The sequence below is a fragment of the Monodelphis domestica genome, chromosome 1 (assembly GCF_027887165.1).
Source record: "Monodelphis domestica isolate mMonDom1 chromosome 1, mMonDom1.pri, whole genome shotgun sequence".
NCBI classification, from domain to species: domain Eukaryota; kingdom Metazoa; phylum Chordata; class Mammalia; order Didelphimorphia; family Didelphidae; genus Monodelphis; species Monodelphis domestica.
The window spans coordinates 124,266,834-124,411,012 of record NC_077227.1 but is presented as its reverse complement, the minus strand read 5'-3'; the positions used below and the strand labels follow the sequence as shown (position 1 = coordinate 124,411,012).

General features: G+C 36.2%; 1 protein-coding gene across 4 annotated transcripts; it reads left to right on the top strand.

Moving 5' to 3' along the window:
• The first annotated feature begins 45,328 nt into the window (after positions 1–45,328).
• Positions 45,329–90,242, top strand: MINAR1 (membrane integral NOTCH2 associated receptor 1). Of its 4 annotated transcripts, none has more exons than XM_007479290.3 (5): positions 45,329–45,961; positions 51,827–52,025; positions 73,762–76,110; positions 79,010–79,264; positions 85,689–90,242. In XM_007479290.3, exons 3-5 carry the CDS (start codon positions 73,813–73,815, stop codon positions 85,884–85,886), a joined length of 2,751 nt encoding a protein of 916 aa, XP_007479352.1. In that variant the 5' UTR covers positions 45,329–45,961; positions 51,827–52,025; positions 73,762–73,812; the 3' UTR covers positions 85,887–90,242. The 4 variants fall into 4 exon arrangements, with proteins under 4 accessions (XP_007479352.1, XP_007479351.1, XP_007479350.1 ...); XM_007479289.3 differs by having other exon boundaries at positions 45,423–45,977; XM_007479288.3 differs by having other exon boundaries at positions 45,423–46,095.
• Positions 90,243–144,179: the final 53,937 nt, after the last annotated feature.

Genomic DNA, 144,179 nt, shown 5'->3' with positions numbered 1-144,179 from the left:
CTTAATAAATGTGTCTTGAACTGAATTGAGCTAGATAAAGCTGTGGATAAAGCATGGAACCTAAAATCAGTAAGACAAGTTCATATGTGGCCTCAGACACTTACTTGGGCTGTGACCCTGATTAAGTCACTTGACCACTGTCTGCTCCAGTTTTCTTATCTGTAAAATGGGGATAACAATATCTCTTACCTCCCAGTGTTGGGAAAATAAACTGAAATACTTTTTGTAAAGTACTCTGTAAATCTTAAAATGCTATATAAATTATTATTAAAAGTTTAAGCCTCCCCCTCTAATTCTAAGTGACAAACATTTTTCTATTCAACAAAAAACAAAACAAACATTTATTATTGTAAACCTTAAAATTTCTTAGTTCAAAAACAAAAAAAATTTCATCAGTTCAAAAACAAAAAAACAAAACAAAACAAAAAACCCTTGAAACTGTCATTCAATTATAGCTCTCTATAATTATAGCAACTGTATTTGCAAGGACATCACCCTGATATGATGCCCACCACTGTGATTCAGGGCCATAGAGGATTTGGAGGTAATTTGGTGATGGTCTATTTCATTAATGCAACAACTTCAATTATCAGACTAATTTAGCAGGACATGTCTGCTGTCTAGGGCATATGAGGTGACACTTGATGATTCTTCATAAATTCTCAGATTTGAGATCATGGAGGACAGAGACACACAAGAATCTTGAGGAGCAGGAGGAGAATGAAATTATGGACATTTTGGCAGGAGCTGCTCATTCAGCAATAATTTGCAAGAGATCCAATCTATATTATAATTTCCCATCTATCTGAATGAATTTCCAGAAACGCTTTCAGTTATTTTGATGTGGATAGTGTCACTGGAAAGTCCATGCAATTACAGAGTGCTTGGCTGATTAAGAAAATGTTTTTTTCACTGTCCTCAAAAAACGTTCTCTGTGTGGTTGTCTTTCTGCACCTCGAAGGAGAGCCAGAGAAACCTTCACAAGTCCTTAGCTGGTACCGTGAGTCACCAAACATAAGATTTTGAAAGGACCTCTGAAATCATTTAGTCCAATATCTTTCTTTGACATTGGAAGGAATTGAGGCTGCAGATTGATCAATATTTGCTCAAGATGACACAGTTACTAGATAGCTGGGTAGAGACTGGAAGACCTAGCTCCTGACTCCCAATTCCAGGGTCCAATTCACTATTTAATGACTCCACTTCTACCTGACCTAGGCCCATATATATGCAGCCTGCTTCTGGAAGATGTAGAGGAAGAAACAGGAAAGGTAATGGGGAGTCATCACTCAGGTCACATAGTAAATATCTGAGGCTGAATTTGAACTCAGGAAAAGGACTTCAGGCCTGGCACTCTAACCATTGTACCACTTACTTGTCCATCTCAATTGTACAAGTATATATTTATATTAATGATTTGATCAAGAAAATGATTTTCCTATCTAACCATTTTTTTACAAACTGATTCATGAATTTAGCACATATTTAAGTGTAGTATGCTCAAGTTACCATCTTGGGCAATATGTGGCATATATCTTGTAGCCTAATAGAAATGGTATTATGGATAAAAATAACTACCATACCAGGCAATATAAGTACTCTATAAGAAGAGTGGTATAATGAATAGAAGAGTGAGTTCAAAGCCAGGAAGACCTGGATCCAAGCCACACCTTTGTCAAATATTAACGAATGAAGCCTCAAAAAATCATCTAACCTCTCAAGCTGTAGGCAACCATCAAGACTAGAAAATGCTACCCTGTATTGGTAGAGGGCTTTTCCTCACCTGGAAGTCCTCTATACCAATGAAAGCAATCTGATCCTTTACTCTAAAAGAAGAACAAAGGTTCATAAAAACTTAGAGCCAGCAGAAATCTGTTTGGAGTGAGGGATCAGGTAAAACTTTCTAACAAAGGAACAGTTGAGTTTATCCTTGAAGGATGAGTATAATTTTGACAAATGAAGATAGAAGTGAACATTAGTCCCACCATGATCAAAGTCAGGGTGGTAGGAAGATGCAAGGCACACTTGAAGAATGACAAGTAGACAAGAAGAGCTAGAAAAGTGGTGATATACAGCAGAGTAGAGACAGAAGAGGCTGGAAAGATGGGCTATGTTTTGCAGGGCCTTGAATGCTAGGTAAAGGAATTTAAATTTTATTCAGGAGACAAAGGGGAATCTCTTATGTTTCTTAGGCTAGGATTTTTGAGGTCTTGAATTCTAGGATAAGGAACTCTGATTTTATTCAGGAGATAATGGAGAATTTCTAAAGGTTGTTAAGCCAGGTTTTCAGAGTCTTCAATTCCAGGATAAAGAAATCAGATTTTATTCAGTAGATAATGGGGAATCTCTAAAGGTTGTTAAACAAAGGAGACCTATGTATACAATGCATTAATGATGGAATAAAGGACAGCTTAAAGTGGAGAATTTATTTTTTTAATATAACATCTTCTGAGAAGTAGAAAGCTACATGCATGATTTTGTAATTTGGGCTATTTATAGTCCTTCAAATTGCAGAGCAGTTAACTTTCAAACAGAAGAGGGATGCTGGGCCCCTTGCTGTCATGGTGAAAGCAGATTTTTTGAAGCTATGGTTAATGGAGGAAAGGCCAAGTGATAGAGCTTGTTTAAACCATGGTTTGTGGAATGGGGGTAGCAGTGGAACAGAGAAAAAGAGAATTTAAGTGGATGTTGATACTGAATGTCTTTAATGTCTGTAGTGGAGTTGGTGGAGAAAATGAAAATCAAAAGGAAAGAAAGTCACTGTCTTCCTTAATTTCCTTAAGCAATTTTCAAATATTGACCATACTTCAGATAATCAATACAGGCAAGTGAAAGTAGTTGAGTTTGAATAAAATCATGGTTAAAGATTGGGCCAGGAAGGGTCCAGAAACAAATATGAAATAGGAGATAAAAAAGGACAGAGAGAGGGAGGAAGGGTGGAATGAATAGAGAGAAAAGTAGAGAATGAGTAGTAAAAGAAGTAGGAAATGAAACCGGAAGAAGGAAGAATGGGCAGTAAGAAAAATAGAAGCAGACTCAGAGAAAAAGACCAGAAGGGGGAAGAATAGAAAAAAAAAATATGAGAAAGACAAGGTTCCATGGAAGTCTAGTTTGTTATCCCTTTCTGCCCAGCTGTCTCCATCTTCTTTGCATTGCCAATTGGGAAGTAATTACATATTTGTTTATTAGATCATTCTTGGGCCTTTCCACCTTGGCTTCTTAGCTTATTACTCTTTTCCAAAGTTTTGGAAGTGAGACAATCTGTCTTGCTTTTGTGGAACTTCTAGAAGGATACAAGGTACATCTGGGACTTTACTGGATATCAAAGATAAAATAGCTAGCTTTTTTAAAAACACTTTTCAAATCATTATTTGTATTTAGGGAGGGATGGCATGTATAAAGTATAATGCCAAGCCACTAGGCAGAACTTCCAGGAGAGGCCAATATCCACTATTCCTATATCTTCTATAGTCTGTTGGTGCATAAAACATAACCAAGTTGTAGAATTTTAGATTATGAGATCTTTGGCTGCAGTAACTATCTCAATTTTTATATTCATATCTCCAGCACTTAACATAGCACAGGCAAATAATTAATAAATATACTTTCAATCATTCATTCATTATTCAAAATTCATATTCAAATCATTCACTTCATTTCATTTCAATTTCATTCAATTTTAATTAATTTCATTCAAATCATTTAATTCAAATTTCAATTTCAAATAATTCATACTGAAATAATTAATAAATGTGGTTCCATTCATTCATCCATTCAAAGTCTAGAGCTGGAAGGTATATCAGAGGTCATCTAGTAGATCCCTATCATTTCACAGCTGAGAAAGTTGGACCCAGAGGAAAAAAACCCACTTGCCCAAAGAAACATGGAAAAGGAAGACAAGCCTTCAGATTCCCCATCTGAAGTTTGTTCTTGACAATGTATTGTGTCCCCAGTTGAGAAAATCTAAGGCTATCTGCAATTCATTAATTGAGAGAGTGAAATGTAGAGGGAAAAGCATTGGGTTTGATGTCAGGGAAGAGATGAGTTTAAATCTTGTGCCTGATACTTATAAACTATGTCTCTATGGTAGTCTCTACATTTGAATCTCCTTATCTGTAACATGAGGATAATAATGTTAAGTAACTATCTCATGAAATTGTTGTGTGGTTCATAGAAAATGTATAAGGGATTTGTAAACATTAAAGGTTAATTAAACATCAGCTACTATTATTTAGAAACAAACTGGAAGCTGGAACCTATTATCAAAAATTTTAATGCTCTTATTTGGTGAATGGATATTGACTTTGAAATGGCAAACATATAATAATAATAATAATAATAATAATAATAATAGTCATAACCCAGAGGTGGAATATGATATAGAATATAGATATAATTATACCTATTTTATGGATGAATAAATTGAGGCTCAGAAAAGTTAAGTTCTTTGACCAAGTCATACAACCAATGGAATTAGAAACCAGATCTTCCCTACTTCTAGTACTTGCCTCAGTGTCTCCCTCTTGTGAAAATCTTAGAATGCAGACAAAGAAGAATAGTCAGGACTACAAGAAAAAAAATAATGAAAAAAAGTCAGTTCCATAAAATGGGTCCAGGCCTCAAAGAAAGGCACTGAAGAGAAAGGGAGCTTAATTTGACTATTCTGCCCAACTCTTATTTCCTTTTCCAGATTCTCCCCACTGAGCATCTCATACCTTATAAGTGTAAAGGAATGAGTCCTGCTTTGTTTTCATATTTTCAATTATGAATATGCTCCTCTGCCCTCTCCTACTTTGGGAAAATCTCAAGAGTAATCTAGTAAAAAAATTATATGTCATTCCCTATAACAAAAATTTTAAAGAGAGGGAGGAAAAGAAAATGAGCTCAGCTCAGCAAAACTGACCAACATATACAGTGTTCCTCACCCATATTCTTCCACTTCTGGCAAGGAAGGAAAGAGGTACATTTTCTCATTTCTTCAGGGACAAGCTTAATCATTTAATTATATAATGTCTAATCTATTTTTATTCTTTTCAGTTACAACATTAAAGTTATTGTGTATGCTGTTTCTTGCTTTTTTTCTGACTTTATTTTATGTCATTCCCATATTCCACTGTACTCAAGGTGCTTATCATTTCTGATGAAATATAATTTTATAATGTATATAATAATTAATGAATATAATATTTCCATTATATTCCTATGCCACCATTTATTTATTTAATCATTCTCCTAACCAATAGTTATAATTTTTCTACTTATTATGGCAAAATACTGCAATAAACATTTTGATGACTATGAGACCTTTCTTCATATAAACTTTTAGAGATATGAATCTAGCAGAAGGATGCTAACAGTGGAATATGTCAAAGGTTAGAGGATATGGCAATTGTAATCATTTTATTAGATATCTAGAAAATTTTCAGTAAATGTTTTTTGAACTGGATTGACTGTAGTCCAGTTGGGGCAAAAGATTGATGCACATAGAAGAAAACAACTCAAATCCACACATGATTAAGGACCCATGTTTGTAGCACAAACAAAAAGCATTGTAGGGATTCTGAGAAGGGAAAGATCAATACCAGAGAGGAGCTGCTGAGGAAAGCTTCCTAGTTAAGTATAGAATTTGAACTAAGATTTGAAGGACGGGAAGAATTGAGATAAATGCAGATGAAGAAACAGGGCATTCTAGTCAAGGGTATAGCATGAACAAAGCCAAGGAGCTAGGAGTGAGCAATGCATTTGGGGAATTGTTAGGACCCTGATACTGGACAAATCTCACTGGTTTCACCCATTCAGAGACATTCATTCCAGGATCTTGACAGCAAGTCTCTTTGAACAATGTGTTTATTAAAATATGGTAGAGAAACCAAAAATTTTAAATTTACTGTCAAAAATGACAAAAAATCTGAAAAAGATGTAAATAACATTGATATTTTCCAGTATTATTTTATGTAATACATTTAAAATTGCTTTAGTTTTCTCTCTCATTCTCTTTCTCTGAATATATGTATACATATATGTGTGTGTACACACATGTTCATATATATTTGTACATATGTATAGTCATACCTGTGAGAATGTATAATGTACATGTTTATATATGTATGCACATTTGTGTGTGTATGTGTGTGCAATGAAAGTTGCAAACAGGCAGGTTTAGACTTGATGACCATGCAGAATAAAAAGCTTCTTAATAAGTGGAGCTGTCCAATTATAGAATGAGTTTTCTTAGTAGTAGTGGGATCCCAATTACTATTTTCAAGAAAAGGCAGTATGACCACTGACTGAGCACATTATAGAAAATTTATGTATTCAGGTACATATTGGACTAGGTGGTCAGCATCTACTCTGAGATTCTGGAACCCCATAATGAGGTTTTATCATAATGCAGCATGCAAAAGTCAAGCTTAACCAGTAGGAGTTAAGGCATGGTTGAATAAATCTACAGGGAAATTCTAAATGTGTTAGGTAAAATTAGATGTTTTTATACACATACACACATACATGTTTAAATGGTAGCTGAATCTTATATAACATTGCAAATTTTATGCAAGAACAGTAAAAATTAACAGTTTTAACACATCTTTGGAAAATTCCATGCTAAATATTAACATGATCTCTAATTTAGTTACTAGCTTCTTGTGCAGAACCATATGGGGGTTAGGAAACTAAATACATTCAATCCCTAATAAATCAAAGTCACACTGCCTAGAAAGGTCAACAAATTCAAAAACTAAATTGTAATTATGGGCCTGTGTGCTGAGAGCATAGTTAGATTGAAACCTGGAGACAGCCCACATCAGGAGATTGAATACACACAGGTGTAGAGATGTGATGGGACAATTTCTTTTTTGAAATTTAACTCTGCCTTATTCATAAATCAGTCTTTACACTTTCCATTTAGCCCAGAACTGGCAGCAAGTATTACATTTTCAAGTATCTGGCATCTCTCTCGATCAAAACATCTGGGGAGGAGTGGATGATATGCAGCAGAACAGATTTCCAGGCCAAAAGCCTTGGCCAAGCAGGATCAGTTGCCCATTATCAATCATTCACAGTTTGCCAAGTTGAGGTTCAAGCTTTCCAGGGACAGCAACTCATCAGCCCTGGAAATGAAGACTAAGTTAATAATGGTAATATTCTCTTGATAGTGTGCTCACTATAGTTCATATAAGAACAAATAACTTTCCAGTCATTTAAGTAAGTGTGAGAACTCTCTGATGCCTGAGAGAGAACAGCTCTAGAATTACTGGGAGATAATGGCCAAAGTGTGCCTAAAATGGACTTTTAAGCTGAAATGATCTATAGAATATATTTATTTCTATCCCCCAACTAATAAGGAAATTCCTAACTGATTGCAATATTTCTTCTGATTGCATCCTTTCAATCAGAAGAATTGGCAATCTAATATGGTGACATGTTACATTTTTAGACAGTTCTAATTGTTAGAAATTTATCCCTTATATGTTATTAGAGGATATTAAATATGGATAAAGGGAGAATTAAATTAGTGATATATCTCAACTACCTCTTCTCTACCACCCAACGATCACTATCCTTCTTTCTTGTAGTTTCTTTATGTAAGCTGTAATAGATACCCCTCTTAGGAGAATTATGGTAATAGGACAGGGACACTAAGAAGCAAGCTGGAGGAAAGACTGGATCTTGCCCTCCTCCCCCCCATACCACTTCCTGTTCTCTTCTCAACTGATTTGAATGCTCTTCTCATAATGGTAAGGTTAAAGGTTTCTTTTAATAACTAATTCTTACCCTCAAATCTTTTCACTAAGAGGTTTTATTCTTTAAGGTAATGGATATAGGGAGATGAGAGGGAGGAGAGAAATAAATAGGTTTCCCTAATCTTATCAATTAACCCTGTTGATTGAAAAGTGAGATATAGATTTGAATTTAAGAAACACAGTTAGTTTTCCTAAAGAGATATTGACAGCAAGAAGCTGACAATGTTTCTCCTGAATTAAAGCCAAAGGTCTCCTCAGCACTCAGTCTCCTGAATAGGCAATGCCCAAAGAGTTTGTTTTTGTCAACCTTCCCTTCAAGGGCCAGAGAAGGAAGTGAAGTCAAACAGCTGAACTTCCCAACTGCCTCCTTCAATATTCCATTGGAACCTTGTCTCCATCTGGTTGATTGGCAGTTCACCAAAATTCCAAATCTCTTGCTGTTTCTTACAGATCCATTTTGTCACTACTCAAAATCTTCTTTTACAAAGCCTAGTTTCTAAATGGTCGTTGGATCATTAGTCAATCCAATATCTCCAAATGTGAATACCAGCTGATAGAGCTTTCATGGTTCTGTATCAAGCCTCCTTTATTCTAGATTTTAAAATATGACACAAAATGATATTGCAGGGCTACTGTGAAAGAAGACATGCTCACCATGGTTTGTAAGACTGACTTTAATGTTGTTTTCCTATCTAGGAAAGATCTTTCACCTTCCCCTACTCCATATGACATGTGGTCTTTGCCATATGTAAACAAGTATTTATAAAATACTAGAAAAATAGTTGGTCCCCTTGGAACTGTAAACAGTAAATTGACAATCAAACTTCCATTTTTAAGAGACACTATTCAATTGAAGGTTCCCTTAAGAGTTTCATGAGGTTAAAAGGGATGTTAGATTCTCAAAATCTATTCCCTGCTGGATCAATTTTGAGCATGGACCCAGTGGTAGCCTGTTGTACAGAGATCAACCCAGGTTTATTCAGAGTAGTTCATCACCAGGTTGGTTTTAGACAATGATTTTTTTTTTTAATCACAACAACTCAACAAGACCATCTATCTGTTTGTTGAAAGATTGGGTTGTATATCAATGAATGAAATGTACACAATGACAAAATCACAAAATCTAATGTGGAGTTTATGGTTTTGTATATGGTCCTTTTATGTACATGTTGAGTTAATTTTTTGTTGGTGGTTAATAAGTATATAGTTAATTTTTTAAAAAATCAAAATTATAAGAGAAAGTGCAAACCTGCATTAGTAGAGAGAATTTACTCAGACAGTACTTCCCTATACTAATGAAATCACAATTATTAACCTTATTCCCAGTCATACTATCTGCCAGACTCTGTAATAAAAACTAAGATGCGAAAAACCAAAAATATCCTTTGTTCTTTTTTTCAAATATTTAATTGTTTCCAATTATGTATAAAAATAATTTTAACAATGTTTTGAAAAATTCTGAATTCTGAATTCTCTCCCTCTTTCTCATCCTTCACCCCTCATTGAGAGAGCAAATGATTTGATATAGATTATACATGTCAATTATATACAAACTATATTTCTATAGTCATATTATGAAAGAAAACAAATGCTCGCCAAAGAAATGGTCAAAAAAATGATGCTTCCATTGATATACATACTCCTTCATTTTTTTCTCTTGAGGTAAATGGCATTTTTCTTCACAAGTCCTTCAGAATTGTCTTGGATCATTGTATTATAATAGTTAAATCATTCAGAGTTGATCATAGTACAAATTCTGTTACTGTGAACAATGTTCTCATGGTTCTGCTTGATTCACTTTGTATCAGTTCATATAAGTCTTCTCAGTTTTTTCTGAAAACAGCATGCTTATTATTTCTTATAGATTAATATAGTTTCATCACAACCACATGTCATGATTTGTTCAGTCATTCCCCAATTTATAGGTATACCCTCAATTTATAATTCCTTACCACCACAAAAGAGTTGCTACAAATATTTTTGTTTTCTTTTTAAAAAATCTCTTTGGGATACAGAATTAATAGTGATATTGCTGGGTCAGAGGGAAGGCACATTTTTGTACAATTTTGAAAAGCCTTTGTTCTTAAGGAGTTTACATTCCAAAATGGGTTAACTATATAAGTAGAGGTACAATAGCAGCAGATTATAAAGTATTTTGAATGAAAGATGAGCTATTTTTTAATTTACTTAGTAAGAACATGGAACTACTTAAGGGTGTTGTGATTAATCCTATTTGTAAAGAAGGTTACTCTGGAAGTGATATGAAAGATGGTTTACACTGGTGAAAGAATAGAAAGTGAGATAAATGTTAGGAGGTTATCACATTGTTGGAGTACTGGCAATGAAGGACTCTTCTAAGATTGTAATAATGAGAGTATAGAGAGAAGAAACAGGAAAGTATAATCCAGAGGTAGATTGGACAACATTTGGTAATTTATTGTATAAGAGTAGTGAGTGAGGGGAAAGAGTTAAGAAAATCAGGCTTTTGATTTTATGCCTGCGTGAGAGTAATGCCACTCACAAAAATATTAAAATAAGCTACAAAATAGAGATAATCTTAGCCTCATACATATAGAATTCAAGGCAGTAGTGGGATATGCAGGCAAATGTATTCTTTAGACAGTGAGAAATACAGATTTTACTGGTTAGAGATGATAGATGGGGGAGAGAGATTATAAATAGAAGAAAAAGGGACCAAAGGCAGAATCTTGGAGAATGCTCATATTAAGGTATCATAAAAGAAAGAGAAGGAAAATATTTTCTTTTTTAATATTTAATTTCCCCCTACTACATGAAACAAATTAATAGTCATTTTTTCAGGTTTTCTCCCACTTTCTGATCATCTGTCCTTTCCTTTCTTTCCACCCTCTCTCCTCCTGAGATGGCAAGAAATCTAATATAGATATTTCATGTTTAATTGTGAAGAACATTTTCCCATATTAGTTGTTTTGTGGAAAAGTTCCATTTCTCAAATGAAAAAAATAAGAAGAAAGAAAATTAAATGTGGTATATTTCAGTTTGCATTCAGACTCCATTAGTTCTTTCTTGGAGAAGAGATGGCATTTTTCTTCATGAATCTCTGGGATCACTCTATTGCTGAGAATAACTAGTTCATTCACAGTTATTTATCAAGAACTATTGCTGTCACTGTGTACAATGTTTTTCTCCTTCTACATACTTCAGTTTGCATCAGTTCATATAGGTATTTCCAGATTTTTCTGAAATTATTTTGTTTGTCATTTATTTTAGCACTATAGTATTCCATCACAATAATATACCACAACTTATTCTGTCATTTGCCAATTGATGAACAACCCCTCTATTTCCAATTCTTTTCTACCATAAAAAGTGCTGGAGAAGGGAGGCGTAGTCAAGATGGAGGCATAGAAGCTGCAATAGTCCAGACCTCTGAATACCCTTCCTTACCAATTACAAACTAAATGTTCCTAGGGGACTTAAAATAAAACCTAACAACAAAACAGAGCCAAGGAACCCTCCTGCTGGACTCAATTCAAAAGGTATGTCCCCTGAAAGCTGGAATTTGAGACCACTGGGTTTAAGGAGAAGGAAGAAGGAAGGTCCTAGGACCACCGGCCTCCACCTATAGCGCTAAGCCTCCAGCGTCAGCAGGAACCTCTGGGTGGGCAAAGGCGCTGGTCTGGAGGGTGTGCCTTGTGGGCAGGGCTGTGCCAGGCTCAGAGCATCAAACACAGGCAGTGGGGAAGGAGTTGGAGAGGGAGCACAGAGTGGACAGCCTGGTCTCAGCTGCAGAGACCCTCCATATTGCTCAAGCCTTCCAGGAGGTTTTGGCCTCAGAGCACATCTAGCCCAGCTGAACTTAATCCCATCAAAAGTCTTCAGAGGTCTGGGAAACCCAAGCTCCAACACCCGTTCCCCAAAGACTTCTAGACTTTAATCCAATCAAAAGCCTCCAGAGGACAGGGAAGCTCAAACTCCAACACCCCTCCCCCAAGATTACAGGGAGAAATCTCCTGACAAAAGCTCCAAGAGGGGAGAAAAGAAATTACAATTGAGAGCTTTTATACTGGCAACAAACAAAGAGCAAACAGAACAGAGGAAGAGGGATCATCAAACAATAAATCAGAAATCCCATTGAATTGGATATAGGCTTTGGAAGAACTAAAAATGCAATTCAAAACACAATTAAGAGAGGCTGATGACAATGGGAAAAGAACCTAAAAATTAAGATAAGTCATCTGGAAACAGAAAATAGTGTCTTGAAAGCCAAAATCAACCAGCTGGAAAATGAGGCAAAGGAGATGAAAGATGAGGCAAAGAAGATGAAAGATGAGGCAAAGAAGATGAAAGATGAGGCAAAGGAGATGAGAGATGAGGTAAAGAGAATGAAAGATGACCTCCAAAGAAAATCAGACCGGAAGGAAAAGGATGACAAAAAATTCAGGGATGAAATCCAGTCTTTAAGAACCAGAATACAACAACTAGAATTAAGTGACCTCACAAGGATATAAAACAAAACCAACAAAACCAAAAGAATGAAAAAAATTGAGGAAAATATGAAGCATCTCATTCACAAAACAGAAGATTTAGAAAATCGTTTGAGGAGACATACTTTAAGAATTATTGGCCTACCAGAAGACCATGACAAAAGAAAAAGCCTGGACATTATATTACAGGAAATTATTCAAGAAAACTGCCCTGAAATCCTTGAACAAAAGGGAAAAGTGGAGATTGATAGAATCCACAGATCACCTCCTGTACTTAATCCCCAACTGACAACACCCAGGAATGTTATAGCCAAGTTCAAGAACTGTCAGACCAAAGAAAAAATATTAAAAGCTGCCAAGAAGAAGTCATTCAGATACCATGGAACCACAGTGAGGATAACAGAGGATCTGGCTACATCTGTACTGAAGGACCAACAGCCATGGAATATGATATTCCAGAAAGCAAGGGAACTAGGTCTACAACCAAGAATCAACTACCCAGCAAAACTGACTATATTCTTACAGGGGAAAGTATGGTCATTCAACAAAATAGAAGAATTCCAAGAATTTGATCTGAACAGAAAATTTGATGCCAAGCAAAGAACCCAAGAGAATCATCAAAAGGTAATTAAAAAAGAGGGGAAAAAGAAAAACAAGTACAACAAAACAAAACAAAAAAAGCAATTTTTTTTAAGAGACTCAATAAGTTAAAATGATATGTATCCCTATAAGAAAAGACGTCCTTGGTAACTCTTAAAATTTGTTATTATCACCTAGGCAACTAGAAGGATTACACTTAGAGGGAACAGTGACAAACTGTATAGGATGAGATGTATAGGATGAAATTGCAAGACATAAATAGGTATATAGATATATGTATGCATAAATACATATGCATGTATATACAACTAGATACATCATCATATACATGTATATACAACTAGAGCTTACAAAAGATGTTAATACTAAAAGAAATGAGAAAAGAAAAGAAGGGGGTAAATTTATATGTCACAAAGAAGCTCATGGCGGGTGCAGGGGAGAACATCAATACACTGGAAGGGTAAAGAGGTTGGAGATAGGAAATACTCAATTCTTACATGCATTTAAATTGACCCAAAGAGGGAAGAACAATCCAATCCATTGGGGCAGAAAATAGATTTGCGCCCTATAGGGGAGTAGAAGGGTAATTATTCTAACCAAGCAATAATGTTCTAAATTGACTAAATAAATTAATTCAAATGGGAAAAAAGTGCTGGAATAAATCTTTTTCTACAGATTAGTTCCTTTCCTTTATTTTTTATCTCTTTGTAATACAGATCTAGTAATGGTATTGAGGGATCAAAGTGTTGAGCATAGTACAGAATTACTGTCCAGAGTGCTTAGATCAGATTGCAACTCCGTCAATAGTATATTAGCATCCTAATTTTACTGGAACCAATCCAACATTATTATTTTTCTTTTCTGTCATATTAGTTAATCCTATAAGGATGAGGGGGTATCTCAGTATCAGTTTTATTTTTGTTGTAGCAACTTGGTATGCAAGATGATCACAGACTGTTAATTAAACAATTTGTTAAAAGTTAATGTGTGACACAAGAAATCATGTATGTTGAAAAATGACTGTGTGCCAAAGAAATATGTAACCAGTGAGGTATAAATAAAGATGAACCCTGTGCCTTGTGGAGCAACTTCTTGCCTCACCTGAGCAACAGGTCTGAAATATCCAAGCTGTCTCCCACTCCTCTTCTTTTGCCCAAGTCAGAACACCTACTCAGGAAAATCCTTCAGCTTTAAGAGACTGCTGGTCAGCTCTGGAAAAGAGTTGCTTTAATTTGCATTTCTGTAATCAAGAATGATTTTGGGCATGTTTTCATATGATTCTAGATGACTTTGATTTCTTCAGCTGAAAACTGCTTGTTCATATCCTTTGATCATTTATTAATTGAAAAATGACATATCTATCACAGTTTTCTATATAGTTGAGAAATTAGTCCTTTATTAGAGATATTTGCTACAAAAATCTCCCCCTCCAAGCTTTCTGATTTTCTTCTAATTTTGGTTGTTTTTGTCTTGTTTATACAAAAGCTTTTTAATTTAATATAGTCAAAATGATCCATCTTACATGTTATAGGAAAATGTTTTCTAAGTAAATATAAACTTTAATTTTCTATCCTAAAATCAATACTTTAAAAATCAGCTTCAAAAGAACAATTCATCTAAAAAAGAATTAAGAGTTTTTGCAGATGGAGATCATCATATGAATCAATTTTGTTATACAGCAATAAGAATACTAATGTAATAAAAGAGGAGCTATTCCCTGTGCCCTTCCTTACTGCTCAGTTGAAATGTCTCTGCCATTCAAATGTATGTATACACATATGAAAAATACATTAACAAATTGATGCTGATAGAAATTATTAATACTCACAATTTCTGAACAAATCCATAGTTACAGGATGTCAAAGCTATAAGAGATCAGAGAAATTATCTAGTCTGAACCCTTATTTTATAGATATGGAAAGAAAATGAAATAAATTTTCAAAAGAAATTCAGATTTAATGATGTATCCTTTTTCCTCAATATGTGTATTCCTGTACCAGTGTTTTGGCATGATGGGGCATGTCTGTCAGTATTTGAGATCATAATTTTTAATGATTAGTGTTGTCTTGCCACAGGAAACCTCCTGCAGTGATATAGGAAGCATGGGATTCAGTGGGTATTCTGAGGCAAAAACATGAGCCAATCTGCAAAAGTACTGCTTTTGCTCATCAAATATATCTAGACAATTCCTGGGAAATAGATGGCCACCAATTTAGACCAAGTTCCTTGGATTTCCAATCAATAGTTCAGTCTAGGAATATTTATTTCCCTGAAAAACTGAATTCAGGCCTTGATTGCCCACATAAATGAATTTTCCATATATAATCTTTTCTTTTGAGTTCCCTTTCATATTAATGTTTCTTGTAAGTTTCCCTAAATGATGATTCAATTTCATTTGAAATTCAGTTTTGTACATAAAATGGTGGATCAATGGTTGAGAAACAAAGCTTTGAGTCCTGACTTTACTCCTCAACATTAAGCAACTTTGGTGAAGTCATTTCACTTTGGGGTAACTTAGTTTAACCAGCTGAAAGAATTAACAATGATAAATGCAGAAGGATATTTTGAGAATTAGAATTTTGTTGCATGTTGAGGATTCCTTGACTAAAATATGACAGATTTAAAGAAAATTTATTGTATAATCTCCATCTCTAATTAGGTCTGACTTTATAAAACTTAATGAATGCCCAGATATATGAAATAATACTAATTATCTAGTATTCACCAGTTTAAAACATATTTCCTTTGAATCTAGTTGTTAGTGAGGTTTGGCTAAAATGAGGTGGAAGAGGGAGGCTAACTAATCTCTCTTGGATGGCTCTCAATCTTTTCAGTCACTCATTGTAATTTTCCATTAGTCAGGATCTACTTTTAATCCATGGTTTCATCCCTACAGCAAGATTTCAGCATGCATTCATGGAAGTGCAAAAAATGAATCAAGGACATATGACCATATGACCAACTTTTCTCAATTCTCCAACTCCCCTCTCTTTCACCCCTCACATATACACACACACTCCTCAGCAAACTGTAGAGCAATGGATTGGTTCATTTTTCACTGAAGGGGGTAACTAGGTTAATTAATTAGTTAATTAAAAAGCATTTATTACATATCCATTACATGTCAAGCACTGTTCTAAATTCTTTCATTATAAACAGAAAAATCTAGACAGTCTCTACTCCCAACAAGTTCATACTTAAATTGAGAGAGACAGTATATAAAAGAAAGTTAAGCTTTAGGGCACATGGAAAGACCTAGAAGTTCTAAGCGTTCAGTGGTGGGATGGATGACAAACTTAAGAGCAAATGTTACTTTCAGAGAGGTTTATAAAATATAATAACTGTAATAAATGGCAATCTGTGTGACAATTTCTGGTAGTGGCAACCGGAATATACTCTGGCTTGAGACTAGAGAGAGCTGCTAGTATGGGGCCACTTGAGATAGAAGGTACTACTTCAGAGATAGAGAGATGCTGAGGGATGCTGCTACAAATAGAGGGATGCTGCCACAGGGGAATGCACTGGGGTCTGCCTACTGATCACTATTGATGGCTGACAGATCAATATTTTCCTAACCTCCTCCTAACCTCTTCCTCCCTCACTCCCTCCCTTAACCACCCACTTCTTTAGGCCTTTGGCTTCCTCCCTCCCCCCTGAGTGGGCTATGAAGATACTCTTATTTTATTTCTCAGGTAAGGGGTTTATTGGGAAACAACAGGATGGGAAACTGATGTAAGAGGGATGAGGGTTTCCCTAATCTATAATGAGAATTTGAGGGTTTGGGAAATCAGTTCAGTCACAACTGTGACAGAGAGACAGTTAGAGAGATGGATGGAGGATGTAATAGAAAGATGATCTGTGTGACACTATTTCTTGTTGCAGTGACTGATGTACTCTGGCTTGAGAGTAGAGGGAGCTTCTGGTAAGGGACACTTGAGATAGACACTAAGAAATAGAGAGATGCTGTCTGAGATAGAGGGATGCTGCTGCAGGGGAATGCTCTGGGGTTTGCCTACTGGTCTCTACTGATGACTAGTGGATCAGTCTACTCCCTAACCTTCTCCTCCCTTCACTCCCTCCCTTTCCACCCTCTCCCACCAGTCTCCCTTCCCCTCCCCCTTGTCAGTCAGTCTCCTTTCTATGTAACTTAAAGGTGACTGTGAGGTTTAGAGAAACTGCTCTTGTTCTCTTTCTCAGGTAAAGAGGTTTATTGGAAACAAACAGGATGGGATTTGAGGTGAAGGAGATAGGGGTGTCCCTAATCTATAAGGAGAATTTAGGAGGGTTATGGAAATAGTCAGTCTTGTCACAATTGTGACTCAGAGGGACAGTTAGAGACATGGAGGACAACTGTGTAAAATCTTCTTTCTTCTTCACAAAGCCACCAAGGTCTCTCAGCCTAATTTCAGAAGCCCCCCTCAAGGGTCCTTCAGCCTGGGATAAAAGCTAACAAGATCAGTTCAGCTTCTTCTCTCTACAGCTAGGCTTGCCTCCTTTCTTGGCCAGTCAAACCTCAGAGAGAGGCAGAGTCAGAAATCCCAGTTTCTCCCCTGGTCAGCTTCAACTCCCAGAGAGAGACAGAATCGGTTCCTCCTTTGTTCAGAGCCCTAAGCCAAGCCAGCTCCACAAGGGTCCTTCAGCTGGCTTCAACTGCCTCTCCTCCTGGGAACATTCCGTTTGGAACCTTCTCCTTGATTTTGCAGATCAGGTCCCCAGCCTTGGTTCTTGCATCCTGGTTTGTCCTGCAAAACCTCTCTTTCTTCTTGTCTCTACCACAAGGACAACTGTTTAAAATCTTCTTTGCTTCTCCACAAAGCCACCAAGGTCTCTCAGCCTAATTTCAGAAGCTCCCCTCAAGGGTCCTTCAGCTTGGGACAGAAGTTGATAATATCAGTTCTCAGCTTTTTCCCCCTTCAGCCAGGCTTGGTCAGAAAAATCCAAAGAGCCAAAGTCTCCTGGTCAGTCAACCTCCAGAGAGAGAGACAGAATTAGTTCCTCCTTTGGTCAGAGAACCCAAAGGCAAGGTCTCTTCAGTTCAGTAAGCCCCAGAGAGAGAATGAGTCCCAAAGTCCCAATTCCTCTCCCTGGCCAGGCTCTCAACTGCCTCTCCTGGGAACATTCCATTTGGAACCTTCTTCTTTATTGACAGACAGTTCCCCAGCCTTGGTTCTTGCTTCTTGGCTTGTCCTGCAAAACCTCTCTCTCTTCATGTCTCTACCACATAACTCTAAAATTCTCATTTAGCTCAATTCCTCAAGTCAAGGGCATGGGATACGGAGCTAAACCCACCCCATGTTGTTTATATATACATATATGAGTGTGTGTATGCATATATATATACACATATATGTATATGTATAGGCACAAATGCATATACACATATACTGCTATACATATATACATATCTAGATATAGATATATATTTAAGTACATTATCTTTAAAAAAAAACTTTTACTTTCTGTCTTAGAATCAATACTGTGTATCAGTTCCAAGGCAGAAGAGTGGTAAGGGCCAGACAATGGGGATAAAGTGACTTGCCCAGGGTCACCCAGATATGAAGTATCTGAAGTGAGATTTGAACCCAGGACCTCCTATCTTTAGACCTAGCCCTCAATCCACTGAGTCACCCAGCTGCTCCCTATATAAGTACATTATAATATGTATGTACACACACATAATAGACACTATGCCTGCCTCTTCTATAAATTTGTGATCAGAGTTAATGAAGCATTTAGATCAGGACAATTAAGACTAATCAAATTATATAAGCAGTGAATTTAAAACTAAGTAGAAGTGTCAACTTTACAGGAAGCTATGAAGTTCAGTGGATTGAGAGCCAAACCTAGGGAAGGGAGGTCCTGGGTTCAAATTTGGCCTCAGCTGCTTCCTACCTGTGCTACCTGGAGCAAGTCACCTAACCCTAATTCCCTAGCCCTTTACAACTCTTCTGCCTTGGAACCAATATTTGATATTGATTCCAAGACAGAAGATAACTTTTTTTTTGATGTGTTAACTTTAAAGAAACTTTGTATCTTTTAAATACTCACTGCCAAAGGATAAAAGTGAAGGAAAAGAGAAAGAACCATCTGCATGGATTCTATTAAATATGAGGAGAAAAATCAAGCACCACCAAAACACCTCTCCTCTTTGGCTTAAATGTATCTTATGTGCTTGTGGTTATTGGAGTTGACTTCTAACCCTTCTTCTTGATACCCTGCTCATGCAGAGTGGCAGAAAGTGACACCTCTTGTTCTACTTTCCTGCTACTTGAGTGAAAACTTCTGGTTGAAGTGTGTGTCTGTGTGTGTGTGTGGGGACTCAGGTGGCTTTGTTGATTGAGAGAGAGCTAGAGAAGAGAGGTCCTGGGATCCAATTTGGCCTCAGCCACTTCCTAGCTATGTGACCCTGGGCAAGTTACTTAACTTCCATTGCCTAGCCCTTTCTACTCTTCTACCTTAGAGCCAATACATCGTATTGATTCCAAGACTGAAGGTAAGGGTTAAAAAAAAGAAACAACATCTGATGAAGAAGAACTCTTGTTCAACCCTCACTGCTGTTCCACCCCATACATAGACAATATAGTAGCTATAAAGTATTAAATAGATGGACCCTGAGAAAGGAAAAAACCTTGGGATAATTAAAAGTTCTTCATTATTTTCCAAATGTGATCTGGTCCACTGTTTTAAGATTATAGAATGTATTAGAAAGAACACTGGTTCTTGGGTCAGAATACTTAGGTTAAATACCACTTTTGATAGCTTGCTATCTTAGACAAATCATTTATGATTACTGGACCTCAGTTTCATCATCTGCATAATTAGAGAGTTATACTGTGAAACCCCTTCTAGCTTTAAATCTCTGATCCTCTTCCTTTTAAATTCTAAGTCCAGTTCATGGCCCATTTGAAATGCCTGTATGACATATACGCACTGATAGACTGATACAATGGGATGTCCATCCACTTATACATGATTATTCTGAGAAATACATTCTTCACCATCTTGTTAAAAAACTACTGAAAAACTCTTGTATTGACATTATTTGGTTTATTGCTTTGGACCACCCATAATTATCAGTCATTTGGAGTTCTTGGGATTGTTGCAATTGGTACAATACAACTCACAAACAGGAATTTCCAGAGAATCTCACCCAGCTATAGGAAACCCATCATCCCTTTGAACTTAGTTTAGGTTATCCTCCATGACAATGACAAATACCATTGACTAGTATTTTGCTTAACAGTGAGAGTTGTAGAATTGCTTAGCAAAGTTATCTCTAAAAACCAAATTTGAATAAACTAATTTCTGATGTTGATCTTAAAATCCTCTTAAAATATGCAGGAGAGAAATATATGGAATGTTACCCTATCTGAAGAATCAAAATTATAGAAGGCAATAAAAAACAACAAACATACACCAAAAAAACCTATGAAACATGTAAGTAATAATTACTCTGAGTAAGAAGGGGTTGTATAAAGTGTCAACCACAACATACATAAGTGAAAAAAAAAAGATAGCTTAAGTATGGATAGGTCTATAATGTATATCATAGATATGTGTGTATAAATAAATAAAAATATATATGAATAAGAATTACAGAGAATGAAATCATATAGTGGGTTATGATCTATACCAGTGAAAGGAGAACCCACATTAATTAAGGCAGGGGTTCTTCCCAACTCTTTGAATTCCTACCCATTCTTTTTTAAATTTAAATTTTTTATTTTTTCTATTACATATAGAAATAATTTTCCCTCCCTCCTACTCTTCCCCTCTCCTTATGAAGGCAGGTAATATGATAAAGCTTATGCATATATTATCATATAATACATATTTCCCTGTTTGTCATGTTTGTGAAACAAGCCACATATTTCTTACACTAGAGAAAAATTCATGGAGAAAATAAAGTGAAGAATGGTATGTATCTTTCTGCATTCAAACTCTGTCTGCTCCTTCTGTGGTGGTGGGTATTTTTTTTGACACGAGTACAATGGAATTCTTAATGCTTTCTGCGTCATGGAACCCTCTTGGTAGTATGGTAAAGTCTTTCTTAAAATTGTGCTTTTAAGTGCATAAAATAAAAATCATGAGAATTCAGAGAAATACAATTGTGTTGAAGTAAAGATATAATTTTTTTTCCTATCCATGTACATAGACCCCCTGAAGTTTCTTCATAGAGATATTGGGTGGGAGGGTCCATAAACCCCAGGTTAAGAACCTTCAGATTAGAGCCATTGATGTAAATAGTGAAGAAAGCAATGAATAGATCACTCAAGAGCTGACTCTGTAACTTTTTGTGCTATAAGAGAGCATCATGTACTTGTCACTTGACCTTCAAGGTTACTGATTAACTCAACCACTCTTTACCTAGGTCCACAGCAAGGACAGAACTAGACTCCAAGATAAAGCAGTTTTGTTTTGTTGTTTTGTTTTGCTTTGTTTTTATCAGGCACTATGTGTGGATGAATGTTACTGTCAGAGATGCATCAGAACAAGGACATTGCATTAGTAGCTGTTTGGGGCTTCTATAAAGAATAGAGGCCAAGTGGTGACTTCTTTCTTTTAGAATAGAGCATTCCAAAAGTCATAGTTCAATTTAAGCTATTGAAGCTTAAAACCTCATTGATTTGAAACACCCTGTATATATGTGTGTGTATGTGTGTGTGTGTGTGTGTGTGTGTGTGTGTGTGTTGTGAAGACTGGATTTGGCTCTCTCCTGATTGTAATAATGAAGGTACTTAGCTCTTCCTTTATTGTGAAGATTAAATTGTAATCCCTTGTCTATTTTTAGATTTTAATCCCCAAAGTATAAACCCACTACTTTCAAGAATATCTACCCATTTTAACCACAAAAATGTATGAACTAACTACAACAAGGTGTGAACTAACCACAAAAAGGTATGAACACACATTTCATACATTGAGTGGGAGGTCTGTGACCCACGTGTGAAAAGAGTGGGCAGTCCCAGAGAAAAGCATCTGCTGTGATTAGTAGACATAAAATTTAGGGGAGGTGGCAAAAGAGAAAAGGGTCTTTAAATAGTAGAAACAGAGACAAACAAGGTTGAGTCAGTCACTCAGAGTTGGACTGGGAGAGTCACTTAGACTTGGAGTGAAGAACAGTCACTCAGAATTGGACTGGAGAACAATCACTCAGTGTGAAGACAGAACTTGGAACTGGAGAGAAAACAGACACTTGAGGAGAGACTGGAAGACAGACATTCAGATTTGGAGTGAAGACACTTGGTTGTGGAATTGGATCCCTGGTGAAGCTCATGCAGGAGACCTCAGACTACTTTCCTTTTAGATAGTCACCATGGTGAGTGTAAAGGCTGACTTAGTTCCTTGCCCTTTCTGGAGGTGTGAACCTCCGAGAAAGGCCCACAGTCTTGAGATTCCTTTCCCCAACTGGTGCCTTAGAATTTCTACCTGGCTCAGAGGAAGGCAGAACATTTTTTTCTCTCTCTCTCCCCTTTTTTCTCTTCCTTAATATCATCTCTCTATTGTAAAATAAACTACCATGAATTCCATTTACTTGAGTAATTCATTTGGGGATTTAATCATTAAATCCCTGTCAAGGACCAATTAAATATTCAGAACCAACCAATAAAATTTAACAATAATATATAAATACACATATATAAATATATTAGATAGATAAGGGAGAGACAGATAGATAATTTGATAGACACATAGATAGACCAGAAAAGACCCAGGTGATATTCTAGTCCAGTTCTCCCCATACATAAATAATTAGATAAGAATCCCTAAAAGTTAAAGAAAGAGCTGAGAATGGAACCCAGGCCTCTTGAATCCAGACCCAGTTTTCCTTCTGCTGGCTGACAAACAAACACTACTGATGCTAATTTTTTTAAGGACCCTTCAGAATTTCATCTTACATTAGCTATTGAGAAGAGATAAAAACACCATTCTGACATTTGAGCCACAAATGAAAACAATAATTCTATATCACTTACCATGTCAAGGTAGAAGTTTTCCAAGTTAACTGTCATTATCCTTTCCCTCTATTGAACAAGTGATGAATATGGATCCATCTAATAAGTAAAAAAAAGATAATCAGGACATCTGTAAGCCATTTTAGAAAAGGTTCTGTTTCTAGGAGAAAGAATAGGAAAAGATTCAAAATGTAAAACTACATAAATGTAAAAAATAAAGATTTGGGAATAAGGTAAAGAGAATTAGGAAAAAGAAAATAAAAATTTTCTCTTATAGGTATATAGTTTGTGTGCCTCCTGGGAATGGAAAAATTTGTGTCATCTCATTACGGCATATAATATCCCTATTAAGTTGACAAAAACAAGATCATGAATTCAACATTTGAAGAAAGGGGAATAACAGTACTAATAATTCTTCACATTTATGCACTATTTTGTATGTTTACAAAATATTTTTCTATATGGTATCTCATTCAGTCTTTACAATGAATCTATAAAGTAGACAAAGCAGGTATTATTATTTCTATTTTTTTAGATAACTCAAGGGATCCAAGATTCAAAGACTTTGACTGGACTCAGCTTTGAGATCAGTCCCTGGACAACAGAACACTTTCATTCCTGGAGTTCCTTGGGGATCTGCTGTCCTGATAGGGGAGGTCTTTACATGGCCCACTATGTCAGGCCAAAGTGGTTTTATTCATGCTTCAGTAGATTACTGTACATGTCAACAGCCTTCCTCTATTGCTGTTGCTGCACAGAACAATTATCCTCCATGCTGCCCTTTGTAATAAAAGGATAATCTGTGTGGAACTATTTCTGGTTGCAGTGACTGGATACTCTGGCTTGCTAGAGAGCTGCTAAGGGAAACCTTCAGGAATGCCTATTTGCTATGGAGATAGATGAGAGATAATGCTAGAGCGATAGATACTGCTAAAGGGGTGCTCTGGAGCTACCTATTGATCTCTAATGGCTAATAAGTCAAACTATTTCCTACCCTCCACCCTTCACCTCCCAGTCTCCACCCACACCTCCCTTTCGGCTCCCCTGATCTTAGTCAGCCACCTTCTAAGTAACTCAGGGGAACTATGAGATTTCAGAGAAATAGTCTTCACTCTTTCTTCCTTTCTCAAGTAAAGGGACTTATTGGAAACAAACAGGATGGGGATTGAGGTGAAGGGGATAGGCATGTCCTTAGTCTACAAGAAAGGGTTATGAAGGTTTTAGGAAATGTCAATCTAGTCACCGCTGTGACTCGGAGACAATCAGAGAGATGGAGGACAACTGTTAAATCTTCTTCCTTCTTCAGTCAGATAATCTCTGCTTGAGGAATTCAAGTTCAGACTGTCAAAAAACCACAAAGGTCTCTTTCTGCCTAGATCAGAAAAAGACAGTCTCTTTTGATCAGGAATCCAGAGGTTTCCCTCTTTTGGTCAGTCACCCCAGAGAGAGCCAAAGTCCCAGTTTCTCCTCTCCTCTGGCCAGGCTCCCAACTGCAATCTCCTGGGAAGATTCTGTTTGGAATCTTCACCTTGATTTTGCAGATCAGGTCCCCAGCTTGGTCTGCATGCCTGGCTTGTCCTGCAAATCCTCTCTTTCTTCATGCCTCCTCTTCCCCACCTTCCCTGAACTGCACCCCCTGTAGATTTGAAATCATAACCAAATAAATACTGTTTCAAAGCCTACATCAATATATTACCTTATATCTCCACTCACCAAAATACCTTCTCTGACTAATGTTTCCACATTCAAATAGATGTCAGTGCTTTGACACAAAATAAGCACTTAACTAATACTTTATTTATTAATTCATTTACATAGATTATCAGCGGCACAGTATTTGAAAGTAGTTCTTCTGAATTAAATTCTCTCCAGTGGCTTATAAGAAGTAGGAATGACCTGGGTAGTTAGATGGTATGATGAATAGAATACCAGGTCAAAAAGTCTCATTTCTCTGAGTTCAAATCTGGCCTCATTTATTAGCTGTGTGAGCCTGGTCAAGTCATTTAACCTTGTTTCCCTCAACTTCCTCATCTATAAAATGAGTTGGAAAAGGAAATGACAAATCATTTCATTATCTCTGTCAAGAAGACCCTAAATGGTGGAACTATGCCCAAAGGACTCCAGCAATACTGTTCCTATGTCCCAAAGAAAACATAAAAAAAAGAAACAGACCTATTTTAAAAGTAATTTTGTTTAATTAATTAATTAATTAATTTAGAATATTTTTCCTTGGTTGCATGATTCAGGTTCTTTCCCTCCCTTCAGTGCAACCCCCCTTCCATAGCCAATGAGCAGTTCTACTGGGTTTTACATGTATCATTGATCAAGACCTATTTCCATATTATTAATATTTGCAATAGAGTGATCATTTAGAGTCTACATCCCCAATCATATCCCAGTTGAACCATGTAAACAAGCAGTTGTTTTTCTTTTGTGTCTCTACTCCCACAGTTCTTTCTCTGAATGTGTATAACATTCTTTCTCATAAGTCCCTCAGAATTGTCCTGGATCATTGCATTGCTGCTAGTAGAAAAGTTCATTACAATCGATTGTGCCACAGTGTATCTGTCTCTGTGTATAAGGTTCTTCTGGTTCTGCTCCTTTCACTCTGCATCAATTCCTGCAGGTTATTCCAGTTCACATGGAATTCCTCCAGTTTATTATTCCTTTGAGAACAATAGTATTTCATCACCAACATATACCATAGTTTTTTCAGCCATTCCCCAATTGAAGGGCATCCCCTCATTTTGCAATTTTTTTTTTAAATTTTGCCACCACAATTAGCCCAGCTATGAATATTCTTGTATAAGTCTTTTTCCTTATGATCTCTTTGGGGTATAAACCTAGTAGTGTTATGGTTGGATCAAAGGGCAGACAGTCTTTTGAAGTCCTTTGGGCATAGTTCCAAACTGCTTTCCAGAATCAGACCTATTTTTTAAAATCATACATTCTGTCTTACAATATATAGAAGTATTAATTCTAAGATAGAACAGAGGTAAATTTTCAACAATTGGGATTAAGTAGCTTGTCCAGGATCATGCAGTTAGGAAGTATCTGAGGTCAGATTTGAACCCAGGTCCTCCAAACTCTATGCCTGGCACTCTATCCACTCAATCACCTCCCTGACCCAGAAAAAGACTTGCTTATATAGAAACTTTTATTGCAGCTCTTTTTGAGGTAGCAAAGGGGATGCCACCAGTATGGGCATAACTGTACTCATTGTGGCATTTGATTAAGATGGAATATTATTTTACTATATGAAATGAGGAGCAAGCTAATTTCATAAAACAGGTAAAAACTCACATGAACTGACAAAAAGTGAATTGAGTTAGAATCAGAAGAATATTGTATACAGTTACAGTAATATATTTGATGAACAACTGAGAATGACCTAATTATTTTCAACAATAGACTGATCCAAGATAATCCCAGGAACCCATGATGAAAAATACTATCTGCCTCCCAAGAAACAACTGATTGATTCAATCTTGAATGCAGACCAAGAAATACTATATTTCACCTTCTTTTTTTGTTGTTTTTGAGATTTCTACCACAAAATGACTCAAATGGGGTGGGATATAATGAGGGTTGGAGGGAGAGAATTTGGAATTCAGGTTTTTCTACAAGAATGTTAAAAAAAAGAAAATCCTAAAAAAATATCCACACGGGATCACAGAGAGTTGAATGTGACTGAAAATGACTAAATAATGAAAGGGAAGACCCAGAAATATCACTTTTCTGCAAACAAATATTAATTTGAAGGGAAGAAGGATAATTTAATTCAATTCAACTAATATTTATTAAGCACCTATCATGTTCCACAAATTGTGCTGAATATTAACTGGGAATACAAATAAAAAATATAATAGCTTCTGCCTTCAAGGGACTTACATGCTACTGGAGGAACAGAGATAAAATGAGTAAAAAGTAACTTCAAGTGATAAAGAAATGATATTTATATAGAAACAGCTAATAGGACAATTTAACTGAAAAATACTAGAAAGGCAGGTAGAAGCTATATCATTAAGTGTTTAAAATGTCAGATTGAGAAGTTTAGTTTTTATTTCAGAGGCAATGGTAAGAAATTTAAGATTTTTGAGTTGGAATTCAGAGGTAACATGGTCAGACTGACGTTTTAGAAATATTTCATTAAGAGTATTATGGAATGTAGATTAGAGAGGAAAAAAATTAAAGCAATTAATAAGTCAATGATGGAGAACCTTTTAGAGCCTGCATGCCATGCCCTGTCCCCCAGAGATTGTGTGTTATGCCACAGCCCACTGAGTGCCAGGTACACCCCATCCGCTTCCCATTACCCCACACAGGGGAGGGAGAAAGCCTCACATTTGTCTACTGGGCAAAGGAGCTCATGAAGTGAGGAATGTCCTCAGCAAGTATTTAGAGAGGAGGGGAGTAGCCTGAGTACTCTGCCCTCCTCCATCTCTGTTGCCTGTGAGCCCTTACCCCCTGTGTTCTCTCATTGAGGTGCTGGGTGGAGGGGTGGGGAAGTGTGAAAAGAGGTCATTAGGCTCAGTGGAGAGGGGGAGGGGAGCAGCTCCACCTGAGTCCCTCTGCCTTTCTGGTAACAAACTCTGGGTATGTAAGGGGCACCCACAGAGAGAGCTCTGCATGCCATCTTTGGGACAAGTGCCATAGGTTTTCCATAACTGCAATAGGCTATTACAATAGTCTACACAGAGGTGATGAGCATCTGAGTTAAGAAAGAGACTTTAGCGCTGTATGAATAGAAAGAAGCAGGTGAATAGGGGAGACTAAAAACTGGAAGGATTAGTGAAAAAGAAGAAGGCATTATGTTGGTGAATCTGGTAAACCATGAAAAGAAAAAGAGAGAAATATATCGAGGGAAAAGAAGGGAAAACAGGTACAAAGAGGATGAAATGAAGGGAAAATCAACCAATTGACTGACATGGCAGCTGATTATATTTAGGTAAATCAGACTGGAAGATTTTTAGCAATTATTCCTTTATTAAGGGAATTTATAACTTTGAATTTATAAAGTTATAAATAACTTTATATTTATATATAAAGTTTATAAAATTGCTTTAAAATTTATTTAACTATTTTTATTTTTTAGCATTCCCTGAGTTCTGATAATAGATTTTTAGAAGCTAGAGAGAGGTATTATTGAATTAGGGAACTGGGAAGAAGGGACCTTAAAGAATTTGTGGTCTAATCTTCATTTTACAGTTGAGTAAATGAAGAATATCACCTGTCTTGGCCATGGTCACACGGAGGACACTTGAGTCCTGTTTTCTTGTCAGCTAATATACCACTAAGTAGGTAGTTTATCTAAACTCTGTGTGTATGTGTATGTGTGTGTGTTCTCTCTGATAGCCTGAGGTCCCTCTCAGGTAAAAAACAATGAAATAAAATCTGCAAGATTATGAAGGAAACCAATTACATTGAAATGTAGATATCAAGTGAAAAAAATTTTAAATGTCCCATATGTTATTTCTCTTCTTAATGACTATTGTTATTCCATCATGTCTCTGACTCTTTGTGAAACCATTTGGGTTTGTTGGGTTTTTTGGTTTGTTTGTTTTTTTACAGAGATATGAGAGTGGTTTGCTGTCCCATTCTCCACCCATTTGTCATTTTATTCTCCAGGTCATTTACAGATGAGGAAACTAAGGCAAACAGGGTTAAGTGACAGTTTAGCATCTGAGGCCAGATTTGAACTCAGGAAGAGTCTTTCTGACTCCAAGGCCAAGTCTCTATCCACTGCACCACCTAGCTGCCCTTCTTGATAATTATCTAAATTCTAACATAGAAGAAAATCATCCACTCAGTCAGAGGGAAACTCCCAGTTTAATTACCTTAGCTTCCTACCCGGTGCTGGAATTTCTTCCACCTCAATACTTATGAATGTTATTCTATTCGCTGTATAAACATCTCCATTGATGGAGAGCTCACAATTTCACAAGGAAACATTTCATTGTTGGGCAACTCTAATTGTTAGTGGAACAAATTTGCTTTCCTATAACTTCCATCCATCAGTCCTGTGACTGCCCTTTGGAGCAATATTGATCAAATCTATTTCCTTTCTCACATTGTAACATTTTAAATACTTAAGGGGATAGGCATGCCTTTCCACAGATTTTCAACCATTATCCATATAAAGTACAGTTTCCAGATGTTTTATAATTTTACTGGCCCTCCTCAGGACACACTCCTGTTTGTTAATATACACTTTATAGTATAGAGTCCTGAAATTATTGCATTATTCCATGCAGTGGGGAATAGATGGAAAATACCACTTTTAACACAGAAGAAAAACAACTGCTTGATCACATGGTTTGATAGGGAAATTGTTAAAATTTAAATTGTGGTTGGACTACGAAATATATTAATTAGGTGGTTGCCAGGAATTTAATTTCTAAATCCCAAAATGAATTACTAAAGTAAATGGAATTTATGGAAGTTTATTTACAATATTTATAATAGAAGGAAGATATTAAGGAATGAGAGAGAGAGAAAACTCTGGCTTCTTCCTATACCAGTTGGAATTTTTAAGTCCCAGCCAGGAGAAGAGGGTCTTAAAAAGATGGGTCTTATCTGGAGGCTTCACACCTCCAGAAAGGCGGGGTCATTAAGTCAGCTTTTCACTCACCAACAGGTGATAGTCTAAAAGAAGCCTGGGTGTTGGTCTTCCAGTCACTCCTCTGAGTCAGTCCCCGAATGTCCACATGCCAAAATGTTTGAATCTCTGAATCTCCGAATGTCCTTTGAATGTCCTTCTTCCCTTCAGCTCCAAGTGACTGATTCTTCACTCCAACCCTGGGTGACTGACTGACTTCAGTCATTTTTTCCTCTATTTAAAGACCTTTTTCTCTTGTGTCACCTTCTCTAAATTTTCATTTCTACCAATCACAGCAGATGGTTTTCTCCAGGACTGACCATTCTTTAGTTCTCACCTTATTTGGTTAGATTTTCTCCAGGACTGTCCATTCTTTGGTTCTCATTTTCCTTGGTTAGATTATATCTTTTTGGGTTATTTAACACCTCTTTTGTTAAGTTCACCTTTTGTAGTTATTTAACGCCTTTTTGTGATTAATTCACCTTTTGTAGTTACTTAACACTTTTTTGTAGTTAAAATCTAAAAATAGATTGTAGCTTAAAATCCTAACTTTACTACAAAGTAAGAGCTAAGTATCTTCACTGTTACAATCAGGAGAGAGCCAAATCCAATCTTCACAATATGATTGGGGATATAGACTCTAAATGATCACCCTAGTGCAAACATCAACAATAAAAAAATAATTTTTGATCAAGGAAACATGTAAAACCCAGTGGAATTGCACATCAGCTATGGGAGGGGATGGAGGAAAGGGAGGGAAAGAACCAGAATCTTTTAACCATGGAAAAATATTCTAAATTAATTAATTAAATAAAATTAAAAAAAAGAAAATACCACTTTCTTTGATATGAAAAACACTGTTAATGTATTCTAAGGTATGGTAGCATTTTAGGATCACCATCATACAATATTGGCTTGCCTTTTAACTTAAAGCCAGCTAAAACTTGGACATTCAATTTTCCTGCTCTAAGAACCAAGGTATCCTGGGTCTATCTATAATGTCCTCAACAACCCAAAGAGTCTATCGTTGATATTAACTCAAAATTCCACTTTTTACATTTCTAGGGCCTTTCTTCTTCCATATTTGGACTGAGTTATCCTAGGAAAAGTGATTTTTCCCACATTATCACATTATCAGTTCATGTTATATCTTGGCCTGTGCTAAAGGATTGAAATTATCATCTTCCCCACTTCTCTCTAATAATTTCTTTTATAATATTGTCAACTACAGTCTGACCATATTACTTCCCTGTTCAGTAAACCCAAGTACCTCACTTTTACTTCCAGGATAAAAAACAAACAAACAAACAAAAAAAAACCAACAACTCTCCATTTGACTTTTAAAGCCCTTGATAACTGGTGCAGTCTCCCAATTTGTCTAGCACTGCCCAAGGGGGCAGTAATTGACTTGTGAACTCTCTTACTTAATGTCTCGCTAGGTGCTAAAGAGGAGTACTTTAAGTTCTTGATTTGATTAACTAAAAATAGACAAAGGGAGAGTTAATTCTATCTTCACATAACTTAATCCTTTTTATCTTTCCAGTCTTTTTACATCTTACCCCTCTGTGATCCAGGGACATTAGCTTCTGGGAGCCATTAGACCACAACGCCTTGATAGAGTCATACATGGTAGCTGGGGAGACCACAGAATGGTCCTTGGCAAGATGTGATTGCCCACCCAATCCCCCCTTTACGTGACCTCTTTCATCAATGCCCCTTACCTATGAGTTGACATGATTATTATTCCCCCTAGTTTCAAAAGAAATAATGCAAGAGCAAAATACCTGTACCCTAATTCCCTAAAACATCACCAAAAGATCAGATCCATAAACCCAATCCCAAAAAGACTATCATGGGTTAACTTCTGTTTAGGTACATAATTCTCAGCAAAACCTCAGCTACAGGCCAAGCCCAGAACTTTTCCACCCACAGAAACTTATTCTCATGGAGCCAACACACAAATTAATCATAGAAGCTCACACAATAAGTACAAGTACATCAAGCTTCAGTATGCTCAGTAAATCAATTACACAGATCTGTAACTCAGAAACTCCCTAGTAAGCCACCTGTGATCAAATAATTTATCTTGTATTCTGTCTGTAATCACAATACAAAAATGTAGAATGCTAATCAAGTGATTTGTTAAAAGTTAATGTATCACTTTTCCAATTATCTCTCTTTGAACATGTGTGTTAGATAATGTAATCTGCATGCCAAGAATGGGTATAAAAATAAAATCCCAGACCTGGGAATGGCAGAGCAGCTGTTAGATGCAAATCAATCCCATGGAAGTAATGATTAAGCTGTCTTCTGTTTGTTATTTATTTTGATGGATTTTTACCACCTGTCAGGAACCCTGGAGTGAGTGAGGCTGGACCCCGCCCATGGCAATTGGCCTCCTTGTTGTTCTTTAAAAATGGCATTCCATATATCAGCTTTGAGCATTTTCACTGGTTCTCCCTCATGTCTAGAATTCTCTTCCTCCTCTATTCAACTTTCTGGTTTCCCTAGCTTCCATCAAGTAACAGCTCAATCTTCACCATCTTCAGGAAATCTTTCTAGTTCTACTTATTTTTAGTGACTTCCTTCTCAGATTATCACCCATTTATCCTGGTTATAGCTTATCAGCATATTATCTCTCACATTAAACTGTATAGTCCTTAAGAACAAAGAATTTATTATTATTATTATTATTATTATTATTGCCTTTCTTCATGTAGTTCAATACCTGGCACATAGTAAGTACTGAAGAAATGTTTGTTGATCAGGTTCAAAGAAATCTCTGAGACAATCAAGCCCATACTAATTATGAATCCCATCTACAATATATCTCTGACAAATGGTTATCTAGTCTTCATTTTGAAGTTTTCCTGTGTTAGGGAATTTACTGCTTCCTGAGGCAACCTATTCCATATTTTTGTATTATTGTAATTCTTAGGAAGTTTGTCTTTATACTTAGGCAAAATCTGTTCCTATGCCTTCCATCCATTGGTCCTAGTTCTACCACCTGGGGGCAAGAGGAAGATAAATATTTTAAATACTTATTACATAAATACATGTTATATGAGATGAATATTTATAATTTCTAATATTTGAAGACTATAGTTATTTTATCCTTATATATTCTTTTAGTTAAATATGTCCAATACCCTCAATAGGTCCACAAGTATGCCATAGTCCCAAAATCTTCATTCTCCATCCATCAGCCAAGATTCATCAAGGGCCTAGTATGAGCCAAACATTATACTAGGCACAAAGGATACAAATATAAAAATGAAATGATTCTTATCCTGAAGGAGCCTCCAGTATCTCTAGGGAGTCAGTGTGTACACTAATAAATAGAAAGGAAGCATATAGAAAGAAAGAATAAGGTTCAAGGAGGATCCTAACAATTGGGAATGTGGAAGATCTCATGAAGGAATTCACATTTAAGTTTTAAAGGAAGCTAGAAAATTTTAAGATGCAAAGGTAAGGAGGAAATTCCATCTAGGCATGGGGACCCTTCTTTGATATATTAGAAAATAGGTGTGTGTGTGTGTGTGTGTGTGTGTGTGTGTGTGTGTGTGTGTGAGAGAGAGAGAGAGAGAGAGAGAGAGAGAGAGAGAGAGAGGAGAGAGAGAGAGAGAGTGTGAGAGAGAGAATATACTTTAAAATGGACATGAATAACTTCTTAATAATCTAACAATTCTGATCCATAATGATGTCAGAATAATGATTTGTTGTATTCTGGAAAAATTATTATATTGTTTAAATAAAGAGACTATTCCAGGGGTCTCATTTGCCTCTCAGTAGTTCCTTAGGAATGTTGGAGATGTCTACAAGGCATTTTGTATTCACCTCGGGACTGTATCTACTCAATGAATTCTTGTTTTGGGTTACCATACCAAGGACTTTCAAAGGAGCTGGCATCATGAATAACTAAAATCAACCCCAACTGCAGACACTTAGCAGATGTAAGACCATAAGCAAAACACTTAAACTCTGTCTCTGCTTCAGTTTACTCAACCATAAAATAAGGATAATAATAATATACTTTTCAAAGGTTGCAAGGATAAAATGAGATGATATTTGTAAAACATTTTGCAAACCTTAAAATTCTATTGTTGTTGTTGAGTAATTTTTCAGTCATGTTCAACTCTTTGTAATCCTATTTGATTTTGGGGGGGGGGCAAAGATACTGGAATGGTTTGCCATTTCCTTCTCCAGCTCATTTTACAGATAAGGAAACTAAGGCAAGTGGTGTTAAGCAACTTGCTCAGAGTCACACAGATATTAAGTGTTTGAGGCCAGATTTGAATTCAGGAAGAGGAAACTTCCTGACTTCAGAATCACCAAAATTCTATGGAAATGCTAACTATCCATATCTTCAAGAGTATTCCCCATCCCAAAAACCATAATGACAAATATGGCTAGTGAGAATATGCCTACTGTAGGTTCTAGAATTAAAATATATTTTTTAAATGAATCGTGAACATTTCCTGAAGCCTCTTCATTTTCATGTCTGCAGAATCCCTTTAGTTTCTCCTGATCCAAATGACCTAAATCTAGTTGATATTCAGGTGCTAATGCAAGGCATGTATTTCAGGTTTGTCTCTGTCCTCCATGCATATTATGAGGAATTTGTTCCTTGGTTTTGTTATTTATTCGTATTCAAGGTCCCTGAGCCCTTTTAGTAAAGGGCAGATGTTAATAAATCTAATTAACTAATTAAATAAATAATGAAAACCTGATCTTTTCTCTGGTTGGACCAGCATGAAGTTCATTAGAATTTTTTATCATGCTTTATACTAATAGGCAGAACTATACATTTTGACTGACCTCATGGTGCCACAAATATTAATTGCTGGATTGAAGTCAGGAGTCCTGGGTTCTAGTCCTAAATTTGCCACTCATTAGCTGAATGACCTTGGGCAAGACATTTAACCCTTCTTGACCTCAGCCAAATCTTTAAGATGAAGAATTAGAAGATATATAAGAATGTCTCCAGTTCTCAAACTGTGAGTTTCTCTATCCTATCTCTTCCCCCAACATCTACCATAGCATCAGAATTCCCTAGTATTGAAATCATTCCACTGAATCCATTTAAAAGAAGGCCACTATTAAAGCAGATATGAAACTTAAGATGTAAAGGAGGAATCTAGCCTTCTCCTAGTGATATATTGTCACCCAATAATGCACTAACACCAAGGGAGTAATAAAGATGAACTTTGCCTACTTCATAATTTTTCTGGCAATATCAGTCTTGAATTTACATACATCATAGAGGGACCAGTTCTCTTCCAGTTAACTACCTTATGGACAGGGAGGAAAGAAGTCTCTCTCTCTCTCTCTCTCTCTCTCTCTCTCTCTCTCTCTCTCTCTATATATATATATATATATATATATATATATATATATATATATATACACACACACACATATATATATATATAATCCCATTAAGCTTCTGCTATAAGCTGGACATTACACAGACTGGTCCTCTGGTAGTTTAGGTGTGAAAATGAAATGCCTTTTCATCCATTTACCAGTTAAAAAAAAGGAAGTTTACTTAGCCATGTTAGGGGAAGGACATTCAGAAGAGGTCATCTTTGCTAATTCAAGATAAAGTACTTTATTGTTTCAGTTGATCCCAGGTTCTTAGTGGCCATTCTATTGGTCTATAGGTCATTGAATTAAGGGAGGAACTCTAGCTCCTAGTGTTCTGGCTACTTTATTCTCAGGTTCCAAGGAAAGGACATCAATGGCTTGAGTCTTAGTGTCCTAAATGAATTAAATCTTGAGAATGGTTTCAATACCTTTAAAAGAGAAGCTAACCTAATTTTAATGGAGTAGGAAGAAGTCTTGGGATGTTGCTCCCACCACAGTGCCTTTAGTAGGATTCATATATAGAGAACAGTCAGAAGGGAAGTCTAGCTCTGTGCCCCATGGAAAAGTATTTGGGTTCATGGTAAAATGGACAGAATGATGTAACTTTAGCATCAACACCCTTTGGGTTGGATGCCAGCTCTGAGAATCAGAGATTTCAAGCTGGATTGAACCTTCGTGGAGAGAGTACTGAGCCTGGATTCAAGAATGTCTGACTTCAAATCTGGCCTCAGACACTTGCTATGTGACCCTGATCTAATCGATTAGCCTCAGTTTTCCCCAATTTTCTTGACTTTAATAAAATGGAAAACAACAAATATAATAAAATGAGGATAAAATATCTGCCTTCCAAATTTGTTTTGAGATCAAATTAGATAATATGTGCAAAGTGCTTAGCACAGTGCCTGGCACATAGTAGGCATATAACAAATGCATACTCTCTTCACTTTTTGCTTAGAAGTCAATCCAATTACCTAATTTTATAAGAGAAAACTGAAACACCTGAGCTCAAATTTTATGAGACATACTTATCAGCTCTATGATTCTTGGTAAATTACTTAATCACTTTGAGACTCAGTTTCCTAAAATATAATGAGAGTAAATGGATATAATAACAATACTTCATAGAGTTGTTGTGCAATCAAATTAAATATAATGTATGCAAAGTGCTTTTGAAAATCTGAAAGTGATGTATAAAATGTTAGTTATTATATTATTATACAAGGCCACAAAGGTGGTAAGTAGAATAGATAGTATCTGGATCCAGTCCTTCTCTCTGTTAAGTCATATTGCTTTTTGTACAACCTGTATGAATGTCAGTCATTTCTCCTTTTGTGGCCTCAGTTTACTTATCTCAAAAATGGGATTGTATTAAATAATTGTTGACATTCCTTTAATCTTTAAATTCATTGATTTTCTCTGAGCTAGATGGCTTGTCCAAATTATTTCCACTAGATCCTTTCATCAGTTCTTCTCAGCTCAGTTATGCCCATTGTTACCAATTGTACCCGTGATTCTCTGTATAGACAGAGTAACTACATACCAAGATATTTTATCCATTTATAAATATTCTTTCTTCTCTCTCTAAAGCCAAGGAAAGAAAATGAAGAAAACCATAGAACCTAATACTATGCATTTTTTGAGTAATTAAGCAATAAGCATGTAGGCATTTGTTCTATTTAGATAAAACATTTTATATGAGAAAACTTAAATGAAGGGGAATAATATTACCTAATGTTATTGTGTTGTATAAGATCTGTTGTTTCTGTTCGGTAAAAACTACTTAAACACATTTCAGTGTTCTTCTGGTCTTCAGTTTTGTCACCTGTAAAATGAGAATATTGAGCTAGTTGATTTCCAAAGCCTTTTACAGCTTTGAATGATATGAAAAAAGAATGATGATATTTGTATTTCAATATTTCAGTGTATCTATGAACTAATTGATGCAAATGATACCTCCTATACAGATCTAGATCCCAAGTCATTTATCATTTCTGTTTCTGTTTGATCATTGTCAATGACTTTTCATAAATCCTCCAGAGATGACCTACTCACCAAATTAGACCTGAGTGTTAATTCAGACTCTTATTACATCATTACACAGTGAACTTTTCTGTTCAGATCTTTGCTTGTTTCAAAACCAAACATTTCGGTGAGTTTTTCTCCATTAGAGGTTAGAGAAGTAAACATATGTGTTTTTTTGCACCCAAGAATAAAATTGATATAATAACCTGGATTGTATAAAATAACAACAATAAATATTTTATGTCAGTTACTTGAATTCATTAGGAGTTATGTTTTTTTTCTTTTTAAAGTAACTATATAAGAGAGCAGAGAGAGAGAGAGAGAGAGTTTAAAGTAACTATATAAGAGAGTAGAGAGAGAGAGAAAGAGAGAGAGAGAGAGAGAGAGAGAGAGAGAGAGAGAGAGAGAGAGAGAGAGAGAGAGAGAGAGAGAGAGAGAGAGAGAGAGAGAGAGAGAGAGAGAGAGAGAGAGAGAGAGAGAGAGAGACGGGTTTTTAGTCAGAAAGATCTGAGTTTGAGTACTGCCTCAGATAGGTATCACCTATGTGACCATAAATAAATTATATAATCTCATTCTAGACTACAAATTTTAGAAGTTAATATCTATAGTGGCAGGGGGAATTCTAAAACAAGAGATTTTCCATAACCTATGAAATCATTGATCCAATAATAAACAGAAAACAAACAAATTAAAGAAACAGAAAAAAAGGTCTAGGCAACTCTCTTAATTCTCCATTGTATTAGATACAGATATTCCATAGACAAAAAGAGGCATAAAAAAGATTTTGCAAGATGACGGTTAACTTGATTTATGTTCTTATTATCATCAGAGTGATTAGCATAATATATCAACCCTTCACAGACCAACAGATTACAATTCCTTTATGCCATACTGAATGACCTTCTGGTATTTCTCTGACCAACTTTCTAGGGTTCATTTCCATCCCTTGAAAAATGTTATATCATGAAGGTGCCAAACCTCTGAAAATGAGTGTTTCCAAGCTTACCCTCAGACAACAAGTTCTCAGACCATTGCCAGGCTTGAAATGAAACCTTTCTAATTTGTTTAAAAAGCTCCCAGAGCTTAACTACTGCCAATATCACCTTCAAGAGCCTAAGAACATTTCCATACTATGAAGAGGCATCAGTCACAATAATAATGAGAAAAAGGGGTTGGAGAATGGAAGAAATGAGAAAAAAGAAGAAAAAAACTAAGAAGAGAATGCAGGAAGGAGAAGGGATAATACTAATGATTATTATTTACATTCATAACAAAGTATATAAATTTGATGCAATATATATTACAATGTAATAATAATAATTAATATAGCACTTCAAAGTTTGAAGATATAACTATGCTAGTCTTATGTATATGTGTATTTTCCTTTTTAGCTTCTGTTGTTGTATCATACTAATGAATCCTTTTATGCTTAGCAAAAATTGAATTATTATTTATGATTTTATGATAAATAATATTCAATATTATATATCATATAACAACATATTAATAGTTATATTTTAGCAAATATTTCAATTCAATAAGCATTTAATAAGCATTTACTATTCATAAGGCACTATCTTAGAAACTGAGGATACAAAGGTTGATTATATCCATTACCTATTTTTCAGTCTATTAAGGCAGCTAGATAATAGATATATGAGAGTCTATGATAAGTACAAAGAAGTCCAAAGGAGGAATGCTGTGTAAATACTATAAAGAGTTTAAAGTGAGAGTGATCCAAATGGAACCAGTTTTTGTCAACTTAAGAGATCTGATTCTTGAATTTTGAGGGCAAGTATTTATATCCTTCAAAACAGCAAATACTATGAATCAGAGCTTGGTTTATTGTTTTGTTGATTGTCTAGTCTTGTGATGTAAAAAAAACTAATATCATAAATTAGACTTAAAACTGTATTAGACTAGACTTAAAAGTTGTGGGTAGATTTATACTTTATAGATTTATTATTATATCCCAGCATACCCATAGAGAGAGTTCTTGTGCCAAGCGAAGTCATAAAGGTGATGGCCCCTTAACCTTAGTTGTGTCTTAAAGGAAAAAAATAACTTCAGAATACAGTTATTGTGAATGGGTGGTCCCTTTTTATGCCCAGAATATAGCATGGAAGCTGCTTCAGGTAACAGCATGGGAGCAAAGGAGTATAGAAGAGATGAAAACAGTACAAAATCATTAGTTTAGAGCTAGAAGAGATCTTAGATACCATCAAGTCAAATCCACTCATTTTATACAAATGAAAACTATGACCCAAATACATTAATTGACTTATCTGTGATTAGCAAGTTCATAAATAAGTGTATAAGGTAGGATTTGAACCCTAGTCTTATTTTTTATTTTCCTTTTTTTTAATTTAGAATATTTTCCCATGGTTATATGATTCCTGGTTTCCTGCCCCCCTCTTCCCTCCCTCCTTTAAGAGCTGATGAGCAATTCCACTGGGTTATACATGTGTGATTTGCCCATGGTAAGACAGTCAGTATATGTGGAGACTTGAGCACAGATCTTCCTAGCTTTAATGCCAGCTCTCTATCTACTACTCCATGCTGTCTTCCTAAAACATTAAATTACAGAAAGTGATAGACACTTTTGCTATTAAATATTGTGAAAATTGGATTTAGCTATTTCCTGATTGTAACAATGAAAATACTTAGTTTAACAAAATCAGGAATGTCTTAGGAACTTTAAATTACTCCACCCTACTTAGACCGTACTTTAGGGGATGATAAAGTTGTAATCTTCTGATTGAACAATGAAGGTAATTAATTCTCACCTTATTGTGAAGCTAAGTATATTTTAAGATCTTAATACAAAAAGGTATTAAGTAACTATAAAGGCTAAATTAATCACAAAACGTTTAAGTAACTCACAAAAGGTGAACTTAACAAAGAAATATTAAGTAACTCTAAAGATATAATCTAATCAAAAGAAGATGAGAAATAAAAGTATGGGCAGTCCTGAAGAAAAGCCTTTGATGTGATTGGTAGACGTGAAAATTTAGAGGAGGAGACACAAGGGTGAAAGATCTATATATTTGCATCACTTCCTCTCTCTGGGACCTTTGGTGGTGGAAGAGTTAGCTGACAGCAGCGTGCTAGGCCTTTCGGTATCTTAGTGTGGCTACAAGCTATTGTCCAGTTCGGTGGTGAGTTTCTGGCTGAGTTTTCCTCCTTTACTTTCCAACTTTATCCTCTTAGAATCCTCTAATCTTCTTCAGAGACCTAGAGATGGGGATTTTAAACTCCCCCTGGCATAGGCCAGGCAGGAGAAATCCTATATCCTCTTCTCTCCTTCTCCTTAAATTCCTTCCCTCTATATTAATTAAATTACCATAAATTTCCAGACTGATTTGGGTATTTTATTTGAGATTTTCCTTGGCAACCAATTAAATCTAGATTTAAGTCATAACCCTAAAATTATCTTTGCAATATGACTGAAGTAAAGAAGTCCATTTATACAACCTCCATTTATGTCTTTACACTTTATGCTTTGTTGTGATTCTTTCTAAATAGAGATATACACCCTTTGTTACCACCCTCCCCCAGCTGAAACATTCAACACTTTTTCATAGTACTTATCACAATATTATGGTATGATGCCTGAAAAAGCAATATTGAATACTGGGGTATTCTGAGTCATCTATCACAACAGATACAGATAATATCACCTCCACCTCTACTGGAAGAGTCCGTGATAAAAGATATCCTTTGACCCTTTTCAGGTAATCAAATCATGTGATTCATTGCCCCAAACTTCAGATCAACTTAAATTTTGAGCTAAATATAAAGTCATAGCCAGAAGAGAAACTGCCCAAGGAACTGAAGCAGTCAACATAAATCAACTTGCAACAAAAGATGGCTTTTGAATCTTCTTGTTATTGCAGAAGACAGTTGTTACTCTATCTGGGCCACAGTATTTGCAGAACATCAGGTAACTTTTTACATGAAATCAATGGCTAGAAGCTATGTCTGGCAGTCTTGATTTGATTCTGATATTGAAAAGTTTGCAAAATAGTGTGTCACACATCAGACTATATAGCATAAGTTCAACAAAAAGCACTAATTTTCCTTGGGAAGCAACCAAGAATTTTAGGTCAATAATTCACATACTTTTCTTTATTAAATTGTTTCATGTGGAAAATTTCTTCATTTGTCACAATGTCTTTTCAAAAGTAAAGTTCATTTCACTTCCAAGTCAAATCTCTTCTGAAATAATCATACCTCTCTGCAAATTCTTTACAACATGGGGATTGTCAGACTTATTCATCCCCAACAATGGATCTGCATTTGTCTCAGCTGAGTTTAACAAATTTGTAGACAAGAATCATATCTGAGCTGGCAGTGTGTGCCTCATCACCTTCAAATAAAAGATCAGGCTGAAAGACAGATACAAACCTCTGAAGTATATTCTCAACCAGATTGCTGGTGGGGGCCAAATAACAAAACTTGATAGTCTTCTCATTCTTCAACATATTATCTTTCATCAATAAATCAATTGATGGACATTATAACCAATGGACATTTATTTAGCTTCTACTACAACCCATGTATCTTATTAGGTACTTGTGATACAAATACAAAAAAAAAAAATGAAAGTACTGTCAAGGAACTTGCATTCTAATAAGGGAGACAAGTATATGTAGAAAAATCTTAGTACAATTTAAAACTATTAAAGCTTAATAATAAAAGTTAAGGTTAAAGCTATTAAAGCTACAATCCTTGGGATATTTTGCAAAAGTATATACAGAATAAATGTAAAAAGAATAAATACAAATATACAATCATTGAATATGTAGTTTTGGGGAGGGAAGAAATTAGTTGCAAAGGATCAAGAAAAGCTACATGTAGGACATATTGCCAGCAAAACTAAAAAGCAGAGAGATGACCTTGCTAACAAAGGTCTATATAATCAAAGCTGTGGTTTTTCCAGGAGTGATATGTGGCTATCAGAGCTGGGCTATGAGGAAAGCTGCAAGCCATAGAATTGATTCTTTAAAATTGTGACACTAGAGAAGACTTTTGGACTCTTTTAGACAGCAAGATCAAATTAGTCAATTCTTGAAGAAATTAATTCAGACTATTCACTAGGAAAGTCAAATGATGAAGTTGAAGTTTAAATACTTTGGCCATGTAATAAGAAGACAGAACTCTTTAGAAAAGACCCTGATGTTGCTCATGATTGAAGGTAAAAAGACAAGGGGACAGAAGAGTATGTGATGGATAGATAATGTCATGGAAGCAATGAACGTGAGCTTGAATAGACTTTGGAAGATAGTGGAGGATAGAAGGGCCTGGTGTACATTATTCTGTAGGACCACAAAGAATCAGACATAATAGAACAATTGAACAACAGCAACAGCAATAGGACATGTTGCTTGGTATGAATCTTAAATGAAAAGAGAGATTCTATAAGCTAAGGAGGGAGTTCATTCCAGGCACAATAAACACCATAAAGATTAGGAGTTATTAGGTAGAGAGTTAAGTGTGAGGAGAAGAGAAACAAAACTATTTTTGGCTGGAACCCAAATTTCAGGAGTGGATAAAATGCATTTGAGACTGCAAAGATACTTTGGGGTCAGGTTGAAAAGGACTTTAAAAGTCAAAGAAAGGAGTATATATTTTATCCTAGAGCCAATCAGGAGCCACCAGAGTTGATTGAGTAGGGGAATGATATGATTGGATCTGTGCTTAAGAAAAATCTGTTACTCTAAGGATGTCCTGAATTGAAGAGAGACTTGAGGCAAGGAGATAATTAGGACGCCACTGAAATAATGTCAGGGAGCTGAGAGGTGATAAAGATTTGAACTAAGGTGATGACTGTTTAGAGAAAGAATCCAATGCGAGAGATGTAATATCATAGAAATGGAAATATTTATCTACTAATTATCTATGTGGAATTAGGGAGTTTGGGCATAATGCTGAAGTTTCAAGCCTGGGAACATGAAAAAAAAAAGCCAGTTCTTTTAAATGACAAAGAGATCAATTTCTCAAGACTTTCCTTGACCATGATCTTCATTAAGACTTAAAGATTCATAAGAGGAAGATGTAGCTCTATTTACAATTACTCTCAACTCATTTTTTTTTAGATTAAAGCCCTCATACCAACTCATGCTTCACTTTATTTTTTTTAATTTAATTTTTTTTTTGGTTACAATAATCACTTTATTTCCCTCCCTCCCCTCCACCTACCCTTCCTGTAGCAGATGCGCAATTTCATTGGGTATTACTTGTGTCCTTGATCAGAACCTATTTCCATGTTGTTGTTTGCACTAGGATGTCCATTTAGAGTCTACATCCCCAACCATATCCCTTTGTCCTATGAATTCAAGCAGTTGTTTTTTGTAGGTGTTTTTACTCCCAGTGTTTTCTCTGAATGTGGATAGTGGTTTTTCTCATAGATTCCTCCAAGTTGTTCAGGATCATTGCATTGCCACTAATGGAGAAGTCCATTACATTTGATTGTACCACAGTGTATCAGTCTCTGTGTACAATGTTTTCCTGGTTCTGCTCCTCTCACTCTGCATCAATTCCTGGGGGTTTTTCAGTTCCCATGGAATTCCTCTACTTTATTATTCCTTTGAGCACAATAGTATTCCATCACCAACATATACCACAATTTGTTTAGGCATTCCCCAATTGAAGGGCATCCCCTCATTTTCCAATTTTTTGCCACCACAAAGAGCGCAGCTATGAATATTTTTGTACATGTCTTTTTCCTTATTATCTCTTTGGGGTACAAACCCAGCAGTGCTATGGCTAGATCAAAGGAAAGACAGTCTTTTAGCGCCCTTTGGGCATAGTTCCAAATTGCCCTCCAGAATGTTTGGATCAATTCACAACTCCACCAGCAATGCATTAATGTTCCAACTTTGCCACACCCCATTCTCATTTTTTTAAAACATGAGTCAATCATAATGGATTTCTGATTTTGGAAGTGAGATCATAAGGCTCTGTTGGTGAACCTATGGCATGCATTCCAGAGGGGCCTGCTCCCTCCCTCTCCCCACATACACACACCTTAGGACATCTCACTCACCATGTCCCTTCTGCCCAGCAGCCCAATGGGACTCCTTCCTGCCTCCCTTATCTGGGGTAAGGTGAGGTGGGGGGCTCACATGCAGACCAATGGTTGCATTTTGGGCACTCAGTCTCTAAAAGTTTTGCCATCACTGTCATAAGGGACTACATTACATAAAGTCCAGAGTACAGGGTAAAAAAGTCTAACATCATATAGAACCAACCATGATTATATTCTTCTTAGAGTGAACCAATGAAATAATAACCATTAGAAGTACTTGCTGTTAAAAGTACTGTTCCTGACAATGTAACTATACCCCTTGAAACATCCACAGAACCACAAAACAAAGGGGGTGAATATTTTTATTTAGCTGCTGTGAGTGCTAAAATGGAATTCTCTTATGATTCCATACCGTTAGCACATACACACAGACCACACAGTCTAACAAAAGGCTATTTTCTGTCTTCTTGGTTAAATGATTGTTAGCTGAGTGTTTTTTTGTGCGTGCTAGGCAGTGCTGTGGGGGCAATGCTGTTTTTATTCCTTATGAGTTTATTACTGTTTTGTTCCATCTGAGGAATGGCATTTGTATACTATACAATGAAATTCTGTCCAAAGTAGTTTTTCATTAAAAATGGAATATCTTGGGAAGATCTTCTCAATCCCATTACTGACTCTAACATTGAAAACACCATTGAAATGTAGTTGTGTTCTGAGCTAGCACCCTTGAACTTTAAGAGAGCATGAGCTCAAACTACTCCCAGGTAGCAAATCTTTAACTGATGTTTTCTTTGCTTCTCCAAAAGGCTAATGAAGTACAGGACTTCCGAAATGTCAGGGTATTACATTTCTATTACAATGATTTGAAGGGTTTTCTTTTCCATGGGATCGTCTCACCTCCAGAGACTTGTTCTGGCTTTTTACATTTTTTTTGTTTGTTTGTTTCTGTTTTTGTTTTTGTTTTTTGTCTTCATTGAACGGAAAGGCCTTTTAGTATTGTGTGCTTTTCCAGCCTACTGGGAAAGGTCTTGAAATGATAGTTGCAGCTACAACTAGGTTTCAGTCCTATTGCCCTGATCTGTGTGATTCCCTGGCCAAATGGATATTATTTTACTTTTAAAAAGCATTCTAGCTTATGTATGTTTGGGGAGGAAGTATATGATCACATGACTTACCAGCCTTACAATCTAGGTACCAATTAAACCAAGATAGGACCTGGGAGGGAAAATCGATAACAAAGCTGATCACTTTGTCCAGGGTTTTCCAAATGGCTGCGGAGTTCCTGAAATCCGGAACATTAGCCTGCAAAGGGACACTAAACTGGGGTGCACCAAAGGGAACGCTTTTTTAATTTCAATAGATATATGTTCATGCACACGCGCGCGCACACACGTACAAACTGCTTGCTTGTCAGCTAGCGGCTGCAGTCACCTTCAGAGGGGAAGTCTGAGGGGAGAGGAAAAATTGCTCCTGAAAACTGGATCTCAAATACAGGGTTTCTTCTCCCGCGCTGCAGATGGAAAGGACCCAAGCAAACACAGTTCTGTGTACTTGTCAGACCTCCCTCGCTGTCCACCACAGCTCCCTCCCTCGTTTCCTCCAGCTCCCCACCAGGTCCTGCTCCACTCAAGTAGGAGTCCATGCTGCTGCCCGGGTTTGCAGATGGTCTCTACCCCTCCTCCCGGACCCACCCCCTCCCGCAGCTGAGCTCTGCCTCTCTCCCAGAGCCCTTCGCCTGAGTGCGCGGAGAGAGCTCACAGAGGGGTATGGAGGACGAGAGGCAGTGGCAGGTGCAAATGGGACTGAGCCCCAGGCGCCGGCCAGCTCCCCGTCTCCAACCTCTAGACTCCTTCTCTAGCCCTCCTAGCTGGTCCTGAGCCTGCGGGTGACGTTGCCGCGCCGCCAGAGACACAAAGGCGAGCAGTGGAGGCAGTGGCGTTGGTGGAGGCAGGCGCCAGGCTGCAGGAGGCAGTCCTGAGTCGAGCAGCGGGAGCCGCCGCCCGACAGGTCCGGAGCCTTCCCGGGGCTGCCCGCAGCGAGCCTAGCGAGCCCGAGCACCATGGGAGCTCGCGCAGCCCTCCCGCCCCCCCGACTCCAGTCCCGGCCCGCCCCCTCCCCGGGAAGTCTCTCCTGCTGCAGATGAGCCTGACCTGGGCCAGCCCAGCTCCAGACAAAACCAGGTGGGGAGCAGCGCAGGTGAGGAAGGCGAGTGCCTGGAGCCTGGCAGCGGTGGCAGCAACTGCTACGGAGAGGGCGTGTGGGAGGGAGAGGAAAGGACCTGGGCTAGTCCGGGCTCTGAAGGAGGCAGGAGGAGGTGAGGCACTTGGGGCTGTCCCGAAACCCTATCCAGGGGCCGGCTTGGCGGGAGGGAGTCAGGCAGAGGTTTGGTGATGCCTGGGACCCGCAGCTGCTCCGCATCTGTCAGGGTTCCCGGAGGATGTAAAGAATCCAAGAGGGCGGTAAGTACCAAGCCCTGGACAGCGCAAACCTATAGGCAACTGCGAATGGAATGATTACACTTCAGTAACTTGAATGTTTAGCTTTCAGTTTACTCCCTTCCACTTCTTTACACAAAATACAGGTGGACATATGGGTGCAGGACGCATAGGACACGTGTATGCGTGTGTGAAAGTCTGCACTTAATGCTTTCCTCTATTTAGGAACATTTGATCTCTTAACAGAAGCAATTCCTGTTTAGTTTATCTGCGGGATAAGGTCGGTGGAAGAAAGGAGCTAATCCAGAGTTTAGGGTGTGTTAGAATGGAGAGTTTAGGATGACAGAAAAGAAGGAACTGGTTTCCAGGTTCAAGAAATGTAAATGCTTTAGCAAGAATAAAAACTACAAGAAGAAAGCTCTCTCTGCCAAGTTTTCAGTGCCTGGGGTCTTCCATTCAAAAGAAACTGATGTCCCCCAATAATCTCTGATGGGGTAGCTGGTGCATACATTTGAAAAAATTTAGATCTCCCGGTACATTGACATGTGAGACTTATACTTGTATCTGGCTGGTGAGATGAAGGTTTTCAGCTAAATATACCGGAAGATGGCAAAGCTGTGTGTGGAATGTGCATTTCTATATGCCAAAGATACCATTCCTATGTAATATATAATTAATGACGATCAATGATTCATAAATCATAATGTGCAATTCTTGCAGGTCATAGATCAAACTATGATCATGATTTGTGCACTCTTCTGGCATGGAGCAGGCATTCTAAACCAGCATTTCCGTTACATAACAGAATAATATAAGCGTGTAGCTGAGCATTGTTTGGCAATGAGATGCCTCACAAATTGTAGCCTGTAGTTAAGGTGTTGTACACACAATGGCAACGGAACCTTTCTGTTTATTAACCACTTTAGGTTGGAGTAAGATCTATTTGGTAAGAACAAGGAAAATGTTCAGAGCTACTGAAGGATGCTTGCCTGACAGAACCTTTTATGTAGAGGATTTTTTGGGACCTGTTTATTTGGGGTGAGGAAATGATTTAGAATGGGAGTCCAGAGACAGCAAATCACATGCCAAGCCAGCCTAATTTGTTTGTAATGATGAGGTGCTGTGTCTTTCGATTTTTAATACAGGTCTTATTGTTATGCATCATAGGAAGAGTTGCCAAGGGCTGTTTGCCAGTCTTAATGTGGCCAATTATAAACCCCACCTAGAAGCTTACAAGCTGCCACCACCCTCCTTGTTGAAGAGTGAATATAAATGACAGCCCCCCTAACCCCACTCTTCCCTCTCCTTTCTTGGACTACTGGAATATTTCAGACTGCCCTGAAGGTAGAAGCCAGCTGGAGCTAATTCATCCATTAGGTGTGATTCTGAACTAAGAATCTGTTGTTACCAACTCAATGTGAGCTTGGCAGCTTTGTTTTGGTTAAGGTTGAAGTTGAGGCAGATTGATGTACTGTCAGATTCATGGAGTACCTCTGTAAGATAAAAGGGTTTACACATAACACTTTAAAGAGCTTTCTTCTTATTGAACCTGGAGTAAGGGTGGTGGTGGAGGGAAATGAACATGCAGAAGCAGCAATTTTAAGATTTGTTTTTTGTTTTTAAGTTTTTTGGGGGTTACTGTAGCCTGGAGGGACAATTTAGAGAAAGTGCCAGATTAGCAGTCTGACTTGATCCTTGTCTGGAATATTTATAAGGAGCTGGAGATGGGTGAAAATTAACTTGGTGTTGACAGCTCAGGGGAAAAACAGTTATTCATATTTATTTATGAGGTCAGTAATGCCAAGGAGGCAATACTAATCCATAGCAATACTAATAAGCAGTTAAACACATACATACTGGATATTAAGAGCTTTGTATTTATTATGCTGGTAGCATGTTCCTTTATGAATTTAATTTTGATTGTTTTATCTCTCCAGTGGTAACTGCATGGGAAAGAATGTTGTGTCCTTTAGTTTATGAGAGCATTTAAGTAATTGACTATCTGAAATGTCATCTCTCCACCTGTTGTACATTTTCTATTTGGTTATGTGAAGCGTTTGATAGTTTCTCTTTAGCATCAATATAACATAATCCAGGTTAACCAAAGGCTAACTTCTGGGGCCATACTTTATAATCTTAAAGGGCTGTGTAAATTTGGAGTTTTTTTTGTTCTTACTATTCATTTTGTGGGAAAGAAGTGATAAAAAATAACCATAATTTCAAAATCTTAACAAGCATGAGGCAGAGATGAATCTTGCAACAGTGACTCCATTGGACACAAATTCATGATTAAATAAGAGGAAATCACAGATCTACCCAGTTTAATACACATCAGGAACAGGTCCTGAAGAAAAAATAAATATGAGAAGAAGAAAGTAAAATAGTAAATGACTAAGGAAATGAAAGGAATCCATTCTTAGAGCCTTTTCTGTTAAGGGACTGAAGTCTTCTGGTTAATCAATCATATATTTTTAGTGTATTGCACTTCTACTCTTCCCATCAGATTAAAGTTAAACAGTAGTCAAAATGAAGTCACCAGAGGAATGTAACTACTAAGAAGGCTAAAGCAATCTTCACTCACACTATTACAATTCTAAAGTTCAGTTGGAGTAAAATGGGAATTTCACTAGATTCCTTTTTATTATTTTTATGTTTTATTGATGACTTTGTTGTTTACATCACAGTCATTTTTCCAACATCACACACAAACACACATTGAACCAGATGAGCAAAACTGACAGCAAATTCAATGTTGGGGCACTAAAATTAAAATTAGAAAGATGTGGGTTTGAATGCTGCCTGAGACACTTTCTAGCTGTATGTCTCCAGACAAATCACTTCTCTCTGACCTTCAGTCTCTTCCTCTATAAAATGTACACAATAAAAGCACCTAGTTCACAGAGTGGTTGCTAGAATAAAATGAGATAATTTATATAAAGTGCTTTGTAAGCCTCAAAGCTGTATATAAAATGAAGGTAATATTGTTTATTAGTAATAATAATACCCCTTATCACACTCACATTTCTGAAGTGAAGAAATGTTTCACCCCTTATTTCTAGATTTATCATTGCAATTCATCTAAGCATATTTGTCTTTTAGCTTTGTTTTAATTTCCGGTGTTCATAACTTGGAACTCAAATGGATAGATTTCAGGGTGGCTGAATATGGATGTGGGAAAATTGCATTTTCATTTTCACTAATTGCTAATAAAATTTAGAATTTCCCTCAATTATTAATGAATGCAATTTTATGGGAAATTCCATAGGTTCCACCAGATTGAAAGGGTTATCATTATACGAAAAATAGATGAAAAATTCCTGTACATTATTGCCATCATTGTGAGAGACTGTGTATAGTTTCGCTTTTTCTGCTCACTTGTTCTTAATAACTTCCTTCAGATCTTGCCATGTTTCTTTCAATTCTTCATTTGTCATTTTTTACATCATGATAATCTTCTGTGACATTTCCAGAATCACAATTTTCTTAGTAATTTCTCAAGTAATGGCTGCAAAAAATGTTTCCAGTTTGTTATTATTACAAAAAATACTACTATGAGTACTTGAAGTTTACAGAACAACTTTCTTTCTTTGATGTCTTTTGGGTATAGATGCCCAGGGAATCAATGGTGGAAGGGAAACATACTTTAAGAGGGACATTGGCAAATTGCTGCACACAGGTGACAAGAATGGTGAGCAGCTTATAAACAATGTTAAAGTGAATATTTATAAAATTAGAAAAGAAACATTTTAAATAATTCATTATGGCCATCTTCAAATATTTGGTCAACTATTATTTGATAGAGAAAGCAGATTCTTTCTATCCTATTAAAGTGAATAACACTGGACCCAATAAGTAGAAATCTAAAGAGCACAATTTCAGCTCCATAGACAAAAGAATATTACTAATTAGAGCAGTCCAAAATGTTAATTGTGAACTTGCTATCACTGAAAGTGTTCAAGAGGATATTGACTATTCGGAATATTCTAGAAAGATTTCTGTATTAGCCTAGATCACTTAAATTCTTTTCAGTTCTTGAGATTTAATGAAATATTTTGGTTAAAAATAAATAAACATGTATTATATGTAGGTCTTATAATGATTATCCATTTTCAAATCATGTATATACATATGTGTGTATTTATTTCATATATATTTTGAATTAGTCAAATTTAAAATTTGAAACCAAATCAGAATGAATTATAATGTAATCTTATTGCATTTGTTCACAAAGCATATTTGCATCTTGCCATTCCTGATAGTCATTTTATAAAGTTATTATGTTACATTTCTAGTACATAGAAAATTCTGGTCAAATATTGGGTCAAGAGTTTACCACATAAATTATCCCTATATTTTTATTCAAGAAATTTGCTTGTGAAAAAGAATAAAAGTTGTCTGTTTGAAAGTAGTCTTAAAGAAGTCGAAAAAAAAAGAGATATAAAAATCTCCATTATCCTTTAGATTTCTTCAATGTGTAAGGACTCTATTAGAGAAAGTTCTGAGAATAATGGCATTAACTTTCAGAGATAAGGAATGTGCCATTTGATAAACAATGTCTCTGAGATATTGAATTGGACTAGATTGATGTGTTTAATTTACTCAAAGGAGTAATTAATTCTTTGAAAGAATCTGTCTGACCAATGCCCATGTGGAAAAATGAGCCAGGAGAGCCTCAGGTTGAGGAAAAAAAAAACATTTCTCTAATCCAACAACTAAAACTAAACTTCATGGAGAATGTATAGGCTTGTCAGTGTTATTTAACATTTTGCTAGCCAAGATCAGATCCCTTGTGCATCAAATAAGTGAACATATTTATGAAAACTAAGAAGTATAGAGGCAGCTAGGAGGTTCAATGGATAGAGAATGAGGCCTGGAGATGGGAGGTCCTTGGATCAAATCTGGCCTTAGACACTTCCGAGTTGTGTGAACCTGGACAAGTCACTTTACTTTAATTGCTCAGTCCTTACCATTTGTCTTCCTTGGAACAGATACTCATTATCAATTCTAGAAGAGAAAATAAGGATTAAAAAAAACTTATGTATAGCACTTTTATATTGCTACTATGACATATATATATACACATATGTATATATATCAAAATAACAATAACCCAAATAATAATGTCTCACATCTATATAATGCTTTCAACTTCCTAAAGAACTTTTATTTTTATGAAGCCTTTTCCACATAATAATTCTGCAGAGGGCTACTGAAAACATTTTATGCCCATTTTATAGATAAAGAAACAGCAGCAAGAAAGGTAAATATATATCCATTGAGTTACATGAAATGTCAAAGCTAAGATTATAGCCCCAATCTCTTGTCTCTGAATTCTCTTGACTGTATCAAATTTCCTCAAACATAAGCTAAAGCTCTTTACCGTTCCCAGATAAAACTTCTAAAGCTTTGCAAATAATAGGTTTGGTTTTGACAGCATATGATCTAGTAAAAGGTAAATCTATCCAATGATAATTATGAGATAAAGTTGGAGTAACGAGAAAAAAAACAACAAGATGAAACCTGGATCTAGACTTACTCAATGCCTAAGTTGAGACTTTTGAACTAAACAGAAGATATTAACTGCATTGTCAATTATGTGTTCTCTTTCAGACAGTTCATTGGACCAGAAGTCAGGAGACTTGATTTCTATTTTTGGTTCTGCCACAATTTAGCTGGATAACATTGGGCAAGTTCCTTCCCTTCTCTTTCCTCTCCTGGATTCTCAGTGGGTGAAACTAAATGTTCTCTGTGGCCCTTTCCACCTCTAATGTTTGATGGATGTACGAACACCTCCATCTCTTGCTTTGGGGTAAGAGTACTATATTACCAATACATGATTTATATTTTATTCATTTCTTTTCTGGTTTAATAAATCTTCTCAAATTCAATGTGAAATCCAGTTTTGCTGTTAATCAAGTCATACAGTGCCATATGCATCTTGTCTTGGGCCCAAATTAACGTGTGCATTTATTTAACTGCTGTAAAATGTCAATAGATTCCTGTCCATGTGAATATTAGGACTGATTTGGGCACTGCAGAATCTATCTGCACTATGGCAGGGAGTTTGAAGCAAGCTGTCATTTGATTCCTCCTCATCTGAACTAGGTCCCATGGAATTGCTAATACTCCTGAATGTGTGAAGAACAAGAGAATGTGTGACTTATGCTCAGCAGTCTTCCTGTTTTTATTATCTACTGTGGTAGTGACAGGAATGACCAGGTCAAGATGGCAAAATCTGGGCTCCATTTTTCCTATTGGCTGACTGCCGATGCACAATCAACCTGGTAAGGGTGATAATATTAATAAGATTTTTTTTTCTCTTTTTGGCAGGCACAGGTCCCCACTCATTTAAATTTTAAAACAGAATTTGAACAATGACTATGCATTAGTGAGCATTTTCAGTGACATTTGAAGAATAGAATCACAGGATTTGAGAGCTAGAAGGAATTGTAGAGATTGCCTTGTCCACCCTCTTCATTTACATGATGAGCAAATCAAGGCCTGTTAAAACATAGTGTGAGTCTGATAGAAAGGCAGGAAGACTTGGGTTCAAACCCTGCCTTTGAAATATGCTGGCTGTATGACACTAGATAGAAACCTTAACTTCTCAGTAATCTAGTCCTCTTTCTGAGACTATAAACTGCAACCCATTCTATATTGGTAGAGCAAATTTCCTCCCTGGAAGTTCTTTAATGTAATATATATCACAAATCTATCCCTCCCCCCAAATAAACTTGAGGTTTACCCTTCAGCCAGGTGATATTTAAAGTATACCTAAAAGAAAATATCCTATAAAATGAATATAAGAAATTTTAGAAAAATTATATGAGCTAGAAAAGCTAAATTTTAAATGTATAAGCAAAGCAAAGAGAATAGATCCAAGAGAACTAATGTAGTAAAAAATAACACTAAAATTCTGTCAACTTAAGAGTATTTACAATGACCCATTCTCATCATAGAAAAAAGGAAACATTGTTCCATCTTCTTGGTAGAAAGAGAAAACTAGAGCTGAGTGATTTTGCATATACTACAATTATTGATCATTGGCTCTTAACTCAAAACTTTTAGTTACAAAGAAGGACTAACTGGAGAATAGGGAAATCATATAAATAGAAAAAGACATAAATAAAAGTTATTAATGGAAAAATAAAGGCAATTGGTCATATGTTGATATTCCCAGAGTGCCAAGTTCTTTAGTCCTAGTTCATTTTTTTTAGCTTTTAGATATATTTAGAATTTAACTTTCATCCCCTTTGAATTGAGAAATTTCTGATAAAATGAATCCATTAGTTTATCTAAAATTTATATTCTACTAATTTTTACCACATATTAGGAACAGTTTATAAATTGAACACACTATATAATAGTATGATTCAAAATAAAAACCCTTTAAATAGCTAAAAGAAACACAGAAATAGGTGACAACAGGCACATGAGATGTTAATTCTTATACAAAAATGATTAAGCTTCCTGGTAACTAAGACAAAAATGGGAAATACTTTGAGATATATAATACTCCTTACCTACTACTCCAATAAGGTATTACTCCTTACCCAAGAAAATAAAGCAGAAAAGTTCTTCATAATTCAATTTTTTTCCAGTTCTGAATTCAAGAGGAATTCAAGAAACTATAATGGATTCTATGAACCTTTGCATAGGGTCTTTGATAAAAGAATATGTAATGCATTGTAGGAAGAAGGGAACTGGCCTTGGAATCAGAAGATAGGTTCAATTACCATCTTTTGTGTTTATTACCCATGTGCAAAAGATATAGAAATGCTTCTTAAATAGATGCTTCTTAGCAACTCCCTATCAGAATTGAGGACATTAATATTCAATCCTAATTCTGTGAAAAAATTCCTACCAGGAAGTGAAAGTAGAAATGAACTCCACTTACTTTCCTTAATTTGAATTGGAAATTGCCCTTTGGCATCCAATCCATTGGAACATGTACATACATCCCCTTGCAATTTCAGCTCCTTTCAGTTTAACAAGTACTAATAGCTGTCTACCATATGCAAGATACTAGAGATATAAAAGAAAAAAAGTGGAATAGTCTCTGCTCTCAAGCAGCTTATATTGTCTCTGTAATAAAGTATATGTGCCTAACTAGCAAAGTTCATAATATATCCAAAGAAAATAGTAGTGGTTGGAGTGGGGTATTCTTAATATGTAGAAAGATTAGGTAAATACTTTTGTTGGAGGTAGAACTTGAGACATCCTTTAGGATAGCTGCATTACATGGAGTGGTAGAATTCACCTAATTTGAGCTTCAATCAGAGTTCACACAGAGAAATTTCTGAATTATTAGATTTGAGTTTTAGAGCTCAGTTTTTTTGGAATTAAGTGTTTCAGAGTGATGCTGAATCTGTGAGCCAAGTCAGCTTTGTTGTGTAAGCATTGCCATGAAAAAAAAATGAAATAAGAGTAATATTGCAGTGAAATTCCTCAGCAATATATTCCAAGGAAGGCAGCAAGGGAGGGAAGGAGAGAAAGAAATTGGTAGGGAGAAATAAAAAGGAAGGATATTTGCTGGTACATATTTCTTTGGTGTAAATCTTGAGTGTTAATGTAACACGATATGGAGGAAAACATCCAGAAGAATATTTACACATGGATTTGGCTAATTCTTTGAACCTTTGAAGGTTCATTATAAATATGTTAACTTGATTTTTGTGTTGTCAATAGCTGAAGGGGGAAGGGGAAATGGTACAAATATTTAGATGATGTATATACAAAGATTCTATGACAAATTGATGTCTTGTAGTCTAAATTTCCATCTATGTCTGTTTTGGGAGGTAGCCAATTTAGTGGATAGAGTTGGATATACAATCAGTTTGATGTAAGTTCAAATCCAACCTCAAACATCTACTAGTTATGTGATAGTTGGCAAGTCACATAACTTCTTTGTGCTTCAATTTCCTCATCTGTAAAACTGGTATAATGATAGCTTTATAATATGCCTCATAAGGATGTTATGAGGCTCAGACAAAGTGATGAATAAATGTAAAGACTTAATGGTATCATAGCAAATTCATATTTTCGCTGGATCATTAAATAGATTAATAGAGATAATAATAGAATAATAAATAGAATAATAGATAATAATAGAATAATAAATAGAATAATAGATAATAATAGAATAATAGATAATGATAGAATAATAAGTAGAAAAATGATTTTCTGAGTAATTTAAAAGGCTGGGTTTACTGAAAGTTATTGTAGAGATTAATAGACCATACAGTATAAAAGGGAAATTAGAAATTATCTAGTCTAAAACCCTTGTTTTATAGATGAGGAAACCTTGAAAGGCCCAGAACAGTTTAATGCTTTGCTAAATATCTCACAGTTCTGTGGTCTCCAAGTTTGAACTGTAACACAGTTCTCCTTCTCAGGTCACATATTTTTTCCCTACCATACCACAGTGCTTCCAAATCCCACATATGACCTCTGGGGTTCAAACCATTTAAAAACAATAAAATGACAAGTTCAGAAACTCTAGAGTGCATAATTCAGAATGTACTGCACACTCTTGGTGAGACTTAGACATCATTAAGAATACTATCAGGGTTCAAGTACTATGGAAATAGACTATTTCAGAGCTTGGGTTAAATCTGTGTTAGTGCTTATGACATGCCCTTGAAGTTTCATTTAAGAATAAATCCCTGTTAGCCACTTAAAGAAGACACAAATGAAGACAGTAGAATATATTTTAAAATTCATACATTTTTGTTTTCCTTTTATTGGGATTAGTGGAAAACCTTGGTGGTAACATTGTATAGTGGATATAGTATAAGTTTTAGAATTCAATAACCTAGATTCATAATTTACTTTTAACATAAATACCTATGTGACCTTGGGCAAGTAATTGAATCTCATTTAGTTTTCTCATCTCTAAGTATGGTGATTGGACTATATAATCATTGAGGGATTTTTCCAGCTCTAGATTCATGAGAGGACCTCACACTCATAGTTGAAAAGAGTAATTTTTCATAAAAGTCAATTGGGGGTCATTATGTTATTGAAGAAGAAAATGATAAAATGTTTAGGAAATAAAACTCTTACAGCTTTTAATAGGATAAATTCATTTATTCATGAAGAAAATGAATATTGGGCACTTTCAATCTATGTTCTAAAGCAAAGATTCCAAACACAAATCAGATTAAAATATAATTAGGAAATACTTAACTAAGTGAAAACGCAATATAACATAGTATTAGTATGTGGTTATTTTAAGTCATTATTCAGACTTAGGGCATCCTTAGATCACTGACCTAGACCAAGGTCAAATTTAGGTATAAATTGATACCTGTAACCACATGTTACCCTAGAAAACCACAGATGAACATTTTCTATGTTGTATTTCATTTTCATTTATTTTTGTTAAATATTTCTTAATTACATCTTAATATGGTTTGGAGGGTTTTTAGGAAGGCTGCCTGAGGTGCCCAGTATGCAAATTTGATGCCTTTGATCTAATGGACAGAGCATAGAGGGCCTGCCTCTGCTGCTTACTACTATATGATCTTGAACAAGTTGATTAACACTCAAATTTCCTCTTCTGTAAAAAGGAGGGAAAGGATTGGATAATCTTAAGAGATTCTTCTAGCTATGAATACTGTGAGATGGCATAATTTCTGCAATATTAAAAGAAAGTGAAGAAGATTGCACCTGTCTGTTGTTTAGGATTTCCCTTTTATTTCCTAATTCAATAGAATTATAGTTTAATTAGGAATATAGAACCTGACTTATGAAACAACTAGGAAACAACTACCAGGGAATATATAAACTAGTATATGCCTACAGAGTATGGTCTATCAATTGGCTGAGGGACCAGAGAACAAAGCTTCTTAGGAAAGGTAAGGCTTCTGCCACGTTTTGCTGAGAATAGATGTAAGTAACCTTTTCATCCTTCTACTTATTTTTAAAGTTATTGATGCCTTCTTTGTTCTGTAAACCATTTCCTTATTTGTCTTCTTCCACTAAAATAAACAAATATCTCTTCTTTGTGCAAGGCAAAACAATTAAGCAAAACTAATGTCAGAGTGACCAGATCTGAGAGCATATTTGACATTCTACTTACCTAATCTACCACATTTCTACTAAAAGGAATGATAGGTATTTCATCATCCATTTTCTAGAACCAAGACTGGTCATTGTACTTCATTTGAGTTTAGCTCTGTCTTAGTATTGTTTTCAATTATGTTAATGTGATAGTTGTGCAGCTTATTCACTGAATTCAATTTATATCACTTCATATGAGTTGCCCTATGTTTCTCTAAATGTTGCATATTTATTGTTTCTTACAGAATAAAAATATTCCATTACATTCAGATTTCAGATTTTTCCTCAGCCATTCCATTATTGATGGATTACCACTTTCTAGTTTTTTTGATTCCTCCAAAGTCTTGCTTTTTTCCCTTCCATTTCCCCTCAGGTAGTTTACTTTGGAGATAAAATAAAAAAAAAGATTTTGTAGATTTATTTTTTTCTGATCATTTAAAAAATGAGAGTCAGAAAATGTTTCTACAAGTCAATTGGGGACCCCAATTGTCAATGCAGGAGACCAATCACAAAATTACTTTTCTAAAATGTGCCAAGCCTTATAAACTAAGCACAATAAACACAACCATTCATACCCTTTTCATGCTGGGCAGATAGTAAAGTAATTTTTATTTTTGAAAATATTTCCTCCTTATATATTTCTTGGCAATCAAAGAAATGAATGGCATCCAGCTGTCAAAATGGTTTCACCATCTTGGAAATACTTATTTCCAGTGAATAGTACATTGAGCCTCTGTCCAGGCAGTTATTAAAAAAAAGAGAGATGTAAGGATTCTTGTGCAAAACTGACTTGCTGAGTATTGGGTTTTGTTTATTTGTTTTTAAGTGGGACAGCTATAATTCTTTTTTTCCTCAAAGGATCCAAAACCATAGCACTATATTTTAGCAGACTTCACTAACCTGGCTTACAGACTGTCAATTGTTTTCTAATGGAAGGGAGATGGAAACCATTCTATTTCCTCCTTAATATGAATGTATTTGTTGTAAAATTCACACTGAGAAATTCACTAGAATCACTGTCAGTATCAAAACATTGCAGAGTTGGAAGAGACCTCAAAAACTGAAGGACCTCTGATCCATTTCCCAACAATAAATCATGTTATCAGGCTCTTTGTGATCATTTCTTTCCTTTTCTAGATGTTCTCCAAGAATCCCTCTAATACCACACTTTAGTATTTGGCAGGAACTTTAAATTCATGATGTATATGTAAGTTGTATGTGTTTGTAACATAAGACAATGAGGATCCCCAGTGTAATATATTCAAAAAATGTTATTCAGCTTGTTCTTCAGATCTTCAATGAAGACAAACCTGCTGCTTCTTGAGGCATAGTGAAGTGTTGGTTTGTAAACAAAGAAATAAGACTTTTTAAGGTTTTTTTTCATGTTGAATTTTAAGGATTAGCATGGGAGTCAAGTGGAGTCCCTATAGGATGGGGAGAAATATGGACCTAGAGAGAGGATGGGAAAGCCTATCAGGAGACAAATTAGAGAGTGAACCATATAAACATACTAGTTTAATGTATTATGTGAATAGACTTAAGCAACCTTTACCTCACATTTATTTTTAGTTATTATATTTATGCTGTTAAGTATAGCTCTTTGGATAGCTATTTTTAAAGAATTTTTTTCTCTTTGTATCATGATTAAACTTCCTCCTTCCAACTTTATTCCTAGGTCTGCCCTCCAAAGCTAAATAGATTAAGTCAGTTCCCTCCTCCACAAATAGTTCAACTCTTTAAAGATAGATATGAGTCCACCATCCTTCATGCTCTTTCCCAGAAGCTTCCCAGCTTATCAATATGTGTTCTTCCTCCAATGTGAAGCACATAGTCAAACACAGACCATCAGATATGTTTTGACCAAAGGAGAGCACAACAGGACTGACATTTCTGACAGTGCATCTTCTAACATATCTTGATTAGCTTAGCTTTTTTAGGCTGCCATATCACACTGTTAACACATTGAGCTCACAGTTTTATAAAATCTTCCTATCTTTTTTCAGATGGATCTCTTGTAATCAATGCCTATCATATATCTTGTACTTGTGAAGTTTTATTTTTTTACCCCAAGTGTAATCCTTGACATTTATTCCCATTCAATTTCATCTTATTAGATCTGACCTAATCAAGATTAGATTCAAGCCTGTCAAAGTCTTTTCAGATCCTGAGTGTGTCATTCAATGCGTCAGCAGGCCCTCACAGCTTTGCACCATCTGCAAAATTGCTAAGTTTTCCATCATTTTTACCTTCATCAAATCATTTATACAAATCTAAAATAGCATACATTCCTAGTGCATTCCATTAGAAATTTCCTTTAAAATGGACATGGACCAATAATAATCACTCTTTGAGTATGGTTATTCAATCAGTTCCAAACCTACCCAATAATTCTGTCTGGTACATATTTCTTCATCTTATCCAAAAGATTACCAGGAGATGCTTTGCAAAAATATCTAAAGCATTTCTTTGCTTTACCAGTCTAGCATCATGCCTCAACACCCCCTCCCAAAGAATTAAGGTTTATCTGACATAGTATGCTTTTGAAACCATAGTGACTCTTCTTTTTTTATATCAGTAACCATCACTTTAATATAAGGGATAGGGACTGGATCTGTCATTCTATTAGTATAAGGAACTCTCAGGTAGGGAAATTCCCTGTACCAATGCAAGTTGACACCTTTACAACTTAGAGTCTTAGAGAATTGCCTAAAGCACTTCAAGGTTAAACAACCTAACATGATTACATAACTAGTAGATTGACATAGTATTTGAATTTAGCTCTTCCTGCCTTTGAGCCATCTCTATCCTTTACCTCAAGCTGCTTGTCATTGATTTCAAGATATGCTCTATGATTTTGCCAAGAATTCTTTTTTTATTTTTAATTTTTCCCCGGATCACATGTTGATACAATTTTCAACAATCATTTTCTGACATTTTGCAATCTATGTCCTCTTCCTCCCTTCCATCCTTCTCCCCTCCCCAAAATAGCAGTTATTATGAGTTATACATGTATTATTGTACAATATATATATTTCTATGTTCAGCATATTATGAAAGAAGATGCATATCACTTGCACTAAAGAAAAATTCATGGAGGAAATAAAGTGGTGAATATTGTACTTCAATCTGCATTCAAGACTTCATCAGTTCTTTCAATGCAGTGGGCTAAGAATTAAAGTTATATTTACTGGTCTATAATTCTATAGTTTGCAGAATCCATACTCTCTGTTCTCTGTCTCTGTCTTTGTTTCTGCCTGTCTGTCGTCTGCCTGCCTGCCTGCCTGCCTCTCTCTCTCTCTCTCTCTCTCTCTCTCTCTCTCTCTCTCTCTCTCTCTCTCTCTCTCTCTCCCCTCACCCCTCTGTTTATGTCTCTCTGTCTCTCTCCCCCTTTCTCACCATCTTTCTCCATCTGTCTCTCACCCTTTTGGGAAAATGAAGACATTTTCCCTTTTTTCCAATTTTGCAATCTCTTCCTCCTTTTCATAACTATTTAAAGGTCACTAATAGTGACTGCAACTCAATTTTCCAACTTGATTAGTACTTGAAAATGTAGTTCAAATAGGACAAAATTTGAGCTTGTCAAAGAGAGCTGCGTTCTTGAACTCTCCTACTTATCTTGGATATAAATTCTAAAACCATTTTTATTTGGTCCTTCCCAATCCAAAGATCACATTCCTTTGCAGAGAAAACAGAAATAAATTAAGGTGAATGGTTATATAAAAGAAGTTATCATCATCCCAGATACAGTGAGTGTAATATTTTCTCTTCATTTCCTCTCTTTTTCCTCCTCTGTGTTATTTTTGGATTTCTCTGCCAGCCTTTATTTATTCCAGACTTTAGACCTCCCATCTATCAAAGGAGTCCACAATACAAAACAGATTAAGAACCCTGACCCCAGGGAATTCCAGTTTCCTTAACTATAAAATGAAGAGTTTTGAGATAATCTCTAAAAGCTCTAGTATAATAATAATAATAATAATAATAATAATAATAATAGCAACAACAACAATAAAGCATTTTTACAGAACTTTAAGATTTACAAAGTACTTTACAGATGACAATTCAGTGAAGTAGATAGCATTATTGTCTCAATTTTACAGTGAGGAAACTGAACCAGACAGAAGTTATGTGATTTGCTCAGGGTCTCAGAATTGTGAAGCAGGATTCAACTCAAGTCAGCTTGCACCAAAGTCCTACAATCTATTCACTGTTCTACCTAATAGATAGTATTTTTTAAAATACTTGAGGATTATAAAGCACTTTACAAATATGATCTAATTAAAAAAATATTAACCTTCCATTTTAGAATCAATACTATTGCTTCCAATACAGAAGAGTGGAAGGGGCTAGTTAAGTGAATTTCCCAGGATGATACAGATAAGAAGAGTCCAAGGATAGATTTGAACCCAGGACCTTTCCTCTCTAGGTCTGGCTTTCAATCCAGTGAACCACTTTATAGTCCCGAATATGATATAATTTTAAACTCACAACAATCTTTGGAGGTGGGCAACTGTTATTATTATCTCCATTTTATAGATGAGAAAACTGAATCTGAGGAACATCAAGTGACTTATTCTACTGGGTGACTAAAGGCAGATTTATCTTTCTTAGTCAGATCCAGTCCCCTATCCATGGAACCACCTTGCTACCCTTATTGTTTGAGGACTGTTACCTTACACATAATGCTAGAAAAACTAGAATGTAAGTGTAAAAGCTAAGACAGCTTTTGCAATGATTTTTTAAATCCATATTTAAAAGAAAAGATATGAGATGAAAAATTTATTTCAAAGTAAAATTATAGTAAATTTTTGTTTAATATTGCATGGCTTTTAGAAAAAAATAAAATTCTGCTCATCTTCTATGCAAGAATTTCTTCAATGTGAGATTTCTAACTTTATACCAGAAACAACTGCCTTCCTGAGTTAGAATATGATACACATAACACTTTTGTAAATGGAAAATACTTGGTTTTCTTGCCCCCAAATCTAAAGCACGATCTCCATTTTGTATGGTTGCTGTCAAGTCCTATTGTCCTCCTGCTAATGGTATTTATTCCAAATATCTTTGCAGGATCAGCAAGGGATGTGGCCATTAAACAACCAGGCAATTATCAACGTTGTCTTGATTCATATTCTGAAAGCTATCATGGATTTTTTCCCCTTCCTTAGCAGATGTTGCTACACCATGTGATGCTAATATATAATGGCTATTGATATTGATTTTGATCGGTTAGAAATAAAAAGCTATCACATGATCAACTGAGTCTTTGGGAAAGAGCTCCTGGTTTTCTGTGCATCAAGAAGTGTTGATTTCTTTGCCCCTGTGATTTGACTGAAATATTCATTAAATTATACCAAAGGACATTTTAATTCAGAGCTTGGGGAAAAATATTTTAAAATCCATGAGCCAGAGATAAATCATCTTTATGAATTTGTCAGGTAAAGAGGCAAGCTATTTGTTCCTTTACACATACATATGTTTAGTATAGCATGATATGAACCCTACATGTTGAAAAATTATTATCTAAATAAAAATCATCTTGCTGAAGTCTGAAGTGATTTCAAAATCTTATTCTGACTTCTACTGTGTTTGATAGACTAGGAGACATTCATAATAGAAGCCAAGGAGACCTGGGTTCTAGTCCTGCCTCTCATATATGTTGACTGTGCCTGGGAAATTTATTAAATCTCTCAGTCTCTAGGTCAGTAGTGTCCAGTTTGTACAGAAAAGGATCCCTGGGGAGTGCATATCACCTTTAAAAAACAGAGATTATCCTTATCTATGTCATATTGTAATTTTAATTTTGTTATACATTTCCCAATTACATTTCAGTCTGGCTCAGATTCCATTCATTTGGTCATCTTCAAGGTGCCATCTGAGACTATAAGTTGTAGAGAATGTGCCAGTCTTCATAGGTAGAGGGAATTTCCTCAACCTGGGAGTTTCTTGTATCAGCAACATTATTGATCGAATCTCTATCTCTAGCAATAATAATAATATAGTTATTATTTTATCATTACTGTTGATATTTATATCATAAGTTTGCCAAAGTTTTTTACATATGTTATTCTATTTGATCATTAAGCTTCACTCAGTTAGGTATAGATAAGAGACATTATTTCCCCCATTCCAAAGAGTCTGGAGTTGATGAATACACCTTAAGTAAAGCATTCTTAAATTCTTAAGAAACTACAAAAATAAAAAAAAAACTTTCACTATCCCATGTCATAATGCTCATGAAAGACAAATGTTTCATTTTGCTTTGTTTGGGTGAAATCCAGCTTACGATTGAAGTCAATGGTTATCAACCATTTTGTATATCCTGGAGGTTTTTGGTAATGCCTATGGATTCCTTCTCCAAATACTGTTTTAAATGCATAATATGAATCGAATTTATATATTATTATAAAATATGTACATGTGTGTTTATGTAACACAATGATATATGTATATACAAAGAAAAATCAATTATATTTATTAAGATTATTTTTAAAGAATTTTATAATTCTTTACTTAAGGTGTACTCATCAAGCACGATCATTTCTCCGATGAACCTAATGCCTAATATTTATTAAGATTTCTTAGATTTTTACAGTCTTCCCTCCAAAGAGCACTCTAATAAGCTTACTTCAAAATAATTATCAACAAAGAGTGACACAAGGAGGTAGGTTAGGGAAACCTCATTTTAAATAATCTACTATTGAATAATCATTAGCTTGGCCCAAAGTATTAGATGGATGAAATGAATATTAAAGGAACTAGACATGGTTGGTGCTTTAGGGAAAGGAGTTAAGGTTTGCTCATACTCAGAGTTAAGAGTGAACCTGCCCTCCAAGAGGAACAGCATAGAGCAAACAATGCTTTATTCAGCCAGAATCATTCTATATATTTTGCTCTCTTTAGAAGTTAACAGCTGCCCAGCTCCCAGATACTTCATGTCAGCCAGCAGTATCACTGCTATTGCTGCGGTAAAGAGACTTTGTATGCCACCCCCACAGTCCTTGCTGCAGTTCTTATGAAAATTTTGATTTTCTGCTCAACAAGGGCGATCAAGTGAGGATGGTTTTATTATATTCTGGAGTCACAAATGGATAATAATGTATTTTAAGTGGGATTCAACTCATAAAAGGTAGAGTTGTTAGGGGTCTTAACTGGTATCTATAGTCCCTTCATCTTGCAGATTAGGAAATTAAGTGCCTTAGTGATTAAGTGGCATACTTGTAGTCACATGTGTGAGTGGAAGTAAGATTCAAATCTTTCTATGACTCCAGATCACATACTTTATTCACCAGGCTACATTACCTATCATGGAATCAAAATAAATTAGTTTTTAAAGATATTTTAATTCCTGGGTTCCTGATTTCGATCCAAGGGTCCATGGATAGATTTCAGAGGGTTTGTGACCTTGGATGGAAAAAAAAACCCTTTATTTTCACAATTATGTAATTGAAATTTAACATAGTATTCACTTATTAATGGAAGAAATAAATATGTTTATGGGAAAGGTACACTTCCCTAGACTACCATATAGGATGCAAGAAATGTTAAGAATCCCTTATCTAATCCAATGTCTTCATTTTGCTGATTAGGAAACTGAAGTCTAGAATGGTTAAATGTTTTACTCTGGAGTAAATAATGATAAAAACTAAATACTAATATCTGTAGAAAGATGATTAGTAAATTAATGACACTATCCTTTATGCATGTGGTATATATCTATTGATGTACATGTCATATCTCCAATTGGCATGTGTGCTCTCTGCTAGCAAAGACTCTTTTGGCATTTTCTTTGTATCCCTATGCTTCCAACAGTGATTGGAATATGGAGAATACTTATAATTATTTGTTGATTGATTAATGATTGAAACTTTCACTTATAATGGACTTGTATTTTCATTTCACTTCTAATGAAGATGAAATATAGATCAAATATAGATGGTACTAAATCTGAAATTTGGAATCTTAGAGAGTTACATGAGCATTCTGAAAGGCTAAATGAGTTGTCCAGTCATTCAATTATTTTATATCAGAGGCAAGAATTGGACCCACCTCTTCTTGATTCTAAGGTCAGCTCTCTATCTTCTCTGTCATAGCTGTCTCTAGGAGTCTTACACTATGGTAAAAGTTAACCCATTTCTTCTGAAAATTTGACCCCTTTCCCATCTATGGTGATGATTATATCTATTTATATTCATAGTTATCCAAACTAGAGTCATTTAATATTTTTCCTTCTTTCTTACTTTTCCTACCCAACAAAATCCCATGCAATCTCTATTCGACCATAATAGTGTTTCATATGCATCCCTTTCTATTTCAACAGCAATCAATCAATCAATCAAACAACAAATATTTATTAGTGATTATTATGCCCTAGGCATTTTGCTAGGCTCAAAGGATACAAATACAGAGAATGAAACAATCACTACCATATTCTAATGTTCACATATAAATATATGTAACCTAAATATAAAGGTAATAAAAATAGTATATACAAAGTAATTAAACACAAGTTAGTTTGGGAAAGGAGGGAGGGCATAGCAGTTTAAGGGATCAGGAAAGAATTAAAAAATGGTGCTTGAGCTGCATCTTAAAGTAATAGAAGAATTATGAAGAGAGAAGGTTATGGAAAGAATTTATTCTAGGTTTGTGGAACAGTCAGGACAAAAATATAGACATGGGAGATAGACTGTGGGGTGTGAGGAAGAGAGTGAAGGCTGATTAGACTATCTCAAATGAAGGAAAGAGTAGTAATACCCAATGAGGTTAAAAAGACTGGTTGAAAACAGGTTGGTTAAGGCTTTAAAAGCTAACCAGTAGATTATACTTGACCTAGATGCCATAGGAAGTCACTGGAGTTGATCTATTAAGGGAAATTAGGTCTCTCTTCATCTTTCATCAGCTTTAGAGTTTAAACAACCATAGAGACTATCTAGTCTAACCATTTATTTTATAGAAGGTGGGAACTGAGACACAAGTTAAATGCCTTGGCCTGGATCAAAGCCAAGGTATATATAGCCAGGTATAGCAGGGTATTTAGCAAGGTATAGCCAGGGTAGAACATATGGCTCTTAGCCCCAGCCTAGGACTCCTACACTGTATGTTAACACTATCAACTGGAATGAAGTGGAAAAAAAATCACAAGTGAATTTAGACTGGATCCATTCTTATTATTCAGATACCTAAATATATTTTTATAAATACATTTTTCCAGTTAGACATTTAGGAGTTGCTTTAAATTTTTCAGGTATAGCTCAATGGATAAAATGCTGAGCCTAGAGTTAGGAAAACTCATCTTCCTGAGTTCAATTACAGCCAAGTCACTTCACCCCATTTGCCTTAGTTTCCTCGAATGACAATTGAGTTGCAGAAGGAAATGGCAAACTACTTCAGAATCTTTGCCAAGAAAACCTCAAATAGGGTCATAAAGAGTCAGACATGACTGAAACACTTGAATAGAAGAGCTTCAAAATGTTTCTTAAAATTTCCAAATGCAGAAAATGTCAGATGATCAAAAGTGAATTTTATTTTAAGTTACTGGAAAAATCCAACTTATTCTTGTCTTTTAAGAGATGTTTGTATAGTATAAAGAAGACCTGGTAGGAAATTCCACCTATGCTACTCATTACCTGTGTGATCTTTAAGCAATTCATATTAATACTCTGGACTTCAGTTCCTTCATCTGTAAAATGACAGAGTTGAATTGATGGTCTCTAAGTTCTCTTCTTGCTAGAGCAACCTTTGATTCTCTAGAGCTTATTTACTGCATCTTTCTCTCATTTGGGGCATATTTGTTTTGACTGAGACAGTATGTTTTTTCTATACTATGAATGAGAGAAAAGAAAGTTATAGTGTGTTCTCAGTGGTCCAAAGCTATAAATCATGACATGAGAAGATATATTATTTTCCCCTTCTTCAGAGATGGCACTATTGACCTTCACATATTTCACCTTTAAAGTAAAACGGACTAGTAAACCACATTAGTTCTATCTTTTCCTAACTTGTATTGGGAGCTATTGTGCTTAATTTGTCTTTGGAGTCGCAGCTTTCCTTTTTAACTAGAATGGAACCCTACTGGGTAAGATGGGAAAATAAACTGCTTGACCAAGAGGCTTTCACAAGTTACTTCCGTAAAAATATGAAATCTTAGCATGAGAAGAGATTGTAGAGATCACCTAGTTTATTCAACTAACCAACCAATTTACATTGTGTTTATTTACCCCCCAAATTAAAGTAAGTTGAAGTAAGGCCATATTATAGAAGTTGAATACAAACTGTGATAATGTCTTTAAAAAGAATGACGATAATGTTAAGGAGGCTGATGAGGCTGCTATGATTAACAAACACAGTTTTGAGTATATATTGGGGGAAAAGGAGGATGAATGAAGAAGTAATACCTTTTGTAAAATGGGGGAGTGAGGATGAGACAATGATAACTGACAGAGAAAAAAACTTTTGTTACTTAACTCTCATTTAATATTTTCTCTTTTGTAAGAATTAAAATAGGTGTTTGACAAAAATAAAAGAGCAGTTTTCAATAACTTAAGTTTTAATGAGAATATAGTAGAGTTGTAAATTAATATTATTCCTTTAAGACAGAGAAAAGAAAACTTCTAGCAGCTTTTAAAAATTAACAATTTAGTTTTATTAAAATAGAGATAGTAAAAGAATATAGTAAAATGACTATAGTAAAGAAGAGAAATATAGGAAAGAAGTAGAGAAAGAAATTGCCTAATACCTAACTAGTTATCCTATAACTACCTATAATTACTATCTAAAACTGCCTATATTTACTTATAACTGCCTATAACCACTGCTAGTAACAACCACCCCACAAAGTTCCAACCTAGTCCACCCCAATCAAAACCAACCCAATCAATGTTTAATCCAAACCCAATTAGGTCTGTCCACAAAGACCAACCACCTCCCAAAAAAGTTCAAGAAAGAAAAAAACCTAATAGCCCAAAACAAAAGCCCCGAACCCCAAAGCCAGAAAGCTCTCTAAAGGCTAAAGTCAAAAGTCCTTTAAAGGCTAAAGCCAAAAACCCTTTAAATGCTAAAGCCAAAATCCCTCTAAAGGCTAAAGGTAAAATGCCCTATCAGTAAGCTCAGGCTCACCTTTTTTATTCCAGCAACTAAAAGCCAACCACCAACCCAACACTCCCAACAGCCAGCTTCCCTGCAACTGTCAGCACCTAACTTTCACCAACTGAACCACTGACCAACTGATGCTGGCTCCTTTTATCCCCTTTTTATACCTCACTTCCTGTCTATGGTTCCTCCTTCCTGTCTCTATGTTTTCTACTTCCTGTCACTGTGGGCTGATAATCTCTACACATCTCTATGGTAAAATGACCTCCAGGTCCCCCATTAAATTAAAAAAAGGAGTAAAGAATTCCTTTTTACACTTTAAATTAGAAATGATGCAGAAAACAGGCATAGTTGACATATAAAGAAGAAGATAGTGAAGAGCCTTTAATAGTCCTTGATTAATCTAAGTTAACCAGTTCAAATAAATTACATCTTTGGTCCTGGAAGAAAACAAAATTGGTAGATATGATTGCTGTGCAATTATTGATGGGATCTGAAGAATTGTAGAAAATGGAAAAATTACAACAAGAATGGAAAAGGATAAATGTCACAGTTTTCAATAAAAGGAAAAGGGTAGAGTTTGTAAACTATAGACCAGTAAATTTCTGGGAAAATTTTAGAGAGAGAATCATTGACAACAAAGAGCCAGAATTGTTTGGTCAAAAAGTCACACCAAACTAACTTCATTTTTATCCCTTATTTGAGAGATTACTTACCTAATAGATAGAGTTCTGTGGAAAAGTTTATCTAGATTTTAACAAATTTTCTTTTTTTATCCCTAATTTTTGTCTTAGAAACAACTCTAAGGGAGAGGAGTATGCAATGAGGATTAAATGACTTGCCCAGAGTCACACAGCTAGGACATATCTGAGGCCATATTTGAACCCAATGCTCTATTCACTATGCTACTTAGCTGCTCTAAAAGCTTTTTTATAAAGCATCTCATACACTTCTTGTGGATAAGATACAACAATATGGAATAAACAATCAGGTAGATTCATAACTAGTTATAGAGCTGAGGTCAAAGACTATTTGTTAGTACTTCAGTGTCACTATGATGGGAGATCTCCAATGGAGAAAGCCAATTAAATGTTCTTGAATAATAATGACATAATAAATGACTTGAATAAAATCATAAATGGAATGATCAGCAAATTTACAGATGACACAAAGTTAGGAGGGAGAGCAAACACACAATGATAGAATTCAAAAGAAACTTGACAGACTAGAACTTTGGACTGAATCTTAAAAATGGAATTCAGTAGGGATAAAAGTAAAGACATCGTTTGGAATAAAAAATCAATTCCACAAATGTAATATGGATGAGGCATGAAATAGTCAGCTAATATGATGAATTAGATCTGGGGTTTTAGTAAACTGTAAACTTACATATCAACAGTGTGATATAGCAGCCAAAAAAGCTTATGCCATCTTGAGTTTCATTTGGAGGAAATTCCAGACATGGGAGATATATATGCACTAATTTAGAAACTGTATTTAACCCTTGTCAGATATTATCTTGTTTATGGTGTTGTTTTGGGTACCACATTTGAAAAATGATATTTAGAAGCTGGAGTGTGTACAGAAAAAGAAATTCAGTATGGTGAATGGCCTTGAGTTCATGACATGTGACAATAAGCTGAAGGAACTGGGAATGTTTAGCCTAGAGAAAAGGCTCCAGTGAAACATAAGAGCTGTGTTCAAATATTTGAAGGATTGTCATGTAAAGTAGGGATTAAGCCTGCTCATTTGTCCCAGAGAGCAGAACTAGGAGCAAATTGAAATTTCAGAGACAAATGGAGGCTTGAAGTCAGGAAAAACTTTATAGAAATTAGAGCTGCCCAAAAGTATAATGACTTGCCTTTATAGGTGGTGATTTCTTCTCTCCTCAGTGTTCATCATTCAAGGATTGAATGGTCATTTGTAAATTACATTATAGTAGGAATTCTTTCCTTTATAGACTGAACTAAATGGCCTCAGAGGATCTTCCAACTTTCAAATTCTATAATTTGTCCTATGTCCCTATCAAGAACATTCCTCCATAATATCTTTCAATAGGCAATCATTTAGCCTGTGTCTACCCATACTCCAATGATAATGAATTCACTAACTCAAAAGGCAGTTATCTGGAACAATACTAATTATTGTTATTAATAATTATGGTAATTAACATTTCTATAGAACCTTAATGTATGAAAAACACTTTCTTCACAACAGCCATGTGAAGTATGTGTAAAGGTATAATTTTTCTCATTTGACAAATGAGGCAAATGAGGTCAAGGAAAGTTAAGTGATTTGTGCAGAATCACTGAAAGTTCTTCCTTAGATGCATTTAAGATGTGCATCCCTGAAATGTGTCCCCATTGTTCCTATTTCTGTCCCCTAGGGTAACACTAAGCAAATATATCCCCTCTTCTATGAGAGTGGCATTCCATATTTATAGACAAATGAGTATTCTTTTTAAATTAAAAAAAATTAAACCCTTATCTTCTGTCTTAGAATCAATACTGTGTATTGGTTTCAAGGCAGAAGAGTGGTAAGGGCTAGGCAATGGGGGTTAAGTGACTTGTTCAGGGTTACACAGCTTGGAAGTTTCTGAGTCCAAATTTGAACCTAAGACCTTCCATCTCTAGGCCTGACTCTCAATCCTATTAGTCATCCAACTACACCCTGAGTATTCTTTAATTCACTCAAGACTTCTCTTTTCTCTAGATTAATTCATGCTGGAACTATTCTTCATCTGACATTTGTTTTCTAGACCACCATCATTTCTGGTTCTCAGAAACTCTAGTTTGTCAATGTTTCTTTTAAGAATAATAATAACTAATATTTTTATTTAGTGTCTTTATATTTATTTAAGGTGTGCAAAGCACTTTACAGGTATTTTCTTATTTTATTTCCTCAATAACCCTGGGAGGTAGATGCTATTATTATTCCCATTTTACAAATAAGGAGACTGATGCAGACAGAGGTTTAATATTTTCAGTAGGATCATACAACTAGTAAATATCTGAGACTGCATTCGAACTCAGATCTTCCTGATTCCATGGAACCACCTATGATATTCAGAAGTAGAAAAAAATTTAGATATGATCTAAGAGGTAAACAGCAGACTGGACTGTCCCTTTCCTGAATCATATACATCCTTTGGTGCAGTCTTAGGTTGCATTTGTAGGGTTTTTATACACCATTGCACAATTGTTTTATATTGACCTTGTGTTAACTAACCCCTCCCATCTCCAACTCCTTTCCATAGAAACCTGTGATCTATGCTTCAATTCAATTTTGCAAGCCTTTCTTAAGCACCTACTATGAACAAGAAGGGCAGTGAGGTGGCACAAAGAGTAGAGTGTCGGACCTGGAGTCAGGAAGACTGCAGTTTAAAACCAGCCTCAGATACTTCCTAGCTGTGTGACCCTGGGAAAGTCATTTAACCCAATTTGCCTCAGTTTCCTCATCTGTAAAATAAGATGGAGAAACAAAATTGCAAACCAGCAAAATTCTAGTATCCTTGCCAAGAAAACCCCAATGAGATCACAAGGAGTCAGACATGACTAAAACCACTGAACAAGAAACAACATGTACATGACTCCTTCTCTCATTTCCTGGGGACGCAAAAGCAAAAGTGAAATGGTCCTGTCTTTAGGGAGCTTACCCCCTATTTATGGTAGAAAAATCAGGAAGGACTTACACAAAACACAGATAAGTACATACAAATAATGTTGGAGTCAGGGGCTGTGGCAGGAAGAGGACAAACCATCAAGAATCACAAAAGACTACCTTGCATAGTTGATTCTTATTTGGATGCATTTTAATCCTTTTTTTTTTCTTTTAACCTCAAGCTGAAGAATCTCTTCTCTCTTGAGTAACATTCCCTTGAAGGCTTCATGTGAAACAGGACTTAATTAATGCCAAATGTAAATGGTCCTGAGAACACTGGAATCGGGTGTTGAAAATATTCCTGCCTATATTCTATTTGGTAAATTTTTTGGGGAAAACTGAAAAGCAATCTGGCAAGAACCAGATATAGACCAATACACCATTTGCTAAGATAAGATCAAAATGGATTCTTGACCCAGTCATAAAGTGAGATATCCTAAGCAAATTAGAAGAATAAAGAGCATATTCCCTATCAAATTTATGGATAGGAGAAGAATTTACATATAAACAAGAGACAGAAGGCATTGTGAGATATTAAATGGATCATTTTGAATACATTAAACAAAAAAGATTTTGTACTCCCCCCCCAAAAAAAAAACCTAGCATAGCCAAGATTAGAAAGAAAGAAGCTGGGGAAAAAATTTACGGTTTCTCAGATGGGAGTCTCATATCCAAAATATATGAAGACCTTTGTCAAATTTATAATTCTCTTCCTCTCTACATTTGCTGCGTCTCCTTGGTCAATCATCCTCCTACCACCCACTTTTTTTCATCTAACCTACTGTTATCCATTATAACTTTCAATTCAAACCAATTTCAATAAAATGTTAAGCATCATCATATACGAGCTACTTGTGTGCTAGTAGTAAAAGAAATGAAATAGACCCTTTTCTCTCTGACATGATTTCCTTTACCTTAGATATAGGCCAAACCTCTCCTGGTGGAATGAGTTCATATTTTATAAAATTCTTGAGGAGAAGCTGCTATGCTCAATTCTGTTCAAACCAAAAAGCATTTATTTATCACCTACTGTAGCATGTGTAATGCACTGTGCTATGCACTGGGGATACAAAGACAAAAAATGAAACAATATCTGCCCTCAAGGAGCTTGCAATCTACTAAGGAGAAGGAAAGGATACATCTACACAGATAAGTAAATTCAAAGTATATGGAAAATAATCTGCAGGCACAAAGGTGGGGAGAATATGTTGACAACTGGGAATATGGAAATAGGATTTGGCATCTGAGCTGAGCCTTGGAAGGAGCAAGGCATTGCAACATCAATAAAGGAAGTTGCTCCAAAAAGAAAAAGAGGCAGTCATTGAATATCAATGTTTAGTTTAAAATATTCTGCTCCCTGCTGCACTGTGGTGGATATTCATTAACTAAGTCATCTTTAAAATCGATGGCAAGTCAGGCATGAAAAATGCCTGTTCTAAATGTGGTGTGACTAGTGAAAATCAAGTGTTGTCAAATTCCGTGATGTGTTATCCTTTTTGATTATTACTCTTATGTTTAGCAAGCAAAGAGGGTTATGTCTCTTATGAAATTTCATCACTCTCATAATTTGACCCCTATGTTTTGCCCATCTCCTATGAGTGAGTGTGGTCATTCAAACCTATATTTGTGGAATTCTATGTCTATGTCTGCTTCATAAATGCTTAATGCTCTCTCAATGGTTTATTTGTGACTATTTTGATCTTTTCTCCCCCCCCCCTTTGGTGTTTGTTTAGAACTGACCTGCAATTTTCAGTGTAGACAGTGAACTTGAATCAATTCAAATCATGGAGACTAACCAGGAATCATCTCTCTTCTTAGTGAAGATCTTGGAGGAGCTAGACACCAAACAGAATACAGTTTCTTACCAGGACCTTTGCAAATCATTGTGTGCTCGGTTCGATTTATCTCAGCTAGCCAAGTTGAGAAGTGTTCTGTTTTATACAGCTTGTCTTGATCCGAATTTTCCAGCAACTCTATTCAAAGACAAAATGAGATGCACTGTGAACAATCAGCAATCAAAGAAAATCATGGTGGCTGCAGATATAGTAACAATATTCAACCTGATCCAAATGAATGGGGGTGCAGCAAAGGAAAAATTGCCTGCAGCACGCCAGAAAGTTAGGAAGAATGAATCGTTTGAATCATGCAGGTCTGACACTGAGATATGCAATGTGATAGACTGTGTGCCTCCTAATTGTGAGCCAAGAGATAGAGAATTTAACCGGGGCTATTCAGCAAGAAGATCTGTGAAGTGTAGAAAGATGGACTGCAAAGACTGCCAACAGTTTGTACCTGCCTCAGAGCCGAACTTTTTGTTGGGAGTTAATAAGGAGACAAAAAGCCGGGCGGCTTCCCTTGACAGGCTACAAGCCCTAGCATCCTACTCCATTGCCAATTCTCAACCATGTGAAATGCAGAGCACTTATTTTCCCATGAACATTGAGAACGAGTCTATATCAGATCAAGACTCCTTGTCCATGAACCCAGGGATCAAAGAAACATTCATTTCCAATGAGGAGCCTTTTGTGGTCCAGTCCTGTGTGCAGAAGAGAAACATTTTTAAAGAAGATTTTCATAATCTGATCACAGTGTCACCGAGTTTAGTGCCCCCTGGCAAGAAAGCAGATGATGTGCTTGGGGAGCCACAGACCAGAAAAGAGACACATAAGCCAGTCTTCTTTAATCACAGCTTTGAAATGCCATACAATAGCCAGTATTTAAATCCTGTTTACTCTCCTATCCCTGACAAGAGACGGGCAAAGCATGAGAGCTTGGATGATCTCCAAGCTTCCACATATTTCGGACCCACTACAGTTCTAGGGACCCAAGAAGCGAAGAGGTGGTCAGGGAGGCCAAGCAAGCAGACTGCCTGGCCAGCTAAGAGCTGGAGCTTAAACACAGAAGAAGTTCCTGACTTTGAAAGGTCTTTTTTCAATAGAAACCCAACTGAAGAGAAACATCGATATCAGGGTTCAAGCAATCAAGCTTCCAATTTTTCAGCCCCAGACAGGCACCAGACATACCTAAATCCAAAAGATCAACAAGCAATTATCCCCACAAGCTATGCAGTGAAGCAAAATATTCACAAGCAGAAAGAGATTCCCTCTCCCATTGAGATAGAGAAACATGAGCCGATGAAAAAGTTTAAAGATAAAAGCATTAACTGTACAACAGTTCAGATGAGCATTGACAAAACGAGCAGTGTGGGGACTCAAACTGAGCAGCACATTCTGGAGCTCAAGAAATGTAAGGATCTCTGTATCCCCAGCCAGGGGAAGTATGGTGAAAGACATTCAGTCAAGCAGTCAGATGAGGACTCGGAAGTCGTCAGTGATGACATCAGTGACATTTTTCGGTTTCTGGATGACATGAGCATCTGTGGTTCCACAGGAGTGATACAGTCCTCTTGTTACAACAGCACTGGGTCCTTATCTCAACTGAATAAATCTGATGGTGACAGCTCGCCCGAGCACAACCTAGCCAAAATTGCCAACGGGAACACTGGCAATAAGATAGACAAGGGGGTCCGATCTGAAAAGGACAATCCTGAAGATGAGTTGAAGACAAGTGTGTGCAAACTAGTACTTAGGATTGGTGAGATAGAAAGAAAACTGGAATCTTTGTCAGGGGTTCGAGAAGAAATCTCCCAAGTTTTGGGCAAATTAAACAGGTTGGATCAAAAGATACAGCAACCTGAGAAAGTCAGTGTACAAATCGATCTGAATTCCTTAACAAGTGAGATTCCATCTGATGATAGCACCTCTCCCCGAATATTCCATCCTCACAACGGCTCACATGGAAGCAAGTTAGAAAACAGTCCGGACTGGTGCTGTTCTGATGCTAGTGGAAGCAACAGTGAAAGTCTCAGAGTCAAGGCCTTAAAAAAGAGTCTGTTTACCAGAAGGTCCTCAAGGTCGCTGACTGAGGAGAATAGTGCTACTGAGTCCAAAATAGCAAGTATTTCCAATTCTCCCAGAGACTGGAGGGCGATCACTTACACCAATGAGGTTGGCCTCAATGAAGAAGAGATGAAAGAGAGAGGGGCTGCAGAAAATAAGGACTGGCACAGAAAATCAAAAGAGGTAATTTCAGTTTAAGCTCATGTAATCCATATTGTAGAAGAGCATGGACCCAAGCTATAAAATATTTTCAACTTGTCTAAAAGTCTGGCTATTACATTAGAAGGCACCCCTCCCCTTTTTGCCTACTGCATTTCCATCTGGATTTAGCCAATCTTCTATTTGCTGTAGAAAGCTCCTTATAGAGCTCAACAGAATTGAGCTGTTCTTGACAAGGGGTCAGTCAGTCACAAGGTGTACATGCTGGACTGTTGGCAGGCAGAAGTTAATTTCAGCTAGCTGTCACACATGGCCTAGCACCCCAAACTCTAAGCTAATAAATACCAGTTTCAATTTAGGGATATTTCCCATCCAGAACATATCTCTTTGGCTCATTTTGTCCCTAACCAGAGCTTCCCCTGGGAATCTCGGTCCCATTTCTGTATCTCTCCCTGATAGACTTTGGCAAACCTCCCTGAACCCTTTTATATGCTCAGTGCAGAATTGGCTCTGATTTACAATAGTCTTAGCCAACTGAATCATCCCCATGCTGAGACTTAATAACGGGGAGAGGGGGAAGTGGAGAAGCCTGGTACAGTGTGAAGAGCACTAGCTCTGAATTCAGAGCACCTGGGTTCAGATCCTGCCTCTGATACTTTGTGACTTTGGGCAAAACACTTAGACTTCCTTGGCCTCAGTAAAAGAGAGGGGCTAACTAGATAGCCTATGAGATCACTTGTATGTATGGATCCTTTGATCTCTCTGACCTTTTAAAGAGGTTTTTACACATAATCAAAACCTCAAACAATGACTTTATCTCTTTAGCCCCATCAAGTTAGTGAGTCAAGAAGTAGATATTAAGTCCTAAGAGTTGGGGGATATCAAGAAGAGAACTTATATAGTTGCTGCCCTTAAATAGTTTATATTCAAATAGTGGAGATTACGTGCAAAAAATCATACATGCCAGAAACCTTCAGCATAAATGGCTGATAACCTCTAAGAATGGGGGAAGGAGGGGACAGCTGGGTAGCTCAGTGAATTGAGAGCCAGTCCTAGAGACGGGAGGTCCTAGGTTCAAATCTTGCCTCAGACACTTCCCAGCTGTGTGACCCTGGGCAAGTCACTTGACCCCCATTGCCTAGCCCTTACCACTCTTCTGCCTTGGAGCCAATACACAGTATTGGCTCCAAGACAGAAGGTAAGGGTTTAAAAAAAAAAAAGAATGGGGGAAGGAGGATTGCAGGATACGTAAAAGGTCTCCTATTGAAAATGAGATTTCATCTGAGTCTTGAAAGCAGCCAAAAGATAGAGGGAGGAGAAGGAGCATACTTCTGATCAGCTATTGGGAATGGGCTAGTTCATGGCAGATGGTCACAGAATAGATGGCATATCAAAGAAACCAGAGCCACTGAAGACATGTTTAAATCTTTTTGGTAAAAGCAAGATTATGTTCAAGTGCCCCATTCCATCTTCATCCCTGCCCCGATACACAAGCACACACACACATTCCCCAAAATTTAAATGAAATAAAAATGTTAATATCCTTTGAATGCTTTGGAAATGCAGTTATTGACAGATTAATGGATTCCATAGACATATTTTACTGCAAGCTTTTTAGATTGTTTTCTTTCCTAAAGGCTCCATATATGAGCTTATCAAGGTTGAAATTCCTCATTTTTTCTCCTCTCTTTCTTGATAGCAACAATTAATTCATAGAGCCATGCTAACCTTTTTGGCAAGATTTATTTTTATAGAATCTCCCCCTAATCACATTCATTTTAGATTAAGTATAGGGAACCACTTCAGTTGAAATTCAAAGTCTGATTCACCTTTCTCTCAAAAGGTTGGATAGCATTAGCTTCTCATCTAAGGATACAAGGCTCTTGCTCACTAATAGGGAGATAATGATGAATAAACTGAGAAAAATGAGGAATGTACTTAGTGAAACTAGGCACCATGAAATTTTTAAAGGAAAAACAAGTGAGACTGGGGATTTGTGAAATGGTCACAAAGAGAGGAGGGGGATTCTTGGACTAGGCAGTACTTTGAAAGAAACAAAGAATGTAGAGAAATGTTCATATTCTCAGAGTATAATATTCCAATGGAACCTTTGAAAATAGTGCAGTAAATGAGTATATGTAAGCTCTTTAAAGTGTCCAAATTATGAGGAAATTTTTTTTGAGGCATCATAATACAATAGAAGAAGTGAATATTAGAATCAAAGGGGTTTTTGTTCATTTATGTTTGTCCTGTCCAATTCTTTATGACCCCTTTTGGGGTTTTCTTAGCAGAGATACTGGAGTGCTTTGTCATTTCCTTCTCCAGTTCATTTTACAAATGAGGAAATTCAATGAGAACTAAGTGACTTGCCCAGGGTCACATGGCTAGTTAGTGGCTGAGGCTAGATTTAATCTCAGGAAGAGTAGTCTTCCTGACTCCAAGGACAATACTCTATCCACTGTGCCACCTAGCTGCCCAGAATTAGAAAACTTGAGTTTAAATCTTAACTTTACTACTCACTATATGTTAGGCATGATTCCTACAGAGGGTATTACAGTAAGAACCAATTGTTTATAAGTGATTATATGTAACACTACACATTACAAATGTCTCCAAAAGTAGAACAATTAAGTAGGAGGAACCACAATAGTATCCATTCTTTATGGCTCAGGTTTTCTCATTCTTTCAGTAATGTATCCTTGACAATTTTATAAACTAAACACACATTTTCTTTTTTTTTTTTCATAGTACTGTGGTGGTGGTGGTGACTGTTCTGCTTTCTCTCTGGGGATGTCAGGGAGGGAATCCTGGTTAACATAATTTAAATCTAGAAAAGCAAAGCTGTATCCCTTGAAAGTAGTGTATCCAAGTCCCTTCAAGTCATCCATGTTTTTCTTGGGGATTCTTTTGTACCACATTGCAGGCAGACAGACAATATGAAATTCCTCAGCCCCACCGAATAGCTAAGCAGCCGAAAGATGGTTTCTTGGTTGAACAAGTCTTCAGTCCTCACCCGTACCCTGCATCACTCAAGTCACACATGAAAAGTAACCCAATGTACACAGACATGAGGCTGACAGAAATGGCTGAAGTAAAACGAGTTCAGCCTTCTTGGACCATAGAAGAATACGCAAGGAACTCTGGGGAAAAGGGCAAGCTGACGGCTCTGGATCTTCAGGTGAGTTTTGTGCCTGTTTTGCAGGAACCACCCCTTACACTCACCCATAGATTTTTAGTCAGACTTTTGTAGTTTAGAATACCGTTAGGGCTCCTGCAGTTAGTAAGTTGCTAACGTTTCACCTCACCCTAAAGATTTTGGTATACTGTGACTTACAACCACATATTTCTAAACTTGCCCAAGTTGTAGAGAGAGGGGGAAATTATATAAAAAACTGTATCTATAAAAGTGAAGTGTATTCGACCGTGGGAGTGATTGTTTGACATTTGCTTAGATAAAGATTTGTTTAAAATTCCAGCATAAGTCATGTCAAGTACAATGTCTATAATATTTGGTTTCAAACCTCAAGACAAACTGTTTAATGAAATACAAGCTGATTTCTCCTTCCATATGTAGAACGTGGGATAAACATATTTTTGGGACCCAACATATGGATTGTGTCTCCATATGGAGCAGTTCCGAGGTAAGAGTCACCGCCAGAAACTTTATGTGTGCAGTCATAACTTAAGAGGCATGTTTTCCATGTACTTACAGGGCCAGCTTTCATTTTGGTGGGCACTTTTTTGGCACTCCAGTTAGTTTCACTCACTCCCCAACTGTCTTCTCTAACACATCACTGCAGGAGCAAAGGCGCAACTATGCCCTCAAAGTGCGTGATAGGCCGGGAAGCCAACGGGGCTTCATCCACAGGGAAGTGAATGAATGTCCCTGTTTAGTAGCAGTCACTGGAATGGAAGCAACAAAGACTCGCTCTGGGTTTTAGAGACCCAGCCTTTAAGGTTGGTTTCACAAGGCCCACATAAAATAAAGGGAATCCAAAACTAAAAGGTCTAAATTTTTGTGAATTAAAACTAAGGGGGTTTATCCATTCACTTGATAAACATTTGTTAAGCATCTCCTTTGTATAAGGTGAAAAGACAGGATAATGGAATGAAAGAAGATTGGAGGGAGAGTAAAAAACCTGGGGACAATTCCTGCCTATTAGCTACATGATCACAGGGAATTTCCTTAACTCCTCTGAGCCCCAGCAACCCTCTGAGACTAGATATTATAGATGAGCTGGCAGTCTGCATCAATGATGAGCTTTTCCATACCATGAGGTCTTGGGACTCATGAACTTATAGGATGAGTGCCAAAAGAAATAAACTGTTGGGTATTATTTCAGGTAATATAGAATATACAAAGAACAATAGGCTACAATTCCTACCAATTGTAGGTTTACATCTCAGCTCAAGTATCATGTGTTTTTCCCATAATGTAGGGGGTAGTCATGCTAACTCTTTATATTAAATTCTTTAAAAACTTTTTTTTTTATTTTAAGCTTAGAAGAAGAGTAGTAAGGACAAGGTCACATCTCAATTATCTTTGATCTTCCCTCTCTTCTCTCCTCTCCCTACCCAAAGACTTTTTCAGTTCTCTGTACACAGAAGGTGCTTAATAAATGTTTGTTGATTATCTGAGGTAGGTAATAAGTAAATATGAGATGACATCCTAAATGTGATCTTTCTATATTAATCCAGAAATATTTTAAAATCCCCTGTGGTATCTGATTATTGTGAAGTTTATTATTATTTATTACCACTTCTGTATCTATCATATCCCACATGTATATGTCATATCACATCATCTTTCTAGTTGGCCCTTCATATCTGCATGCCAAGGTTTTGGACAAGGTAGGAATCTCATTCTTTCTTTGGAAAGTTTCTTGTATACTGTATTATCCTTGGCACAATGGTAGTCAGGTCACTAAATTTTACCATGAAGTCGGGGAAACTGGATTCTGATCCTGGCTGTGTTATACACTAAACCTGAGACTCTGGGCAAGGCATTTGAGGACTATAGGAATTCATTTCCTTAGTTAGAAAGTGAAGGTGTATATCTGACAACTTTCAAAGTTCCTTCTACTTATAGAATTCTTTCTTACTACATTGTATAATCATTAGGAAGCAGGGAGAAGGGTGAAAATTTAGATAGATATTAATAATAAATAAATATATATATATATATATATAAAGCAAGAACTAGGTGGGTATTAAAAGTACATACACACACACAAACACACACACACACACATATATATATATATATATATACATATATATCCAAATCAAAAATAGGGTAGGTAATTTTATATATAATATATACATATATATGTACAAAGTACAGAAGGTGGTTAACAGAGTGGGGTTAACAAGATGCTTTACATATGCCCTTTCATTGGTCTTCAAATCAGTACTAGCATAAAGAGCAAGTGTTTATTCTCATTTTATAGATAAAGAAACTGAGTCTCTGAGATAGTTTTGTCCTGACAAAGGGTCACACGGGCATCTAGGTAACTCAGTGGATAGACTGAATGCCTAGCCTGAAGTCAGGAAGACCTGCGTTTATATCTGGTCTTGGACTCTAAATATGTGACCCTGGGAAAGTTACTTAACTTCATTTGTGTGACTTCTTGGCCCGTGAGAAGCCACAAGGTAGGAAGATAGAAAAAGGATAGAAGTTTTGGATACCGCGAGGGGCATGGCGGAGCCAAGTTATAGATATGAGATGGCAGAAATGAGTCAGAAACTAGGCCATATTGATTATAATGGAGCCACAGCAAACCCCGATCTATCTGGATGACACAAGGCATTAGTCATCCAGTGATCCCAAATTTATACCACACAGGTCGGAGACATGATAGAGAAATGAAAGTGCCTGGCCGAAGGCCAGGTCCCAGGTGAGAGAGGTAGAGAAGGAAAGGAATTAAAGATGGACCTTGGAGGCCAAGCTCCAGCAAGGACAGACATCAGTGAGAGCTGAGATCCAAGAGAGGGTGGAGGTTGCTGTGGCTCTGCTTTTAATCTCTTTGATATGCAAATATACACAATACATAGGGATGATTATCATTGGTTAACGACAAGGTATAGGTGTGGTTTATCTTAGCCAGATGAACACAAAAAACCTGTTTTCCCACCTAACCTTGGAGAAGCTGGGGTCAAGGGTCAGAGGCTTTCCTAGCCAAGACTGAGCATGCTCTCTTCTAAACCTGTACTCTGTACACTCTGTACATTCTAACTGTTTCCCTTGTCCCTAGATAGGGGTGGACTGCTACAATTTGCCTCAATTTTTTCATTTGTAAAAATAGGTTAGAAAGGAAATGGCAAATCATTCTATATCTTTTTAAGACACCCAAAATGGGGTTATGTAGAATTGGACAGGACTCAAAATGACTGAACAACAATAGTAAAAAGGGTAGCACAACTAATAAGTATTAGTACCAGATTTTAAATTCAAGCCTCCTGATTTCATATATAGCTCTTTTCACTTCATCAGTATAAATAATGTGTCGAGATGACGTTGATGATACTAACAAATCATGTGGGCCAGTTAACAAAGTTTTTTTTTTTTTTAAACCCTCACCTTCCATCTTGGAATCAATACTGTGTATTGGCTCCAAGGCAGAAGAGTGGTAAGGGGTAGGCAATGGGGGTCAAGTGAGTTGCTCAGGGTCACACAGCTAGGAAATGTATGAGGTCAGATTTGAACCTAGGACCTCTCGTCTCTAGGCCTGGCTCTCAATCCACTGAGCTACCCAGCTGCCCCCCAGTTAACAAAGTTTTGTAGGCTTACAACTACATAAAAAATTAGAATAAAAGCTCCCTATCATATTCTGCCTATTTCTTTGTACATGCCAAGGTGCATTTGGCAGATTAAAGGATCAGCCAAGTTAGTCTTGACTATATAACTTAAAACACTTTTTATTGCATATATATGTTGTGTACAATACTATCCTACAGTTTTTTGAGTTATATTCCTTTTTGGATGTTGCATCATCTTGATGTAATATATGTGCCTTTGATCTGGGTCTTCTACAGTTTATACTTTAACTCTAAGACGTGATCCCTAGGGGGAATTCCAGTTCTGCTGGAATGCGATGAAAAGAGAGGGGATTAAATAGGTAGTATCCCTTGAGTTAAAACCTTCTAAAGTACCTACATAGTAGTGGCCAGACTGCATTATCTTGAACACTCTTTTTTTGCTTTAAAATCTAAAATGGAAAATCAAACAATTAAATAGTCAAATTCAGCCATTCTTATATACTCTATGAAAATACAGTAAAGTGGCATTGAAATTAACTTGGGTTAAACAACAATGAAATACACTCATGATTAAAGATATATGATCACAGGATTTAAAGATGGAAGGGACCTTAGAAGTCATCAATTCCAATCCCCATCCCCAGTTTATAGATGAGAAAATAGAAGGCAGGTAAGTGATTTACCAGTTACTAGCTCTTACTTGCCTAAGGTGGGATTCAAGCCTATTTCCTCTTACTCTAAATCCAATGTGCTCTTTCTCCTGAATCATGGTCTTTTACTGCATTCATGATGTCCATTTCATTTATAAAAAATCATTCCATTTTCATTTCTCCCCTATAATTTCCATGCCTCACCAAGACAGAATCCCAAATTCCCTATGTGCTTCATCATGGGTGTTCGTAGGTAAAGAATCATATGCTCATGTGATATGCAGGCTTATCAGCAGGAATGACACCTACTATTGACACCTCTATAACTGTTGACCTCTTGGGGGGCTAGAAAAAGGTGAAGCTACAATAGTTTCTTTCTGATACTACTTAGTTTTTCTCATCTTCCTTATATCAGGAACCTGATTCTGAAAGTCTGAGTGTTTGAGTCCCCAATTGTCCAATACTGACTAATTTTCAGTTAGCCAATATTTCCATTTAGTTAGAGTCAGAAAGCTTATTAAGGCTAGAAATTGAACAGGGTTGATTTATTCCTTCACCAAAGCCCCATTTCCAGATTTTCTGACCAGTGTGGCTCTAATCTCTTCTAGCCATAAAAAGTACCAATGGGCCTGTTCCTTATAACTTTGGATGGGAAAATAGAGGGGGCTTAAGAAGAAAACTATCTCTATAGCCTCACCAAACTCTTAATGATATCTTCTGTGTTGTATGTTAGTAAACATACTGGCAATTAGATATAGCAAGGATAGGTGAATGGAGTACTGGAGTGAGGGGAAGTTTCATTTGGGTAATGGATAATACAACACTGATGTCCCAGGACTGTTGAAATGCGGTCATTGAGAAGCAACCTTTTACAGTTTAACATTACTTTTTGCTCCTGCAGGAATGTGTAGACTTTAATGCACCCCTGCTTTTGAGCATAGAAAAAAGCAATGGCCACAATGTTATTTGCTTTCAAAAATAGGAACAAACAACCCCGATCATCCCCAACATTTGGAAATTCTGGCTTCTGGACTTTAGTTGAAGATCAGTTAAAAGTACAAAATAGAGCTGCTTCTATTTGGCTTTCATACATCATAGAGCTGTTATCACTAAATAAGGAAATTATTCTATTGTATGTAAGAGTGCTTCATGGTTCAGATTATCCATGTAAAGTGTAACACAGGCAATATGGATCAAAAATAAGATACTTCCTTAAAAGAGTTCATGATTCTTAGTAAAGCCAAGAGACTTGATGCTATCAATATTTCCTTTTGGGGTAAGGAAGATGAAAGGAATTTTCAATCATAACTAAGACTAGACTGGAAGGGAGAATTCATAGATTAACTTGAGGGTGTAGGGTTTTCTAAGGAATCAATCAAACAAATGATATGGCTTTGACTTTGCAGTTGCATTCAGGTCTGCCTATGTGAAAGTACAAAATAGTAAAGAGTAAATAATATGACTCAGATTCTATTGTCCTGGCTCTGCCAGTAACTTACTCTATGACTTTTACTCCATGGGCCCATTCTCTCATTAGTAAAATGAGAATTTAGAACTCCATGATCTCTGAGGTCCATTCCAGCTCTAAGATCTTAGGATTCATTTGAATTGTTTAGTTATTTTGCTTTTTTATTGTTCCAGAATTTTGAATTGATTTTTTCAAAAGAAATGTTTTCTAATAGTTCAGAATGGTACCATTCTAGGTGTGATCTTAATTCTGTCCTGGCCTGTTGGCCTAATGACTATGTTCCTGTTTCTACTCAGTATTTTCAATGGAATACCCCAGGTGTGAAAAACCTTCCCCAAATGTACTGTATTGGTGGGAAGAGCAGATGTAGATGGATTTTTGATAAAATATATATAGTAAGTTGGCACTTGAGAACATTTCACTTGCTTGTAGAGATATGGCCAATGTGTTTTCATATTTTGGAAAATTCATGGAATTTGTGGTGGAGGGAGGAGGGGTAAATGTACTTTGATAGGTGTGGTGAATGGATGGAACAGTATCCTTTCTAACTGGGTAGCTAGGGGAGGGGGCAATGTTAACTTGCTTAATGTCAGTAGCAGCTAGTTGCAAAACTAACATTAAAAGCACCAGGACTGACAAATGTCAACATTTTGTTGTGCTTTTTAAAATGATTCCAAGTATTCATGATTTGTTTGTTTGTTTGTTTTTATCCCTCTTACTTTTAGACTCAAGAATCTTTAAACCCAAATAATTTAGAATACTGGATGGAAGATATTTATACTCCAGGCTATGATTCATTATTAAAACGTAAAGAGGCTGAGTTCCGAAGAGCAAAAGTCTGCAAGATTGCTGCCTTGATTGCGGCCGCTACTTGCACGGTCATCTTGGTCATTGTAGTACCCATTTGTACAATGAAGTCATGACTCTATAAAGAGGACCAAGTACATTGGACTGTTTCTGCTGAATATAATTCCAGATATCTCCTCTGGTATTTTCACATCTTGTGATAAAATACTAACAATTTGTTGGAGTAAACGTGATATGATGGTTTTTCTGTAAATGATGAAGATAATTTTCCAAAAAAGCGTCTACTTTTAGAAAGAAATATGCCTATTCAAGTCAACTCAGTCAAAATTTTTATGCATTTTAGAAGTGCAATATTTTCCTACCAAAACAATGCAACATTTTAGCAGTGACACTAATTGAAATCAAAGCAAAAAAAAGGAAAGAAAGAAAAAAGTGTGCATTTGCCTCTTGTGACATTTTTATGAGAACGGGCAGTGGCAATTATGTTATAATAAAGATATTTGATATACATCTCCTTGGGGAGGTGGGGAGATATTAAAATATAAAGAAACATGAATGTAGTATATTTTTACTTAGTCATATATTCCTTGATTATCCAATAGAAGCAGGTCATGTATCCTTAAAAGGACTTTATTTCCATACTGAAATTTCTAATGGGCTCTTAGTTATTCATTCTTGCCCTTCTACCTTCATTGCCATCCATGTGCAAATCCTTTTCCATTTGGCAGATCTCCACTTTATTACACTGTGTACCCCTCTTGCTTCTGCTCATTATTGATTTGCAAGAAGGAGGAATAGGTCAATTCAATCAGGGTCTGGCAGGAAAATTTGCTCTGGAAACTTACTTGACTAAAGCATCAAACACAATAGACTTACAGTCTCCCCCATCCCATCACACACACACATGTGCACACACATGCACAAACACACATTCAAAAATTGTGTTTAATAATATATAAAATGCTTAGACTATTTTTGTTTTTTAAAGAAAAGGAACATTTAAAAATCATGGATACCAAAAGATAAAATTCCTTTATTTGTAGGGGCAATGAGCATCGATCTTGATAATGGTCTTCCTATTTGTACCCATGGCACTATTTTCTTTACTAATATAATCTAGGGAGGTTGAATCATGTCTTTCTGCCTCAAAGGAGAGAGAGATAAGTTCATTTCTGATATTTTAACCACATAATATGCATTATGAATCTTGGTAGTTTAAATTGCTTTCATCTTGTTTTCAGTGCTTTAATGATATACTTCTTTAACTGGATACTGCGGTTCTAAAGTCCCTTCCCCTTTCCCTCTTGTAATTTTTGGAGATATGCTTACAGTGCATTATATTTTTGGATAGTTTACTTGAAAAGTATCATAGCTCCAATATACAAAAAGCTCCAATCAGTATTTTATCTTTGTTATAATTTGGTGAACAATTTGACAATCTTACTGAAACAATGACCTTTCTACAATTTTGATTTCAAGTTATATAGGTTAAAGGGAAACAAAGATCGACAGAAGTGTTAAAAATGGTTCTGTCCAATTGTGATAGATTCTTACAATTCTTTTTTGGTGAGGGGGAAGATTATCAGTTTGTATCAATATTAACCTAATCACTCATCTTATTAAAAACTCCAGAGTAATTATATATAATTTCATGTGTTTAATTGCATCTCCTGGATAAGCATTATGTAGGATAGGAAGGTGCTCAGTAAATTTTAAATTAGTCCATTGACACATTTGAAACTGGCTTATTTATTCATGGTTAAACTTTAGTTCAAGAAAAAGCCATGTTAACTTTGTTTGCAAAGTCATATTCATGGGCTTTAAGTTATGATATTTAAATCTTCATGTACAAAGATAGGGATTTATGAATTAAAATTGAAAAGGATAAAAGTTCTGTCTATAGATATAAATTTCCTGGTTATTTTTAATGCATCTCATCAGTCTGAAAGCTGGAGTATTTTAGATTGATCTGGACACAATGGACACTTTTGCCCCACTCCAACCAAGTGTATCAGCTCCTGTTGAGATGCAGAAATAGAAATGAACCACCCTCCTCACTCAGTCTTAGCCTCAATCCCATAATTCTTTCCTTCATGTGAAACAAAGCCAGCATGGGGACTAGAATAGCCAAAATACTGCATTCTTGTTCTGTGGCTTTCAATTGAGGAGAAAAGGTTACACAAATTTGCCAGGGCCATTTTTATCTCTCCTTGCCCAGGTGTAAGGTCAATAGGAAAGATGCTATCACTTTTTTCCTAGAAATCCTGATCTCTTTTTGTCCCTTCTTTGGAGTTGTCTAAAACCTATATACACAGAACAGTGGGACCATGTCTCTTATTTAGAGGCATAAGAGTCTGTGAGAACATGTGTCTTCTCATGTGTGTTTGCCATGAGAGAAGTTAGAGAAAACTGGGCTGATTATTTACTTTCACTGCAACCTCAGAAAATAAAACAAGTGTCATTGATAAATAATAGACAATTTCACATGTGTTAGTCTGATTTCATAGATTTATAGCTTTTGGGGGACCCTGGAAACCATCTTTACCTTCATTTTGCCATTGAAGAAAATGAAACCTAGAAAAGACCTGAATTACTCAAAGTCACAATAAAATCCGGAGCTAAGATTTGAATTGACATTCTTTGATTCCAAATTCAGACTCTTCACTGATCCACAGCATAAGGGTGAGTAATGTGGAGGAATAAAAAGGAGGAGAAAGATTTCCACAAAGTTCAAAGCCCTTTGGGATCATTGGGATCATTCCAGATCAACCTGACAAATATCACCAAAGCAATTTTATTTTTGGTCAGGAGGTTATTACATTGAGAGACCCATGCTAATCTTTGTTACTGCAAAGAAGAGAGCACAGTGTCTATAAATAATGGCTTCTAGGAATTTGGAATCTAGAGAAGATGAGGTAAGGGATCTGTTTCTATCTCTCCTCAGACACAAAGCTTTCTCCTACCTCTACATTTCTTGGCTTGTGAACTCTCCCTAGTTCTCCCACATTTCTTCATTTGCAGGAGAGTGATGCCAGGACTCCTTAGTCCTGTACAACACCACTGAAACCCATTCAGCATCTCTGAACTAGGATGCTCTCTCGAGTGGCTACACAGCAAGTTGCTCTCCTTTGCCGTTCCTGCATAGCAGGAATATAGCTATACTCTCTGGCATTTTTTCTAAATAATACAGTAAGTTCATTGTGCCTGAGGACTGATATCCTCATAGCAAAATTCATGTAATTCTGACCTCTCTGAATATTGGGTCACCCTTTTTGGATGTGTATGTGTTAAGTGTTTTAAATAAATATTCAGATGCAATTGTATGAGAAATATATGCTAAAATAAGTTATTCTTAGCCAACAACTAAATTTATAATCATTTTATCTTTCTTTGTAGATCTAATTTTGATTTCAGCTGGTTTTTTAAAACAGCCTTGCAGATAAGCAGAAAATATTAACAACTCACAATTTTAAAATATTCTTTTTGTCCTCCTTACCTGTACTCTCCTCATTTAGACTACACAATCTGTATAACAAATTGTAATAGATGAAATTTGGCACCCTTCCTTACTAGCTGGTCATAAATTATTATTAGTAGTTCAGGGCATGCTGCTATCTGACTTTCTGCAAGGCTAGTTTAATAAGTGTGTTTCAATCCCTAACCTACATGTTTCATGGCTTACTGGTAGCAGACTCCAACAAGCAAGTATTCTGTGAAGTGGTGCAATAATTCATGAATGTTGGAGTCCTGCATATGACACATAGTAGGTTCCTTGTTGACAAAACCAACCTACAAGAATATTGTGGTCAAATCTTGTGAACTAATTACCAAACCAGTATATAATGTATATTGTACTTTGGAAACTTGTATAAAAATGAAAAGATGTACGTAATCTTTGGTGTGATTGGAAAAATGTATTAGACAATATTTAATATTTAAGTAACAATGAAAAATGCAATGAACTGTTTTTTTCTTATGCCTTATAAACAAACATATATAAAGAATAAAATGGGCTTATAAGAATGAGGATTATTAAGGAATGTACAACCTTTGGGAGGCAAAGACTGTGTCTTTTATATGTTATATACAGCACTAGGCACACTCTCAGTGCTTAATAAATGTTATATAATACCAATAACTGAGCACATTTTTAGACCTTTTTCTTTCCAAATGGCGAGTATAAAATTTCACTAATATACAATATTTGGTTTGAAGTTTTCATGTAAAAGTTGCTTCTCAAAATAAAATAGCAAACAAACTTGACAATTACAAAGATTTTCCAGTGAGGAATTAATACGCACATATTTTATTATTTCATAGCTTTCTTTTCCCCGAGGACAATAAGATATCCTCTTGGTTGGGTAAATAAATAACCTATATGGTTTTGTCAGGAATTTGGCCAACGCTCATGTTTCTGAAATAATGAGGAACATAATGAAAAGAGAATTAATAAAACTTTTTGCTTTATATTCCCAAGGTTTCACTGGAAAGATTTAATCATTAAAAAAATCATCTTCTTGCATATTAGCCTTTATACATCTTAAAAGACACATAACACTTTGTCATCTGGACAAATGAGTAATGATCAGAGAGGATGCCTGTATAATTTGCAGGGACCCAATACAGGGACAAAATGAAGCTCTTCGGTTTTGTGGAAATTTTTCATTAATTCATACCTCACTAAGGTAGAATTACTTTAATTTATACTCCATAAATTATACTCCATTTTATCTTTGCAAAATTTTGCTATGAAAATAAATAGTAGGGAAAAAAGAAAATACATGGACATGATTGCAGGAGAGGTGCTTACCCTACACATTTCCTATCAATGATTTTCTTTGATATAGGCAATGACTAGTGTGGAAACTCTCCAATTGTACAGATGGGAAGCAGAAGCTCATCTGTAATTTAGTTTTAGTAGAGTTTCCTAGGAGCACTGAAAAGTTATGTGAGTAGCTACAGATCCAAAAGCTAGTAGACATCAAAACAGACTTTATTTCCCATTACTCTCCACATAGTTTACATTCTAGTCCATCTGTTCTGCTTTATATTCCCTATAAATGAGAGGTTATGTCTCATCTCCATGATTTTCCACACTCCTGTCCCGCCTCCATTCCTGGGAATGTACTCCCTCCTCACCTCTTTACCTCATAGAATTCCTAGTTTCCTTCAAAGCTCAGATGAAGGGCCATTTTGTACAGAAAATCTAGTCTTACTTTTACAAATCCCTAGCAAATCCCCCCCCCCAATAAAATTATCATCTATATTTTTCTATTTGTTTCTTTACATGTTGTTTTCTGGGATAAAACATAGACTTTTTGAAGACAGACTGTTTAATTTCTTCCTCTCTACCTTAAACACCTAGTGTATATGGCTACTATAATAGCAATTTTGCCCTGCTATTTCTTCTTATTTAAGAGAATAATTTTTTAAGAATTCCAAGTAATATGTCTAAGATTCTATGGGTGGAAAGTACTTTATAAATAACTTAGTCTAATCTCCTCATTTTATGGATCAAAAAATGAGTCTGAGAGAGATAATATAACTGCTACACATTATTTTTTTCTTATCTAATATATATCCCCCTGAGGGTTACCACTTGACAACACTTTGGTAATCTACTTCAAACTACTAAATGAACTCAAAAGTGAAAAATTACATTTCTTTCCAAAGTATGCTATAATTTAAACTGTCCCAAAATCCAAGGAGTTCTTCCCACAGTAATTCAAATGTGTAAAATTTGAACATACTTGTGATTTAATTTGCATCTGGATAATTCTACTTTTTGATTTATTCTTTAAAACAAAATTAAAAAAAACCCTGAGTCTTGTTAGCATGGTTTCTTGATTTTGCCCTGATTATACCAATGCTATGATATATTGATAATATGCAAGCAGTAACATTGGAAGAAATAACATCAAAGATATCTGATAAAAAAAAATAAGACCCTATTTCAGGCTTTTGGAATTCTATTTCTTTAAAGTAGGGGCCTTTGAAGTCTTCAAATTAGCTTCAGCTGGGAGTAGCTATATCTTTAGAAAAATTCCTGAAAGATTCATTAAAGGGGGAGCTAAATTTATTGTTAGGAATCAACTATGCAGTCATTTAATTGCAAATCAGAGTTTCCTTCCATTTGCAAAGGAACGCATTTAACAAATTGCTTAGTGAGTTATCCATTAATAGCAGAAATATAAATGGTATTTCTCACTGACTGCTCATGATTATTAAAACTTGCGCAATACTACTTTTATTAACAGGCCACAGTACAACATAGGAAGACATGTAGCTGGGAAATAGCTGGGAGTCAGCATTATAGATTTAGGGCTGGAAAAGATATTAACATTTATATGTTCCAAACCCCAACTTTGGTAGATGATGAAAATGAGGGTCCGAGGTAATGATGACTTTCTTGCTCAAAACTTGTTTCAGCCTATTCAGGTGGTATGAGATATTTTGCACTTTGGAGGCTATTTTATTTCTGTGGATTCAGGAGTTTGGGGTTTTGCTCCATAGAAACTTCCGTGTTCCTAACAGATTCCTGCCACACCAAAATCATTTAAAAGCCTAAAAGCTAGTGTAGGAAATGATGTTGCTTTACATTCTTCCTTTCCTACTTGTTCTTGCCATGATTTCCAGTGGTATAGCAAAACCAATACTGTATTTGGAGTCAGAGGACTTGGGTTCAAATATCAGCTCTACTGTTTAATAGTTAAGTAGATCATTTCGTCTATATGGGTTTCTATAAGTTAAAAGATATCTGTATAAATTGAGTACAAATATATATAAAATATATCTATAAAATAAGGGAATTCAATTAGTGAATTAAGCTTCTTTACACTCAAAATAATATTATCCATTTGTATTTATTTCTCACTTCTAGTTTCTTTCCCCAAATGTTCCTTTGCTCCTTTGATATATATTTTCCTATTGTGGTAACTGCCTGGTTTTCTGATCTTCTATCTCACATGACTTCTAAGACATATGCCTGCACTGCTGTCTGCTTACCTACTCCACTTTCGACTTCTGATATCTGTTACTGATTCATTTTTGATATTCCTTTTCTAATATTCCACTTACCCAGATCCCTTCATAGCAGCATACATCTGATTCTCCTTATCTCTACCATGACCAATGACCACTGGTTATCCTGATGAGTGATCTCTATTGCATTGCTCTCCTCAATTCTCTAAAAGCTTATAAGACTGAGATATGACAAAATGACACTAACCTTGAGATCCTAGTTTTAGCATAGGAAAGGGCCTCAGAGGACATTTAGTTCAATACCTTAGGAGAATTTATTTTTTATATATTAATTTCATTTCTGTTTTAGGATCTCAGATTAGAAAAGCACTAATCAATTCTATTATATTAGAGAGGATTCCTGTGCTAGGGTTTTGGATCACAGGCTCTATTCAGATTTTCCTTGTTCTTAAGTATCCAAAGGAATGTCTTCCTTTCATTAAATCTGGCTAAGGGGAAGGTTTTACAGTGATTCTTTTCCTATATATGGGACATACTATTATCTGCCAGTGTTGGGAAAAACTGAGAGTCTGATGAATCACCTCCTTTTTAGCTACTTAGATATGTCTTGAGATATTCAAGGGAGAAGCCCAATAATGAACTCCCTAAAGTATACACATAGATATTTGGGATAGGGGTTTGGGGGTCTTGAATTATCTAGAGAATCTTTTGACCAGATTAGGATGTCTTGACCCATCAACTGATAATTTTAAAATAAAGAAACCACTGCTTCTTGAGAATTTCAAACCATAATCATTCCTTTTGCAGATGAAGAAACTAAAATCCAGAGCTATGTCCTAAATGTCTTACCCTAAAGCCACATAGGTCTTAAGTAGAAGATACGTGATTTGGACACATATTTTCTGACTCCAAATACAACACATTTCTCCCTGGGTCAAGTTGCCTTTCTAAATCATGGTGCCATTGTGAAGGACTGATAAGTCAAGTAGATAGAAAACACCTACTATGTGCCTAGCACTCTGCTATGTGACTTAGAAAATATTTATGATTCAGAGAAAGAACTGTGGGAGTAGAAACACAAAAGAAAAACAACTGCTTGATCAGATGGGTGAATCATGATATGATTGAGGATATAGACTCTAAGAGATCACCCTAATGCAAATAATAATATGGAAATAGATCTTGATCAATGACACATGTAAAACCCAGTGGAACTGCTTGTTGGCTACAGGAAAGGGGTGGGAGGAGGAAAGGGAAAGAACATGAATCATGGAACTATGGAAAAAATTCGAAATCAATTAATTAAACAAAAATTTTCAAATAAAAAAAATACTGATAACAGGATCCTTGCTTTTCCAGAGATGAAAGTTTAATTGGAAAAGGTAGAGGGGGGCAACACCTACAACAATGATGGCAATAACTATTTATTAACTGCCATTTGAGGCAACAAGTTCTGGGGAGAAAAATAGTAATAGCTATCACTTATATAGCATAAAAAGTTTGCAAAGTGCTTTACAAATATCTTTTTTTTTAATCCTGAAACAATCCTGGGAAGCAGGTGTTATTATCCCCTTTTCACAAAAGAGAAAACTGAGACAGACAGAGGTTAAAGAACTTGACATAAGTAACACAGCTAGTAAATGCCTGAGACTAGATTTTAATTCAGATCTTCTTGACTTCAGAACCGGTGTTCTCTTTGCTATGTCATCTGTCTATGAAGAAAGGCAAGACATAGACCCTGCTGTCGAGAAGCTCACAGTCTAATGGTTCAAAATCAGATTTCCTGCCTCCAAGTTCAGTATGCTTTTCTCCATGCTGCCCTTCATGCAAAGGTTAATGGGGAAAATGGATTATATCAGTGATGTATCAGTATAAGGGACCCATTTCTGTCAAACATTTTTACAATCTAACAGGGAAAAACAATTATGTATAACAAGATGTATATAAGGTATATTGATGGTAGTCTCAGAGAGAAGGAACTAAGGTTAAGATTGGGAAAGACTTCTTGAAAAGGATGAAACTTGAGGAGCCAGCCGCAGAGAATTCAGAAATTGGCATCAAGAAAAGAGAGCACAAGAATTAGAAGTAATACTCGTGGGCAGGAACCCTGCTTTTAAGGGTTGTTCATTTTTCAATCATTGTCCAATCATTTTTCAGTTATATCCAACTTTTTGAGAACCCCCCCTGGCCCTGGGGTTTTCTTGGCAAAGATGCTGGAAGGGTTACAATTACCTTCTCTAGTCCATTTTACAGATGAGGAAGCTGAGGCAAATAGTGTTTAAATGATTTGCTTGGTATTACACAGCTAGTAAGTGTTGAAGGTCAGATTTGAACTCAGGAAGATGAGTCTTTCTGACCCCTGAATTTGTGCCCTATACACTGTGCCACCTGCCTGCCCTGTTCTTGAAGGCCTGAGACACAAATATGGAAACCCAGATTTTAGGTGTCACAAAACAGAAAAACTACATTCATGAGAATCAACAATTAATGTTCAAAGAGATCTAGCAACAAAATTGACTTCATAATGAGCCAGAATATAACTGAAATAGAACTCTACAGAACATTTTCTAACAATGACCCAAGGTTAGGTTTAGTCTCAAATATGAGAGAAAACTGAGGGTTCATAATGGGGCTGAATAGACATAACTGCCAGATTTAAAGGAATGTATGAGCCCTTACATATTGTAGACTACTACATATTCTGTGGTTAACTTTTTTTTAAACCCTTACCTTCTGTCTTGAAGTCAATACTTTGTATTGGCTCCAAGGCAGAAGAGTGGTAAGGGCTAGGCAATGGGGGTCAAGTGACTTGCCCAGGGTCACACAGCTAGGAAGTGTCTGAGGCCAGATTTTGAACCTAGGACCTGTGGTTAACTTTTAAGAAGTTAAGGACCTTTATGATTCCTTAGAGTCCAATAGATGGATATTTGGAAAGACAGAAGGTCTGAAACCAGAATTTGGGAGACACTGGGTGGCTGTGGGTACTTAATGAATGCTGTTTGACTGACCAACTTCATCTTACTTAGACTGATTCAGTGACACAGGAAAGAAAGCACAAATGGATACACACTAAAATAAATTTATTCAAATCACACATAACACTGAATTTCAATCCCAGATTCTACATGTTGAAAGTCACACATATTTCTCAGCATCAAATTTGAATGCAATAAATAGAATCGGGTTTGTACTATGTTATTTCTAGTGAAACTAAAAATCAGCATCTTCCTCGAAAATCAAGGGAGTAATATGATTCATGAGCAAAGAACACATTCTCTCACTGTCTGTTCTCTCATGTTTAAGAGGACACGGGGTTAAATGTTTAAAACTTTTAGACGAGGAAATGTGAAAGGGTTACTGTTGCTTTGACTAGCTTTTGTTAATAGGTCACTAAAATATAGTAATTTCATAAAGTTAATTTTTTCTCTAAGAGCTTTTGTATTAAACAGCACCTTGGCAGAGACTTCTGGGCCTTGCGTGTCAGATCACTCCTTTCTAGCTGTGATTCTAGTAAGATACATTTTCCATATTTTATCCCTTATGCTATCCTAGAACATTTTATAGAGGCCTTGAGGAATCAACTAATTCAACCCCCTCAGTTTATAAAAAATAGCTAGCATTTATATAATGCTTTAAGGTTTGTAAAACACTTTACAAATATCTCATTTGATCCTCACAATGCTGAGAAAAAGGTGTTTTTATTGTACCCATTTTACAGATGTGAAAACTCAGGCAGACAGAGATTAAGTGGCTTGCCCCAGGCTTCACAGTTACTCAGTTCCCAGGGCTGTATTTCAGTTCAGGTATTGTTGCCTACAGGGTCAGCATACTAGCCATTGTACCATCTAGCTGCCTCTGAGATAAAAAAGAAGCCCAGAGATGTGTATTAACTTGTCTAGAGTCACAAGGCTATTTAGGCACCATTACACTACCTCTGTGAGTCTCGGTTTCCTCTTCTGTAAAATTAGAGTGTGTATTTCCATAAAATGACAAATCCTGAAAATATGAAAGGAAGTTTTTTTTCAAGACTAGACCACTGTTATCCAGACAATTCTAGCATATATGATGGAGGTGTTCTATCTGCTTCAATTAATGTAATACAATCATTGTAATTGCATGATGGAATTTTAAGTGATGATTAAAATTCTCACTATTGTCTTGTGATCTCTTTATGAGGTGTGAGTTTCTTTGATTGGGTAAAGAAGGAAATAGCTGATTGTCTGACCAAATAAGGTAACAAGTTCTTTGGAAGCTTTAAATAATTGGAGGATTTAAAGAAGAGGTCAGTTGAGTGTGGAAGAAGTCATGGAGCAAAAGATTCCTTGACGATATAAAGACCCCTGGACAGGGGATGCTTGGGAGTTGGGAGGAGGTTAGGAGCAAAGAAAGGTACACTGAGGACAAACATGGATTTGTTTATACTGATATATATATATATATATATATATATATATATATATATATATATACTGTCCTTGAGATTCTTTAGCATGAGATACTGAGGCAGCCACCTAAAAGGATGATGTTGAGTCTTCCCAAGTCATTAGAAAACTAACAAAAACATGGGACTCTGGACTTTGCCAAAGGTATTCAAGTTGATTTTCTAGGAGCAACATATGTTTAATCTGGGGTAGGATAAAAGATAGGGATGCATCCCTACTTCAATTAATTACAGAAGGCCCACACATCTCAATTAAATCAGGAAAATAAATATACATGGGTATAAAGAAGTCATTAAGAATTTGAAAGAATAACCAGAATTTTAGATCAGTGAATAAAAAGCATGAGAGACCACACAGGAAATATCTTATGAACCATTAAAGAAAAGCAATAATGTTCCATTGGGACTACATTGAAAACAGCAAACTAGTTCAGTTAGTCTATTGAGTGGTTAGCAGGGAGGGATTGCAGACAGAAAACACTAGAGCAGGTGAGATTTTTTTTGTCTTCTCTCCATCCCTTCTCCCCAGCTCAAGACTGAAACAATCTTGTGAAGTTCAAAAAGTCAGAAGTTCTAGAGATCCCTTCACTGTCAATAGCAGTGGTCCTAGAACAGCAAAATAGATGGAAATGTCTGTAGCAACATCTGAGAGTCATCATGCTGACAAACTAAACACAGTGAGGGAAGGAAGCCCCAGGACTCCATAAAGACATTGATTCAGAGGAGAGAGATATAGCTAAATGGAACTTAATGAGGACTCCAGAAAGGAAGGAAAGGACTTCTGGTACTCCTCCTTCAAGCTGTGGCTTTATGCTTTGGCCACCTGTGCTATCTGTGTTTGAGCTTCTTGTTCTCAGGGACCTTCTGTGTACCAAGGGCAAGTGTGCCCCCAGATAAGGGGAATTCTTCTCTACCAATTGCCTTTACTATAACTTTCATCAGAGTCATGGATCTAAGGCCCCCACCATCTTAAAGTTAGGATAAAATGTAGCCCTCATAAGTCATTGAATGTAATATAATACTAGAAGGCTCACTTTGCCTTGACAAAGTGAAGATACACAAAACAGAAACAATGACACTTAGTTTCTTAGAATACAGGTACCCTAGTCTCCATATGGCAACATATGTGTTCAGCAGGACATGCTATGTTAACTCATGTGGTTTTTGGCAACAAGTCTGAGATGCTTAGACTTCACTTAGCTGGAAAATTTTATGTACTATGTGACCAAGAAGCTACATCAAGGAAGCCAATGTCAATCAGAATCAGGCAGCAGTTTTAGGTAAAATCTCCCCATGTTGTGGGAGGGATAAAAGAAACTGGATCAGGGAAGAGCTGATCCTACCACACTTTCTAAAAGCTAACTTATTCTAGGTGATTATTGGGGAGCACATTTATGAGAACTTGTGAATAAGAGTACCAAGAAATCTTCATTAAACCTCAGGATTATCACTAGGATTTTGAGAAAGTTGTGGTGGAAGCTTTCTGAGACTGGACCAGTGTGAGTGGGAAGTATGGGAAATAGCTCTGGATTAGTATTATACTAGTAAAACTTTCTACATATGACCCACACATAGCTGGGGCTCATCATTTGTTCAATATTCAACAAGAACTTATTTAATTCCTTCTATGTAGCTAGCATTTGATGTACAAAGATAAAAAAGATTCTGCCTTCAATTAAATAGGTTAATTCTTTTAAAAGGAAACATGAAAATAGAAAATTTCTCAAAGGAGTTGTCATTTGAGCTAGCTGTGAAAGAATATAATGATTTTATGAGGTGATGGTCAGGAGAGGAAGTTTTTCAGCATAGGGAGCACTGCCTATGCAAAGACATGGAGATGGGAGATAGCATTTCAAGTATAGAAGGCAGCAAGCAGAACTATTTGTTTAGAATGTAATGTGAAAAAAATAATTCCAGGCTAGGAAGGATTTTAAAAGCCAAACATAAGGGTTTGCAATTGTTTTATAGGCAAGAGGGAAGCACTGGAGTTTCTTGAACAAGAGACCTGGTGGAACTATGTTCCCTTAGAAATATCCATGCAAGATTGGCTAATATGACAGTAATGGAAAGTAATGAATGCTGGAGGGGATGTGACAAAGTTGGGACATTAATTCATTGCTGGTGGAGTTGTGAATTGATCCAACCATTCTGGAGGGCAATTTGGAACTATGCCCAAAGGGCACTAAAAGACTGTCTGCCCTTTGATCCAGCCATAGGATTGCTGGGTTTGTACCCCAAAGAGATAATAAGGAAAAAGACTTGTACAAGAATATTCATAGCTTTGCTCTTTGTGGTGGCCAAAAATTGGAAAATGAGGGGATGCCCTTCAGTTGGGGAATGATTGAACAAATTGTGGTATATGTTGGTGATGGAATCCTATTGTGCTCAAAGGAATAATAAAGTGGAGGAACTCCATGGGGACTGGAACAACCTCCAGGAATTGATGCAGAGTGAGAGGAGCAGAACCAGGAAAAGACTGATACACTGTGGTACAATTGAATGTAATGGACTTCTCCATTAGTGGCAATGCAATGATCCTGAACAGTTTGGAGGGATCTACGAGAAAAAACACTATCCACATCCAGAGGAAAAACTGTAGGAGCAGAAACACAAAAGAAAAACAACTGCTTGAATATGGGTCAAGGGGATATGATTGGGGATGTAGACTCTAAACGAACATCCCAATGCAAACACCAACAACATGGAAATAGGTTCTGATCAAGGACAAATGTAATACCCAATGAAATAGCACATTGGCTATGGGAAAGGTGGGGGGAAGGGAGGGAGGGAAATAATATGATTCCTGTAACCAAGGAATAATGTTCTAAATTGACTAAATAAATTAATAAAAAAAAAAAAGAAATATCCATTCAAGTTGTATAGAGAATGAACTAGACAAAGGAGAGACTGGAAGCTAATATCATATCTAGAACTAACCTCTCCTATGAATATTGCTGAGATAAAAGACTTCTAAGTGCAAATGATTTTCTATTCCAGTGAATAACACTCAGATTTTCCTTAAATATCTTCTCTGGTTATGGGCTAAAACTCACTCAAAAAAATCAGAAAGAATTTCACCAGGGATGAGATAAGACAGTGATATAGAGAAAAAGATAGAGATAGATAAAGATATACAGCTATAGATATACATAGATCCATTGATAGATATAGATGTATCCACAGTATCCACATACACCTATATCTATGTATCTGGCAAAATTCATCTACATAAACATTATATATGCACATATTAGCTGTATTTTATCTATAGATGGGAACATTAATTGATTTTGACATATTAATATTATTTTTCACATTCATTTTCTGACATTTGTAAACCATGTTCTCTCTCTCCCTTTCATCCCTCCTCCCTCCCAAAGAAGGTGGGTAATATGATATAGATTGTGCCTATATTATCAAATAAACATATTTTCATGTTTTTCATGTGAAACAAGATAGAATGCTTATATTCTTACACTAGATATGCTTATAGAACTTATGCTAGAGAACAATTCATAGAGGAAACAAAGAGAAGAATGGGATGTTTCAATCTGCATTCAGTCCATCCATTCCTTCTGTGGTGGTCAATATCTTTTTCACTATGAATCTCTTGGAGTTGTACTGGATCCTTGCCTTGTTGATAATAGTTGTCATCCATAATTGATCATCATACATTATTGTTGTTACTGTGTACTTCATCCTGATTCTACTCACAGTTCACAGAGACAGAGAGATGGAGAGACAGATAAAGAAAGAAGAGAGAGGAGAGATACAGACAAAGAGGTAAGAGAAATGAGAGAAGAGAGATAAAAAAAGAAGGGAGAGGAGAGGGAGAGAGAAGAGAGAGAGAGAAGTTAATGCATTTGGGGGGAAATTTTCTAATTCACTACAAATGTTCAAATACTTCAAAAACAACTTCTTCAAATTAAGAACATGACTTTAAACAATAACCACACATTTCCCCAACTCCAGTTCATGCAGACATAACAAACATTCTTGCAAAGAAGATAACATTACATTTCAAATCAATAAGTTCAGCTATGTAGTGCAGAGGCTTGAGTGAGTGATGGTCTTGGAGTCAGGAAGACCTTAGTAGTTGTATAACCCTGGGCAAATAGCTTAGCCTCAATTGGCCTCAGTTTCTTTATCTGTAAAATGGGGATAACAATGTAACCTACTAAGGTTGTCATAAGGATCAAATGAGATCACATAAACAATGCATTTTCAAATCTTAAAGCACTATAAAAATGCCATAGTAGTAATAGTAATGAGTAGGAGTTGTAGAAGTCGCAGCAGCAGTGTATTAATAGCAGTCACCATTATCATCATCATTATCCTGTGGGTGTTATACAAGGCCATCAGCTTGAAAGAACTGGTAGAATAAGAATGAAGGACAGAAACAGAGAAAAATAGAACTATATCTGAGCTCTATGATTATCTGAGAAGGGAAAAGCAGTTTTGTCTAATGTGATCCAGAGTACCAGAACTACCCAGAAAAGAAAGCTCTGACCTCTGGCTTGGAGCCAGAGAAAGAAGAGCCAGGGGCAACGTTTTTGAACTTCTCTCAGGAAAGAAAAGAAGAAAGAGTTTTTAACTACTTCCCTGAGAGAGAGAGAAAAGAACAAAAACCTGGAGCATTCATCAGGATCTTGTGTGAAAACATTTTCTCCAGGATTTATAAATATTATTAAACTATTAAAAGGAGCCTCAAATATCAAGTAGTTCAATCTCCTCATCATGCAAATAAGAAAACTGAAACTCACACAGTTAAGTGACTGGGATTAGAATACAGATCATCTGTCTGGAGCATCAGAGCTCTTTCCATTTTCCCATGATGTCTAGGTTATAAGATCATCTTTCATCTTCCTTGGGTATCTATATCTTGTTCTTCAGCTATCCCTTTGAGTTGAATTCTGAGCTCTAGGACAGTTCAGAGAGTTATTGGGGAGTTTGCAACACATTAGTTTTAAACCAAAATCTCACTCTAATAACAAGAGAAAGCTTCCTTTCTGGAAGTTATTTTCTTTTTTCTTCCCTTTTCCTTTATTTCTTCCTTTTCTTTCCTTTTTGTGGAGACCTTGTGAACTTCCCTTCTATTGTGTTTAGCTCTCTGCTGAAACATGAGGTCAAATTCTTTGTAGAGTTCTAAAAGCTTTCTTTTGTCCTTACTGTATCTGGTCTCTCTGAAGGTGTTTCTATCAACTGCTGAAGATTTGGAGACACTCTTATGGAGGATGATGTGGAGTCCAAATATTCCCAGCCTTTCAAAGTTTACAAGTTCTTCTTCTGGTTAAGGGGGCAAGAAGGAGACAGAGACTTCTTCTCATTGAAAGTGAAAATTATCAGACTGAGAAGAAATTGCTCCAACATTGGCCTGACCTGTTACTAGAATGTGGAATTAGGAACTAACTTGCTGTTTGTTTGTTTTTCAATCCCTGCTGGATATGATGAATTCTCTTGAACATGGCTCTTCTCTCATCTAATGAACAAAGCACTCTGCTCCTTCAGTGTAGTTTGTAGTACCCTATCAAAGTGGCATGGTGTTGAAGCATATTGTCATCACCAGGAATGTTTTTTCTAGGTATATTTTCTACCTTTCTGTTTGTTAGTAAAAATACAAACTCTTATAAATTAGGAGTGCTTTGGTACTAACTTGATTTAAGCATAAATATAGTCTGACCTACTTTTGTAGCCTCTCCTAACATTACTGTCCTTCAACTACTCTAGCCTTGCACCAAACTGAGTTATTGATGTTCTATGAACATGGTTCTTAGTTTTTTTCCTCCATGTCTTTACTTGTTCTGTTCCCTGTAACTTAATTATCCTTTCCACTCCATCTTTGTTGAAACTCTACCTAGCTCAAATGCCATCTCCTTTAGGAAATACTTTTCACATATTGTTCTCATCTTTGTGATCATCTTTGGCCCTATTTTGTATTATACTTTTATGTGGTTTCAGAATATTTGGAACTCCTTTGAGAGCCCGCACCACCTCATAGAAGTAATGTAGTATCATGGTAAGAGGGCTAAGCTATGAGTCAAGCAATATCTGGATTCCTATTTTAGTTCTGATGCTTATTAGCTGTATAATCCTAAGCCAGTTACTCAATTTCTCTGAACTTCAGTTTTCTTAAATGTGAATAATAATCCCTGTAGTAACTGCCTCAAAGGGTTATTATGAGGTTTACATAAGAATGTAGTTGAAGTAAATTACAAATTTAAATTATTTAATGAATATAAAGCAATATTATATTTTCCCCTTGGGACCTAATTCTATGATTTTAATATAGTAGATACTTAGAAGATATTATTGACTTTGAATTTGTTGAAGGTTATGGACATGTCAGTAAATCTTTGAAATGATTTTTGTATAGTGTGAACTAAATAATAACTACTAATATTTGTAAAGCACTTTTAGGTGTGGAGATGCTTTACAGAATTCTATCAAACAATTTTATTTTCTAGAATGATTTGCTTGAAGGGGAGAACCAAGACTCATAGTAGAGGGAAAGAAAAATAAAGAAAGATACCAATGGATAAAGCCTGTGGTGTACTTCAAAGCTGCTGCTGAGGAGAATGCAGAGTAGGGAAGGAGTATGGATCAGGGAAGATACAAAGATGGAAAAGACAAGGTGTCTTGAGGTATGTCCATGTCCAGAGAGATAATTGTCTATTTTAATTAATTTTCTTGTGAATTAGATGATAAATGTAGCTATTTTATGCTACAGTAGTGCAAACTTTGCCAGTACCATTTTTGCTTTATGTACATGCTACTTATGTTTCACATAAACTGTACATTAGTTATTACTATTCTAATTTTACAGGTCAGCAAGACAAGAATCAAAGAGGTTAAGTAATTTGTCCAGACACATAAGCAGTAATTGTTATAGACAAGATTTGAACTTCTGACTTCTAATTTCTAATTCTGTATGCAACCAAAAAGCCATGTTTGAGTACATTTGGGAAAACTTAGATGCCTAATTTGTATCACTCAAATACAAATTCAGTATGACATTCTAGTAAGGTGGAATATTGGGTCTTGTATTTAAAATAGCATAACATATACTTTATTTGAAATTTATTTACATTTTAAATCTCAATGTGATCAAACATAATTCCAAGAAAAAAGCTTTCTATTACAGGCTAGTACTTAAAAATGTTGAAGGGTCCTAGTTCAGAAAGAAATTTCACAAGGTCACTGAGTGTTGCTCCCTATCTATGCAATTACTAACACCATCTCAGAGACAATATTTCCCCCTTTTTCTCAAAAACAGACCCAATTTCCTAGTTCCAGTTTCTTAATAAGTATGTTAATCAGAACTGAAGCAATATAATCCTGCATTTGTCACTAAAATATTTTATTTATTTTTCTCTATTTATATTGTGCTGCCAAATTTACTAATGTGAAACAAATCTTTACTTTAATGATTCCTTATTTAACAAAGGAACAAAAAAGAAAATCAGATGATTCAAGTTAGATTTTTCCCTGCTTGTTCTTGTTGTGAATTATTACTGTTGGAGTTAATCAATTGTTTCTATATCTATTATTTTACATGGTTCCCTTTTAAAAGGCTCATAAAATTGCATTACTTGAATTTATTGTTACAGTAGGATTTGTTACACTAGAGTGAGTGAGTGTGTGTGTGTGTGTGTGTGTGTGTGTGTGTGTGTGTGTGCATTAATTTAGCTTTGGTCTTGTTATAGTCAAGTTCATGTTACAAGGAGATTTTCTTAATGAAAGCCAAGTTCAATAAAAAAGAACTCTGTCCTCTCAAAACCATGTATGGGTTTTAGTTTACAAATGTAGTTTAGAAGCCTCTGAGATCATTAATATGGCCAGCATCATAGCCTTTAGAAGTGGAAGAGATCTGAGAAACCACTTGCTCTAACCTCATTTTATGAAAAGGAAACTGAGGGACGGAGAAGCAAATACTGGTTCTACCACTTATTACCTTTGTGATTTTAGGCAAACTACTTAACCTAGATTTTCTCAATTATCAAATGAATATATTGGACTAGATGACCTCTGCTGTACCTCCCAACTCTGAATCTGAGATCCTGTCATTTCTACTTTGTTGGAAAGAAAAGAAATACAAATATTTTAAAGTACCTATTGCCTACTAAGCACTGTGCTAAGAGCTTTCACACTTATTATTTCATTTAAGACTAACAACAACTCTGAACCGTAGGTGCTCTTGTGACTCCCATTTAGACTTGAAAAACTGAGCCAGACAGTGTCTAAGCAACTTGCCTAGAACTTCACAGATAATGATGGAGATCAGATTTGCACTCAGGTCTTACTGACTCTAGGCCCAGTCCTGTATCCATTGAGCCACCTACCTATGTCATTAACTAAAATCAACATGTCGAAATCTGAAGTCATTATCTCCATTCCTTAATCTATCCCTCCTCCAAATTTTCCTATTTCTGTCGAGGGTGCTACCCTTTTCCTTGTCATTTAGATTCAAGATCTCAGAATGATTTATATTTTCTCTAATTATACAACTTCAATTATTAGTCAAGTTGTGGCCAACATACCTCCATATTTCTTGCATATATCCCCTTTTGCTGTCTTACTTCAAATCTTCACCACCTCTCTCCAGGAATACTGTAAAACTCTCTGTGATTCTATTCTTTTTCTCTTCTATGGAATCTTCCACCTAGCTGTTAAACTAATCTGTCAAAGATACAGATCTACTAATGACACTTGATCGAAAACTTTCCATGGCTCCCTATTGCCACTAAGCTTAAAAATAAATAAATTCCTCAGCACAGAACTTTACATATTGTAGGCATTTAAATTTTTTAAATTTATTTTAAAATTTCTCAGTATGTCTAGACAACACTCCATTGCTATAAACTCTGAAACATCTCTAAATCCCTCTCTAATGTTAGTTAGTGTTGGGTTGGTTTAACTATGACTAAGGAATGGAATTGACTAGCTATGGAACTGATCTTGGGCAATTGAAAACATTGACAGTGACTTGAGTCCAAATCATGATTTTAACATCTGGTAGCTGTGAAACCCTGAGCAAGTCACTTAACTGCTATAAATTGAATAACCTATACCATCAGAATAATTACCAACTAATTCACAACCAAGTTTAGTGAAGTGCTTTGTAAATGCTAATGGTCTAAATAAATGTGAGTTACCAGTTCTCATATTATGAGACTCATCATCAAAATTATCATAGTCATCCTCATTAACATCATTATCGTCATTAACATTATCATCATCATCATCATCACTAACATACAGAGATTTTTATTAGTATTGTGTTGTTATTACAGGATTTGACCTGAACTCATTTTTTTTTGAGAGGGACCCATAGTTGAGTTAACACATAATTGAAATCTATAAATGACCTCAGACCTTCATCTTGGTTGACATTTTCCTCTCCATCTCTTGCAAATCTTTTCCTGGAATTACCAGCAGCAAAATGACTCACTGGCTCACAGAATATAAAATTTTATATTGAGAGCTGGAAAGACTTGCCAATTCATCAGGATTGTTTTACATTTCTGGGAAACTGAGGACTGGAAAGGAGAAGTAACTTCCTAAACAATCTCAGACAAATAAAGACAAAGCCTGAACTGGAAACCATACATTTTACTTCCCAGTTTAATGTTCCACCCGCTACGTTATGCTTGATTAAAGCATGGAGGCAAAGTCTGTAATAGATGTGACAGTTAGATTCAGTATTTTTCACATAATGGGAAATTTAATAGCTATAGAAGTATATGTTTTGCAACCAGGAAAAGTGGGAGCTCCTACTGACACATGCACTTGGTGATTGCAGAAGGGGAGGAGGTTGCAATTTAACCTTATGCCAAAGTTAACAAAAGTATACACTTGCATAATGTTAAAAGGAGTTTATAAACAGTAACTCATATAACCCTTACCTAATCCTCTCAGGTGAGCAGGACAGATAAGATGTTCTTTTTTAAAATTAAAAAACCCTTTTTTTTTCATTTTTAAAGTTTGCTAATAGTCTGAGAGGTGCTAAATAACATTACCAAATCTGCACAATTACTAAGGAGTAAGCTGACTAGAACCTACATCTTCTGATTCATAGCCCAGTCCTGCACCATCTACACTTCTTCTTCAAGTTATAGGGTACTTATTTTCCTTAAGTTGAGCCTGTGTTCACCATATATTAAAGTCTACCTATAGTATAGTTGTGACATTAGTTGTGAGAAGCTATATCACTCTCCATTTTTTCTTAATTAAAAACTTTGGAGAACATATTTTTAAGGTTCATAAGCCCCAACAGTAATGCCTTTAAAAGTTTCCCCTACTAAAATCTTTGAATAATTTCTTCATTAGAAACTCTTAAAAAAACCCAAATTTTACCCACAGAATTTTAAATTTGGAAGTACTTTAGAAAGATCATCTGGCTCATTGCATAGACTCACTGTAACTTGCCAAATGTTAAACAGGGGAAGAACTCAAGCCTGCCACTTTTAATGGGAATCTGTGGAATATAATAATTATGAACTGGCAGTGCAGATGTAGCTCGTGGAGTACCTCCTCTTACATGTGGGTCCTTAAAAAGTTCATCTAGATCCAGAGTACTTTGTAGATCTTTATTTACTCAAAAACATAGTTCATAATCCCCTACTAAGAAATTTACTTTTACTATTCATCCAGAATATATTATTAACTTGAAACAAAGAAAATGATATACCATAGTAAGAAAAGTAGTTATAAAAAATTCTCCATAAATTTGGGGCATATTTTCCCACAAATGTACCCACAAATTGTGGGAAAAGTACAAAACTATATTTATCATGCACAGGGTAGACAGGTGGGGATTACACATGGTCATGCCAAGGAGAAATTAATTTCTCAAAACTGTAGGATTGTCATTGTTCTTTGGTAATGTTACCACACTTTTTCTGGGTTTATTAACCCCTGCCCCAAATATTATTTTATTCTTATTTTTTTCATTTTTTGAGAAATTTTTATTTATTTAATTAATTTAGAATATTTTTCCATGTTTACAAGATTCATGTTCTTTCCCTGATCTCCCCCAAGCCCCCTCCCATAGATGACATGCAAATCCACTGGGTTTTACATGTGTCATTGACCAAACATTAATTTCTGTTAGATTCATGTTCTGCTATTCAGGCCAAGTTTCTGGTAGTCTTATAGTTGTCAACTTTCTCTATACCACCATTTTCACAGCCTCATCTCTGCTGGGTACTTACTGACCTTATTAGCCCTATTAGCTTCCATCTGCTAGGGTGAAATAAGCAGGCATCCTCTCCCTAGTCATGGCAGAGTGACAGTTCTTTAGTCATACAGTGGTTTCCCAAGGGACACATAAAAGACAGGTCCCTGGAATGTAAAAAGAAGCTATAAGAATAGGTTTTAATGAATATACAAGAATTTAATCTAACAAAATAAAGAAATTATGTTTTATGAACATTTATTAGATAGACTGACATTGGTTACCTCACTTGGAGTAATACAGCACCCTTCAGTAGTTGCTTCTAGTCATATTGCTAATGTGGCAGCATATCTGTGCTCATGTTGTCCTTTTATATCACAAATAGCAAGAAATTCATGTTTCTCTTATGGGACTAGCTTCCTCTACTTACCCTTTTTACTCTCAACCTTTTCCATAAACATAATGCTATGATTAGCTCACTGAATGTAGAAAACATATCTTATTTATCTTTGTGTTTTAGTGATTAGGTCTTTAAGAATTGTGTCCTAATTATCAAATATTTCATGCTTCAATTTACTACAAAACCCAGCTTGGATGTAGTAATAATTATGTGGAAATTAAAAATAAACATATTTTTAATAAAAGCCAAAAAGAGCAAAAACTTTAGATGATTATTTTTAAAAAACCTTTAAAATATCCTTATTTGACAAATTAATGATTTACAATTTAAAAAACTGTTAAAACCTACTAGGTTCTGTATCTCATCACTCTATCTAATCAGGAGATCACTCAATTAGCTGTTTAACTGTTCATTCTCTAGGTAGATTCCCTACTGTAGACCCAGCTTTTAATTAAATGTGTTAACTGTCATGGATGTCAATGGGAAAATGGAAAATGACTATACTGAAAAGTCATCTCTTAATTTTCCTCTAGGTATATTTTCCTACATGTATTTTAGAGATGGTTTAATCTTATTTGCATAAGAATTTAAATGATTGATCTAAGAAGTACCTACATAAATGCTCTTCGAGAATATTCAAAGGCATGATTTCTTACTTAACTTTCAGTATTTCTTGGAAATTTCCTTCCAGAAAACCTAATAGACCAAGATCACCAAGATAAAATATCAGTAAGAAAATATTAGAGGAAAACTCATCAAGGATTAGTGAATCATAAACAATCAGGATTGTGTCGTATTATGAAAAAGAGCACAAGATATGGAATGAGAAATCCTGGGTTCAAATCTCAGCTCTGCTATTTATTTGTGTAACCATGGAAGAAACATCTAAGTCTCAATTTTTCTATTTAAAATTGAACGTATTGGAATAGAAGAAATCTAAGTTCTCTCATCTCTAAATCTTATGATCTTAAAATTCATATGAGTAATGGCACTCTCTATAAAGAAGTTTGATATTGTATTGGTGTGATTAAGGATGATAATAATAATAATAATAGCATTTATGTTACACTTTAATTTTTGTAAAGCTCTTTATATATGTTAACTCATTTGATTCTCACAAGTCTGGCAAGTAGCTCATAAATGTACTTTATGGGTTGGGAAACTGTGACAGGCTCATTAAATAACTGAAGTCCAATGTTCCATTGTGCCATGCAGCTGTCTCTGAACCATTAGGCTTTTCTGTTCAAACAGTTAATTCTGAAGATATATAAAGAGGGAAAAATGTGTTTCCTCCTTACTTAGCTATGAAATGATTAGGTGAAAGTAAAGAAATAAGCATAACATTTATAGAAAATATTTAAATCCTTCAGGACTGACAAAGGCTTCATATCACAGTTTTTCAAATGGTACTTCCTATTTCATGTGAGATACATATCTTCCATTTGGCAGGCTCTGGAAAGGGAATGGTATAATTTAAATGGCATCCCAAAAGCACAAAGATGCCAAAATATATAATTATCCAGCCTGTGCCAGGGAGGCACTGCTCTAGTTTCTTACCAATTTTCTCTCATATATTTAGAAACATGGGTAATAATATGCAAGATGTTTATATTTGAACCTTTGTACAGAAAGAAAGGTAAATACTAAAGCTACTTATAGTCAAAAGCATTCAATTCTCATTTTCCTCTCCCCCCTGGATTTCATTTCCAAATTTCAGTACTATAGATTTTTAAATAAGGTGTCCAGGGGTGCCAGAGAAGTATAAAAATAGAACTTAGCATTGCACTAAGGGCCCAGAATTCAGTAAGAGCTCAGGGCTCCCTGGAATCCACAAGAGACACTGATTTCTTCAATAATGAAGAAATGAATAAGTATTATTCTAGAGGTGAGTGTAGTTACCCACATTTCTTTAGCAGTTGAGATTGTAACACCAAAGAGAAGCTACAGCATTAAGAAGAAAAAGGAGCCCATCTACTACCAATGTTGATTCCTAAACTCTTGGAAGAGGCCCCTGGAGAAAACTCACCATCCATAGTAGACAGAGAAATATTAAATCTTCCAAAGTTCAGAAGTTAGCTTTTCAATTCCTAGAACTGTTTGGTGATTATCAATCCTGACTCTGTGAAATATAGGGATTTGGAAGGGATGAGGAGGAGAAAGAGGGAATGGGATTGAGAGAGTGAAGAGTTTGTTCTTCCCCTCCCTTCCTTCTGGGAGGAGATAGCCTAATCCTGTCTCCTTAAAAGGGAAGTATGTCTCTGGAGAGAATTCTTTCTGAGAGATGAATGAAAGGACACTAGAGAGAGAAGCCTTAGTGAGTTGACAAAATACCCCCTTCTGAGGAGCCTTGAAAGGTAAGGTGATTTTCTTATGCCTCTGCTTTCCCCCAGAGACATCAACTGTCAATCCCCTTCAGGATCTTAGGGCTACCCAATTGTCAGGGAGAGATGTCTATCCTTTGGGTCTGGCAGTCTTACATACTGGGAAGTCAATCCCCCTTTTTGAGGAGAGGTGTGACTCTCCCCAAATCTCCAATCCCCTTTACTATTGTTAGAAACTGGCCCAGACCTAAATCTAGAGTAACAGGTGATTTATTGGGGTTCAAACAGGGAAGGAGTGGTAAGAATATCAAGCAGGGAAGTGTGTGAACAAAGAAGCCCTACAACTTGTCCCCTTTGGAAGATTAGCCCTCCAAAGTCTAGGGGTTCAAGGCTTCTCAGACTTGATCCCTCTTGTCAACTGCCTGTTGTCCCTACTCCTAAGATAACTAACTTGAATATAGTAGTCCAAGGACAGGAAAGGGAGAAAGACAGGAGGGAGATCCTTGGAAGGGATCTGTGGATGACTCTCTTCAAAGTCCCAGTCCACAAAATCCACTGATAATTTTAGATTACTGTTATTGAGAGTTGAGTGAGAGGTATCCAGGGGTGCAGAAAGAGACAGTTGATCTCCAGAGAGACAGGTCCCAGCCTAGGAGATCTACCTCTATTCTCAGGCTCCCAGATGGAAATGAGTGGCCTGATTGACCTCCAAGCTTCTGATTCACTCCTGGAATTTTCAGTTTCTTCTTCTTGCTCCTCCCCCACTCTCTCTTCAGCTAGTCTCTGCCAGATAATATTCTCTGATCAAAGTGGACTATCTCTCCTCCCACCTTACATCTGCTGACCAAAATCAGTAGTCATCAGAGGAATGAGGCCAATGGAATTCTACTACAATATAATTCCTTTATGTATACATTATGGTTTCCAATGTCATTTCTTAGGATTGTAGGCTCCAAGATTTCAAACTAGGTTATGTAGTCCACTGCCCTTAGTTGATGAGAAGGAAACCAAGTCCTAGGAAAGTTCAGTGACATTTCCAAATCATCGTAAGTAGTAGCAAATGGCTAGGTAGGATTTGAACTTGGGTTTCATGACTCCAAATTGAACTTACTTTTCAGTTCACCATGTACTTTCTTCTTATCCTCCTCATATGCCATTGTATATTGCTATCAAGGTATTAGAGTTGGGGAATTAGAATCTGTCCAGATCAACTTTCATTGCACAGCACTACTAGACAATTCCTTATTTAAACAGATTACATGTTGATATAATGTTCAATAATTGCTTTCTGACACTTTGTGATCCATGTTCTCTCTCTCTTTCACAGCACTTCAGCATTCCCAAGAAAGCAGCCAACATGAAATAGGTTATACATGTATTATCATACATGATTCTATATTCATCATGCTGTGAAATAAGACACATATCTAGAGAAAAATTAATGGAGGAAATAAAATGAAGAATAGTGTGCTTTAATCTGCATTCAGATTCTGGCCTTTTCTGTCAGGAAACTCTTGGAGTTGGCCTGGATCCTTGCATTGCTGATAATATTAAGTTATTCATAGTTGATCATCAAAATATTATTGCTATCACTGTACACATTGTTCTCCTGGTTTGGCTTGCTTCATTTTGCCTCGTTTCATATGAGTCTTTCCAGGGTGAGTTTTTGGTGATCATCTTGTTTGTCATTTCTTAGGGTACAATATATTCCATTTTATAAGCATATACAACAATCTGTTCAGACATTCCCCAATTGATGAACATCTCTTTGGTTTCCAATTCTTCACCACCATGAAAGGAACTGCTACAAATATTTTGGTGCAAGTGGGTATTTCCCCCCTCTATTTGATCTCTTTGCTATATAGACCCAGATCTAGTAGTGGTATTCTGGATATTTCTGGTATACAGGGTTTTATGGTCCTTTGGACTTGTTTCTAATTTGCTCTCCAGAATGGTTGTATCAGTTCACAGTTCCACCAACAGTGTAATAGTTTCTGAATTTTTTCACCCCTCAGGCATTTCTCATTTTCCATTTCTATCAAATTAGTCATCTAATCAGTATGAGGTATGTGGAAAGGAAACAAGACTGACAGTTTGTGGGGGAAGGGGCCAACTGGGAGTGGCAGTTGGGTCTGGTGACTAGCACTTCCTTCCTGCCGGCTGGGGACTAGCTTCCGGGTGTCAGAGGAGAGAGGAGCTTGTTCAGCCCAGTCTGGAGTGGCATGCTCTTCTTGGTTCAACCGGAAGACACAGGCTTCTGAAGGTCAGATTTTTTCTTGTTTGCTTTCTGTGTACTGCTAAGATTCTGAATTAGAACAAAGTAGACAGGAGTGGGACAAACCCTCCACCAGCCTCTAGGGCCTGGCCCTATACTCTGAAGCTAAGGAAAAACTCCAATTCCAACTGGATTATTAAGCTTTATATTATTTGAATCACAGTCAGATGAGTGGACTATCCTTTCTGGTCATAGAGGGAGCTGAACTTCAGTTTCAGTCATTCAAAGACAAACCTTATTGGACCCCTGCTGTTTCCTCTCAGCAGGGGGCATCTCCCTCCCCTGCTTCACCAGAGTTCCCTCTCTCCCCTTAACTCCTCCTTACCCCTATACAAACCTCACATTTATCCCCCTGTTTTCCAATTTTCCTATTTCCTTTCCTAACAAATTTTACAGTTTTTAGCAGGGCCAGCTAGGTTTTCCAACCTATTTTTGTTAAGAATTTGGGAAAAGAAGGCAATTGGAGGTTTCAGAGAAGTTGGGCCTGCATACATTACAAAAGCCTGTGTGACTGTGAAAAGTAATCATTTTGAGAGCAGTGCTGAGTGCAACTAATCTGCCTAGCGATACCACGCCCAAAAGAAACCACTCCTCCTGAAGGGAGAAGGCAACTCTTAAAGGGCCAGACTTAAAAACATTTTTTCTGTTGCAAAAAGCTTTTCAAGATACAAGACGGCAAAGAAACTATTACTTGCCATGGGTACTCTAGCCTGGATTGCATATTTCATTTATATGTTTTTTGACTTATTGTTTGTCACTATTCCGGATTATATTTATTTTCTGCTTAGCATCTATGAAACTTTAAAATGGCTGAATATAAGTATGTATTGCTTTATTTCATTCATTCCCACATATGCAGGAGCATTATTCTTCTTAATCAAATTATACTATGCCCTAAAAATAGGTATGCATCTAATTTTTGGAAAAAAAGCAAAAGATAATGAAATGGCTGTGACTATTTTAGCCATGAAGGAGGAGATGATGCAAATAAAGGAAATGATGAAGCAACTAACTGAAGAGAAACCATGTGGCAAAGGTATTAACACACAACAAGACATACCTAAAAATAACAATGTAGTTCAGCAAGAAAATACAGATGGGGCTGAAAGTGGAATACCAATATTGCCACTAAGAGATCAAACAAGCCTACAACCAGATAGCGGCATAATTCATATTAAAACACATAAACCATTTACAACAGCTGACCTTGAAAGTCTGAAAAGACGGATGCCTTCCTGGTTTTCAGAACCGATGAGATGTTTTAAAGAATTTAAAAGAGCAATTAGGCTTTATGATCCAGATTTCCAGGACACTGAAATTCTTCTCAGAATTATTTTCAAAAAGGGAAAAACAACGATTCCTTGATGAAACTAGAAAAAATCCAAATTTAACATCATGGCCAGAGGAAGGAACAGACTTAGAGTTATCTAATAATGAAAATTTACGTTACCTAAGAAAGGCCAGAGAAGATTTATTAGAGGCAATGAAAAGTTTTTCAGAAAGACCAGATACTTGGGGAAAATTTGAGAGATTGAGACAGGAAAGTGGGGAACATCCATCAAAGTTCCTCGATAGAGTGATTGAAGTAGCAGAGGATGTGCTTGGATTTGAAAATTTAACTGAACAAAATCTCGAGTGGATAAAGTGGATAGAGACACTAAATTTGCAGTACAAGAAAATCATATACCTGATCCAAAACAAAAGGAAGAAGAAGAAAGCAATGTAATGCTCCTATCACATCTTCCTTTCTCTGACATAGAGCTTCTCACAAACTAGACTGTTAATTAACAAAATATATACAAGCTTTAAAGACAAGAATAGCAGAATTGCATGAAATGGGCTTGATAAAACAAACAGTGCTCCTGGATTACAATTTGCACAACATCAAACCAAGAGACATGGTATACTTAAAAAATTTCAATAGAAAATTGGCTACAGACATAAAATGGACTGGACCAAATGAAGTATTGCTTACTACCCCAACAGCTATAAAAGTTGCAGGGAAAGACTCATGGTTTCATTGTTCCCACGTGAAACCAGAAAAAGTTCAACACCATTGTAACAGACATCGAAGATAATTAGACAAGAGATAGTGCTGAGAAATGAAAACAAAAACTGATTAACATAAAAGCACATCATGAAGAAATAATAGTGACACATAATGTTTGAGACAACTTTCCAGCCCAGAGGAAAAGCAACCCAGAGGAAAAGCAACCCAGAGGAAAAGCATCCCAGAGGAAAAGCATCCCAGAGGAAAAGATTTTAAACCAGCCCAGAGGAAAAACATCAAGAAAAGATGCTAGAGACAAGAAACAAAGAGGAAAAGCTGAAATGGACAGCTAAGACTTTGAACTTGTAAATTTGTTTATATTAGAGGATAGATGGAAAATGAGACTTATATGTAAGATTGAGTGTGTTGAAATAATAAAACAAAAAGTAATTTCACATATTAGGGAAATATCATGCATCACTACATAACATGGAAGAAAGAAGAGATCCATCAGTCAACATGAGAAGTGCAAATCTGAAGAAACTTGAAGAGTATTAATTCAACACAACACTATTAGACACAAAACACAAAATCACAAACTGACATTGAGAGACCTTGTTTATATAAATAAGGGTCTGAAATTGTATTTATGCAAAATGTAAATATGTATAGGTCTTAAGCAAATAGAAAGATCAATAGATATTTCTATTTGACTGACATTATGATGTAGAACAATGTATATTGTTGTATTATACGTAAATAATTTCTATAAATAAGTTATTAATTTTAGTTAACTTAGAATAAGTAGTATTAGCACTAAGATTCAAATTTCTTGTAATAGTTTTGTTCAAAATTTATTGTACTGAATTTATTGTAAAACCCCAAAACTACCCTTGCCCAAACTTTCCTGCTAAGATTTCCTTAGAGTAGATTTAGTAAATTGGTAACTATAATATAAATATGTGACCTTGGGAAGCTCACAACAAAAAAAGGGGATGCTTGTGGAAAGGAAACAAGACTGACAGTTTGTGGGGGAAGGGGCCAACTGGGAGTGGCAGTTGGGTCTGGTGACTAGCTCTTCCTTCCTGCCAGCTGGGGACTGGCTTCTGGGTGTCGGAGGAGAGAGGAGCTTGTTCAGCCCAGTCTGGAGTGGCATGCTCTTCTTGGTTCAGCCGGAAGACACAGGCTTCTAAAGGTTAGAATTGTTCTTGTTTGCTTTCTGTGCACTGCTAAGATTCTGAATTAGAACAATGAGAGTAGATGGGAGTGGGACAAACTCTCTGCCAGCCTCTAGGGCCTGACCCTATACTCTGAAGCTAAGGAAAAACTCCAATTCCAACTGGATTATTAAACTTTATATTATTTGAATTCGCAGTCAGATAAGTGGACTATCTTTTCTGGTCATCAAACAGTAGGTTACTATGGTCATTTACTACTATATGTTGAGTGCCCAATTTAGTCCACTTATCCATAATTCTTTCTTAAATCAGTACCAGATTCTCTTGATGGTTTCTGCTTTGTAATACAGTTTGAGATCCAGGACAGTTAAGCCACCTTTCTTCAGCCTGATCGTATCCTTTGGCTATTTGTCAATTGGGGGATGCTTTGTAATCTCATAAAAATTTGATTCCATTCTCTCTATATTTGATAAATGGGACCTTTATCAGTACTTCTGGGTAAACATGGCTGCAATCTAGACTCAAATCGCTCCCTCTCCCCCGACACTGAATGAAATAGACTAACTCAAAAGAGCATAAAAACCATCTTTGGAAGAATGGAGGGACTTTAAAGTAGGGCACAGCAATGAAGGTAAGTGGGGTTTGAGCATTTCCACACTATAAGAAGGAGAAAAAGCTTGCAAGCAAACATGAGCTGAGCTACCCTCCCCCACCTCACCTACTGAACCAGAGTACAAAAAGGGAGGGAAGGAGAGGGGGGAGGTGAAGGGAACAAAAAGGGAGGGGCCAGAAAGGGAAGCACAAGGGAGGGGACTAGGGGGACTGAATTAAAGTAAACAGCTGATTTAAAAGGTTATAGCAAAAGAAGAAAGGTCAGAATTAGGGGAAGATATAAAATGCTGAGGAATTCACAAATGACAATCATAACATTGAACATGAATGGTATGAACTCAACTATAAAACGTAGACAAATAGCAGAATGGATTAGAATCCAAAAGGAAAATAATAAATGTTTGTGGGGATATGGCAAAGTGGGGACATTAATTCATTGCTGGTAGAGTTGTGAATTGATCCAATCATTCTGGAGGGCAATTTGGAACTATGCACAAAGGGTCATAAAAGAATGTCTGCCCTTTGATCCAGCTATAGCACTGCTGGGTTTGCACCCCAAAGAGATAATAAGGAAAAAGACTTGTACAAGAATATTCATAGCTGCGCTCTTTGTGGTGGCAAAAAATTGGAAAATGAGAGGATGCCCATCAATTGGGGAATGGCTGAACAAATTATGGTATATATTGGTGATGGAATATTATTATGCTCAAAGGAATAATAAAGTGGAGGAATTCCATAGAGACTGGAACAACGTCCAGGAAGTGATGCAGAGCAAAAAGAGCAGAACCAGGAGAACATTGTACACAGAGACTGATACACTGCGGTACAATTGAACATTATGGAACATTTTCCATTAGTGTTAATGCAATGTTCCTGAACAACCTGCAGGGATCATGGAGGGAAAAAAAAACACTACCCTCAAGCAGAGAACAAATGGTGGGAGTAAAAACACCGAGGAAAGGCAACAGCTTAACTACAGGGGTGGAGGGGATATGACTGAGAGTAGACTATAAATGAATACCCTGATGCAAAAACCAATAGCATGGAAATGAATTCGGATCGAGGACACTTGTGATAACCAGAGGAATCATGCATTGCCAATGGGAGGGGTGGTGGGAAGGGGCGGGGGGAATGATCTTTGTTTCTAATGAATAATGTTCAAAAATGACCAAATAAAATAATGTTTAAAAGGGAAAAAAAATGAGGTCTTTATCATAGATATTTTTATAAAATATTTCCCAAACACATTGTTTCCTTTCTAATATTAGTTATATTGGTTTTGTCTGGTTACAGTGGTTTTATTTGTGCAAATTTTTTTTAACTTAATGTTGTCAAAGTTTTCTATATTACATCTTGTAATGTTCTCTATGTCTTCTGTTGGCATAAATTTTTCACTTATCCATAAATCTTGTAGTTAAACTATTTTGTACATTCCTAATTTGTTTACAGTATCACCTTTTATTTCTAAATCATGTATTCATTTTTACTTTACTTGGTATATAGTCTGAGAGTTTGATCTGTGTGTAATTTCTGAATACTGTTTTCTAGTTTTTCCTTAAATTTTTTTTTGGTCAAATAGTGAATTCTTCTTCCAAAAGCTTAGATCATTGTGTTTATCAAACATTAGGTTACTATGGTCATTTACTACTGTGTATTGAGTCCCTTATCTAGTCCATTGGTTCATTACTCTTTCTTAAGCCAGTACTAGATTCTTTTGATGGTTGCTGCTTTGTAATACAGTTTGAGATGCAGAAGAGTTAAGCTACCTTCCTTCATTTTTTTACCCTTTTATTTTTGACCATTTTATTCTTCCAGTTGAATTTTTAAAAATTTTTCTTCTGGCTCTATGAAATGATTTTTGGGAACTTTGCTTTAGGATTTAAGTAGGGAACATGAAAGCGTTCCTTGTTAGGAACAAAGGAAAGAGGTTTGAAAGACAGACTGAGCATTATATAATGCATTACTTAGAAACAGAAATGATATAAGATTAGAAATAAATCTTCTAAAAGGTCACAAAAACAGATATCACAAAACTCTGGACTCTGTTTATACTTGCTAATATTATCCCTTAGGTTGTCATTGTACAGTTGTGTCCAAAGCTTTGTCACCCCATATGGGATTTTCTTGGCAAATATACTGGAGTGGTTTGCCATTTCCTTCTACAATCACTTATGTCTTAAGTAGCTAATACTTTTATATGAGTACTCTAACATTCTGGTGAAGATAGTAAGGCATAGTCAAGCAACATTTTTGACCTTTAGAGACAAGTTGCTGTTTCTCTGAATAATCCCAATTCACAGATTATTTAATCACAAATGTCCAAGTTCAAATACATGTATATGTATATTTGCTATATGCTATATATGACTCACAGAATTTTAGGGTGCCAAGTAGTTTGGGAGGATCATTACTCTTTAGCCTTAGATCAAACTCACCACTGTACCTATCCGCATTGTTATGCAAATCAATTTCAGAGAATGCCATGGCATTAATAGTTTACTTGGTAGTTAAAAGTTACTTGGCAGATGAAATCTGAACAGCTCTCTTCCTTGGTTTTATGGGATGAGATGAATTTTGGTACCCAGCTCAAGAGTTACAGTATGGGAAAGGCAAGCTCTCAAATTTAGTTATATGCTATGTAAATTATTCAAAACCAAAATTTTAAATCCTACCTTCTCTCCTTCCTCCCCTCCTTCTCCCAGCATGCTTCTAGCCCATCTGGTGTGTGCTCAGGGAATAATTTTAATATTAGCTTGAGTAAAACATAATTAGAAAGGTAAATCTGCTGGGGAAGAAATCATTTAATGCATCCCAAAGCCAAATATAAAAAGTTTGAGATTATGTGCTGTTGGGGATCTCAGCATTACTGTTTCCCTCCATCAGCTGAATAATCAAAAGTGTTTGTTCCTAGTGATTTATTATAAATCACCGTCATCTTCACACTGTTCCAAAAAAAAAACGTGCTTTTCATATCATTGCAAGGAAACCACTGGTGGTGACCAGTGATATCCCAGGTGACCAGCACTATCCCAGCAGTTTCCAAATAGAAAAGTCCTAGCCAGGACATTGTTGGGGCAGACTCAAGAGAGGCAGGGTTGGTGGATTTCACCCTTTCTCTTTTTTTTGACCCCTAAGAGAAAAAATGACCAATGAAAAGCAGTGGCTTGGTTTAGTGTATAAGATTCTGGACATAGAATGAGGATGACCTAGGTTGAATTCCTTCTCAGACACTTGCTGGCTGTATGAGCCTTCACAATAAATTAACCTTTCTGGGTCTCAAGTTTTCTCATCTGTAAAATGAGGAGGGTTGAATTCCATGACCTCTAAGGTCTTTTCCATTTATAAAATCTATCATCCCACGTCTCTCTGGCTAGCTGGATTAGTAGTAGGGAAGCAATATAACTCAACTGAGAAAAAAAGAAGGGGGAAATAATAAAAAATCAAAGGTTGCTTCTGAAGCAAGAGCCCCATGGTTCTCTGCACAACTTTTCTGAAGGCCACAGGGATATAAATTATGGTAATAGCAGTCAATTCTCCCTGATCTCTGGGGAGATTATCTCTTTTGTGACTTTTTCAAAGTAAACCTTGCTTTCTATTTCTTGTTAGCATTATCACCTCCTATGTTTACACTTGTTCTGCATGCAGGCTGCATCCCAGCAGGAGTTGGAAAACAGAAAAAAAAAAAAGGAAGAAAGCTTTGAAACCTATTTCCTGCTAACAGGAAATATTTGTTAAATGTAAAGACTCCCTTAGAATGACCTTCTTTTTGCTCTTTTACTAACTTCGTCCCCTCTGGATTCTACTGCAATTTGTCTTCCATCCTCTGGATCCCAACTGAGTGATATGCTATGAGTCCTGACTGCCATTCACAGACAATTCATCTTCTTCAGTTTAGACTCCTAGGATGATTTTAAGCAAAGATTCCCTTCGTATTTCCTGCTAAACTAGATACTTATGCAGTACGTGAAATAACCTCTGCACACAATTTCCATTTGTCATACTCAACTAGTCCTGGACTCATTCCAGTAAACATTTATTAAGAGCCTACTATGTGTGCAAGACATTGTGCTAAGCATTAACCTGAATGCATGTTTTGCTGTTGTTTTGTTGTTTCCCTCATGTCCGACCTCTGTGACCTCATTTGGTGTTTTCTTGGCAAAAAATATTAGAGTGGTTTTCCATTAACTTCTCCATTTAATTTTATAAATGAGAAACACAGGCAAATAGGCTTAAGTGACTGCCTTTACCACAGTCCCACAGCTAATAAGTGTCCAAATTCTTTCAGCCCACAAGGGAAGTCCAGTACCCTTTTCCTGATCTCTGATCAATGTCACATTGGAGCACAATGCCCAGACCTACCACCCCCAAAGTATTCTACAGTTCAAAGCTGCAGCTTGCTCCTTCCTTTCAACCCAGCTACTGTCTCAACTTTCAATCCTCTTATTGTTTTTGTTGTTGCTGTTGTTCAATCATTGCACTCATATCTGATTCTGTACCTCCATTTTGGATTTCTTGGGATGGTTTGTCATTCCCTTTCCATCTCATTTGGCAGATGAGTAAATTGAGGCAAACGGGGTGACAGGACTTGTCTAGGGTCACACAGCTAGTAAGGGTCTGAGGGCAAATTTGAACTCAGAAAGACTCTAGGCTCTGTATTCTATTCATGCAGCTGCCCCCTTATAGGATTCTACACTAATTAGGTAAAGAGGATAAAGGAAGCGAAAGAAACCAAAGACAAATCCCTACTACTGATCTCATCCCAACTATAGTTAACTTTATGTTAAGAGTGGGGCTGGAAACCATAGATGTTGCTTCTAGAATTAGAGAACTTGGGCTCAGATCCCACATCTGATGCTTACTACCTGTGTGACCTTGAATGGTAAACTTGGTTTCAAGAATTTGAGTTCCACGCTATCCACATCCAGAGAAAGAACTGTGGGAGTAGAAACACAGAAGCAAAACAACTGCTTGACCACATGGGTTAATGAGGATATGATTTGGGGATGTAGACTCTAAACAATCACTATGGTGTAATTATCAATTATAAGAAAATATGTCTTGATCAACGATACATGTAAAACCAGTGGAATTGCACATTGGCTACAGGGGGAGCAGAAGGAAAGAACATGTAACCACGGAAAAATATTCTAAATTAATTAATTAAATAAAAAATTTCAATTAAAAAATAATTTGAGTTCTAAACCTGCCTTTGCCATGAATAAGTCACTTAACCTCTGTGTCTCAGTTTCCATGACTGTAAAATGAAGGATTGAACTAGCTCTCTTTTGCTGCCTTTTTCAATTTCTCAGTCTATTATCCTATCATGAAGAAAAATCACTTGAGCTTTCATGGTATTAGTTTCCTCCGTTATAAAATGAAGGGGTTGGATTAGGTGGTTTCTATGGTCTTTTTTAGCTCCCAACCTACTATCTTCTGATCCTATTTGTCTCTCAAAACAGATTTTTGTGATTTAAGGAAAAGTCCTCCAGGTATCCTTTGTAATGTCTAAAATTTCATGCTATGAATGGTTATTAGGGAAACTGTTTAATCACTAGTACCCTAGAGATTAAGTGCCCCAATAACTACTTCTTTTCTCTATATCTGGAAAAATCTCACTTCTTATTTTCATGATCTGTGAATCTCTCTGACCATTAAAATATCATTCATTATTCCTAATCCAGCTTGTCTCTACCCCTCCACAGTCTCCATCCTTCTCTATTATGCCCAGATTTTTGTTAATGAATTGCCATTTATCCTATATATTTTTATCTCAGATTCTTTGCCTCTTTGAAAACTTGGTTCTCTTGAAGACATTATAATCTGTCAACTACACACATTCCTTTTTTAAAAACTTGCTTCATACTCTTCCTCTCTACTTTTTTACCTGTTTTCATGCTTGAAATGTCAATATATATTTATACATCTTCTGAAATATCAGGATTTCAATTCAATTTACTTGATTCCAATGATCTACTGTGGGGAAACATGTTTGAATTTAGCTTTGTGTGGCTAGATATTGCTTAACAGATGTGCAGGATATATAGATGATGTGGACCCTGGAGACCTTCCACATCATGTGAAGTTTGCTGCAAGGAATGCTTAGATGCCACCCAGGTCTTCTTTTGGTTCCTCACCCAAAGCTTATTTGTTTGTCTTGCCAAAATTTTATTAAATGTTTAGACTAACTTGGTGATATACATCTTCAACAACCTTTGTGACTTATATGAAAACTGCCCATTTGGGGGCAGACCCCTCAGAGGTTTATGCTTGCACTTCTAATTGAATTCTAATGTAAAATTAACACAGGTTTAAGGGGAATGAGCCACACCTTTTTTCAACCTTCTCCCCTCTAATGACCTAATAACATCTTTGTTGATAATAAAGTGACAATAACAAAAATAGAAAAATCTTTAATAAAATTAAAAAGGATAGCAAAAATCTTCATAAAACCCTTTTTTTTGTTTGTTTTGTTTATTCTCAACCAATACCACTGCCTTGGTGACCCACATATATAGTCACACCTTAAATTTCATCATTATGGTGACTGTGCTATTTACATGATTTTTAGTTTTTCATTTTCCTCTCTGATCCTAACCATCTTTCTTTCCTCTTCAACCTCTGCCTCATTCTTCCTGAATCAATTCTTTATTTTCATTGTATTCTCCATTACAGCATGTCTTTATTTCTTTGGGGTCTTCCAGCTCTCTCTACTCTCTCCTTGCTTTTCACTTCACTTTTCTGTCATTGCAGCCATTGCAGCCATTCAGTTATTACCACTGAAATGGCATTCTATCCTTTGCCCTTGATTCCCCTGCCTACCTTGCCCTATTACCATTAACATCTGGCTGATCCTCAGTCCTGGGCTAGCACCACTGTCTGATATTTTCTCCTTCTCTCAGACTGGAGTAAGTCACGTAATTATGTAGACTGGATTTAAAACATCTTTCTGTTTTCCCAAATGGGCCCTCACTTCTGCATAGACATATTATTCTTCTTCTCTAATTGATACTTTTTGTGGCAGCTATTTTAAAACTTCCCATTCTTCTGTCTTGTATCATCTATATCCCTCTTTCCTCTTCCTTTTACCAGGTGGCCTCATCTCCTAACTTTCTGAAAAAAATAAGATGGTTTTGCTATGAACTCTTTTTTTTTCTCAAACCTGAAACTTCTCCATCATTACTCATTCTCTTTTTTTTGGTTAGATATCTGAGGAAGAGCTGGGTCTGTAGTTTGCCAAAACCAGCCTTTCACCTTGTGATTTTGATCCCAATTCCACATATCCCATATGTTTTGTATGAGATTTTTTTACTTTACTGCCATTTCCTAGCACTCATGAGCTCTCTCTGAGTGACTATGTTTCTGTCTGTCTGTCTCTGTCTCTCTCTCAGTGTGTGTGTGTGTGTGTGTGTGTGTGTGTGTGTGTGTGTTTGTGTGTGTGTGTGTGTGTGTCTTTCTCCCTTTCACCTTCAGTAGTTATAGTTTTATGTATACATATACTTTTTTGGTCAAATGAATACCTCTCTAAAGGATGCTGGGGAAAGATGAAGGGAGTTAAACTGGGTAGTTTAATGTAAAAAACAAACAAATAAATTTTAATTTTAAAAGAGTAGAATGGATACTGTTCCAATTTAGGTGGGGACTGTTAGCTATGTCTTCCTGTCCCTAGTGCATATCATAGTGTCTTTGCACATAGAAGACTTTAAATAAATGCTTGTTCAGTTGTATTAAAAGGGTCATAAGACCATATCATACAAAATCTAGCTAAAAGAACTAAGGATGTTATGTCTGGAGAAGGGCAGTTCTCAGGAGAATATGATAAGTATTTCTTCAAGCATTAAAGGACTGTCACAAAGAAATTATGTTAGACTTGTACCCCTTGACCCCGGGAGGCAGAATTGGGAACAATAGAGCTGTGAGTAGTAGGTTTTGACTTGATGTAAAGAAATCTTCCTAACAATTAAGGGCGTCCAAAGGTGTAATGGCCTATCTCAAAAGGCAGAGCTTTCTCCCTCATTGGAAAACCACTTTAGGGAGGATTTTATAGAAGCTGTTCTCAGTTATGTGTGTATTGAACTAGATGCCTTTTGAGGTCTGGAGATTCTATGATTCTGAATAAAAATTTAAAAAATAAAATAAATGAAATGTTTTCTAAATACTTAATCATCATATTTTGCTGCTTACACATTGGGTGTTTTTTTCCTAATTATTGCCTAAAAAAGAAGAGAGGGAACATTGATTGTGTTACCTTTGATCAAATGCAAATTAAGTATCTATACAGCAAAAGGGAAACTCTAATTTCATGTGCTACTTAAATGTAGGGGAATAACTATGACATTTCCCCATTATATTAACCTACTTTTTATTCTGTAAATGTGAATGTGTATAGGAGGAGCCATAGTAGGATTTTTTACCCCAGATGTGATTTGATTAGTACAAATTTAATTAAACTTTAATAATTAAATAATTAAAACTAAAAATGTTAAAATAATTTAATAGTTGATTAAAGCTTTAAGTGTATTTAAGTAACTTAAATCTCCACCAACTCCTTTAGGACACCCTATATTGATACCTTCTGATCAGGAAATTCCTTTTTACCAATGAAGATCTACAAAAAACTTTCAATTTATAGTCTCAGAAACTGAGATTAGGTGATTAGTCAGTGTCAGTTGTGGGATTTGAGCCCAGATCTTCCCTGGGCTCTAAGGTCAACTATCTATTATGTCATCTTGTCTATTTTATTGTCTATCCTAGTAAAAATAAAAGTGATCATTCTTAGCACTTGGTTGCAGGCCACTTTGCCATACTGATAATGTCAGATATACTTCATTATGTCCTATCACAGAGTACAAAATGAGTAAACAACTGAAATCTAAGGTTCTTTCTAATATAAACATTCTATTATTTTATTAGGCAATATTACAATATATACTAAATGAATATTCTTCATGCTAAATATGATTAGAGCTCTAGAAATTTGTTCATCCTATTTCAGGGGTGGAGGATAGGGTTGTAGATGGAAGTATGATTGAGAAATGCAAAAAAGGGAGGAGTGGAGAGCAGCAAAATCAGTAACCCAAAGGACAATCAAAAATCAGATATTAACTGTGAAAACTCTTCCTAGGTTCCCATAGTAGTTAGGGAATGGAAGTTGACCATTGGGAGAGTACTTGACTCTCTTTGAACTACCTTGGCGAACACACACTCCTGAAAAGGAAGCATATTCTCCTGAATGTTGGTACCCAGAGTCAAAGGACTGATTAAGTTTACCTAGTTAAGGCTTTGGTGGTAATAGTGGAACTGATTTACTAAGAGGAAGAACAATTTGTAATCCAGAGGAATAAAAAACCTTTTAGTCTTATTGCAAAAATTATCCTCAAACATTATGATGCTTCACATTTTCAATGGTAATAACTCATATTTATACAGCACTTCACAGTTTCCAAGTACTTTCTCACATTCTGTACTAATCAATCCCTACAACAATCCTAGAGATAGGTTAGAGCATTATTATTGTTGTTGTTTTTATTGTTACCATTTTGCAACTGAGGTTTAGAAAATTCAAGAGCCTTGGCCAAGTTACACAATTAATATGGGGTAGAATCAAGACCTCCCAAGTCAAAGTTCGATCCATTTTTCACTAGACCCACTGCATATATAAATAATATAACCTAAAAGTCACTCACTCCAGTATATTCTCAGTTGGTTTAGAGACTTTCTTTTGGCTTCATTCTTGTGTAAATGGTCTCAGCACAATTAACAAACAACAAGAGGCAATAATTGATTTCAATAAGAAGGCTATTCACTTCAATTTGAAGAATTGGCACTGGATTTAATAAAGACAGAGGAAAAAATGGCCTCTAGCTTACTAAGCAACCATAGAAGAATAATTAACTGATAATGAGAAACCAACTAGGTCCTCTTATATTTCATCAACTTGCTAGCATTGTATACCTAAAAAATAAAGGGGAAAAGCTGATTTTGTCTAACAGTAGTAACCTTGGAGTGAGATTAAAAAGATGTAAAAGGAAGATCATTTTATACACAACTTTGAAAGTAGGCATCTATTCCCCAAAATTATTCAAAGTTCATCAGGAATAGCAGGGACTTCATACTTAAAACCTTCTAGGCAAAAAATGATCTACATCAACCCTAAAAAATATTCTGGAAAGGAGACTTCCATAACTTAGTCTGATATTATGCCTATGTATGATGTAGATAGAGTAGAGGGAAATGGAAGCACAGTGAGATTAAGTGACTTCCATAAAGTGATTTAATTTACCCTAGTACTGTTATAAAGAATGTCCATAATACAAAATTAATCAATTGATTTATAATTACTTGTACATTTAACAACAATTTATTAACTGTGTACTATGTATAGAGTGCTGTGTAAAATATTGAAGGAGAAATAAATGTGGATAAAACAAGTTTTAACATGACAGAGCTCAATGCCTTCTGGGGATATATAGCACTCTTAGATGACATTGCACTCTTCCTAACTCTCCCTTTTTCATAAATAATCAGTTGTCAAGCCTTATCTATTACACCTCCACTCTGCTCACTTAGTCTCCCTCTTAACTCTTGTCACTTCTTACCAGAACAATTGCAATAGCTCTCTAGTTAGTTTTTCTAACTTCAGTCTCTTCAAAAACCATCAATCAAGAAACTCATCATCCTGCTAATTGTATCCGCTTTCATACTCTTTTGTTATTGCTGTTTTAACTCATGTCAGGCCAGCTTCTGACCTGATGTCTATTTGGAGGGGATAGAGCAAAAACTTTCCCCATAGCCTTTATTTTAGGGCAGCTAAGTGGTACCAGTGGATAGAGTGCCAAGCCTGGAGTCAGGAAGATTCATCTTCCTAAGCTGAAATCGGACTTCAGATACTTCCTCTTTGTGTGACTCTGGGTAAATCACTTATTTCTGTTTGCCTCAGTTTCCTCATCTGTAATATGAACTGGAGAAGGAAGTGAAAAACTACTTCACTGTCTCTGCCAAGCAAACCCCAAATATGGTCAAGAACAGGACCAAATGACTGAATAATCACTACTTGTACTTGACTCGATCATCATGCACCATGGCAGGATACCCTCTCCTTTCCCCAATTCCTCTGCTCTTCTGCTCTTCCTTTTATGTGAGATTTTCCTGGTTAGATTTCAAACTCTGTGAGATCAGGGAATGTCTTTCTGTCATGCCCTTAGTATTTAGCACAGTGCCTGTCATATAGTGGGCTCCTTTTAAAAGAAAAAAAATTGATGTATGTCAATTCAATTTTTAATAATTATTTTCTGACATTTAGCAATTCATGTTCTCTCTGTTCCTACTACCCTTTCCCCTTTCCTAAGTAGGCAAATAATTATGATACAGGCTGTATATATGTTATCAAATAATATGTATTACCATGTTTTCAATATGGTAAAATAAGACTAATTTCGCTTACATTTGAGAAAAAAATTCATGAAGGAAATAAAGTGAAGAATGATGTGTTTTAGTTTGCATTTGAAGTCCATCAATTCCTTCTCTGGTGGTGGATATCTTTTTTTTTAATGAGTCCTTTGGAGTTGTCCTGGATCCTTGCATTGTAGACAGCTGTTAAGTCAATTAAGTCAAGGTTGATTACTGTATCTTGTTGTTGTTACTATGTACAACATTATCCTGGTTCTGCTGATTTCACTGTGCATCACTTCATGTAAGTCTTTCCAGGTTTTTTTGTGAGCATTTTATTTGTCATTTGTTGTGACACAATAGTATTCCATTATAATCATAGACCACAACTTGTTTGGCCATTCCCTAACACATAGTGATCTCTTAATAAATAGTTTTTATATTGTATTATATTGAATTTTTACATTTTTAAAACACAGATCTATGTCACTCACCTGTTCAGAAACCTCCAATGGTCCTATTGCTTCTAGTCCCAAATACAAAGTCCTAGGTATGGCATTTAAGGCTCTTAGCAATTTTGCTCCAACCTACAGTTGCAGGCATTATTCTCCTCCACATACTTATATACTTGCCAAACTTGCCTGCTTGCTGTTCTTCATATAACATTCTTTCTCCTATCACACAGGCTGTCCCCCAAGCCTGAAATGCACTCCCTCTTTCCCGCTAGCTCTTAGAATCCATTGCTTCCTTTTAAACTTCATCTCAAGTCCCAGTTTAAATTTGAGACCATTCTTGTACGTACCAGTTACTACTACTTCCTGCTTCTGATGATGTTTTGTTCACTCGAATACATCTAGTATTAATTCATTTTATGTGCATATGTTGTTTCCCTTCATAGAACATAAGATCCTTGAGGGTAAGGTCTACCTCATTTTACAGTTAGGTGCAAGTGCAGTAGATTCAATTGTATAAACCTAGGTAAATTCCTTAATCCATCTAGGCATTAATTCCCTCATCTGTAAAATGTGGATAAGAATAGCACTGACCTCATAAAGTTGTCAGGAGGATCAAATGAAATAATTTATACAATGCATTATGCAAATTTTAGTTATATGAGTTTTTGTTGTTTTTCCTCAATCCTTTCAGTTGTGTCCAACTTTTTGTGACATCATTTGGGCTTTTCTTAGCAAAAATAGTAGAGCAGTTTGCCATTTCCTTCTCCAACTCTTTTTATAGATGAGGAAACTGAGGCAAACTGAGTTAAGTGACTTGCCTCATGTCACAAAGCTAGTGCCTTTCTGGGGCCACATTTGAACAAAGGAAGAAGAATCTTCCTGTCTACATTCCTGACACACATATCCACTGTGCCACTTAGGTGGCCTGTACTAATTATTATTTTATTTGTGTCATTTTATTCCCAGAACCTAGCAAAGTTCTTAGGCCATAATAAATGTCTGTAATTTATTGATTGAATAAATAACAATACTGCAAAAATATAACAAAATAAAGTATAACAATATAAGAAAGGTATAAAGTATTGTGTAAAAAAATGAGAAAATAACAATTCCTTTTGAGTGTTCTAGACAAAGCATCTTGCTAAGTATAATAGAAAGCAGGAGTTAATGAATCCATCATGTAGAGAGAGGAGAAGGAAAGCTGTCTTATGTGATTCTACACAGGTTGAACAAACAGTATTTGCAAAGTCATGGTGCTAGGAGGCGATTCTTATTCAGGGTAAAGCAAATAGACTAATAATTACAAAATGACTTTGTTGTTTTTGTTCAGTCATGTCTGACTCTTTGTGACCCCATTTGGGGCTTTCTTGGTAAAGGTAATAGAGTGGTTTGTCATTTTCTTCACCAGTTTATTTTATAAATGAGGAAACTAAGGCAAACAGGGTTAAAGGACTTGGCCAGGGACTTGGAACCAGTAATCCTCTGATACTGTATTTGAACTCAGATCTTCCTGCCTCCAGGCCAAATGTTTTTGTTTTTTCCACAACACCACCTAGCTGCTCCAAAAGTGAGTTTAGGATTTCTCAAACAAGTGAGGATGAACAGGAAGGAAATTGTAGATCTGAACAGAAAGTTTAAAAACTAGATTTGATAGGCATGGCAATTTTTGAAATGATCGATATTAAAGTATAATATGCCTCTTTTTTAGCATCAACAGTAACTTTACAAAAATTGATCATGTAGCAAGGAATGAAAAGTCATAAATAAAACTCGAAAGTAAAAATATCAAGCCAGGAAGGTCAGTACAGGATCGATAGGAGTGAAGCTCATTCTGATAAAATTTCTCTTTTAATAGAGCAAAGTGCCGGTTCCACCTCCACCTGACTTAGAGGCTCTGGACCATATCTTTACAACGTTTTTTTTGTTGTTGTTTTTTGTTGTTCAGCTGCTTTTTGTTGTTCAGCCATTTTTCAGTCGTGCCTGACTCTTCGTGACTCCATTTGGGGTTTTCTTTGCAAAAATAGAATGGCTTGACATTTCCTTCTCCAGCTTCTTTTACAGTTGAGGAAACTGAGGCAAAGAAACTAAGGTAAACATTTCTGACTCTCCACAACCCCATTTAGGGTTTTCTTGACAAAAATACTAAAATTCTTTGCCATTTCCTTTTCCAGCTTATTTTGCACTTGAGGAAACTGAGGCCAACAGGGTATGGTCACTTACCCAGGGTCATATTGCTGTCATGCCGTCCCGTTTTGAACCCAGGAACATGTATCTTTTTGAACCCTTGCCTAGCACTTTCTCCACCTAGCTGCTTACTCTTTTTACTTAGTTACATTATAGAAGTACATGCATAGAATTGCATAAGACAATATTCCTCTTCCTCTCTCTACATGGTAGAATCATTAACTCCTACTTTCATTATACCTAGCATGATGCTTTGTATAGAAAACTCAAAAGAAATCTTTATTTCCTCAATTTTTGCACAATACTTTGCATCTTTCATTTATTGTTATATTTTGTTTTCTTATATTTTTGCTGCATGGCTAATTGTTTAATCTATAAAATGAATAGACATTAATTGTGGCCTAGGAACTTTGCTAGGTTCTGGGAATAAAACAACAAAACTAAAACAATAATAACTAGTACTTATCCAGGCTAGCTAGGTGACATGGTAGATAGAATGCCAGGCCTATGGTCAGGAAGATTCATCTTCCTAAGTTCAAATATGACTTCAGCTGCATTGCAAAAGGTAAGAGAATGACCAGTCTCTATCTTCCCAGAGACTGTTCTACCTCATTTCCCTTTTCTAACTTCACTCCCAATCAAAATTCAGAGCCATCCAGTAAAAAAGTGAATACCTGCCAATATGTCAATGGCTGACAGCTTAATATACTCCTCTTTTTAGGTATCATTTGCATTTAATATTAACCTTTAATACCTTAACCCAAAGTAATGTGATTTGGTAGGAAAACTGGGAAAAGGTCAATGCCCCATTCATCACATTGTATTTGATGGTGTGAAATCTAGGAGAAGGGAGAAACTGTCTCAACATGGAAACTGTTTTTCACACTTCTTTATAATGTGTGAAGGCACGGAATGGAGAAACATTAGCAGGTGACTCAAGAGAGTAGGAGAATAAAGTCTTCAACAATGACAAGTACTATTTATGTGAAACAAGATAACCTCAACTAAAAATATACACTAAGCAGAAAATTCTTGTTCCTGATGTGAGGATCCTACAGATAATAAAAATAATTTTCACTGTGACCCATCCATCTCCCTCTGGAGTACCTGCCTAGATTATCTGCAGCATGTGCCAAGTGGTGCTTGGGAAAGGGTTGGAACTGGGAAGAAGTGGATTTCAGGGTGTTGGAGGGGAAAGTGCTGGACCAAGAGTTGAGGTCACAGCCCTGGGCAGTACCCTTGACTAGTTGTCTGATCCTGGGCATGTCTTATTTTCTCAGTCATAAAGGGAAAGAGGGAACTAGCTTAAAGGTTCTTAACTTTTTTGTACACCATGTCTGTTTTCTAAGCTCTCTTCAAAGTACAGTGAAGCCTATTGACCTTCTTTTCAGAATATTGTTTTAAATAAAAATATAGGGTTGTAAAATAAATCAAAGGTTAATGAAGATATATATATATATATATATATTCTAATTTAAATACTCAGAAATACCCTGGAAATCTATCCACTGATCCTTTGGGAGTCTATAGAGGATTTTTTCAGTCCCTTTAAGCTCTGCAACTTTGTGTTTTCTGTTTATAAATTGTGGGTTTCCTGAGGGTAGGGCTTATATCATATTCTAGATTTCATTCCTCACAAGGGTGACTCTTGTCTAGTGAACTATGCCTGCTCAATAAACATGTGCTGTATAAATTAATAAAGGAGTGAGTAAATACATGAATTTAAATTTGTGCAGTGAGAATTAATAACATATTCCATCCATTATGCTTGACAAAGAAAGCCCCCAGAAAAGATGATCTATGCATGGCTGGGTGACCCAGGGCTACTCTTCTAGGTGAGTGTAGAAGCAAGTTTGGGCAGAAAGTTTCAACTCTGCATTGTGTAGATAAGAATACTCTGACCTAATAATCAGTTCACAATCTGTCTTATTACTTCCTCTCAAAAAAAAAAAAACCCTTTCCTAAACTCTATCAGTTTGGGAGTATGGTTTTTAATTTCAGTCTGACTCCATAGTTTCTCCTCAGGCAAATCCTATTCCCACTGAGACACTTCACACCAAAAAGCTGAAAAGGTAATTTTGTTGTTCAGTCATTTTTTAGTCATGTCTGACTCTTTGTGACCCCATTTGGGCTTTTCTCAGCAAAGATACTGGAGCCATTTGCCATTTCCTTCTCCAGAAAAAAAGCTGATCAGGGTCTAACTTTAGAAGACCATAAGAAAGAATTGTTAGGGGTCTAGTAGAGATGAAATTTCAATACTGTGGGGAACAGAATCAATACTGTAAGGAACAGAAAGGCAATTCCCTTGAATTATATGCAATTTCTATTTGGGTCTTTACAATTTATCAACTGATAAATGTTAAACTAGGGACAAAGGAATGTGCTCAGATACTGACATTGAAGGTAGAATGCAGAGACAGGGTGTTTGTCTTTAAGGAGCTTCTATATGGGGATAAGAAAGAACTATTGAAACAGAATAAAATGAACAAAGGGAAAATTGTACAGTATTTATTCAGATTTGTAAAGCTGCATCTTTGATTAAGGACATAATAGAAACTGAGATGAAGCTCCCACCTGGAAGAAGTAGGATTGGGATGTGATTGATAATAAGCTGGAATCTGGGTCAGGTCAAGAGCTAAGCTTTATCAGAATCACAAGAAGCACAAGGGTGAGAGGCAAAAGTCTGAAGTCTGGGGACTGGAGCAGAAATTTCGAGGCAAGGAAGTATTGTGGGAACAGGAGCGGTACTGTGAGTAATGAAAATGGTGGTTTTATCGGACGCACTCTGTGTTCTCATTATTTCTGTCGAGTTGTACGCAGCTTTGCAGAGTAAATTCTTTTTGGTTGTGAGCCTGTATAGTTTGCCTTTCAGAACATTGTTTTCAATTTTTAGAATTTGACATGTCTTATGTGATCCTGACTATTCCATGATGCTTGAACTGCTGTTTCTCCTTGGATATCTCTCAGATTATAGCTGAGAATCTGTTCCAACTGTTGCTGGCATTCCTAGGGATGGCAGGGAGGGGGAAAAAAAAGGTGGAAGGCAAAGAAAGCAAGCAATTACACCATTGTCTGAATTGTTGCTGTAAGGAAAGGAGTTTGAAGGGCATCAAATACTGTTCTGATATTTCTTATAGAAGAAGATGTGCCCATGATTAGGGACATCATATGGTTGAATGGATGGGTACTGAATTTCCTTCTGCATTAAAAAGGAACTGGATCTAAGTAAGTAAAGCCAAGAATTTGGGCTAACTCAGGAATCAAGGATTCTTAGGAACCCCAAATATCTAAGGGGTTGAGAGAAAAGTAGAAAAGCTGGGACCAAAAGAGAACTGATTTTAAGAGAAGAGATTTCAAAGAAGGGTAGGATTCGGGAGACTTGGTTAGCAAGAATTTCAGAGAAAAGACTATCGGTCTGATACAGCCTGCATCCCCAGAGCTTCTATCTCTCAGGATGACAATGTGCCTTAACTGTTTTTTTTTTTTTTCCCACTGCTCTGCCCTAATGTGGTGCATGGTGCCAGGTTAGGTCTACCTGGCCCCCTCCTGATGCAGCTAGGTCAATCAAATTGTGAGTCTGGACAGGAGCACTCTAACTAATTTCTCAATACAGTGTTTTTTTTCCCACTCAAGTGTATTTTGAGCAATCTGTCTACTTCACATATGGAAGCACTGAAATGCCCCTAAGCTTAGTAGCATCTGTACTTTTTCAGCACCATTAGCTGATGGAGTCACTTCCCAATGGTGTGACCATCTTTAATTTCCACAATACCAGAGGGTAGAACAGTCACATAACTGATAAGATTCTTTTTTCCTGTTCACTTATCCCATTCCTTTAAAGCTTTTTATCTCTTCATTCCTTTGCTAGTGGGGAGAGATTTGATAGGGAGCTGGGAGTCTGTCAGCTTCTGCTGTAAATATTCTCCCAGATGTACCATGTCCATTTGCTTCTTTAAGACCATCAGCATTACTTTATAAGAATCAAGGTCATTAGACAAAATACTCAGGAGAAATCTAATTGGGTCATCTGAGTGCCTGTACTATAGTAGGGTAACCAGATTCTGCTCTCCTAAATGATAAAGTATTCATTTGCTTGGAAGTGTTGCAGGGGCCTAAAGAAAATGACTTCTCTCCACAAGTCTTCAAGTTTGGGACAATGAAAGACTGATTGATTGTGAATCCTATGTTCAAATAATGTTGTTTTCTAAACTTTTAAAAACAAGTCAATTAGAGATTATAATAGACTACTAATTTATTCATATTCTGCCACTGGAGAATTGTGTACATTTCTAAATATCCCATTTTATGAGAGATGTTGGCAAATTAAAGAAGAGCACAAGGAGGGTGACCAGAATAGCTTAGCGACAGGATACCACACATTGCATATTTTTTGCATTTGATAAATATTTGTTATTGAGCTTTCACTACATGCATTAGTTGGAAGAAATGATGCTCAGACTGGAGAGAGGTGGAAAAAAAACTTAAGAGAGACATGCTTTTGTCTCACAGTATTTGGAAGATTGTTAAAAAGAGTAACTGAATTTTTCCTTCTTAGTCCAAAACAAAAGAACTCATGGCTATAGGAAGAAATTGGGAGGCAATTTGCTACCCTGGAAAAAATGTTATATTTGGAATCTGAGATATCAGGTTCCAATTTCAAATTCTATATTCCACATACTTCCTTGACCTTGACTTTGGACAAGGCAAATAACCAGCACTCAACCTGTTTCCTCATTTGTAAAACAGATTTCTAACTCTCAATCTATGATCTTATCAAATTGCAGAGAGGCAGAGTTATATTCACTATAGAAGAAAAATATAGAGGAAAATGTTGTATAGTGGATAAAGAGTCAGTTTCAGAACCAGGAAGACCTAGGCTCAAGTTTTGCTTCCAACACACATTGGCTTATGATCCTTAACAAATCACTTGAATTCTAATTGTGTTTGGCAGTGTTCTAGGGTTATACATTTCAGAGATTATTTGTTGTTGTTCAGTAGTTTTAATCACATCTGACTCTTGGTGACCCCATTTGGGGTTTTCTTGGCAGAAATACTGAAATAGTTTGCCATTTCCTTTTCCAGCTCTTTTTAAAGGTTAGGGAATTAAAGCAAGTAGAGTTAAGTGATTTGCCCAGGGTCACATAACTAGTAAGTGTCTAAGCCCAAACTTGAACCCAATATGATGTCTCAGTGCTCTATCCACTGTTGTTACCAAGATGTTATTCAGAGATGGTGCCAACCTATATTGGTAGAATAAGTTTCTTCATCTAGGAGTTCCCTATACCATTGAAATCATAAGTCTAACCCCCTAGAAGTTCTAGAAAAAAAATCTTAGCAATTAAATATTCAAAAGCAAATAATGGGTTAGAAAGAAGTGAGTTTCCTATTACTAAGCACCTTTAACTCAAGGGTTTCAGGCCAGAATGTCTGACCCTTTTGGTCCTTCCTTTTTCAGAGATCCCATGATTTCAATTAAGTAGCCAGAATTTTATGATATTAGACAACTGGCTAGATTTTCTATGGATGGCTAGTCATTACTTTTGCCAAGAAAAAAAAGAAAAATAATTTTTTAATGTAAGCCACACAGGCCACTGGGAAAATGCCCAATAACACAGGAAAGAGTCCAACCCTGATTATAACCTTGCTACCTCAACAAAGTGGGCAAATGTAAAGGCTGTAATAGCACCATTGCTCTTCTAGCCCAGTTAATTAGGCTGTCTCCATGCTTCATTAGGGCCACAATATGCTGTTTCATCCCAATGTAACCCTACTGGGCCACATGAGCCATTTTCTTTTTAGTCAGATGCCTCTTTACATCAAAGAATCATAGTCCTATTTGAAAGTTTGGCTAAAACTATAAACAGTTCAAGTAAGGTGAATCATACAAGGTTGAAGCTGGAAGGGACTTGTGAACTCAATCGAAGCCAATCCTTTCATTTCAAAGCTGAGGAAATAGACCTACAAAAATGAAGTGGCCTTTCCAAAGACAAACTGGCAGCAACTAGCAAAGGCCAGATTCATGCCCAGATCCTCTGGTTTCAACTTCAGGGCTCTTTACCTCTTACCCTATTCCTTCACCCAAAGTGACTACTTCAAGTCTGCTGCTCTTTCTCCTTCATCAGGATACCTCTCTTTGAAGTCTTTGAATCAAGTTCATTTTATTTTTATCCTGTTATATTTCAGGGAAGGTGAATCATTCCTGAATCATTTAAGCCCTTTTGAGTAATTATTATTTAGCTGTATTTTCTCTAATGCCCCAATCTCCCTTCAGGACTCACTTAAGTGATTAGGGAAGTAAATTAGCTATTTTAGGCCATCAATGGTACCACTAAGTGAAGCTTTCAGATAACCAATGAAATCGGGACAGGAAAGTGGTCCTCCTGGGAAGCCTCCAATGAACATTAATTGAGACTTGGGCAGTCTCCTCATTATTGGCCTTCTAGGCCTTCTTTTCCCAAGGTATTTTGGGACTCCTTACATACAAGACTAGCTCAAAAGAGAAGTGGTTGAATGGATAGCCCCTTTGCTCTCTCCTGTAGAAGCAAGCCTAAAGAGAAATAAAAAAGGAGAAAAGAAATCCAGGACTCCAGTGAAAATGTGATAAAGCTTACTCCTGTGGGAGATTATACCCATCCCAAATCGAATTTATCTGCTTCCTTACCATATTGCATTGAATGTACTGATTTGCCTAGGAGTAAAGATAGTGATGAGATTACATAACACCAATACTTCCAACTGCTGGCCTCCTTAAATAAGTATTACTAATTAATTACACTCCAATTACATGCCAATAGGCAAAGAATCAGTAGGTAACCTCCAAGGACAAAACCTTTGTACTTCCTACTTCCTTGCCTCTTTGTGATTGGTTCTCCCAGAACTAACTTCTCTATCCTTCTTAATGACTAGATCCCTCTTATCAACTTCCAGTCTTCCTATTAATGACCATGGCTCTCTAGGGTGAATGACTCTATCTTATAGTAGCTCCTGGTTTTTTAATAATAAAATATCCACCCATACATGTTTTTGAATGATTAATTCAAGTCTGTGCATTGCTTTTAGCTGGCAGATGGGTACTATTAATCCATGAATGAGGATGCAATAATGTGAGGTGAAAACTAGGCTAAAAGGTGGCAAGTCAAGTCAAATAAGTGGTTATAGCTGAAGAACAGGATTCTATAGGACTATAAAGAGTGTGGCAGAGAAGAGTGGAAAGCAAGTGGACCAAGATAAAAATGTTCTAGGCTCAGGCAAAATAGTAGATCAGAGAGAGAAACCAGGATTTCAAGTGCAGAATCAATGAATCCATCCATCAGTCAATATTTCTTCTTCTGTCAGACAGAAAGCATCTGAGTTGGGGACAGGAGTGGTGTCACTGACAACTGGTTCATCTAGAAGTCAAAATCCCAGTGTGTCTAAAGCCCATAGATGATAGCTTAATTTGAGGCTCACAATTATATGTGAATAATTGTTGGGGGGAGGAATATTAAGTGGTTACTGTGTGCCAAACATAGTGCTAAGCACATTAAAGTTTACAAAGCACATCAAAATTTATGGAGGCAGCTAAATGGTACAGTGGACAGAGTACAGTGGATCTGTACCTAGAATCAGTTAGAGTTAATGTTGCCTCAAATACTTATGAGAAGTGTGACCCTGGGAAAATCACTTACTCTCTGTCTGCCTCAATTTCCTCAGTTATAAAATGAGAATAAAAAGAGGACCTCGTAGAGTGGCTGTGAGGATCAGATGAGATAAGTCTTTTAAAGTACTTAGCACAGTGCTCAACAGATGCTCATTTCCTTCCCTGTTTCATCATAGAACCCCAATGAGGTGTAGGTTTGACTAATAGTCTGATTTTGCAGATAGGAGAACATGAGATTTAGAACCTACAGATAGAAAAATAATGGGGGTAGCACTGGAATTCACCTTTTCCGATACTCCAGCCAGCACTCTTTCCATAATGCCTGCTATGTCCCTCAAGGGTAGAATTAGGATTCTTCTTTAGGCTAGTCAGAAGCTCTGGAACTAGAAATGAGGAAGCCTCGGGATGGATAGGGAAAGATAACAGATAGATGTGCTAAGGGAGTTTAAACCCATGAACTTTAAACTCCTGCATAGACAAGAAAGGAATAGGAAGTGAGAGTTGTTAGAGATCTCAGGTTTTACTGTCCCCTCCCCTTGAATTTCCTCCCATTCTAGAATGAGATTTAATGAAGATCACAATTAGGATTTGAAATGGTCCTCTTACCTAGACTACAAGGTATCAGGTTGGATAAGTGAATATTATCACACAGGAAGAGTCAGTGGAGAAAACTCAGGACCTGAGATCTCTATAAGGAGAGAAATCTCCCTTGCTTTTGCCAATGGGTACGTTTGACCCAGCAAAAAAAAGAGCACAACTGAAATCAGCCAGCACACAAGATGGGGTGTCATGCCTGTTCCATCACAGAACCTCTTCTAAATCTTCCCACAACATCTCCTTAATCCAGGCTTAAACTTCACTGGAGAAGAAAATTGTTTTTACACCCTCTGGCTCTAATACTTTTCTACATTGTTTTAGAAATGATATTGAAAAGGCAAGGTGTTGATGGAAAGTGAAGAAAGCAGAACTGAGACAATGATATACACAATAATTACAAAAATGTAAATAAAATTAACACCCAAATGAGAGCAAACTCTGATCAGTTATATGGATCGTTTTCAGAATTGGAGGACAAATGATGAAACACAGTAAAGAAGTGGCGGGTTCGTGAGTCTTTTCTTTTCTTCAAGTGTTTTTCTTTGGCATAATCCCAGAGTGGGGTGTTTTGGGAAAAATCTGTAACATAAAAATAAAAGTGTGTTAGTTTATATATATATATATCTCAACATGTTTGCATACACACATACATATCTATATACACACTACACATACACATATATGTATGTTTAGATGTATCTATATATACACATGCATATGCTAAAGTATATGTACACATATTTTTAATATATATATATATATTTTTGTTTAGTTTTCAGTCATGTCCAAGTCTTCATGACCTTATTTGAGGTTTTCTTTGCAGATATGAGTGTAGTTTGCCATTTCTTTCTCCAGCTCATTTTACAGATGAGTAAACTAAGACAAACAGGGTTAAATGAGTGCCTCAGAGTCACATAGCTAATAAGTGTCTGAGGCTGATATATATTCATTTCTTTAAACACACATATTTTTGTCTATATACATATATACTAATGTATACCTACAGATATGTGAATATATAGTAATGTATGACACACATTACATAATATAAACATAGAAAATATGTATGTATTTAAACTGAAAAAAGGCTGAGTTAAAATGTTATTCTTGTTCTAGAAGAATGCTGCCATGGTACCAAAAGTCAAGCTGCCTTGAGAGTCTACAGTGTTAGAAGAGTTTTCCATGAGCATGAGAGGCAGTTAGCAGGATTCAGTCTGTTGGAACCAAGAGGAATGAGGGGAAAAATATTTTCCCAAGGTATAAGCATAGGACAGGTTATATTCCTATAATTTCTCTAGTAGATCTTGATTTTTAAAAATATATTTTCATATTCATTTATAAGATCATAGGATTTTGATTCAGAGGTGACCTATGAGGTCCTTTTGTCCAATTTACATTTGAAGAAACCAAGTTATAGAGAAGTAAAGGAACTTGTCTAAGATGGCACAAAATTCTCCATCTCTTATGCACTAAATCTGGCTGTCCTTAGGTCCCACCCTTTCCTCGATTTATACTGTCTCCCTTCATAATCTCATGAGCTCTCATTATTTAAATGATCATCTTAATCAACTAACAAGTATTTATTGAGCTCCTACTATGTGCCCAGCACTGTGCTAGGCTCTGAGGATATAAATACAACTTATATTTATGTAAATATAAATCCAGCATAAATCTAGCCTTGAAGTCTATTACCACAATCATAATTGTGTTTGGGAGTATGTGGAGGGAGGGAATATTATGTCTCATTGACTTTTGGGTATAGTAATGGGTATAGTAGCTCATAGCCCTCAGATGAGCATGGAAGGAGACACCAACTATAAAATAGAGGATCACTAGGCTTTACCATCTTCACTGACATGTAAAGACCAATGGGTTTAATCTAATTTAATGCTGTGCTTTGATACTATACCTATAGGACGTTTGAACCACTGCAGACACACTCTAAAGACCATTAGGTTTTTCCATTTATGATTCAGCTGAATCTTCCTATATGTATGTCTCCCTCAATTAGAAAAAGAGCTTTCTGAGCATAGGTTCTGTTTCACAATTCTATTTGCTTTCCCAATTCTTAGCACAGTACATGGCACAGAGTAAGTGCTTTCTGTTCCACTATTTTCTCTCTTTCCAGATCTAATCATTGCCCAAGTCCTCTCTATTTTACATTTACATTTCTTGAAGTCACCCCCCTCTAACCACTCATCTATCCATGATTCTAGTTCAGGCCCACATTTCCTCTTCTCTGGAATGTTTTAGTGATCTAATTCATTTTCTGACTTCCAGTTGCTTTCATCTCCAATTCATCTTATATACAGCTTTGTATCTTACACACACACACACACACACACACACACACACACACACACACATACACACACACACTCACATACACACATACACACACACAAATCCTACATACCACTAAGTAATCTCCCTAAAGCACCACCATTCTCAAAAGCCTTCAGTGACTCCCTACTACTTTTAGTATTAAAATACATATTTCTTGACTAGTATTTGGGTAACTTTTACAATCTACCTCCAAGCTACATTTCTGCACTTATTTCAAATTAATCCTATTCAAGAACTCTCTTTTTTTCAGTAAAAGTGGACTATCTATTACCTGAACTTGGCATTTCATTTCCCCTTCCATGAATTTACATAAACTGTCCCCAATGTATTTGCTTAATATAGCTTCTCTGAACATTTCTTTTCATTTGAGGATCAATTCAGATGCTACATCATAGCCCCACTAAGGTTTCAATGATCTCTCTATTCCTTAGTGTCTTCTTTCTTAGAAAATTACCTGGTCTTCTTCTTATTTGGCTATAGGAGTATTGTCTACAACTTCAATTCCTCAGCTAAGAACAACACATATAAAAGAATTTAAGTTGAAACACACTCAAAGGGTATTAGCAAAATCCATGGTAAGAATAACATGCAGGCTAAAGCACATTACTAATAAAGAATTCTACCTGAGAACTCATCAACACCAAGAGAATGGTTGAGCAGAAAAAAAAAAAGATGAGCCAATAGCACTCCAAGCATGATTGGTCTCAACATAATGCTAAAGAATTTGTAAAATGTCCCTTGTATTTTGAGTAGCAGAGAAGAAATGAACAAGAGTTACCCAAATTGGTAGACATAAATAGGTTGTGAACTCTGTCATTGAAGCAAGTAACCACACCAATGAGATAATACATCCAAATCAATTCAAGCCAACAAGCATTTATTAGACACCTACTATACACCAAGGGCTGTCTTAAGTACTAGGGATGTAAAGAAAGGCAACTGCTATCAAGGAGTTCATAATGTAAAGGGAGAGACAATATTCAGACAACTGTGCAAAACAAGACATCAAAAAATAAATTGGAGACTACATCAAAAGAAAAGAACTCTCACTGAAGCAAATTAAAAGGCCTCTTACAGAAGGCAAAAATGTATTTAAGACTTGAAGGAAGCCAGGGAATTCAGGAAGAGATGAGAAGGGCAAGGATTCTAGGCATTGAGGAAAGTTAGTGAAAATGTAAAAGGTAGGGAGGAGGGTCTGGTGGCAGGAATAGCAAGGTCAGTGTCACTATAGTGCTAAGAAATGGAGGAGGGTAATGTATAAGAATACTGGAAATAAAAGAAGGGATCATTTATGATGTTAAAAGTCAGAGAATTGTACATTTGATCCTGAAGATAAAAGGAAAACAACAGAGGTTATTGAATAGAGGAAAGGAAATAAAGGTGAAATTAAAAAAAATTAACTGAAATGAAATAGTTGAAAAGAATTTTACCCATAACTAATATAAGATATTTTCTCTGAATGCATAATAGAGTAAGAGTTCTAGTCCCTTTTCCCTGAGGTTAAGCCTGGGAAGAGTAGTTGTTTTTTATTGATTGAGTTCCCATTTAATCCAGTTAGGGATGGTGTCAGTAGTAACTGCAACCCCCTGCCTTGACTGCAGCTGGCAGAGAGCAACTACTGATTTACCAACTCTGTCAGGACTTGGAAAAGAAGTAAAGGGCTCAAAAGAGACCCTGCCCACCCCTCTATCCCTACCTCTTGCTCTCCTAAGGTACAGAGCAAACCAAAAGCAGAGGACAGGATGGGAGGTGACATGTCCCTGTTGGACAGCCAAATGTTAACTACCAGTGATGAGATCAAATAATGGTATAGATCCCGAATGATAGCAAGGGAAAGCTGGGGGAGGGAGACCCCAAACAAGGCATGATTAGATCAATTAGAAGTGTGCAGATGGAAACATCCATCAACCCATCTGCTTCAGTGACATCTCCCACCATACTACCTGGAGGCATCAAATCAGTGTGCTAAAATTGGAACAACAGTATGTTCTTTGTTAGTTTATTTCCAAGGACATTTTACCCCAAGCATGTTCTCCTCTAAACAGAGAATTCCATGCAGACATAAGCAGAAATTGGTTATAGACAGATTTAAAGGGCTTCTGGATAATTATTGTCATTGAATCACAGGACCCTACATTTTGAAGGGATCTTTGGGATTTCATTCATCTTCTGACTCTTAAATCTAAATCATTAAGAAAAAGACCCTGACTCAGAGGTCTGTATGTATGTGCACAAACAAAATGGCTATGTGGCTCTGTAACTTTTAAGCAAATCAAGGCTATTGACAAGCTGGAATGTATCCATAGGACCAAGATGATGAAATGACTAGAAATTATGCTGGATGAGAATTGGTTAAAGGAAATGTGTATATTTATCCTGGAAAAGAAAAGACTTAATGAGGAATATGATAAATGTCTTCAAGTATTTTGAGG

Coding starts and splice junctions, on each gene's coding strand:
- MINAR1 (XM_007479290.3), top strand. CDS start 73,813: ATGGAGACTAACCAGGAATCATCTCTCTTCTTAGTGAAGATCTTGGAG. Junction 76,111..79,009: donor GGCACAGAAAATCAAAAGAG/GTAATTTCAGTT, acceptor ACCACATTGCAG/GCAGACAGACAATATGAAAT. Junction 79,265..85,688: donor TGACGGCTCTGGATCTTCAG/GTGAGTTTTGTG, acceptor TCTTACTTTTAG/ACTCAAGAATCTTTAAACCC.